The following is a 144,179-nucleotide window of genomic DNA, read 5'->3' as shown; positions in this document are numbered from 1 at the left end:
GGGCTGTTTTTTTTGTTTTGCTATGGCATTCTTTTTTAGTTTCTAAGAATGCGATGTCCTCTGAGGATAGACTTTCTGGCAATAGGTCTGCTTCTTCGGAAAGAGAAGAAGAACTCTTTGGTGTCGATACGACAATCGACAAAGCCTCTGTCAGGTTCAGGTTGCTGCTGCTGCTGTTGTTGTTGTTGCTGTTGCTGCTGTCTCTGAAGTCTGTACTTCTCTGTCCATTCTTCTTTCTCCCTGTTCATTTCTTCTCTGAAGAGCTCTTCTATCAGGTCTTCAGTGATTTTTAACATTCTCACATTCTCTATTTCTTCTGGCTTCGGTATCAGACTGTGTCTGACCCTATGCAGATTCACGTAGGCTTCGTTGAGCTTAGCTAGTTTGGAGCACATCTTCTTAGGAGGATGAGTCGACAATGGATGGCTAGACTGGGAACAACCCGGTTCTTAAAGTGAAAGCGCGGACGTGAAGGAAAACATCCCCCACACGGTTTTCGAGCCGCAACGTTCATGAGAGGGATAGTAAGAAATGAAAGAGCATCAATCCAACATTCTTATAGCTAAACAAAAGACAAAGGCATTTTTTTCTAAACACAACATTTTTTATTCAAAAATCACTTAACACTAACTAATAACAACATTTTTAACAATAAACCAACACTATAACATCAAACAATTTTCTTCAAATCATAAACATTTTTTCTTCAAATACTAACTACTTTGAACAAGGCTGACAACGTTGTGAATGAAATTGTGATTTCCACTGTTGGAAATCATTAGGCCATTGATGGACACTACGTTTCCTAGCTTGAGACAAAAGATAAGCATAATGGTCACAAAACCATCGGTTTACTTTCACATCGTTTCTAGCAGAAGAACGATGATCAAAATGAGTCACTAAATGTTCTAAGGAATAGCCCAGGCTGCGATGATGCAGAAAATACACACAATATTGTCCACACACCAAGGAATCTGTGCCTTGTAATTTCACATTATTGAATCGGGTGGTTTGAGCATTTCTTCTCATAAAGTCAATGATATCGTCTTCCAAAGGGGGCAATCCGTACGAATCGAAATATTCCACACATCCTTCTTGAGGAAAGTAGACGGCTACCCAGTGGGTTCCTGGGAGATGACTGTCGTCCGTGTTGATCACGTAAGCTTGATGGTCTTTAGGTTTGCGATGAGGGAGTTCATCTTTAGCACAGACGACAGGATTCCAAGAAGACGTATACGAACTGTGGTTCAAAAGGTAATAAAGTTCCCAGGTATCCATTGTTTTGTGTTGTTTGTTTTCTTCTTCACAGGTAATAATACGTCGTCAATTCGATCCTGACTTTTTGCTTGAAAATGTCTGACGAATAAACGGTTATTCGTTCTGTTTCCTCACTCTGATTCAGGAGAGCTTCGATACGATGGATCTCTTGAGTGGTTAATGCTGGACAAGAATGTTCACGCAAGTCTTTATACCACTGGTGCAACACGTCTTTGTTCGAGATGAGACTCCAAGCTTCGTCCAGATACTCGTCCAATTTTTCTTCTTGACTTAACATCAGGCATTTATCGTGTTGAATTTGACTGGGATGATCGTTTTGACATCCATAGCAATTTTTCTTGATCAATTCCGTTATTTTGTCGACCAAGTGTTTGGCAAAACAGGAGACTAAATGGGCTTCTTGTTCTGGCCATCTCGACTTCATCATGATATCTTCTTCGTCTTTGTCTTGAGATTCTTCTCCTTCCACGGTCTCCTCACATTCCATCTCCAAAGTTTCTCCACTAGGTAAAGAGGGATAACAGTCTTCCATGGCTTTCTAATAATCTAGAATGACTTCTCTCAAACTGTTGATTTCTATGGTATTATCGAATTCTGCATACAGGATGACGTTCACTGTCTTGTCCAGTGGCTTTTCAAACTGAAGTTCCACACGAATCTGGCCAGATTTTATAGGGTGGAAATGTCCCTCGTCGCTGCCTTGGTCTGGAGTGAAATCGAAAGCCCACAAAGCATAGCCTTTGTCATAATCGTCATACTCAATGCCGTGACTGGTGTTGGTTCCTAACTGACCGGTGGCTTCGTACAGGGACAAGTACGATCTCAAGTAATTTTTGTTCTTGTCACTAAAGTCAGGTTCGAAAGGTCGGGTACACAAGGTCTTGCCATCACGACTGACTTCGACTTTCTTCACGTTGAAGTGTTGAAAGTTGAAAGGATTTTGATTGAAGGTTCCGTTGAAGGCTGAATTCCAGACCATACCAAGGATTAAACGTTTGGGTAACTGTCCTTGGAACAGATGATCTTCGGTTATGGATTGCAGTCCAGCTGAAATGGTGAACGTTTTCACTTCCACACGTCGGATGGGATACTTGGCAGTCGTTCTGCTCAACGTTTGACTGATGTCGTTTGCCACTTTAGGTAACACTTCTACGCGTCGTACGTAGAGTTTGGCCTCCTGGATTATGCTTTTAGGAGGCTTAGTAGGATCAGCAGCTATCAAATGGAAAGCGGCACTGCTGCGATTCAGTCTCAAGCGGACATTCACCCCGTTCAGCAAATATTTCTCTTGCAACCACATGTCCAAATGCAAACGATCCATCAGTTCTAAACTTTTCTTGTTTATGATTTTGTCTGCTCTTGCCTCAAAGCTGGAATTGGATGTATCTGTTTTTTCTAACTTGCCCGCTTCGTCAGCTACCCACAGCACACAGGCATTGAGATGACTATCCTTGGCATCTATTCCGTACGTCAAGAGATTTTCCAAGTAGGCACGGTAAGGGTAAGTATCCATGCTGCTGCTGACTAGTTTGTTATTCAAGTACAAATCCACTGAACTGAACAAGGAATGCATGAAATTGTTGACGGGACCTATTTCGTCATCGTCTTTTACTTCATTACCATCCTTATCTAGAACTTGGATTTTCAAGTACAAGTAACTGCTATTCAGATCGATGTAATCTTCGGGCTGTCCTTTGATTTCAAACTCGATGGGAGCGGAATCGGTCAGTGAGGAGACGGGATGAAATTCCACCCATTGGGATTCTTGCATGGTCATCATGGTGGGGGGCATGGCAAACAGATCCAGTTCCGTCTTGGAACAAGCTCAAGACTCTCGGTGCATCATTTTTTGTTGTTGCTGTGTTTCAATAATCGAAAACGTCTAAGTCTCGAACGGTTCTTCTTTTCTTGGCCTTTCTCGCTTGAAGTCTGGTGAAAGGGTGTTTTCTTCTTCGTCGTCTCTTTCTGCCTTGTCCTTGCTGAATGCCTGACTCGGTAGCGTGCAGGGCATTTATAGGTGTGTCTCGTCGGCCCAAAATGTCTTTGCCCGTTTGCAGCAAGACATTTTTGCCAGCCCTCATGAAGGCTTCTTTAGGGTTTTGTTTGTCGATGATGACATTTTGGAGAAATTCTTTGCCTTGCGTCAGTGCCGCATCTTTCAAGGCGTGCAATCCTCGTGTCACCATCGGTTTCAACACCGGGGCCACCGAACGAAAGGCCGATTTTAACATGTCTCCTAAACCGTGTCCTCGCTGTCGAGCCACCCCTTGGTACACTGGATACATGACTTACTTACGAGTCGTGAGAGAACCGTTTTCGAAAATGGAGTTTCACCGTGACTTTTCCTTTGTTAGTGAATGGAATATTTTGTCCCAAATCTCCTTTTATAGTAATGTTGACCGTGTCCAAATACGACTTGCTGACCGGCAAATAGTGAGGATGGACAAATTCGCGGTGGACGTGGTAAGTGTTTCCACCTTCCTCGTCAGCGTTCGTGGCAGAATCCACTTTGAAAGGAACGACACGCAGTAACGGTACGGAGGTGTGTCCCACCACGTTATATTCAACCACATCGGAGTACACGAACATCAAATTCAGTCCTTGGTTCAGTTCTACCGGGGCACGAAATAACTTGCTAAAAGACTCGTTGTCGTAAACGCTGGGTGATTCGTTGTTCTTGAGTATGACCGTTCTCATGTTCATGTCTCCGCCCAACATGTCAAACAATTCAGGACAAAATAAAATGGACATGATTTTACTCCGTTCAAATTTTATTAAGAAGCGACGAGCTACTTTGTGGTACTCCAGGGTGACACTTTTGTTGACACTTTCCAAAGCTTTCATAAACACACCATTAAACCTGGAGGCTATGGCGCTGACCAAATGATGACCACTGAAATAATAGCCTGGGAGAATGAACAACTGGTAGGTCCACGTTTTAGTTTTCTCATTATAGGTTTTTTTAACGTCAGATGTTATGGATCTCTTATCCAATTCCACTTGCAATGGCACGTCAAGAACTTCCACATTAAAAGTATTTTGATTGGCAAGGATATTGTGGACTTGGGTTGGGTGAATCATTTCCACTAAAGCCACTTCCCAATGGGCTTCGTGATCTAAAGGGATGGCTTGAGGTAATTTGGCCGTGTAACAGCACAACGTGTTGTTGGGAAACACCTCCATGGAACTGTCACTGGGTAAGGTTAAGTAAAATTGGTTTTGGTGACTCATAATTCCAGAGTTCTGTGGCTGTCCGAGGGGTTAGTGGATGTCAGAGGCGTGTCTCCGCCCAAAATGGGGTTCTGGTTGTGGTTGTTGGAGTGGTGACTGGCACTGACACTGGCACTGGACACAACGTTCCCGTTCGAGGAGAATTTCAGGGAGGGATTGGGAAGTAGGTAACCGATGCAACTGCTCAATAAAATGGTCCACAATTGTTTGTCTCCTTGTTGCAAACTCAAATTGGCAATGGCTGCCCCGATGACACAATACACCACGAAGATTAGGCAGAAAAAGACGATTTGCGTTTTAGGCACACGTTCTCCACACCACACCCACAAGGGTTGTTTTTGTAAATCTTGCACAGAAGAACTAGGGGAAGAAGGACTGGTTGACGTAGCTGCGTCTGATGTGTGAAAGGGCATGATGGTCACTTCTTCTTTTTATAGTCGATGACTTGCGAAGCGTCGATCCAAGAATCGAAACTGGGTGGATATCCTTTCCAACGTACTTTGACTTCTTTGACACGTCGTTTGCCCACTTTACGGGTTCTGCGTTCGAGAATGCTTTCGATGTCGTACACGTCGTCTTCTTTTTTGGTGACACGTTGTAACTCGGGCAAATAAAACGTTCCTTTGAGTACTTCTCCGTTCATGTCTTCCAATTTATAGACGGCAGGATGACGGCCATGCACTCGTCCAGTGACGCGAAACAGTTCGGTCGTCCAGTTAGGTAAGTAACTTTTGTCGAAAGTGCGTTTGGTTTTGCCAATGCGCACCCAATCTCCTACGGTCAACTCTCCACTTTTCTTGGGGACAGCCCTCGTCGGGGACGTACCGAACAGGCGCTCGAACACCAGCACTTCGTTGTCGGGAGTCACGTCTTGCGGGGCACGTCCGATGCTTCGATGGTAAGATTGGTTGTACGCTTGCACCAGGTGCGGTAAGATGTCGATGTACTTCAGAGTGTGGTGATGCGTAAAATATTTCCACATGCGTTCTTTCAAAGTGCGTTGAAAACGTTCCACGATGCTGGCTTTGGTTTCGGGATTCTCGGTGGTAAAAAAATGAATGTCACGTTTCTTTAATTCTTTTTGGAAAGCTTGGTTCAGAAATTCGGTGCCTTTGTCCGTTTGCCATCGAAGAGGGCGACGACCGCTTTGTTTCAACACCCGTTGCAGGGCTCGTACTAACTCGCTGCTCGATTTGGAAGTCAAGGGCACGACCCAGGCAAATTTGGAAAAGACGTCGATGACACAAAACAAATATTTGTAACCACGATTGTAGCTGGCTAAATGAGAGACATCGGCTAAATCGGCTTGCCATTGATGATCGATGCCTTCCACTCGGGTGCGACTTCTGGCAAACTTGCGTCGAATGGGTTTGTGCAAAGTGTAGGTAGCTTGTTCTTGTAACCATCGTTGCACTTGAGGTAAACGGAGACTTTTCAGTCGCGTTTTGGCAGCACGATACAATTTTTGAACTCCTGCGTAACCTGCAGGATGCGAGGGATCGTAGTAAATGCTAGCTAAGACTTTTTCCATTTTTTTTGTGTTGATTGGTGTCTTAATAAGGCACCCACTCTTGGAAGATGCTACTCTTTTTCTCTTGGGGTATTTTCTTGGATTGCAAGGCTTTGCGTGTGCGGCCAGCAATAGGTGTCGAAGAGGAGGAGGATGTCTGAGCGGGGGATATCGGTTCTTGTTTCACTTCTGTCTTCACTTCTGTCTTCACTTTCTTTTTCTCTTGTGAGGAAGAAGGGGTGGCCATCATCTTTTTAATCCATCCAATTCTGGAGGTAGGTGGTGTTGTTAACTTGCGTACTTTTTCTGGTGGAGTTTGAAACCCTTCTTCTTCTTCTTCTTCTTTTCCTTTTTCTGTCTTGGTCACGGGTACTGGTGGTACTGGTACTGGTACTGGTGATGGTGCTGGACTTTTCATCAAGGTCTTAAAATCTTTCAAAGTGGGTAAAGCTGTTTCGTCTAAAGCTTTCTGGTGAAAGAGTTGTAGTCGTTGCAAGAGTTGACCGTACTTTTGCGATTTTTCTGTTTCGGACAAATCTTGGCGATCCAGCAAGGATTGCAATTCGTGTTGTAACTGGGACATCTCGCTCAAATTGGGATTGGGAGGTAAATGCGGGGTGCGTTGTTCTTGCCACCGATGGTATTCCATCCATCGTTTGTAAGGCACTAAAGCTAGTTTTCGTCCTTCCATGGGGTTGTCAGGGGTGAATTCTGAGATCTTGGGACTTCCGAAGGCCTTTTTATCTTGCTCCCATCAGTCCTCCCAACATGGTTCCCAAGACTCCTTTCAGTATGGGGCCTAACAAGAGAGGTAAAATGCCTCCACGTTGGACCAACATCTTCTTTTTTTGACGAATGGGAATTTTCTTTTGAACCATTTTCCGAAGAACGTGACGATGTTTGCCTAAGCATTGTTTCTGGTGTTTGGACAAAGGGATCGTGCCTTTCAACACGTTCAAACAACATTCGCACACGGTATCGATGACCTCTTTGGAGGCCGTTTGAATGAGTTTTTTTCGTAGGGGTGGAGAAGCTTTGGACAGGACAGATAACAGGTCCCCATGTTTGGCTAAACGTGGTGGTAGTCCTTTCCTTTTCTTTCCTTGGGGTTTTCTGGAGGGTGACATCTTTGAGTCTTTAGGAGCACCTAAAAACACTGATATCCTACTCGGTCACAGGCCTTTTTTATACTGGAACGCGTCGCCACTGATTGTCTTTACGTTTTATCAGTTTGAGGACAGGCATGACACGTCGTGCAGGGGTACGTAACGGACTAAATCGAGCCAGTTCTTGTTTGGACAAATCCAGTAAACTTTGTAACATGCCCGATCTTTCTTGGACTTTGATTTTGGGAGAAGGTACTTTGTGAGCAGCAGCCACTGCCGCTAAATGGGAAGGTCCTGCCACTGGGGAAGTTCTTTTGGGGGTCATCAACGGAGAAGTTCTTGGTGTGATCAACGTCTCCAAGTACTCTTCAGTTCCTGGTGACATCAACGGAGAAGTGGACAAACGTGAGGCTGCCGGAGACGCAGTCACCGCTGTGGCAGGTCGTGGCTTGCGAGTGTAAGGTTGCGTCCTGGCCGAAGTGCCTCTCTTGCGACTAGTTTTCTTCTTCTGTGGACTTTTCTTTTTCTGAGGACTTTTTCTCTGTTTCTTTTTCTGGGGGCTTCTTTTCTTTTTCCGGGGTGATGGTGGTGGTGTCTGGTCAGAGGAGGGTCCTGCCACTGGAGAAGTTATTCTTCTTGGGGACTTGGTCTTTTTCTTTTTCTTCTTGGGGCTTCGTTGAACTTTTGTCTTGGGGATAACTTTGGGGGCATTAGGATCCCATCTTAAGAGTGAGCGAATGATGACCCCTCCTAGAGTACCGCTCCCTCCAGGTTTCAAAATGATTTGTTTTTTGGTTTGAGTGTCGATGCGGGGATCGGCCAGTTGGACCAAAGCGACTTTGTTTCGATCGAAAAAGCGTTGGGTTTGATGAGGAATCTGAATGATTCCTTGGAGTAATTGACGTGCCGTCACCGTGAACCATCGTAAGACTTCTTTGAGACTAGCTTCTAAGACACGGGCTCGTGTTTGTGGATCTTTTTCTCGGCTGATGCCATACAAGGCACGAATCAATTTGACGGGAAGATGTGACTGAAGGGACGTCATGTTCACACTGTGTGAGACAGACGAAAAAGGGTCTGAGGTTTTTATAGATTTTTTTCATAGGAGGAGTGAAATGAAGTCGAGGACGGAGACGTGTACAGGACAGGTCCTCCGTCTTGGCACCAGTGGTGAAACAAGTGGGTACGAAATCGCAAATCCTCGGGGGTCTTAGGTTTCAAATCGACGAGTAAATAGGCGTGTGGCGTTTGAGTGGCATCGTCGTACGCCTGAGTCAGCCAAGGCGTTCCTAACTGTTTGGCTAAGACTTGCACTTGCGATTTATCTCGAGGGCTTTTAAACAAGACTACGTAATGCGCATTGAGACTGATGGTGCGATGGGCTTTACTTTGTTGAAACAAATTTTGGGTGATGTAAACGACACTGGCATTACGGTGATGCCCTTTGCGCGTAAACCACAATTTAATTTCTTCTTCGTCTTCTCCTAACATGTCGTCGAAAATGACCAAATGGGTTAGACGGGAGTCAGAGACGATGCCATCGTCTTCTTTAGGAATGCCTTCCACAAACACGATAGAATCGCCTTGACTTTCTCGCAAGAGGCTGTACGCCGATTGCCACTCTTTGTAACACCACACGATCCGTTGAGGTGGCCGATCGATCAAATGATGTTTATGTTCGATCAAACGTTTGACGAATTCGGTTTTGCCTGAACCGCTAGGTCCAGCAATGAGCATGTTAAAGGGATGGCGAAGATACAAAGCCTCCCAACTGGCACGATCTAAGTGTTCGTCGATGACTTTGACAGTAGAGGAAGAGGGAGCAGAGACAGCAGAGGTAGCCATGGTATGAGAAATGTCACTTGTGACACGAAAAAACAAACAAGACAAGAGTTTATATACTTTTTCAGAACACGTTTATTGAATGTTTCAAATATGAACACGAAAGACAAAAATACATACAACCCAAATAGTGATGTACAGGAATATAAAACACAGCAAAGCGATCAAAGTGGAATATAAACAAGTGTCTGTACAACATGTTTTGGTTAACCAAGATGTCCTAGGGACAGTGTGTAATGTTCTTACAGTCTCTACATGAGGTATTGTCACACAAGTGTCCTCCCGGAATGACCTTTCAGGCATGTCCATGACAGTCCTGTCCTGAAGCGAGTGGTTGTTCTCGGTGACGGGTTCTTCTGGCACCGTCACTAACACGGGTTGAAAAGTAACTTTTTTCCTTGAACAACTCTTGTGCATACTGGGCCACTTCTTGGGTCCAAACCTCAAAACCCCCCTTTTTCCAATCACGAACATCTGTCCAATGAGGGTGTAAGTCACAAGCTACACACACATCGTCATACACGTCTTGGGTCGCTAAAAGTTGACGAATCTTTTTTTCCTGTTGAGGTCGAGAAGTATCCAGATGAAAACGCAAGGCTTTGAACAAAAGGAGTTTTTCGTGACCATTTAAGGCCATGGAGGTGGTAAGTACTGATCGTAAAGAGTCCACAAGGAATCGGCTGGTAAACGAAATCCCAGAAAACAAGTCACTAAGACACACACCACTTGTCGTCCAAAATTGAATGGATATAGTTCTTGTAATAATTGATGGTAATGATCCACGGTTTGAATATGGTCATTGAGTTCCTTCCACGGAATCTGTTGGATGACATGTGACATAAACCGTGGCATGGCAGCCTGTTTTTATATTCTCTTTTTTTCGGATGCAATAGACGTACTTTCTAGCCAGAGATCTTCGTTCTCCAGTAGGGAATCTAAATCTTGCATACTGTAACCGAAACGTCAGAGTTCGTTTAGGTGTTTCCTCTTCCTCTAAGTAGATTCCACGTAAAATATGTTGGTAATCCTTTAACTTGTCTTCCTCAATGCATTGCACTAGGTGAATCTCGAAGTAACCATAATCATGAACATGTCGATCATTAGCGACCTCAAAGTTTTGAACAATGTCTGACCATTGAAAGAATTTCTGACGAATCAGTTCTCTTATACCCTTCAGGTACCAGTGGTTAAAGATCTGGTGACGTATCGGATGCAACTGTTCTTTACGTTTCACTTGTATTTTGACCAGCTCTCGGTAAATGCGTTCTCTCAACTCCACAGGCAAAGCACGAATGTTCTCTTGTAAAGTATCCATGAATAGGTCATACTAAATCCTCTTTGGTCTGACACAAGAAATGTACTCTTTGCACAAACATGGTTTCACTTCAGTGTCGAATTTAAATCGTTGAGTCACTAATCTACACATTACAATTCGTTCAGAAGTTTCCTCTTTCACCAAGTTGACATTGTGTTCAAGATGTTGGTAATTCGTTAACTCTTCCTCTGGAATTCGATGCAGTACGTTTACAATGTAGTAGATAGAATCGTCAATACCAAACCAATCCTTTTTATAACCAGGAGGTCGTTGATCAATGTCTGTCCAATGGAACACTTTCAACTCAATCAGTCCTTGTATAGCCTTCAGGTACCAGTGGTTCAAACACCGGTGACGTAACGGATGCAATTGTTCTTTACGTTTCACTTGTATTTTGACCAGCTCTCGGTAAATGCGTTCTCTCAACTCCACAGGCAAAGCACGAATGTTCTCTTGTAAAGTATCCATGAACAAATGATTATGGTAAGAAGTTACTTCAATGTCTCGGTCCCACTAAGGGTAAGTAATGACAATTCGGTGACCATCGAGCATGTTCAACGTAGGCCGAATCTTGCGGTTCCCAGTGGTGAAGTGACACACCACAACTGAAGCACTTGACTTTATCTCCTTCGCCCAAGTAGAAAAATCCGGCTCTGGCTAATTCTTCGGGGGTCGGTCCTCCCAGATACTTTGGCCATTTTCCTTTGAACGATTGAAGACGATTTTCAAAGTCGCAGTATTCCGACGAACGCACAGGAAACGAATATTCGTTTTTCACAGGTTCGTTTCGATGAGGGTTGAGTGAAATGGGTAGGAGTTTGCTCAGGGCTGGATGACATCCGTAGGGAGGTAAACGTGAAGGTCGACATTCCCCTTTAAAACGAAACCCAGTAAAATGTCCAAGAGGACGAGCGGCATCGCTTTCGCATCCCTCAGGTTTGACACGCACAGCATCACTTTGCATGACAGGGGTAGTGAGAACAAAGTTCCCATGATGCTTTACGGCATCGCTCAGGTCACAACGTACAGCATCGGTCCCATCGCAAGGCTCACAATCGCACTCGTCTGCAAACTCCGTTACGCAATTACAATGGTAACCACATGGACAATCGCAGTTTCCTTCCGGACATTTTCCGTCGCAATGCATGGGTCTTATCCATCCAGTATTAGTCACACTAGAGGAAGATACAACTTTTTTACAATCCCCAAACTGGAACGATGTCTTTTTCAAAGTATTCATCTTGTTCGCTCGGTCTTGGTAGTCACAATGAACTATAGATCTTGCCTAGGGTTCCTTTTTTATATACAGACCAATACCGACGTGACCGTACGGTAAGGTGAAATGATTGGGAAGTCTCACTCGCTTCTGGTACACGATTTGATAGACTTTTTCCAAGGGTCGACTGACGATGTGGTGAGTGGGTAAACGTACAATCTTGTTTGGTTGGTGAGTGGTCACTTTAAAGTTTCCATCCTCTCCCGATTGCAAGGCTTCTTTCAATACCCCAAAGTTGACCACTCGACTGGTACGATAATTCAGAGTCAGTCCTTTCACTTTGCACGTCGTGTGCACTTCTCCTTGTTTGTCCCGGTATTCGTAGCCGTAATTTTTGGGACCGCCACTGACAAAACTTAGAATCTTGTCGTCGGGATGCTCGTCTGTCCAGGCTCCTAAACGGTCTCCTTCGATGTTAGGGTGATGTTGAATCGGGTGATGGATGTAAATGCAACTGTCCGTGTCAAAGTACAGGACGCGTTCTTCTAACAGTTCTAAAGCTTCGTACAATTTTAAGCGAGCATGGGCTGTCACGTAAGCCGCAATGATGACATTTCCAAAAGGGTCGTCTTGCACAAAGTCCAGATCTTCTTCGTAATTGACCAAGATCAAATTCTCTCGAACGACGTCCACGTGTTTCATGTATTTGGTTTTGTCGTGAATCATCTGGAAGTAGCGGGAAGGTTCTGTCAAATATTCCGTCTTGGGTAAACACGGTCGTTGTGCCATTTTACCCCACAAGCAATTTAACATCACTTTGGCAAACGATCGCCTGCCTTCGTTTTTCTCGATGTGGTCTAAAGTGATGCCTTCTTGTTCGTAGTATTTCTCTTTGAATTGTATTTGGTCTTCGGGAGTGTGACACCAGGACGGATAGCCGCTGGTTTCTTGTTTCAGTTTCAAAAAGGCATCCACGTAGTCAGCGAAAATGCCTTTCTGACTGGGATCACCCTTGCGGTATTGTTGTGTCTTGGGAAAGTGGCAATTTCGTACACTTCTAACAGTTGGTATCCCATGTCCAAAGCTTTGAACAATTCCACGCTGACCCAGGTTCCCGTCAAGGCCCGTTCTTCCTGGGTGTGCTGACAAGCTTGGTCTTGGTTGCACGTTTCGGCACAAGTACGGCACAAGGGAAACATCAGTTTGCCTTGACAATGGTGAGGTAAGACGGGATGGTAGAGGTTCGTGGGAGGCAAAACTTTACACTTGATCAAGCCTTCGTATTGTCGAATATTTTTCAGGTCGATGTGTTCCGTCAGCAATTGTGGGTGCCCTACGGGAAAACGACAATATTTGCACACGTAGAGATACAGCGAACACACGTCCAAGTATTTGATTTCTTCTCCTTTCTCTTCGTCGGCTTGGTACAGCAAACAGGTGGCATTGGTCCTTCCTCCGTACAAACTATCCCTCGGGTTCAGCGGGTCCACGAACTGGTAACTTTCCACGAGGCGTTTAAACTCGGGATCGGTTTTCATACGGTGATCGTACTCGTGTTCCCACATTTCCACCACTTGGTATCCTTGCTGTTCCAACTTTAGGCGCCGCTGACAAGTGTCCTGGTACAAGTCTTCCATGGTTCGTTGCAAAAACTGATTTTTAGTGCCACGGTCAGGGTAACAGACGGGACATCCGTGAAATAAGCAACCGTTAAACTCGTACACGATCTTGGGGTTTTCTAAGTCCCAGCCATCGACCGAATATGTTCCGATGGTCTTTTCGCCCCCTCCGTTGCGGGCATGCTGAATCCACTTGTCTTCCTTGTCGCACAAGTAATGTAACCAACGTAGGGCTTTGACCGAGTATTGACGTTTGACAAAGTGGGTCGTTTGAGGGCTGATGACAGCCACGGTCTTTTCAGGCATGAATCGTTGTCGATACACTAAGGAACACGCTTTGGCAATGGTGCAAGCTTCTTTCAAAGGATCGACCCCTCCGTGTTCCATAAACAGTTCTCGAAATTTTCCACAGCAACGCCGTAAAATGTCCACGTCGGAACGACAATACTTTAGCATTTCTTCCTGAAAGTCGAAAGGGTCCGAGGCGTGAGCCTGGTACCAAGCGTAGAAAGCTTTTCGTTGTTCGGTACGCATGTTGTCGGGGTCGTAATAGTGAGCCTCAGGTAAATGGGGTAGAACGGCGTGTTGATTGGCTTCCGTATTGAAAAAGTGTGGAAAGTACCCTTTAGCCATTTCTGTCATTCCAAACGTTTTAGGCATTCGACTCAAAGGCATGGCCAAATAGCTCATCGAATCTTTAAACTGCACTTGTCCCACTTGCATGAAAATGATTTTGGCTCCGTTCAAAGTCACTTTAGGACGTTCGGTGCCTTGTTCCGTATAGTACCTCAAAAGAAACTGTCCATCGTATCCGGAGAAATTGTGAGCCATCACCGTGGCATGACGATGACAATCTCCGTAACGTTCGATGTCCTCTTGGCTCCACGTCTTGTCGACGGGGTCTAAGACCCATTGGGCAAAATCGGCTAACGTGTTTGGTCCCCGAAAGATTTTTTCACGCCCTCCGGGTATCTTGCTGCAGTGAGGGCAATGACTGAAGATAGGTTCTTGAATGCACTTCTCGCACGCTCGATGAGCCACGCAGAAATTAGGAATGTGAATGCCGGTCTCTTGCATGCATTCGAAATCGAAAAAGATGAAATTGCCTTTCTTCTTGTGACCGTCCTCTTTCTCTGGTGGGGGTTGGTATTTTTGCACGTAACATTGGTGTTCCAAGTCCACGATGTGGTGACAAATGTGACATTTTTTCTTTCCTGAACATACGTGTGCCTTGGTATTATTGGTACGTATGACTTGTTCACACGTAGAGCACAATCTCAGCAGTTGACAAGCGCATTTCTTCTGTGAACCTTGCGTCTTCAGATGTTGTTGGTAACAGGTAGGGCTGACAAACGTGCGCAGACAAGTTGAACAAGGCACTGGTTCTTCGCTCAGACAGGGTGAAGAGGCCAAACATCCTGTGCATTTCGATCCACAATGCTTGTGTTGCTCTCGATTGTTATAACCATGGTCACATTTCTCACAGTAATAACTGTATTTAAGGAATCCGGTGATACTGGTAATGGTATCGAAATGTTCATCGTGATGATAAAGGTGAATGTATTTTCCGTCCTTAAAGTCTTGGCCTCGAAACAACAGAGGTCCGCGCACTTCTTGAGGGTGCACTTTCAAGGTGTATCGTGGAGCTAGGGCATCTTGCAATTTTTGCATCTCAGGAATGCCACAGGGTGTGTCTTTGGACAGGCCGGCTTGTCGTAACAGGAGTTCTGCTTCGCTTCGTTGTTTGGCTCGATAGGAACGTTGAATAGTGTTCCAGGTTCTTTTCCATTCTACCGTGTCGTTCTTGTTGGCATAGGTTCGTCCCACCACGATGGCACGGGCTAAACACATCTGGTCATGAGGATTGTGAATTTGGACAAGGCTACGCTTAATGCTGCGAAGGTCGTTCACCAATAACATCTTTTTGCGTCCGGTCCCTTGAGGAGGAGAGACGTGGGTCATGTCCAATGTGGCTTTTCCATCGGTGATGTCAAACTGGTCATTAGATTGTTGCACGTGTTGAATCTTGTCCATGACTTTGGAAGCGGTCAATTCTGCAGGGGTGCTAAACTCGATCCAAACAGGGGATTTCAAACCGTCGTGTTGTATGGAAAGTCTCAAGCGATCGTCTTCTTTGGGTTGACATTGTTGCTTGAGTGCAGTGAGCAAAGAATCCCACACCTCAGTGATGAACACTTCTGCTTTCTCTAACGGCACTTCAGCCTTGAAATCTTTAAACTTCACCGTGTATTTGTAAGCCGTGGTTCTAAATTTTCTAGAGGAGCGCTTTTCCGTCTCTCGAATGGAATAGTATTTTTCAGGGTTGACTAAGGGTGGTGAACTTGGTTTAGAGGGTTCTGATTCTGGTTCACTCATGTCCTCTTCAAAATCACTGGCATGAATTTGTGCCAAGATTTCAGCTCTGGTAAGAGGCGATAGATCACGTTTCTGCCTCTTACTTTCTTCTTCCTTCTCGAATGAATGGGATCGTTTCATCTTGAAAGCAAAAAGTCAAATGACTCAAGTTCAAACACCATAAACTACTTTATAGTCATAGCAGACCAGCGTATATAAAAGGGTGTGTGTCTTGTCCTTTCACTATTCATTTCACTCTCAAGCCGAGCACAACGATGGAAGAGACTGACCAGATGGAACGTTTCGTTAGAGCTTTGCGAGGGGTCATTAGAAAATTCTCTTCAGACCAGTCGACAGACTACTCTCCTTCCTTTCGAGATAAAAGTCAAGATACTTGCTATATCTGTCAGAAGAAAGGGCATTGGTCTTCAGAGTGTCCAGACCGTCAAAAAAGAACAAAAACAGGGACTAAAAAAGACAAAGTCAAGATACCTGTTATTATTGTAAAGAAAAAGGACATTGGTCTCCAGATTGCCCAAAAAAGAAACAAGAGGAGTCAGAAGAAAAGAGGGATTCTTCAGAAGAAGAGAGGGGTTCTTCAGAGGAAGAGAGGGATTCTTCTGAGGAAGAAAGCAGACAGGTGAAGAAAAAGAAACAGGAGAAAAAAAGAAGAAGGGAAGAAAGTGAGGAGGAGGAAGAAGAGGAAAAGAGTGTGACGGTGAAGAAATTCAAAAAACAGAGAGACTAAACAAGGAGACAGAAGAAGTCAATGAACTTTTAATTATAGTGTTGTGTTGAGAATTGTGAATTGGATTGTAAAAAATGGAGAAAAGAATAAATGAATGATATAAGGTATGAGTCTTTGAGTTTTGATTTTAAAATAAGAAGCTACACTCACGCACTCATACAAAGACACGTACTATAGGGGTAACATGGGTGGGTTTTTTTTTTTGAGTTATTGGCAAATTGAAATTGTATTTCTTTTCGAGAAATGTGGGTGGCCCTGAAAAGGGCCTTTTTTCTTTATGGTGCAGGGGTGAGTTTAAGCAATCAATTTTAACTGCCTTATGCCTTTGCCACGGCCAAGGCCTACTTCTGAACTGCGTAATGCTGATGATTGGGTTGAAATCATTAAGGGTGGTACGGTAGGCTTAGTCACAGGGTTGACGTGTTTAGCTCGGGAAGGTCGTATTCTCTTCGGTCGTGATAATGAAGTCTGATACATTTGTTTCAGACTTCTTAACTCCGCTAAAATGTCCAACAGTACCGTGACCGTTTGATTTTCACCCTCTTGTTTCTTTGCTGCTACTACTTCTTCTTGCTGTTGCTGCTGTTGTTTTTTTCTTACCTCTTCTTCTTGTTGCTGTTGCTGTAGGAGAAAAGCCTGTTCCGCTTCCTTTTGTCGTTGTATAAATTTCTCCAATTCTTCTTTTTGTCTCTGTCTAAAATTTTCCACTTGCGGTAATGAAGAAGGTAACGCAGGTTCCGGAACAAATTCTTGCGAAGAGAGAAAATCCACAAAATCCCAATTCACTTCTTCTGAAAGTAAGTCCGAGTTCCCTTGGGCAGTCTCTCCTGCTGGTGCACCCCAATGGATCGTTTTCTGAGTTTCCGTCATGTTGAATCACTGTCGCATAGATTGACTGCACACAAGCGCTAGCAGATCTATATTGACTACGTGACGTCACAGACTGCTCTCATCGGATTGGATGCGGCTGGCTGAATTTTGTAACGCGTGTTTGGATTGGTGAATGAACTCAATCCGTTTCAATCCTTTCTGTCCCTATAAATAAGCGCCGTTGACTGCATTGATTCACCTGTTCTCGTCGCTTCAAGATGTGGACTACAGTTGAGTCATCCACCCTTGTGTCTTCCATGATGTTTCGGACAGACTTGCTCATGTATGTCCGATCGAAGTGGACCGTTGTCCACAGGACAAACACCAGCCTGTGGATACGTAGGATCTACGTCGAAAGACAAGGATGCCTAAAAAGAGTGCTGATGTACGGACCAACAGTGAGACGTAGCCTAAGAACAAGAAGAAGACCAATGCGGTGCCATTTATGTTAATGAATACATTAACATAAAACCCAAAGGCCCTTTTCAGGGCCAGCCATATTTCTCGAAAAGAGATAGTCTTTTGAATTGCCTACCCCTTTTTTAAAAAAATTTTTTTTTTAAAATCCCATATTCAATTCCCCTTGTCCCTAAACAAGCCCAAACTCTATTCCCATGTTAAATTCCCCTTGTACGTAAAGTGCCCCACGATTTATCGCCATGTTAAATTCCCCTTGTACGTATAGTGCCCCACGATTTTTCTCCATGTTAAATTTCCATTGTACGTATAGTGCCCCAAGGGTGTTTTTAATGCTAATTCCCATTGTACGTATAGTGCCCCCCTTCACTACTTTTGGGTTTATGTTAATGTATTCATTAACATAAAGGGCACCGCATTGGTCTTCTTCTTGTCCTTAGGCTGCGTCTCACTGTTGGCCCGTAAATCAGCACTCTTTTCAGGCATCCTTGTCTTTCAACGTAGATCCTACGTATCCACAGGCTGGTGTTTGTCCTGTGGACAACGGTCCACTTCGATCGGACATACATGAGCATGTCCGTCCTAAACATCATGGAAGACACAAGGGTGGATGACTCAACTGTGGTCCATATCTTGAAGCGACGAGAACAGGTGAATCAATGCAGTGAACTGCGCTTATTTATAGGTAGAGGTAGGATTGAAACGGATTGAGTTCATTCACCAATCCAAACACGCATTACAAAATTCAGTCAGCTCGCATCCAATCCGAAGAGAACAGTCTGTGACGTCACGTGGTCTATATAGATTTGCTAGCGCTTGTGTGCAGTCAATCTATGCGACAGTGATTCAACATGACGGAAACTCAGAAAACGATCCATTGGGGTGCACCAACAGGGGAGACTGCCCAAGGGAACCCGGACTTACTTTCAGAAGAGGTGAATTGGGATTTTGTGGATTTTCTCTCCTCGCAAGAATTTGTTCCGGAACCTGCGTTACCTTCTTCATTACCGCAAGTGGAGAATTTTAGACAGAGACAGAAAGAAGAATTGGAGAAATTTATACAACGACAAAAGGAAGCGGAACAAGCTTTTCTCCTACAGCAACAGCAGCAAGAAGAAGAGGTAAGAAAAAAACAACAGCAACAACAGCAAGAAGAAGTAGCAGCAGCAAAGAAACAAGAGGGTGAAAATCAAACGGTCACGGTACTGTTGGACATTTTAGCGGAGTTAAGGAGTCTGAAACAAATGTATCAGACTTCTTTATTACGACCGAAGAGAATACGACCTTCCCGAGCTAAACACGTTAACCCTGTGACTAAGCCTACCGTACCACCCTTAGTGATTTCAACCCAATCATCATCAACATTACGCAGTCCAGAGGTAGGCCTTGGCCGTGGCAAAGGCTTAAGGCAGTTAAAGTTGATTGCTTAAACTCACCCCTACACCATAAAGAAAAAAGGCCCTTTTCAGGGCCACTCACATTTCTCGGAAAGAAATACAATTTCAATTTGCCAATCACTCAAAAAAAAAAAAAAAAAAAACAGCCCATTTTACCACCTATATTACGTGTCTGTGTATGAGTGCGTGAGTGTCCGTTCTTATTTTAAAATCATAACTCAAAGACACTTACCTTATATCATTAATTTATTCTTTTCTCCATTGCTACAATCCAATTCACAATTCACAACATAACACTTTAATTAAAAGTTCATTGACTTCTTCTGTCTCCTTGTTTAGTCTCTCTGTTTTTTGAATTTTTTCACCGTCACACGCTTTTCTTCTTCTTCTTCTTCCTCCTCACTTTCTTCCCTTCTTCTTTTCTTCTCCTGTTTCTTTTTCTTCACCTTCTTCTTTCTTCCTCAGAAGAATCCCTCTCTTCCTCTGAAGAATCCCTCTCTTCTTCTGAAGAATCCTTCTTTTCTTCTGACTCCTCTTGTTTCTTTTTTGGGCAATCTGGAGACCAATGTCCTTTTTCTTTACAATAATAACAGGTATCTTGACTTTTGTCTTTTTTAGCCCCTGTTTTTGTTGTTTTTTGACGGTCTGGACACTCTGAAGACCAATGCCCTTTCTTCTGACAGATATAGCAAGTATCTTGACTTTTATCTCGAAAGGAAGGAGAGTAGTCCGTGGGTTGGTCTGAAGAGAATTTTCTAATGACCCCTCGCAAAGCTCTGACGAAACGTTCCATCTGGTTAGTCTCTTCCATCGTTGTGCTCGGCTTGAGAGTGAAATGAATAGTGAAAGGACAAGACACAGACCCTTTTTATATACGCTGGTTTGCCATGACTATAAATTAGTCTATGGTCTTTAAACTTGAGTCATTTGACGTTTTGCACTCAAGATGAAACGATCCTATTCATTCGAGAAGAAAGAAGAAGAAAGTAAGAGGCAGAAACGTGATCTATCGCCTCGTACCAGGGCTGAAATCTTGGCACAAATTCATGCCAGTGATTTTGAAGAGGACATGAGTGAACCAGAATCCGAACCCTCTAAACCAAGTTCACCACCCTTAGTCAACCCTGAGAATTACTATTCAATTCGAGAGACGGAAAAGCCCTCCTCTAGAAAATTTAGAACCACGGTTACACCTACACAGTGAAGTTTAAAGATTTCAAGGCCGACGTACCATTGGAGAAAGCAGAAGGGTTTATCACCGAGATGTGGGATTCTTTGCTCACCGCACTCAAGCGACAATGTCAACCCAAAGAAGACGATCGCTTGACACTATCCATAGATCACGACGGTTTGAAATCCCTTGTTTGGATCGAGTTTAGCAGACCCGCAGAACTAACCCCTTCCAAAGTCATGGACAAGATTCAACACGTACAACAATCTAATGACCAGTTTGACATCACCGATGGTAAAGCCACACTGAAAATGGCCCACGTCTCTCCTCCTCAAGGGACTGGACGCAAAAAGATGTTATTGGTGGACGACCTTCGCAACACCAAAACAAGTCTCGTCCGAATTAACAACCCTCAAGACCAGATGTGTTTAGCTCGAGCGATCGTGGTGGGACGAACCTATGCCAACAAGAACGACACGGTAGAATGGAAAAGAGCCTGGAAAACTATTCGACAATCGGACCGAGCCAAACAACGAAACGAAGCAGAACTCCTGTTGCAACAAGCCGGACTGTCCAAAGACACACCCTGTGGCATTCCTGAGATGCAAAAATTGCAAGATGTCCTAGCTCCACGCTACACCTTGAAAGTGCACCCTCAAGAAATGCGCGGGCCTCTGTTGTTTCGAGGCCAACATTTTAAGCACGGAAAATACATTCATGTTTATTATCACGATGACCATTTCGATACTATTATCACTATCACCGTATTCCTGGGATACAGATATTACTGTGAGAAATGTGATTATGGTTGTAAGAATCGAGAGCAACACAAGCATTGTGCATGGAAATGACCAGGATGTTTGGCCTCTCCACCCTGTCTGAGCGAAGAACCAGTGCCTTGTTCAACTTCTCTGCGCACGTTTGTCAGCCCTACCTGTTACCAACAACATTTGAAAACACAAGGTTCACAGAAGAAATGTGCTTGTCAACTGCTGAGATTGTGCCCTACCTGTGGACAAGGTATACTTACCAATAATGGCAAGGCACACGTATGTCGAGGAAAGAAAAAATGTCACATTTGTCACCACATCGTGGACTTGGAACACCAATGCTACGTGCAAAAATACCAACCCCCACCAGAGAAAGAGGACGGTCACAAGAAGAAAGGCAATTTCATCTTTTTCGATTTGGAATGCATGCAAGAGACCGCCATTCACATCCCTAATTTCTGCGTGGCTCATCGAGCGTGCGAGAAGTGCATTCAAGAACCTGTCTTCAGTCATTGCCCTAACTGCAGCAAGATTCCTGGAGGACGTGAAAAAATCTTTCGGGGACCGAAGACTTTAGCCGATTTTGCCCAATGGGTCTTAGACCCCATCGACAAGGCGTGGAGCCAAGAGGACATCGAACATTACGGAGATTGTCATCGTCATGCCACAGTGATGGCTCACAATTTCTCCGGATACGATGGACAGTTTCTTCTCAGATACTATACGGAACAAGGCACCGAGCCTCCTAAAGTGACTTTGAACGGAGCCAAAATCATTTTCATGCAAGTGGGACAAGTACAGTTTAAAGATTCGATGAGCTATTTGGCCATGCCTTTGAGCCGAATGCCTAAAACGTTTGGAATGACAGAAATGGCTAAAGGGTACTTTCCACACTTTTTCAATACGGAAGCCAATCAACACGCCGTTCTACCCCATTTACCTGAGGCTCACTATTACGACCCCGACAACATGCGTACCGAACAACGAGAAGCTTTCTACGCTTGGTACCAGGCTCACGCCACGGACCCTTTCGACTTTCAGGAAGAAATGCTAAAGTATTGTCGTTCCGACGTAGACATTTTAAGGCGTTGCTGTGGAAAATTTCGAGAACTGTTCATGGAACACGGAGGGGTCGATCCTTTGAAAGAAGCTTGCACCATTGCCAAAGCGTGTTCCTTAGTGTATCGACAACGATTCATGCCTGAAAACACCGTGGCTGTCATCAGTCCTCAAACGACCCGCTATGTCAAACGTCAATACTCGGTCAAAGCCCTACGTTGGTTACATTACTTCTGTGACAAGGAAGACAAGTGGATTCTGCATGCTCGCAACGCAAGGGGTGAAAAGACCATCGGAACGTATTCGGTCGATGGCTCGGACTTAGAAAACCCCAAGATCGTGTACGAGTTTAACGGTTGCTTATTTCACGGATGTCCCGTCTGTTACCCTGATCGTAGCACTAAAAATCAGTTTTTACAACGAACCATGGAAGACTTGTACCAGGACACTTGTCAGCGGCGCCTAAAGTTGGAACAGGAAGGATACCAAGTGGTGGAAATGTGGGAACACGAGTACGATCACCGTATGAAAACCGATCCCGAGTTTAAACGCCTCGTGGAAAGTTACCAGTTCATGGAGCCGTTGAACCCGAGGAATAGTTTGTACGGAGGAAGGACCAATGCCACCTGTTTGCTGTACCAAGCCGACGAAGAGAAAGGAGAAGAAATCAAATACTTGGATGTGTGTTCGCTGTATCCCTACGTGTGCAAATATTGTCGCTTTCCTGTAGGGCACCCGCAATTGCTGACGGAACACATCGACCTGAAAAACATTCGACAATACAAAGTCTTGATCAAGTGTAAAGTTTTGCCTCCCACGACCCTATACCATCCCGTCTTACCTCACCATTGTCAAGGCAAACTGATGTTTCCCTTGTGCCGTACTTGTGCCGAAACGTGCAACCAAGATCAGCCTTGTCAGCACAGCCAGGAAGAACGGGCCTTGACGGGAACCTGGGTCAGCATAGAATTGTTCAAAGCTCTGGACATGGGATACCAACTGTTAGAAGTGTACGAAATTTGCCACTATCCCAAGACACAACAATACCACAAGGGTGACCCTACTCAGAAAGGCATTTTCGCCGACTACGTGGATGCCTTTTTGAAACTGAACCAAGAAGCCAGCGGCTATCCTTCCTGGTGTCACACTCCCGAAGACCAAATACAATTCAAAGAGAAATACTACGAACAAGAAGGCATCTCTTTGGACCACATCGAGAAAAACGAAGGCAGGCGATCGTTTGCCAAAGTGATGTTAAATTGCTTGTGGGGTAAAATGGCACAACGGCCGTGTTTACCCAAGACGGAGTATTTGACAGAACCTTCCCGCTACTTCCAAATGATTCACGACAAAACCAAATACATGAAACACGTGGACTTCGTTCGAGAGGATTTGATCTTGGTCAATTACGAAGAAGATCTGGACTTTGTACAAGTCGACCCTTTTGGAAATGTCATCATTGCGGCTTACGTGACAGCCCATGCTCGCTTAAAATTGTACGAAGCTTTAGAACTGTTAAGGGAACGTGTCCTGTACTTTGACACGGACAGTTGCATTTACATCCATCACCCGATTCAACATCACCCTGACATCGAAGGAGACCGTTTAGGAGCCTGGACAGACGAGCATCCCGACGACAAGATTCTAAGTTTCGTCAGTGGCGGTCCCAAAAATTACGGCTACGAATACCGGGACAAACAAGGAGAAGTGCACACGACGTGCAAAGTGAAAGGACTGACTCTGAATTATCGTACCAGTCGAGTGGTCAATTTTGGGGTATTGAAAGAAGCCTTGCAATGGGGAGAGGATGGAAACTTTAAAGTGACCACCTATCAACCGAACAAGATTGTACGTTTACCCACTCACCACATCGTCAGTCGACCCTTGGAAAAAGTCTATCAAATCGTGTACCAGAAGCGAGTGCGACTTCCCAATCATTTCACCTTACCGTATGGACACGTTGGTATAAAACATTGGTTGTAAGAGGATAGTCACCCACCAGAAAGATGACTTCGCCACAGCAAGAATCGAGTGAGAAACCCGATGAGAACTCCAAGTTCAAACCCTACCATTTTCCAATCTTCTTACCTGACTATTGTGATTGTGCCCGTCGATTGGACACGTTTCAGAAATGGCCTACGGATAGGGAAGGATTACCTTCTTCGCATGTTTTAGCTAGAACAGGATTTGTCTACTTGGGACCTGAGTCAGGATTGGGATACGAGGTACAGTGTTTCGCTTGCGGACTGAAGTTACGAATGGATCTATGTATCTATAAAGATTCAGCTATTCTGGAGCATACTCGATGGTCTCCGCACTGCCCTTACCTTTATATGGCCTTTCCACCCATCACACTACGGTACAATGTTGACGGTACCTTAGAGACGGTACCTTCCAGAACAGGACATAAAAAACGTAGAAAAGGAAAGATGCACAAGCTGGAGACTGCATTGCGACTAGTATGAAAAGGGGCTATGGTCAAGATCGATAGTTCATTGTGACTACCAAGATCCGAGCGAACAAGATGAATACTTTGAAAGAGGCATCGTTCCAGATTGGGGATTGTAAAAAAGTTGTATCTTCCTCTAGTGTGACTAATACTGGATGGATAAGACCCAGAAATTGCGACGGAAAATGTCCGGAAGGAAACTGCGATTGTCCATGTGGTTACCATTGTAATTGCGTAACGGAGTTTGCAGACGAGTGCGATTGTGAGCCTTGCGATGGGTACGATGCTGTACGTTGTGACCTGAGCGATGCCGTAAAGCATCATGGGAACTTTAGTGTCACTACCCCTATCATGGAAAGGGATGCTGTGCGTGTCAAACCTGAGGGATGCGAAAGTGATGCCGCTCGTCCTCTTGGACATTTTACTGGGTTTAAAGGGGAATGTCGACCTTCACGTTTACCTCCCTACGGATGTCATCCAGCCCTGAGCAAACTCCTGTTCATGTCACCCAACCCTCATCGAAACGAACCTGTGAAAGACGAATATTCGTTTCCTGTGCGTTTGTCGGAATACTGCGACTTTGAAAATCGTCTTCAATCGTTCAAAGGAAAATGGCCTAAGTATCTGGGAGGACCGACCCCCGAAGAATTAGCCAGAGCCGGATTTTTCTACTTGGGCGAAGGAGATAAAGTCAAGTGCCTCAGTTGCGGTGTGTCACTTCACCACTGGGAACCGCAAGATTCGGCCTACGTAGAACATGCTCGATGGTCACCGAATTGTCATTACTTACCCTTAGTAGGACCGAGACATTGAAGTAACTTACCATGTCGTTGACGAAGAAGAAACCAGATTGGTTAGGAGTCAAATGTTGGACATCACCGAGACCAGTATTTAAACTTCATTTCAAAAACGATATTGAATCATTACCTAAAGAACTGCAAGAAAAGATTTACAAAGAAGTTTGGCAGGGGTTTGCCAGAGTGAAATCTCAATGGGTCACTGTAGAACTTTTGTGTCGAGAAATTCATAAGAGGAAAGTGAAAAAAGTCAACCAGTGTGTTAGATTTATTTGGGTCAAGGGTGCATTCCTCCTATTGTATCGCTTTAGACCGTTTACATCAAAAGAGTTCAGTGACATTCTTGGACGTTACCCTGAATGGCAGTGGTCAGAAGTTACTCACTATGTGGATTACTTTTGCTCTCTATGAGAAGATTGTGAATTGTACGGACTGACTTATTCATGAATACTTTACAAGAGAACATTCTTGCTTTGCCTGTGGAGTTGAGAGAAAGGATTTACCGAGAGCTGGTGAAAATACAAGTGAAACGTAAAGAACAATTGCATCCGTTACGTCACCAGATCTTTAACCACTGGTACCTGAATGGTATAAGAGAACTGATTCGTCAGAAATTGTTTCAAAAAATTGTTTCAATGGTCAGACATTGTTCAAAACTTTCAGGTCGCTAATGATCGACATGTTCATAATTATGGTTACTTCGACATTCACCTAGTGCAACGCATTGAGGAAGACAAGTTAAAGGATTACCAACATTTGTTACGTGGAATCTACTTAGCGGAAGAGGAAACTTCTAAACGAACTCTGACGTTTCGGTTACAGTATGCAAGATTTAGATTCCCTGCTGGAGAACGAAGATCTCTGGCTAGAAAGTACGTGTATTGCATCCGAAAAAAAGAGAATATAAAAACAGGCTGCCATGCCACGGCTTATGTCACATGTCATTGAAAAGATTCCGTGGAAGGAACTCAATGACCATATTCAAACCGTGGATCATTACCATCGATTATTACAAGAACTGTATCCATTCAATTTGGGTCGACAAGTGGTGTGTGTCTTAGTGACTTGTTTTCTGGGATTTCGTTTACCAGCCGATTCTTTGTGGACTCAGTACTTACCACCTCAATGGCCTTAACTGGTCACGAAAAACTCCTTTTGCTCAAAGCCTTGCGTTTTCATCTGGATACTTCTCGACCTCAACAGGAAAAAAAGATTCGTCAGCTTTTAGCTACCCAAGACGTGTATGACGATGTGTGTGTAGCTTGTGACTTACATCCCCATTGGACAGATGTCCGTGCCTGGAAAGAATGGGGTTTTGAGGCTTGGACCCAAGAAGTGGCCCAGTATGCACGAGAGTTGTTCAAGGAAAAAAGTTACTTTTCAACCCGTGTTAGTGACGGTGCCAGAAGAACCCGTCACCCAGGACAGGACTGTCGTGGACAGACCTGAAAGACCCTTTCGGGAGGACACTTGTGTGACCTTACCCCCTACCATAGAACTGGTTAGAACATTACCCAAAACATGTTGTACAGACACTTGTTTTTATTCCACGTTAATGGTTATCATGTGCCTTTTATCCTTGTACTTAAGCCTTTGGCTTTTATGTATTTTTGTCTTTCGTATTCATGTTTCAAAAAAAAACATTCAATAAACGTATTCTGAAAAAGTATATAAACTCTTGTCTTGTTTGTTTTCGTGTCACAAGTGACATTTCTCACACAATGGTTACCTCTGCTGTCTCTGCTCCCTCTTCCTTTACTGTCAAAGTCATCGACGAACACTTAGATCGTGCCATTTGGGAGGCTTTGTATCCTCGCCATCCCTTTAACATGCTCATTGCTGGACCTAGCGGTTCAGGCAAAACCGAATTTGTCAAACGTTTGATCGAACATAAACATCATTTGATCGATCGACCACCTCAGCGGATCGTGTGGTGTTACAAAGAGTGGCAATCGGCGTACAGCCTCTTGCGATAAAGTCAAGGCGATTCCATCGTGTTTGTGGAAGGCATTCCTAAAGAAGACGACGGCATCGTCTCTGAATCCCGTCAAACCCATTTGGTCATTTTCGACGACATGTTAGGAGAAGACGAAGAAGAAATTAAACTGTGGTTCACGCGCAAAGGGCATCACCGTAATGCCAGTGTCGTTTACATCACCCAAAATTTGTTTCAACAAAGTAAAGCCCATCGCACCATCAGTCTCAATGCGCATTACGTGGTCTTGTTTAAAAGCCCTCGAGATAAATCGCAAGTGCAAGTCTTAGCCAAACATTTAGGAACGCCTTGGCTGACTCAGGCGTACGACGATGCCACTCAAACTCCACACGCCTATTTACTCATCGATTTGAAACCTACGACTCCCGAGGATTTGCGATTTCGTACTCACTTGTTTCACCACTGGGGCCAAGACGGAGGGCCTGTCCTCTACACGTCTCCGTCCTCGACTTCATTTCACTCCACATAAAAAAATCTATAAAAACCTCAGACCCTTTTTCGTCTGTCTCACACAGTGTGAACATGACGTCCCTTCAGTCGCATCTTCCCGTCAAGTTGATTCGTGCCTTGTATGGCATCAGTCGAGAAAAAAATCCACAAACACGAGCCCGTGTCTTAGAAGCTAGTCTCAAAGAAGTCTTACGATGGTTCACGGTGACGGCACGTCAATTACTCCAAGGAATCATTCAGATTCCTCATCAAACCAAACGCTTTTTCGATCGAAACAAAGTCGCTTTGGTAAAACTGGCCGATCCCCGCATCGACACTCAAACCAAAAAACAAATCATTTTGAAACCTGGAGGGAGCGGTATTCTAGGAGGGGTCATCATTCGCTCACTCTTAAGATGGGATGCTAATGCCCCCAAAGTTATACCCAAGACAAAAGTCCAACGAAGCCCCAAGAAGAAAAAGAAAAAGACCAGGTCCCCAAGGAGAACTTCTCCAGTGGCAGGACCCTCCTCTGATCAGACACCACCCCGGAAAAAGAAAAGAAGCCCTCAGAAAAAGAAACAAAGAAAAAGTCCCCAGAAAAAGAAAAGCCCACAGAAGAAAACTAGTCGCAAGAGAGGCACTTCGGCCAGGACGCAACCTTACACTCGCAAACCACGATCTGCCACGGCAGTGACTGCGTCTCCGGCATCCTCACGTTTGTCCACTTCTCCGTTGATGACACCAGGAACTGAAGAGTACTTGGAGACGTTGATCACACCAAGAACTTCTCCGTTGATGACCCCCAAAAGAACTTCCCCAGTGGCAGGACCCTCCAATTAATGGCAGTGGCTGCTGCTCACAAAGTACCTTCTCCCAAAATCAAAGTCCATGAAAGATCGAGCATGTTACAAAGTTTACTGGATTTGTCCAAGCAAGAACTGGGTCGATTTAGTCCGTTGCGTACCCCTGCACGAAATGTCATGCCTGTCCTCAAACTAATACGATGTAAAGACAATCAGTGGCGACGCGTTCCAGTATATAAAAAGCCTGTGACCAAGTAGGGGTATCAGTGAACTTGTCAAAGATGTCACCTCCAAGAAGCCAAAAAAGAAAGAGACAAAGGCAGACGCGTAATCCGACAAAGCGCTTAGCCAAGCATCGACATTACCCTAAGAAAAGACACAGTCGTTCCAAGAAAAAGAGGCGTCAACAAAGGGGAGGATTCCTTGGCGATTTTGGGAAAAACATTGTCACCTTTATGACAAAGCGATAGTCCCAAAAAAGATAAAAGGGTGTGTGTTAAGTCATCAACGTTAGTGTCTGTTTGGTGAATGTCCCGGAACCCACAAGCAAAGATGTCACCCTCCAGAAAACCCCAAGGAAAGAAAAGGAAAGGATTGCCTCCACGTTTAGTCAAACATGGGGACATGTTATCTGTCCTGTCCAAAGCTTCTCCACCCCTACGAAAAAAAAATCATTCAATCAGCCTCCAAAGAGGTCATCGATACCGTGTGCGAATGTTGTTTGAACGTTTTGAAAGGCACGATCCCTTTGTCCAAACACCAGAAACAATGCTTAAGCAAACATCGTCACGTTCTTCGCCAAATGGTTCGAAAGAAAATTCCCATTCGTCAAAAGAAGATGTTAGTCCAACGTGGAGGCATTTTGCCTCTCTTGTTAGGCCCCATACTGAAAGGAGTCTTGGGTACCATGTTGGGAGGACTGGTGGGAGCAAGATAAAAAGGCCTTCGGAAGTCCCAAGATCTCAGAATCGACCCCTGACAACCCCATGGAAGGACGAAAACTAGCTTTAGTGCCTTACAAACGATGGATGGAATACCATCGGTGGCAAGAACAACGTACCCCGCATTTACCTCCCAATCCCAATTAGAGCGAGATGTCCCAGTTACAACACGAATTGCAGTCCTTAATGGATCGCCAAGATTTGTCCGAAACAGAAAAATCACAAAAGTACGGTCAACTTTTGCAACGACTGCAACTCTTTCACCAGAAAGCTTTAGACGAAACAGCTCTACCCACTCTGAAAGATTTTAAGACCTTGATGAAAAGTCCAGCACCATCACCAGTACCAGTACCAGTACCACCACTACCAGTGACCAAGACAGAAAAAGAAGAAGAAGAAGAAGGGTTTCAAACTCCACCAGAAAAAGTACGCAAGTTAACAACACCACCTACCTCCAGAATTGGATGGATTAAAAAGATGATGGCCACCCCTTCTTCATCACAAGAGAAAAAGAAAGTGAAGACAGAAGTGAAGACAGAAGTGAAACAAGAACCGATATCCCCCGCTCAGACATTATCCTCTTCAACACCTATTGCCGGTCGCACACGCAAAGCATTGCAATCCAAGAAAATACCCCAAGAGAAAAAGAGTAGCATCCTCCAAGAGTGGGTGCCTTATTAACACACCAACCAACACAAAAAAATGGAAAAAGTCTTAGCCAGCATTTACTACGATCCCTCCCATCCTGCAGGTTATGCAGGAGTTCAAAAATTGTATCCTGCTGCCAAAACTCGACTGAAAAGTCTCCGTTTACCTCAAGTGCAACGGTGGTTACAGGAACAAGCTACCTACACTTTACACAAACCCATTCGACGCAAGTTTGCCAGAAGTCGCACCCGAGTGGAAGGCATCGATCATCAATGGCAAGCCGATTTAGCCGATGTCTCTCATTTGGCCAGCTACAATCGTGGCTACAAATATTTGTTTTGTGTCATCGACGTCTTTTCCAAATTTGCCTGGGTCGTACCCTTGACTTCCAAATCGAGCAGCGAGTTAGTGCGAGCCCTGCAACGGGTGTTGAAACAAAGCGGTCGTCACCCTCTTCGATGGCAAACGGACAAAGGCACCGAATTTCTGAACCAAGCTTTCCAAAAAGAATTAAAGAAACGTGACATTCATTTTTTTACCACCGAGAATCCCGAAACCAAAGCCAGCATCGTGGAAAGTTTTCAACGCACTTTGAAAGAACGCATGTGGAAATATTTTACGCATCACCACACTCTGAAGTACATCGACATCTTACCGCACCTGGTGCAAGCGTACAACCAATCTTACCATCGAAGCATCGGACGTGCCCCGCAAGACGTGACTCCCGAGAACGAAGTGCTGGTGTTTGAGCGTCTGTTTGGTACGTCCCCGACGAGGGCTGTCCCCAAGAAAAGTGGAGAGTTGGCCGTAGGAGATTGGGTGCGCATTGGCAAAACCAAACGCACTTTCGACAAAGGTTACTTACCTAACTGGACGACCGAACTGTTTCGCGTCACTGGACGAGTGCATGGTCGTCATCCTGCCGTCTATAAATTGGAAGACATGAACTGAGAAGTGCTCAAAGGAACGTTTTATTTGCCCGAGTTACAACGTGTCACCAAAAAAGAAGACGACGTGTACGACATCGAAAGCATTCTCGAACGCAGAACCCGTAAAGTGGGCAAACGACGTGTCAAAGAAGTCAAAGTACGTTGGAAAGGATATCCACCCAGTTTTGATTCTTGGATCGACGCTTCGCAAGTCATCGACTATAAAAAGAAGTGACCATCATGCCCTTTCACACAGACGCAGCTACGTCAACCACTCCTCCTTCACCTAGTTCTTCTGTGCAAGATTTACAAAAACAACCCTTGTGGGTGTGGTGTGGAGAACGTGTGCCTAAAACGCAAATCGTCTTTTTCTGCCTAATCTTCGTGGTGTATTGTGTCATCGGTGCAGCCATTGCCAATTTGAGTTTGCAACAAGGAGACAAACAATTGTGGACCATTTTATTGAGCAGTTGCATCGGTTACCTGCTTCCCAACCCTCCCTGAAATTCTCTTCCAACGGGAACCTTGTGTCCAGTGCCAGTGCCAGTCACCACTCCAACCACAATCAGAACCCCATTTTGGGCGGAGACACGCCTCTGACATCCACTAACCCCTCGGACAGCCACAGAACTCTGGAATTATGAGTCACCAAAACCAATTTTACTTAACCTTACCCAGTGACAGTTCCATGGAGGTGTTTCCCCACAACACGTTGTGCTGTTACACGGCCAAATTACCTCAGGCCATCCCCTTAGATCACGAAGCCCATTGGGAAGTGGCTTTAGTAGAAATCATTCACCCGACCCAAGTCCTCAATATCCTTCCCAATCAAAATTTTTTTGATGTGGAAGTTCATGACGAGCAAATGCAACAGTGGATGGATAGCAATGTCAAATATGACAAGAAAACCCGTACACAAAAGTACACCACCTATCACTTGTTTATTCCCCCAGGCTATTATTTTAGTGATCAACATTTGGTCAGCACCATAGCCTCCAGGTTTAATTTCGTGTTTCTGAAAGCTTTGGAGCATGTCAACAAAAGTGTCACCATTGAGTACCACAAAGCAGCTCGTCGCTTCTCGATGAAATTTGAACGGAGTAAAATCATGTCCATTTTATTTTGTCCTGAATTGTTTGACATGTTGGGCGGAGACATGGACATGAGAATGGCCATGATGAAGAAAAACGAATTACCCATCGTTTATGACAACGAGTCTTTTAGCAAGTCATTTCGTACCCCGGTAGAACTGAATCAAGAACTGAATTTGATGTTTGTGTACACCGATGTGGTGGAGTACAACGTGGTGGGACACACCTCCGTACCGTTACTACGTGTCATTCCTTTCAAAGTGGATTCTGCCACGAACGCTGACGAGGAAGGTGGAAACACTTACCACGTCCACCGCGAATTTGTCCATCCTCACTATTTGCCGGTCAGCAAGTCGTATTTGGACACGGTGAACATTGCTATAAAAGGAGATTTGGGACAAAATATTCCATTCACCAAAGGAAAAGTCACGGTGAAACTCCATTTTCGAAAACGGTTCTCTCACGACTCTTAAGTCATGTATCCAGTGTACCGAGGGGTTGCTCGACAGCGAGGACACGGTTTAGGAGATATGTTAAAATCAGCCTTTCGTTCGGTGGCCCCGGTGTTGAAACCGATGGTGACACGCGGATTGCACGCCTTGAAAGATGCTGCACTGACGCAAGGCAAAGAATTTCTCCAAAATGTCATCATCGACAAACAAAACCCTAAAGAAGCCTTCATGAGGGCAGGCAAAAATGTCTTGCTGCAAACGGGCAAAGACATTTTAAGCCGACGAGACACACCTATAAATGCCCTGCACGCTACCGAGTCAGGCATTCAGCAAGGACAAGGCAGAAAGAGACGACGAAGAAAACACCCTTTCACCAGACTTCAAGCGAGAAAGGCCAAGAAAAGAAGAACCGTTCGAGACTTAGACGTTTTCGATTATTGAGAAAAGAGACAAAAAATTATGCACCGAGAATCTTGCGCTTGTTCCAAGACGGAACTGGACCTGTTTGCCATGCCCCCCACGATGATGACGATGCAAGAATCCCAATGGGTGGAATTTCACCCCGTCTCCTCACTGACCGATTCCGCTCCCATCGAGTTTGAAATCAAAGGACAGCCCGAAGATTACATCGATCTGAATAGCAGTTACTTGTACCTGAAAGTCAAAATTCTAGATAAGACTGGAGGTCCTATAGACGATGAAGCAGTAGCTCCCGTCAACAATTTCATGCATTCCTTGTTCAGTGGAGTGGACTTGTACTTGAATAACAAACTGGTCAGTAGCAGCATGGATACTTACCCTTATCGTGCCTACCTGGAAAATCTCTTGACGTACGGAATAGATACCAAAAACACTCATCTCAATGCCTGTGTGGTATGGGAATCTGACGAGCCTACCAAGTTTGAAATATTGGAAACTGATGAAAAGAAAGACAACAATGATGGATTTGTAGAACGAAGAAAGAGAATCACGGGAGTCGACACAAGTTTAGAACTGATGGATCGTTTGCATTTGGACATGTGGTTGCAAGAAAAGTATTTGCTGAACGGGGTGGATGTCCGCCTGAGACTGAATCGTAGCAGTACCGCTTTCCATTTATTGGCTGATAGTGACGGTTACAAAACCAAAATCCAAGAAGCCAGACTCTACGTACGCCGTGTGGAAGTGTTACCTAAAGTGGGAAACGACATCAGTCAGACGTTGAGCAGAACGACCGCCAAGTATCCCATACGACGCGTGGAAGTGAAAACCTTCACCATTCCCAAGGGACAGCGATCCATGATCGAAGATCATCTGTTCCAAGGACAGTTACCCAAACGTTTGATCGTGGTATCGTCGAGAATACAGCCTTCAACGGACCTGCCGAAAAAGATCCTTTCTACTTTCAACACTTTGGCGTGTCCAAAATCGAAGTCAGTCGCGATGGCGAAACCTTGTTTACCCGACCTTTTGAACCTAACTTTACCAAGAAGAATTACTTGAGATCGTACTTGTCCTTGTACGAAGCCACCGGACAGTTAGGAACCAATACCAGTCACGGTATTACGTACGAGGATTATGCAGGAGGCTACGCTTTGTGGGCTTTCGATTTCACTCCAGACCAAGGCAGCGACGAGGGACATTTCCACCCTATAAAATCTGGCCAGATTCGTGTGGAAATTCAGTTTAAAGACCGAGACCCTGATGAAACGGTGAACGTCATCCTGTATGCAGAATTCGATAATACCATAGAAATCAACAGTTTGAGAGAAGTCATCCTAGATTACTAGAAACCATGGAAGACTGTTATCCCTCTTTACCTAGTGGAGAAACTTTAAAGATGGAATGTGATGAGACTGTGGAAAAAGAAGAAGTGATCATGATGAAGTCGAGATGGCCAGAACAAGAAGCCCATTTAGTCTCCTGTTTTGCCAAACACTTGGTCGACAAAATGACGGAATTGATCAAGAAAAATTGTTATGGATGTCAAAACGATCATCCCAGTCAAATTCAACACGATAAATGCCTGATGCTGAGTCAAGAAGAAAAATTGGACGAGTATCTGCACGAAGCTTGGAGTCTCATCTCGGACAAAGACGTGTTGCATCAGTGGTATAAAGACTTGCGTGAACATTCTTGTCCACCATTAACCACTCAAGAGATCCATCGTATCGAAGCTCTCCTGAATCAGAGTGAGGAAACAGAACGAATAACCGTTTATTCGTCAGACATTTTCAAGCAAAAAGTCAGGATCGAATTGACGACTTATTATTACCTGTGAAGAAGATAAAAAGCACACACAAAACAATGGATACCTGGGAACTTTATTACCTTTTGAACCACAGTTCGTATACGGCTTCTTGGAATCCTGTCGTCTGTGCTAAAGATGAACTCCCTCATCGCAAACCTAAAGACCATCAAGCTTACGTGATCAACACGGACGACAGTCATCTCCCAGGAACCCACTGGGTAGCCGTCTACTTTCCTCAAGAAGGATGTGTGGAATATTTCGATTCGTACGGATTGCCCCCTTTGGAAGACGATATCATCGACTTTACGAGAAGAAATGCTCAGACTACCAGATTCAATAATGTGAAATTACAAGGCACAGATTCCTTGGTGTGTGGACAGTACTGTGTGTATTTTCTGCATCATCGCAGCCTGGGCTATTCCTTAGAACATTTAGTGACTCATTATGATCCTCGTTCTTCTTCTAGAAACGATGTGAAAGTAGATCGATGGTTTTGTGACCATTATGCTTATCTTTTGTCTCAAGCTAGGAAACGTAGTGTCCATCAATGGCCTAATGATTTCCAACAGTGGAAATCACAATTTCATTCACAACGTTGTCAGCCCTGTTTAAAGTAGATTGTCAATTGAGAAAAAAAATGTTTGTGATTTGAAAAGATTGTTTGATGTTATAGTGTTGGATTATTGTTAAAAATGTTAGAGTTGTTGTTTAGTGTTAAGTGATTTTTGAATAAAAAATGTTGTGTTTTGATAAAAATGCCTTTGTCTTTTGTTTAGCTATAAGAATGTTGGATTGATGCTCTTTCATTTCTTACTATCCCTCTCATGACACTCACTGAACGTTGCGGCTCGAAAACCGTGTGGGGATGTTTTCCTTCACGTCCGCGCTTTGACTTTAAGAACCGGGGTTGTTTCCAGTCTAACCATCCATTGTCGACTCATCCTCCTAAGAAGATGTGCTCCAAACTAGCTAAGCTCAACGAAGCCTACGTGAATTTGCATAGGGTCAGACACAGTCTGATACCGAAGCCAGAAGAAATAGAGAATGTGAGAATGTTAAAAGTCACTGAAGACCTGATAGAAGAGCTCTTCAGAGAAGAAATGAACAGGGAAAAAGAAGAATGGACAGAGAAGTACAGACTTCAGAGACAGCAGCAACAGCAACAACAACAGCAGCAGCAACCTGAAGCTGACAGAGGCTTTGTCGATTGTCGCATCGACACCAAAGAGTTCTTCTTCTCTTTCCGAAGAAGCAGACCTATCGCCAGAAAGTCTATCCTCAGAGGACATCTCATTCTTAGAAACTAAAAAAAGATTGCCATAGCAAACAAAAAAAAACAGCCCTTTTCAGGGCTACCCAATACTCTAGAAAAGAAATAACGATCCATTTGCCAATGTGTGTAGGTAGAGTAGTGTGAATATAAACACTAACTCTTTTTTGAAAAATGTGAGGGTATGTGCTTGTGTGTTTGTGTGTTTGTGTTTGTAAGTGCTCACGTAAGTTGGTGTGGATAGTAGATTAAAATAATGCTTTTTTGGTGTTTGAGGTGTAAATTTGGGGTTAGATTGGATTGCTTTGCGTATGTGGATAGTCTATAGAAGTGATTTATAAAAAATTTTAAAATAGTGATGGGTAGCATAAAAAAAGTGAGTGTTTCTTTTAGGTCCGCGCGTTGTTTTTTTTGGTCATGATCTAGGTAAGATCAATTTTATGTTTTTTAGGGGATGTTTTCCTTCACGTCCGCGCTTTCACTATAAATTGAAACTCGTTCGGCAGTCTAGCTACCCTTGTTGATTGATCAACACCAAAAATGAACACGAGACTGTCTAAACTGTTGGAACTTCATGTGCATCTGGAATATGCCAGGCGCATATTAAATGAACTGGCCGCGGAAGCCATTGTGGAAGAGGGAAGGATAAAAGAGGAGGAGGAAAGAAGAAACAAAGAAGAGGTGGAGAGAAGATATAAAGAAGAAGAGGAAAGAAGATACAAAGAGGAGGAGAGAAGATACAAAGAAGAGGAGGAGGAAAAGGAGAGAAGAAGAAAAAATTTCAGAATCCCAGAAACCGAAAATTGGGATTCTGAAGCCACATATCCTGCCTCTGCTCTCTCCCCCCAAAAGGTAAAAAGTAACTGGGGGACAAGATGTGTATGTGGCGCCAGGCCTGGAAGGTGTCACCATTAACCAGGTGTCCATGAAGTTCCAAAAAAACAGCCCTTTTCAGGGCTACCCAATATTCTAGAAAAGAAATAACGATCCATTTGCCAATGTGTGTAGGTAGAGTAGTGTGAATATAAACACTAACTCTTTTTTCATTGTGTAAGGGTATGTGTTTGTGTGTTTGTGTTTGTAAGAGCTCAGGTATGTTTGTGTGAATAGTAGATTATGGGTTTATTTATTGTTTCTTAGCGTATGTGGAGAGTATAGTTTGGGTTTTATTATATGAAATGAGAAAGTAGGGGATGTTTTCCTTCACGTCCGCGCGTTGTTGGGTCATGATCTAGGTAAGATCAATTTTATGTTTTAGGGGGATGTTTTCCTTCACGTACGCGCTTTCACTATAAGAACCCACAGTATTCGTCGTTCAAACCATTCTACAAAGAAGATGGCTTCTAACCAAATTGACAAAATGCAAACATTGCAAGACGTTTTGGACAATTTAGGAATGATGGAGCAGATGTTAATAAGACTCGTTGAAGACCACTATTCCTATAGTCCCCATCGTGTAAAGATGGAAATTAATAACTTAAGAAAGGTAAAGGATATGATAAGTGGTGTCATGAAAGAGATAAAGGAGGAGAAGGAGGATGAAGAGGAAAGGATAAGAATACGCAAATGGAACGAAAAAATTGAAAAAGAAGAAGAAAATGAGAAGAAGAAGAAAGAAGAGGAGGAAGAGAAGAAGAAAGAAGAGGAGGAAGAGAAGAAAGAAGAGGAGAAAAAAAAGAAGAGAAAGAGTGTAGGAGAGAAAATAAGAAGTTGGTTGAGAAAAAGAAGAAATTAGAAGCAGAAGAAGAAGAAGAAGAAGAAGAAGAAAAAACCAAAGGCCCTTTTCAGGGCCAGCCATATTCTCGAAAAGAGAATGACTTTTCAATTGCCTACCCCTTTTTTAAATTTAAATTTAAATTTAAATTTAAAAAATTTTTTTTTTTTTTAAAAAAAAATCCCATGTTCAATTTCCCTTGAGGCTAGAGTGGCCCAAGACTTTTTTCCATGTTCAATTCCCCTTGAGGCTAGAGTAGCCCAAGACTATTTCCCATGTTAAATTCCCCTTGAGGCTAGAGTGGCCCACGATTTTTCTCCATGTTAATTTTCCATTGAGGCTAGAGTGGCCCAGGGGTCTCTGTAATGATAATTCCCATTGAGGCTAGGGTGGCCCACTTCACTACTCCTGTAGCTACCGTTGGTGCTAATTACAGATGATATGCTGTAATACCTTCTGACAAGACTCTGTTATTGGAAGGTGCTGAGGGTAAGTTATGCACCTGTAGAAAAACATTATTGAACGTGTTACCTATTTAAATAATAATATCCTATCATGATTTGAAGGTTTGCCTTTGTCATAGTCAGCTTGCAAAAATAAGAAACTCAATTATAAATGATTGTGGGGTTACATTAAATCTTTCTCCGGAAATGTCCCCGTTCGGTTAACATTTACGGAAGTTACTTAGCTCAACGACACGGTACTGATATGGATCTGAGCCAATTTGTCACCAAAGTGGATTTGACTGAGTTTACCTGCAAGGTTGTTGCAGATCCAGTTGAGCTTGTAATTTTTGAAGATCAAAATGGTAAACTTAAAACGTCTGACGCGGAAATTCAAGATATTATTCTCAATGTAAGAAGCGTTGTCACATCTTATGGTGCGCGAGCCTGGATCATAATTGTTTATCATAAATGGATGTAAATGTACGTGGGTTCGAATGGGAATGTTAGTAAACGATAAGGGATATCTTGGTTTTGATTTTGTGTCAGTAATATCACGAATTAGCGGGCCAAGCACAGTCATTGCTTTATCAACATTGTTAGTCATCGGAGATGAAATTCAATTTCAAGCACTGAACATGTAACCTTGCAGGTACTTAAACGTCTTTGTTGTTTGTGTTTAAAATTAGGCATTACATATACGTGATAGATTATGACCGAGGTGATGAGTTTGCGGAATCTACCGACGGGGAGTTTTACCCACTTGCATCGGGTTTGCTTTAAATGTTGTTACCAAATCCTCGTATGAACTCTCATATAATTTTGTTATGGGTCAAGTAAAAATTAATCGTTTGAATCACTCTAATGTAGTAGAAGTAGTAGCTGAGCTCAACTTGGAATCATCTCAGGTGCACGTGAAAATTCTCAAGCGTTAACCTCAGCACCAGGTGAAAAAGAAAAGAAAATCTACCGGGATTGCTTCAACAATGGTCAGGCGGAATTCATTGATGTGTCCAAACCCGGTTACATTTACCAACGAATATTTTACAGCACTACCGACTCCATAAAAACAAACGAAATCTTGGCTATAAAACGTATAGACATAATCGATGTGTTTTTATATGAAACGGATGATAGAGCACGAGAACGCACACTCGCCGGATATTTAAATATTCCCCGAGAACATGTTCACTATAATTGTATGACATTGTGCCAGTAAAAAATAATAATTGGTTAAAAGTGCGTGTATGTATAGTATCTGGACGTGATGAGTCTAGACTGGGTCTAACAATCGTGCAATTGAGCTACGCGATAGCGATAGTGTTAACAATACAGATACCATGATGGACCCTCAATGATACCTAAATGAAAAAATAGTCGATGCGGAGAAACAGTTGCGAGATGAAATAGCTACAATAACCACACTGCACAAATGCAAGTGTTTGGTTGTTTTTGCTTTTTGTATTCTTGAGGCAGCAGCAAGTAATGGCCTTGGTGTGACAACACTAACCGCAGCAGCAACCTTCGTAGTTGCATCAATCGGAATTATTGTCGTGGCTATATCGATACAATTACAAAAAGTTAACTGACATTTGGGGCTAAAACAGTATTTTGGAAATATTCAGGACTCATTCAAAGACATTCGTGATTGCATCACTGTGGTACATCAGGACCTTCAAGACTAATCGAATCTGCGTTGGTTTAATTAGTTCCATTTGTTAAGTACTGGCGTCATACTTCATGTGGTAAGAGCATAACTACATGTAACAAATAAGGCTACTAGTGTTTGGATTTTCTAAAATTGCATTCTCTAAAACCTGGGAATGTTGGATGGGGAGTTTCAAACTGTTCAAGCATATTCTAAAATAAATCTATCTAAACCCATTGTGTGGGTAAGGTATTCAGTAAGGTCATAATAGGCCAAGATTAAAATTTGACGATGTGCATAATTCTTAAATTAGAAAGTTCCATTTCAAACCACTAGTAACATAGACTCCTAAAAAACAAATTTGACTAAGGTTCTCGCAAGACGTACACTCCAATAAAAATCACATACTCATTTTCTTGGACTCTTCTAGTAATCAGAAGTAAATTAATCTCTAAGGTCTGAATAGCGTAAAATTTTCTGTTTCCGTCGATACCCGTTAGAGAGATGTGGCAAAGTTATATGGTTTTCGAGCTGCATCATAAAAGTGCTTAATAAAGATTCCAGAAATTAGTTATGTATCATGTGGACTTACTGTTTTGTACGTTCAAGCCTTCATGGTTTTGCTTGATCCAGTGGGAAGCTACCGAACTCAATGTCAAGGTCATTGAAGCGTTTTTATAACTCTCCTGTTCTCTGTGTGTTAAACACGGAAGAATATTTATTTTTATGCTAGATATAGGTAAATTAATGTTTATATTCCCTTGTATGTTATATCTAAACAAACAACTGTTTTACAGTAGCGTTACCCTTTCCAGACTCGAAAAAAATAAATAAAATAACATTAATTTCATATATGGACATGGTAGGCATGACCCCCATTCCTTTATGTGTGTGTGTGTGTGTGTGTGTGTGTGTGTGTGTGTGTGTGTGTTTATATATCACGTCTTTAACCATGCATAATTCTCTCAACATACACTTAGTCTGAACGGCGAAAATAATTGTAAAACAGTGGCTAATTATAAAACGGGAATATGAATTATTTGTGTCCATGGCTTATATTTCTTCCATCTTTTGCAACAATCATATTCTACAATTGACAGATTAGGTTTACTATAGCTGAAGTGGAACAAATTGTGTTTAAATTGTTGATACTTACCAGTCACTTTATGCTGACATATTTTGATATATTACATGTAGAGGGCAAAACCCTGTTTAATAACAGCAAAACGTAGGCATGAAAGTATTCACTATCCAAAGGTGGGGGCGGGGGTGGCTGTACAAACCAGATAAAATACTACAAACATATTAATTTGTACAACACAAAAAGTATCTCACCCTGTTTCAACATCCGATATATATGGATGTCCATCTGCAAGGAAGACCGTTAACATGAATATGATCACATATTTATCTTCCGTTTGCCAAGGGAAAAACAACTCTCATTTTAGAAATATTTATTTAATAAATATTAATTTTTCACATCATACTTACAAAAGTAAGGTAATATGGGTTTAAAGAACAGCATTCCTATTGTACAACATGTACACACAGTCAAGCCACAAAATCTTCTTCCTCAGCTTTTACTGGAGCTTTCATCACATTGTCTAATTCCGCTTTTTCTCAGTTGCAAGTTGTCTTCTTTTATATCATTATTATTTCCTTACATATGAAATTATAAAATTATTTTTATGAGTCTAAAAGTGCTTTCCATTCTGTATTTATTTTAGTCCAGTGTTATTTCTTTCTCGTCAATTTTTTGAATTTTTGCGAATTTGTAAACACACACACACACGCACACGCACACACACGCACACACACACACACAGATAAACACGAACACACTCATACCTGAAAATATTACTTATATAAATTTAAATACAGTTTCTGTTTACTTTTTTATATTGTGTTTTCATTTAAAGCATGTTAGTGTCCTAATTAAAAGATCAAGCATTTATATATGGGGAGAGCTTAGCCCATCTTTGAAGTAAAAATCAGCCTCGGGAAGCTATCTCGAGCTATACAAATAGATTAAATATCAAAGACTGCTACATCGTGTCAGACGAGTCGCTCTCATAAAGATCGCTGTTCCTTAGAACGGAAGAATCCTCATCTGGAATCTGTTTGGGAGGAATCAGGAACAGGATGTTCTCTGATGATGTCGTCTCCTGATATACCCCTGCGTTCTGCTTCGCTAGCAGATTGAGTTGTACACGTGCGTACCCCGCATTCCGAGTCCTGAGGGACAGAGAAATGAGTGTTTAAGTAATACATATTACACATTCATAAATGCAAAATTCAGAATCTTTCAGCCAGATTTTTACTTCAAAAGATACAAAGGCTCGACGTTTGTATTGTTATATATCAATCTACAAGCAATGCCTGAAATGGAGTATTATAGAAGTCTAAAAATTTAATATGCAGTATTTGCATTTGATTATGGGCGAACATCGTCACGTGACTAGTTCCTTAAACAAGAGATTGATGTAGCTAGCTCAACTTGAACAATGCACTACAATAATACACTGCAACAATGCACTACAATACTACATTGCAACAATGCACTACAATAATACACTGCAACAATGCACTACAATAATACACTGCAACAATGCACTACAATAATACACTGCAACAATGCACTACAATAATACACTGCAACAATGCACTACAATAATACACTGCAACAATGCACCACAATAATACATTGCAACAATGCACCCCAATAATACACTGCAACAATTCACTTCTATAATACACTTGAACAATGCACTACAATAATACACTACAACAATGCACTACAATGATACACTGCAACAATGCCCGACCTTGAGAGTGCGATATTAGTTTGAGTAAACGAGTTCCCATTTTCCCATACCAATGCAGTAAACTTCCATTATATACACATTTTCTTACCTAAGGCTTAATGATAAAAACTTACTTTACCTTATACTACACAATAATTTTCACTGCACGACACAATACCTGAATGCTCTGTCTAATAGTACTTTCACGGAATGAAGGAGAAGAGTTTACGCATCGCAAGAAAATAATATACATTTGTGCATGGTATCTTCGTGCATTATAGAAAAGAAAACGGGTCGTGGCTTTGCTGCCATAAAAAAAAAAAACAGCTTACCTCTTGTGTCTGACGTATAGGAATCCTCCAAGACCGAGAAGCAAGACACACAGTAATACAGTGAACACGATCCCCACTTCAAGACCTGAAAGAACCAGGACTGTATCTATACGAACATGAACTGAATGTATGAATATTCGTGTAGACACTGGCTGAATTCCTTTTATAAATGAATATTCGTGTAGACACTGGCTGAATTCCTTTTATAAATGAATATTCGTGTAGACACTGGCTGAATTCCTTTTATAAATGCATATTCGTGTAGACACTGGCTGAATGCCTTTTATAAATGAATATTCGTGTAGACACTGGCTGAATTCCTTTAATAAATGAATATTCGTGTAGACACTGGCTGAATTCCATTTATTTTAGAATGGCCAGCAATAGAGCTTTTCAGCAGTGATAAATCACGAGTATTAGAGACATTTATTAACGCCTTTCATTTAATTATATGGCTCGTTAAATTAACGAATTGTTCAATTATTCTTGTAATTGGTAATATGGGTCATACTAAATTATTATAATTTTTATTATTAAACTATTGTATTTCGCTATATGTTCTAATTCCCATCTCACAGAGAAAGAGACAGAAAACTTGGGAGTATTTAGCACGATAAAGTGTCCAATGAAGGTTACCGAATATATGAAGAGCGCAAAAATATTATAAGCATGAATGTTGTGGCCTCGTTGGGATCGATCAGATTCATATAAAGTGATCAATTAACCTGGTGACATATTAAAATTATTAAACTCTACACACATTGTAAATTGCACCAAATGTCTGCAAACATATATATATATATATATATATATATATATATATATATATATATATATATATAGATAGATAGATAGATAGATAGATAGATAGATAGATAGATAGATAGATATAGAGATAGATAGATAGATAGATAGATGTTACTACATTTGAACGGGAAAATACAAACGAGTTTTTCTGAATATTACTGCACGACCTTGAGAGTGCGATATTAGTCCGAGTAAACGAGTTCCCATTTTCACATACAAATACAGTAAACTTCCATTATATACACATTTTCTTACCTAAGGCTTAATAATAAAGGAATACACTACAAGAAACAAAGTAATTGAATTTATGCTGTATTTCAAAGTAAAATACACAACGGTAGATTCATCAATACACAGTAATAAGATAAATGCGGACAAAGCACTGCCCAGCTGCACATGACAGTATATGAGTTGGTTACTAAATAGTTCCTAATACACTATACTATTTTAGGCACAGGCGCCGTGCAGTATGAAGCCGTGCAATATGAAGCCGTGAAGTATGAAACCGTGCAATATGTAGCCGTGCAGTGTGAAGCCTTGCAATATGAAGCAGTTCAGTATGAAGCCGTGCAGTATGAAGCCGTGCAATATGAAGCCGTGAAGTATGAAACCGTGCAATATGTAGCCGTGCAGTATGAAGCCGTGCAATGTGAACCCGTGCAGTATGAAGCCGTGCAGTATGAAGCCGTGCAATATGAAGCCATGCAGTATGAAGCCGTGCAGTATGAAGCCGTGCAATATGAAGCCATGCAGTATGAAGCCGTGCAGTATGAAGCCGTGCAATACCGAATATAATCGACACAAATCTGACCATGTAATGTTAACGAAGAAGAAACGTGCATTCCGTAATAGATATAATTCCAAATTGTCTAAACAGTTCGAACACTTTGAAATTCCAAAGAATGGTTGAATTAAATAAATGAATTCCCGCAAGCAAACACACGTAACTATCTTCCAAGATTCCAAGACCTATAACAATATTAAGAATGTCTAACAACTTAATTCAACTTGTAGATTCGGAGAAATTCGAACACAGATCTCAATCAATAATGACATGTTTCTGTTATATTAAGACATAGAGCCGTTACGTGGTGCAAAAAATGCCAACTATTTGTGGTGACAAAATAGAAAAGTGAAAAGAACAGCAAATACAATGCATTAGAAGAAGCTCCATATAAATATTCCTGTAAAACAAAGTCTGTGTACGTGACATTGGGCCTCAACGGCAGGTAGATATAGGCGATTCCTAAGCATACGTAAAGGACAGCTTTGCACATAAATACATTTTGACCGTGATATATATGTTTTCTATAATTACATGAGCCAAAATTGAAGTCGCAAATGACATTGTAATATACACAATGCCTCTAAGAGTATCAACAAGAAGCAACAACCAAAAACGATACAGTTTGATCAATGGAAGGGAAAATATAAGAGGTCAGTTAACAAATTGCCTATAAATAGAACCCTTTAAGATGTTCCCCTATATAAAAGCATCCGAAATGGAACGGTTTAATAGAACTTCAAAATTATCATGTAAACAAAGGAACATCTGTTTAAAGGATGCAAGCTACAAGGTTCGACCTAATGTCTGGATTCCTATATTGGGTTACCTAGCAACTGATATTTTTTGGAACGGCTAAACTTAAAACTAAGTACAAATTCAAGATATAAAAATAATTTTTCGTTCACAAAGGTGTACTACCTACTTCATAAAACAGAAGGTGTACTACTTGTTTCATTAAACAGAAGATGTATTACCTATTTCATTAAACAGAAGGTGTACTATCTACTTCATTAAACAAAATGTGTACTACCTACTTCATGCCTACTTCATTAAACAGAAGTTGTACTACCTACTTCATTAAACAGAAGGTGTACTACCTACTTCATTAAACAGAAGGTGTACTATATACTTCAATAAACAGAAGATGTATTACCTATTTCATTAAACAGAAATTGTACTACCTATTTCATAAAACAGAAGTTGTACTACCTATTTCATTAAACAGAAGTTGTACTACCTATTTCATAAAACAGAAGGTGTACTACCTACTTCATTAAACAGAAGTTGTACTACCTACTTCAATAAACAGAAGGTGTACTACCGACTTCATTAAACAGAAGGTGTACTTCCTATTTCATTAAACAGAAATTGTACTACCTACATCATTAAACAGACGGTGTACTACCTACTTCATAAAACATGAGGCGTACTACCTACTTCATTAAACAGAAAGTGTAATACATACGTCATTAAACAGAAGAGATGGATAGATAGATCGATAGACAGATAGCATGTGGCCACTCCAAAGTGTAAAGAACCGCTTCAAAACATCAGTTAATCATAATGCAACAATAAGTATTTGGATAAATAACAATCGAAGCAGTTGCTTACGAATCGATTCATGAATGATTGTTGCTACTGTAGCAATATTCGTGTTGTAACAATATCGTGTAGTAACAATATAGTGTTGTAGCAGTTTCGTGTTGTAACAATATCGTGTTGTAACAGTTCGTGAATTGCAGCATAAGTTCAATCATCATCAATAGGCGAAGCAAGTTTTTTTGTTTAGTAATTTGTAAACAGATATTGACACGTTTGGCACAGAATCTCCTAAATGTAGTTGAAGAAAACACATTTAACAGTTTGTATTTTCAATGCTCTTGATGTGTGTGTGTGTGTGTGTGTGTGTGTGTGATTTATATTTTTAACGTAGCTTTAACAATTGTTCAGTCATATCGTTATGTGTGCAGTGTGACAGCTTATAGTGATGTGTAGCACTGGGGCATCATGCCGCACACGTGTAGCATGATGTCCCACTCTGTCACATTATCCTGACACGAGACAGACCAGTCCTATCACTAACCTCCTAATTCTGAGCGCCAAGCGAATCATCTGTTATTATCATTTATATAAGTCTTTGGTATGACTTAGCCGGCGTTCGAACCCGCGACTTTGAGCATCCGAGGCGGACGCTCTAACCATTAGGCCATCGGAGCGGTAATGCTCTTGATAACAAGTGAGGTAATTGATGATATTAAACGATCATGATGGTAATTGTAAAATGAATTAAGAAGGAAATTCAACTGCTAGATTAAATTTGAATAGAATGGAACAAATAAAACCTAATGGATTGCTATCAGATCCTTTACGTGTAACTGTGCATAATGAACCGCTAACTGAAATAATAAATTAGCATCACCTGTATTACAACTTCCAGCTTTAAAATAATTTAAAAGATTAATAATAATAATAATAATAATAATAATAATAATAATAATAATTGTTATTATTATCATTATTATTATTATTATTATTATTATTATTATCTTAAAGGATGGAAAAAATATAATCTGAAATAAATCCACATAGAGTTTAGTAGAGAAAATCGGGTTTGTACCAGTTTCTAAATGAGCTAGAACCAAATTGTCTCAGCTTTCTTCTTATTTCTTTTATGCGACATAAAAGAAATAAGAAGAAAGCTGAGACAATTTGGTTCATCCTAAGTTTAATTACCTACGATTTTAATAATTAAACCGTTAATACTTTTAAAATCAGGAGTGTAACTAGTACTCAATAGCGAATAATTTCACTGTTACGACCCTATAGACACAAGCTAAGTAACAGAAAGAAGCGAAGTCAAGAAGACTTAACAAATAATTTCGTTATCAATGTTATAAATTAAAATGTGAGAGAAACTTACAGTATTATGAAGTGAATTCAAATTAATCCTGATAAAGTTGTATGACAGTCCAAAAGACCAAAACGTTCTGTATAGATTTCAAAGCAGGATATGTACTGGTCCACCAAGAATCGTGACGTTTTCAAGATGGCGTTGTCCATACCTCTTTGGAATACTTCATAACAGTTCCAGAATAATATTATAGTCCTAATAATAAGCACTTTCTATTTACACTGAACAATCCAAACGAATGATTTTCCTCTCGAATGATATACAAGTACAACATAAAACACGTATGCAAACTTATAACAAGAACACAAAAAATGGGGACGACTCAAAATAGGAGTGAATCTCGTTGTTCATTCCTCTTCTTATAAACGCTTTTGATTATGACTATATTTCACATGAGTCACGTGACGGATCTTATTACTCAATATTCATTAGCCCAAGCCTAGCGAATGCAACTTTACTTATTTCTTAACAATCCGTCCAAACCCCATCAGACGTGGAATTGACCATAAGTCGCCACTAAGTCTTGTTATTCTGATTATTAGTGGTAACCGTCAATACATACGTAAACATCTATTTATAAATCACATGTAATTTTCGATCCATACTTAAGCATCTGTTTATAAATCATATGCAATTGTCAATACATATGTAAGCATCTATTTATAAATCATATTTAATTGTCAATACATGCGCAAGCATTTATTTATAAATCATTATGTAATTGTCAAGATATACGTAAGCATTTATTTATAAATCATATGTAATTGTCAATACATACGTAAGCATCATTTTGTAAATCATATGTAATTGTCAATACATACGTAAGCATCTATTAATAAATCATATGTAATTGTCAACACATATGTAAGCATCTATTTATAAATCATATGTAATTGTCAATACATACGTAAGCATCTATTAATAAATCATATGTAATTGTCAACACATATGTAAGCATCTATTTATAAATCTTATGTAATTTTAGACTCGGAATAGACTCAGGTCACATAGGCAAAATATAACTAAAGATAATCTGTACAATTTGCAGACATGAATAAAATTTACAAAAATTGGATAAAATCTCGCATACCAGGAATTGCAAAAAATATTGATATACATAACATTCATAAAACAAAAACAATATATAAACATAAATAACATCAAAAAATGTATTTAATAATATATCTGAAATGCTACACACACACACACACTGGACAGAAAATAGATGTCTTATTACCAAAATACATTATTAATATAGCTGAACAGAGACAGTTTGCATGAGGCGACTTACCAATGTATCTAACAGCCAAAAGCCTTCATCGACGTTCAATATATTGGCAATAAATGTTTTATGTCACTGAAACAAATTTTCTAATCCCTCGCATAAATAATGAAAACAGGCATTTATAAGCCAGCATAAAGAACAGTGTTTATCCATAAGTATTCCTGAGCTGTTATTGAAAGAAAAGATGCAGAGTGCAGGTAATAACTATATAGGACCGATTAGAATTAGATGAAGAAACTAATGTTGACATGTTGGCTTGGTAACACTGGATATAATTGCTGCAGGATTAAGGTGTTATCAAGGTCCATATAATATCCAATGAATATATATCTCTTTACAAACGTAACGTCGATGTTATGACACATGTTTGAAGACATTAGACACGCTTTCATGAAAAACTATCGATGCATCTCATTAGTAGTTAAGTGGGCCACTATACGTACAATGGAAATTAGCATTACGGAGACCCCTGGGCGAATATACGTACAATGGAAATTTAACATGGCGAAAAATCGTGGGTTAATATACGTACAAGGGGAATTAACATGGGAAAAAACTGTGGGCCGATATACGTACAAGGGGAATTTAACATAGGGAATAGATCGTGGGACTGTCTAGGGACAATGGGAAATTTAACATTACGGAAACCCCTGGGGGATATAGCCTCAAGGGAATTTAACATATGGAAATTGAACATGGTGGGTCTGTATAGCGTCAAGGGGAATTGAACATGGTGGGATTGTCTAGGGACAATGATGGTAGAGGGTCAAACACAACAGAGACAGAAACATACATACACTAGTACAAGCGTGAGATTTATATATAAAGCATTACCAAGACCTGAAATCTTTCTGGGGTGTTCAAAAATTTGCATAATTGTAATGATGCTATAATTAGCTATAATCAAGGAAATGCTCAACGACAAAATGGATGTGACTAAAAGTAACGTTAAAATGACGAAATTGTCCCAGAATTTAAAGGAAAATAAACATATCCCCGAAAATTAAGTTACAATGGTTCAGACTAAAATGGATAAAATTAGTAACTACTTACAATATCAACTTCTGTGACGATCGTGGATAAATACCTATGTATCTATAATCAGCTGAAATTCCTATGAAATCCCACTATCTATTTATAGCTCCAACTTGTAGGTTTTTCCTTTGGAAAATCCCACTATCTTTTTATAGCCTCAGCTTGAGTGACGTTCCTGTTTATGAATTCTAGTATATATGTATAGCTACAAAATGTTGAAATCCCCAAGTCGATATTTATAGTCTCAAAATTTCCAGCGTCAGTGACGTCACTGTACTGAACACTAGGGGATAAATGGCAACAGTGTTGCAAGTGGCTGACCTGAATACGCGCTACTGTAGGTAGGTAGGTAGAGTGTATCTGATAGGGATAAAGTGAGTTTTATAGGGACAAACAGAGACCAATACACACACACACACACAACATACGCGCGCAGACTCACACACACACACACACACACACACACAGAGGGAAGAGGAAAAAACAAACCCCAAAATATACTATCCACACTCGGGAGGAAGAAAAAAAAACAACCAAATATACGATCTACACAACGCACGCGAACATACACACACACACACACAACATACGCGCGCAGACTCACACACACACACACAGAGGGAAGAGGAAAAAACAAACCCCAAATATACTATCCACACTCGGGAGGAAGAAAAAAAACAACCAAAGATACGATCTACACAACGTACGCGAACAAACACACACACACACACACACACACACACACACACAACATACGCGCGCAGACTCACACACACACACACACACACACAGAGGGAAGAGGAAAAAACAAACCCCAAATATACTATCCGCACTCGGGAGGAAGAAAAAAAAACAACCAAATATACGATCTACACAACGTACGCGAACACACACACACACACACACACACACAGAGGGAAGAGGAAAAAACAAACCCCAAATATACTATCAACACAGAAGGGAGATAATACAAACCCCAAATAAACTATCCACACAAACGTACGCGAACGCATACAAACCCCAAATATACTATCAACACAGAAGGGAGATAATACAAACCCCAAATAAACTATCCACACAAACGTATGCGAACGCATACAAACCCCAAATATACTATCAACACAGAAGGGAGATAATACAAACCCCAAATAAACTATCCACACAAACGTACCCGAACGCATACAAACCCCAAATATACTATCAACACAGAAGGGAGATAATACAAACCCCAAATAAACTATCCACACAAACGTACGCGAACGCATACAAACCCCAAATATACTATCCACACAACGTCGCTAACGCATACAAACCGCAAATATACTATCCACACTCGGGAGGAAGAAGAAGAAAAACAACCAAATATGCGATCTACACAACGTACGCGAACACACACACACCCACCCACACACACACACGCACACCACAGAGGGAAGAAGAAGAAAACCATTATACACTATCCACACGCAGTCAAGAAATAACCCTTTATATATATACTATCAACAGAGAGTGAAGAAGAAAAAGTTTTTTGAAAGCACCTAACCCCTCACCTGCAATGACCAACTCTGCCAAACACCTACACCCCACCCACCCCCACTCCCAACACTACAAAACCCATTTAACCCGTTATTTTATGGCATCAGTGTGTGATTTAGGAAACATCAAGACACAAAATGATGGACGAATAGACTGACTATTGTTTACGGACTTGCATGCCTAAAGAGCGTGCGTGAAGGAAAACATCCTTCCATTTCAATTCTAACTAAGACATGATCCAGAGGGATAGAGAGAGGTGAAAGAGCACAATTTCATAAAGTGTGAGTAAAAACAAAACACGCCATCCTTATTATACAATGTCAAGACCAAGAGACACTTACGTTTTCTTTCTGGTCTATTCTCTTTTAGAAGGTAGTATGAAATTTCACATCAGGGCCAACGCATCGGCTCACATTGTCAATTTTTCCATTTCCATGTTTTTACTGGCACAAGTTCTTCATCATCTTCAATTTCTTCTTCTTCTGAATCCCTCTTCTCTGTTTCGTCTTGTTTTTGTTTCTTCTCTTTTCTCGTAGGGCACTCTGAATTCCAGTGTCCTTTCTCCTGACAACGATATTAGGTATCTTGACTTTTGTCTCTCTTTCTTAGACGAAGCAGGTATTCTGGAGACAAATACCCATTTACCTTTGCAGATATAGCAAACTTCATTAGCACTTACACACTTTCGTATGACTCTCATCAAATCAACGACCAAAAGAGTAAGTTTTGTTGCCACTTTCGCATGTGAATTATGCTTTCGTATGACTTTTAGCAAATATTTGACCAGCAGGTCGATCTGTGCTGACTCTTCCATCTTCTTGATCGTTTGAGAGCGGAATGAATACTCTGACGCTAAGACACTCTCCTTATATACATGGACCTGCTGCGTATGAAACCTAGTCAAATGTAATTTTGCAATAAGATGAAACGATTTCATTGAGGAAGTAAAAAGCAATGATGTACCGTATCGCCTCACACAAAACCTGAAGTTTTAGTTCAAATCCGTGTCAGCGATTTCGAAGACGACATAACTGAGCTTTAATCAATGCTCTCCAATTATGACACAAAACCACGAGTCCTGATTCACGCCAAAAGAAATTTCGTTCGGTCCATAAAAAATAGTATCACATCTGAGAAACGCAAAAACGAACTTCCAGAAAACTGAGAACGACGGCTTACACCTACAACGTAAATGTGTGAGTTCAAGTAGTGCGTAAAACTTAGTCAAATTAGATTTTTATAGTCAAGACGAAACGATCTCTTTTCGAACAAGAAAGCAGACACCAAGCGACAATGCGATCCGTGTCACACAACACTTTTCAAAATGTATATTATCAGAGGTTTGTTCTAGCGATCTGCACGGTTAAATTAAATGTTGATGTATTTTGCAATAAGACGGACACAATTTCCATGGGATCGCCCATGGTACGATTGTTCGTGCATTAGTTTAATTTTTAAAAATATTTTTTTATATAAATCGCCTATAGGATAGACCCAGTAAAGCATGGCCATTCTCGTCACTGTCTGAATAGCTACTTAAGTCAATTCGAAGCGAACGCGGTAAGAAAATAAGTATAGCCAATGAAATGGCTTACAACGGGTGATGCATTGTTTTGTTCTAGGGCTGTGTGGCATAATAATCCCTATGTTCTTGCGTTGTTACCATTACAGTGCAGACAGACTGAAATGTGAACTTACAAGCCCTCTTTGTGTGTGTTGTACCATTTCCTCTTACCACATCAAAATACTGAGCGTCACAGTATTGGTTCGCGTTTTCAAGCTGACCATTTTTTTTTTATATCTCACTTAAACATTTCGACATAAACACTCACATCGGTAGAGTCAGAACAGACGTGTTACAGTATTGAGGGGCATGTTATCTTTTCTTTTTCAAACTAATAAATTTGGGGTTTGTATGAAGTAAAGAACCGAAAGTACAGTGAAACTCAAGGATGATGACCCAATCTGTCTGTCTATTGATGCGTGTATTTTCTTAAGAAGAAATATGACCTCTAAAACACAAAGAGATACGGCAAGCATGATTAGATTAAACACAACGATGTTTTCCTTCACGCCCGTGTAATTTAGAGTTTCAGTCGTCTTTGAAGACAAACTTGGTCTCTTTTTGTATGGCTTGAAATAATAAAAAAACTGAAAAATCTTAAGCACTTTGCTATAGATAATTTCATCAACAGACCAAACAACATAAATACCGTTACAACAATAGAAAGCCTTAAATCTTCTATCAAAAAGAAATGCATGAAAAAAATTAAAGATTAACGATAACTAACCAATGAAACCGAATTTAACAAAGGCATTGACATGTGAAGAAATGCCTCTCACTTTGGAAAGGTAGGCGAATGTACTCTGTCATGCACCGTCAACTTGAAAAAAATTATAAACAGAGAGAAACCTGAATTCAAAATTCAGTTGTTTCTTTTTCTTCAAAATTATTTCGTTTCTTTTTTCTTTTTTTTTTTTGGAACAAATCTAAGCACTAATATAGAGTGGAAAAGGGAAAATGCACATACAAGCTTTGATATTTCTGAAAAAAGGAGGGGATATTCCTAACGTTCATAACCACCTATATATGCTTGGACTTGTCTGTGACTTATCCACAAAACAAGATATACATATTTCTGGTCAAGCTGCAAGTGTGTGCGTGTTTTTGAAAATGGTAAAAATTGGATATACAATTTTCTCGTGACACTTATAAAGTGAAGAGTCTGTGCAAGTTTCAAAAGCCAAAGTCATATAAGTTTTGTATTTTGTACGGCTTGTAAAGATTTCTACTTTAGAAAATGTGAAGTATCACAAGTTATTATCACAAACAGAAGTGGAACATAGGGGCTTGCAAGAAAGAAAATAACCCAGACAGTTGGTGTCATCAAGAGTGCTAGAGACGGTACCCGAACTTGCTTGTCTGCTTACTTGAATTAAAGTGATTTTCGCTCTAATGGAGCATGTATCACTGGTTTAATAACGTACCGCGTGATTTTTAATTACTCCTGGGGAAGGAAAGAGAGCCTCATCCCCCAGGCTTTTATGTACTCACAGACTATTTTTAAATTTAGCCACTCAGGTGTAGGACTAACTAGTCCTTAACAACCTGACTGAAAGACTTTAAACATGAGTGGGAATTGTCTCACCACACACTCATTTTTCTGTCCGAGCGTGGTAAAGGAGGAAAAAGGTGCTCAGCAAGACAGCCATGGATGTTAAGTACTCACCAAAACGCTAGCCCGTACTTATTTCAAATCAAGTCCCGTTTTTGCTAATGGACAATAAAAGGTACCAATAATGTGTTAACCACCTGTGCAATTAGTTCAAATCTAACGAGTCTGTTAAATTTCCTACTTCCTAACATATCTGTCTAATATTAGTACTTAGTGTACATAAAAATAGCCATACTGATCTTATTTTAAATTATTATGTCTAAGCGACATATACCAGTTTGGTCACTGTTAGGTTTAAAAAATTAAGTTTGTTGTGGTGTTCCAATGGGTCAAGTTTGTTTCGAGAATAGTTTAGTCAAGGAGGGATACCAAGCCAAATATGGTTCCCTATTTAATAAAAAGCAATCTTTTGGAGCCCTAAAAAAAAGTCTGTTTTTTCTGTTAGAAGGTAACACGTCTCTCTTTTGCTTTCACGTTCTTTCCCGCACTCCTAGTCTCATGATTCTTGATATCAGGAAATGCGTAGCCATGATGGACGGTAATGTAAGCAGCGGTTTCTACCAGTTGACTGAGGGGGTATCCAGTGTAGGCTTGTCTGTAGAATTGGGGAAGAACTCTGACCCCTAATCCCCATTGAGAAGGTCTTGGTTTAAAGGTGTCTAGAGATTTGTAGGCAACGTATTGTATGGCTGTAATAAACTGCCCTGCTATGTTGACGTCATACAATGCTTGATCTAGCCCCATTTCGGTGTACTTCTCAACGAGGGTCAGCGTCCCCCTCCTCCTCAACCGCCTCAATTTCCTCTTCTGGTTCTGATACTAATTCTTCAGTTGAGGCAGATAGTTTCAAATCCGCTGCTATGGTGTCTGTCGCTGTTATTGTTGTTGTGGTTGTTCTTTCAGCTGTGATTGCCTGTAGTATCGGAGTGAGAAAAGAACGTAGTGCCTCCGATAATTACATTTGAGTTTGCCATACCGTTTGTGTAACATAATTGGACCTTTGTTTTGCCACCACTCTTTCCGGGACGGGTTGTTTGTTAGGTATAGTCGGCTGTTGACTAGCTGTTATTTGTGTTCTCGAGGTGGGTGGAGTGCTAACTGGCTAGGTCTGCATTTCTTGCTCCCGCTGCTGTTGCGTATATTTCTTCCCTCCACACCGAGTTCTGGACCTAATTCTTTAAATTTCGTTGTACCCGAACTTACATTATCCATATTATCACCAACAAAAGAAAACAAAACGCACAGACCTAAAAGAAACACTCATTCACTTTTTACAGAACATTACTATTTTTAAAATTTTGATAAGCGACGGAAACGAACAACTTAGAGTCACACTTTCTAACCAAGATAAAGAAATCATGTGCTGATAGACTCACTTCTGTATTTTTTCTTCTAACTGACTAACGTATCATAGGCAATGGAATGTGATTTCTTTTCGAGAGTATGGGGTAGCCCTGAAATTTTTTTTGGGGAGGTTGAAGCTATGGCGATCGCTTAGGTTATAAGATGACGGCCTCCTGTGACGACAGGCTTTCTCACAGGATAAGGTCTGCTTCTTCGGAAAGAGAAGAAGAACTCTTTGGTGTCGATAAAACTGTTAACAAAGCCTCTGCCAGGTTCATGCTGCTGCTGCTGCTGTTGCTGCTCTCTCTGCTGTTTATGAAGTCTGTACTTCTCCGTCCATTCTTCTTTCTCCTTCTTGAATTCCTCCTTGAAGAGCTCTTCTTTCAGGTCTTCAGTGACTTTCAACATTATGATATTGTCTATCTCTTCAGGTCTCGGTATCAGACTTGTCATGACCCTATGCAAATTCACATAGGCTTCGTTCAACTTGGCTTATCTTGAGCACATCTTCGTAGGAAGATGAGTCGACAATGGATGGACAGACTGGAGACACAACACAACACAACATTTTTGAATTCAAAATTGTTGTGTTGTGTTGTGTCTCCAGTCTGTCCATCCATTGTCGACTCATCTTCCTACGAAGATGTGCTCAAGATAAGCCAAGTTGAACGAAGCCTATGTGAATTTGCATAGGGTCATGACAAGTCTGATACCGAGACCTGAAGAGATAGACAATATCATAATGTTGAAAGTCACTGAAGACCTGAAAGAAGAGCTCTTCAAGGAGGAATTCAAGAAGGAGAAAGAAGAATGGACGGAGAAGTACAGACTTCATAAACAGCAGAGAGAGCAGCAACAGCAGCAGCAGCAGCATGAACCTGGCAGAGGCTTTGTTAACAGTTTTATCGACACCAAAGAGTTCTTCTTCTCTTTCCGAAGAAGCAGACCTTATCCTGTGAGAAAGCCTGTCGTCACAGGAGGCCGTCATCTTATAACCTAAGCGATCGCCATAGCTTCAACCTCCCCCAAAAAAATTTCAGGGCTACCCCATACTCTCGAAAAGAAATCACATTCCATTGCCTATGATACGTTAGTCAGTTAGAAGAAAAAATACAGAAGTGAGTCTATCAGCACATGATTTCTTTATCTTGGTTAGAAAGTGTGACTCTAAGTTGTTCGTTTCCGTCGCTTATCAAAATTTTAAAAATAGTAATGTTCTGTAAAAAGTGAATGAGTGTTTCTTTTAGGTCTGTGCGTTTTGTTTTCTTTTGTTGGTGATAATATGGATAATGTAAGTTCGGGTACAACGAAATTTAAAGAATTAGGTCCAGAACTCGGTGTGGAGGGAAGAAATATACGCAACAGCAGCGGGAGCAAGAAATGCAGACCTAGCCAGTTAGCACTCCACCCACCTCGAGAACACAAATAACAGCTAGTCAACAGCCGACTATACCTAACAAACAACCCGTCCCGGAAAGAGTGGTGGCAAAACAAAGGTCCAATTATGTTACACAAACGGTATGGCAAACTCAAATGTAATTATCGGAGGCACTACGTTCTTTTCTCGCACCGATACTACAGGCAATCTCAGCTGAAAGAACAACCACAACAACAATAACAGCGACAGACACCATAGCAGCGGATTTGAAACTATCTGCCTCAACTGAAGAATTAGTATCAGAACCAGAAGAGGAAATTGAGGCGGTTGAGGAGGAGGGGGACGCTGACCCTCGTTGAGAAGTACACCGAAATGGGGCTAGATCAAGCATTGTATGACGTCAACATAGCAGGGCAGTTTATTACAGCCATACAGTACGTTGCCTACAAATCTCTAGACACCTTTAAACCAAGACCTTCTCAATGGGGATTAGGGGTCAGAGTTCTTCCCCAATTCTACAGACAAGCCTACACTGGATACCCCCTCAGTCAACTGGTAGAAACCGCTGCTTACATTACCGTCCATCATGGCTACGCATTTCCTGATATCAAGAATCATGAGACTAGGAGTGCGGGAAAGAACGTGAAAGCAAAAGAGAGACGTGTTACCTTCTAACAGAAAAAACAGACTTTTTTTTAGGGCTCCAAAAGATTGCTTTTTATTAAATAGGGAACCATATTTGGCTTGGTATCCCTCCTTGACTAAACTATTCTCGAAACAAACTTGACCCATTGGAACACCACAACAAACTTAATTTTTTAAACCTAACAGTGACCAAACTGGTATATGTCGCTTAGACATAATAATTTAAAATAAGATCAGTATGGCTATTTTTATGTACACTAAGTACTAATATTAGACAGATATGTTAGGAAGTAGGAAATTTAACAGACTCGTTAGATTTGAACTAATTGCACAGGTGGTTAACACATTATTGGTACCTTTTATTGTCCATTAGCAAAAACGGGACTTGATTTGAAATAAGTACGGGCTAGCGTTTTGGTGAGTACTTAACATCCATGGCTGTCTTGCTGAGCACCTTTTTCCTCCTTTACCACGCTCGGACAGAAAAATGAGTGTGTGGTGAGACAATTCCCACTCATGTTTAAAGTCTTTTAGTCAGGTTGTTAAGGACTAGTTAGTCCTACACCTGAGTGGCTAAATTTAAAAATAGTCTGTGAGTACATAAAAGCCTGGGGGATGAGGCTCTCTTTCCTTCCCCAGGAGTAATTAAAAATCACGCGGTACGTTATTAAACCAGTGATACATGCTCCATTAGAACGAAAATCACTTTAATTCAAGTAAGCAGACAAGCAAGTTCGGGTACCGTCTCTAGCACTCTTGATGACACCAACTGTCTGGGTTATTTTCTTTCTTGCAAGCCCCTATGTTCCACTTCTGTTTGTGATAATAACTTGTGATACTTCACATTTTCTAAAGTAGAAATCTTTACAAGCCGTACAAAATACAAAACTTATATGACTTTGGCTTTTGAAACTTGCACAGACTCTTCACTTTATAAGTGTCACGAGAAAATTGTATATCCAATTTTTACCATTTTCAAAAACACGCACACACTTGCAGCTTGACCAGAAATATGTATATCTTGTTTTGTGGATAAGTCACAGACAAGTCCAAGCATATATAGGTGGTTATGAACGTTAGGAATATCCCCTCCTTTTTTCAGAAATATCAAAGCTTTTATGTGCATTTTCCCTTTTCCACTCTATATTAGTGCTTAGATTTGTTCCAAAAAAAAAAAAGAAAAAAGAAACGAAATAATTTTGAAGAAAAAGAAACAACTGAATTTTGAATTCAGGTTTCTCTCTGTTTATAATTTTTTTCAAGTTGACGGTGCATGACAGAGTACATTCGCCTACCTTTCCAAAGTGAGAGGCATTTCTTCACATGTCAATGCCTTTGTTAAATTCGGTTTCATTGGTTAGTTATCGTTAATCTTTAATTTTTTTCATGCATTTCTTTTTGATAGAAGATTTAAGGCTTTCTATTGTTGTAACGGTATTTATGTTGTTTGGTCTGTTGATGAAATTATCTATAGCAAAGTGCTTAAGATTTTTCAGTTTTTTTATTATTTCAAGCCATACAAAAAGAGACCAAGTTTGTCTTCAAAGACGACTGAAACTCTAAATTACACGGGCGTGAAGGAAAACATCGTTGTGTTTAATCTAATCATGCTTGCCGTATCTCTTTGTGTTTTAGAGGTCATATTTCTTCTTAAGAAAATACACGCATCAATAGACAGACAGATTGGGTCATCATCCTTGAGTTTCACTCTACTTTCGGTTCTTTACTTCATACAAACCCCAAATTTATTAGTTTGAAAAAGAAAAGATAACATGCCCCTCAATACTGTAACACGTCTGTTCTGACTCTACCGATGTGAGTGTTTATGTCGAAATGTTTAAGTGAGATATAAAAAAAAAATGGTCAGCTTGAAAACGCAAACCAATACTGTGACGCTCAGTATTTTGATGTGGTAAGAGGAAATGGTACAACACACACAAAGAGGGCTTGTAAGTTCACATTTCAGTATGTCTGCACTGTAATGGTAACAACGCAAGAACATAGGGATTATTATGCCACACAGCCCTAGAACAAAACAATGCATCACCCGTTGTAAGCCATTTCATTGGCTATACTTATTTTCTTACCGCATTCGCTTCGAATTGACTTAAGTAGCTATTCAGACAGTGACGAGAATGGCCATGCTTTACTGGGTCTATCCTATAGGCGATTTATATAAAAAAATATTTTTAAAAATTAAACTAATGCACGAACAATCGTACCATGGGCGATCCCATGGAAATTGTGTCCGTCTTATTGCAAAATACATCAACATTTAATTTAACCGTGCAGATCGCTAGAACAAACCTCTGATAATATACATTTTGAAAAGTGTTGTGTGACACGGATCGCATTGTCGCTTGGTGTCTGCTTTCTTGTTCGAAAAGAGATCGTTTCGTCTTGACTATAAAAATCTAATTTGACTAAGTTTTACGCACTACTTGAACTCACACATTTACGTTGTAGGTGTAAGCCGTCGTTCTCAGTTTTCTGGAAGTTCGTTTTTGCGTTTCTCAGATGTGATACTATTTTTTATGGACCGAACGAAATTTCTTTTGGCGTGAATCAGGACTCGTGGTTTTGTGTCATAATTGGAGAGCATTGATTAAAGCTCAGTTATGTCGTCTTCGAAATCGCTGACACGGATTTGAACTAAAACTTCAGGTTTTGTGTGAGGCGATACGGTACATCATTGCTTTTTACTTCCTCAATGAAATCGTTTCATCTTATTGCAAAATTACATTTGACTAGGTTTCATACGCAGCAGGTCCATGTATATAAGGAGAGTGTCTTAGCGTCAGAGTATTCATTCCGCTCTCAAACGATCAAGAAGATGGAAGAGTCAGCACAGATCGACCTGCTGGTCAAATATTTGCTAAAAGTCATACGAAAGCATAATTCACATGCGAAAGTGGCAACAAAACTTACTCTTTTGGTCGTTGATTTGATGAGAGTCATACGAAAGTGTGTAAGTGCTAATGAAGTTTGCTATATCTGCAAAGGTAAATGGGTATTTGTCTCCAGAATACCTGCTTCGTCTAAGAAAGAGAGACAAAAGTCAAGATACCTAATATCGTTGTCAGGAGAAAGGACACTGGAATTCAGAGTGCCCTACGAGAAAAGAGAAGAAACAAAAACAAGACGAAACAGAGAAGAGGGATTCAGAAGAAGAAGAAATTGAAGATGATGAAGAACTTGTGCCAGTAAAAACATGGAAATGGAAAAATTGACAATGTGAGCCGATGCGTTGGCCCTGATGTGAAATTTCATACTACCTTCTAAAAGAGAATAGACCAGAAAGAAAACGTAAGTGTCTCTTGGTCTTGACATTGTATAATAAGGATGGCGTGTTTTGTTTTTACTCACACTTTATGAAATTGTGCTCTTTCACCTCTCTCTATCCCTCTGGATCATGTTTTAGTTAGAATTGAAATGGAAGGATGTTTTCCTTCACGCACGCTCTTTAGGCATGCAAGTCCGTAAACAATAGTCAGTCTATTCGTCCATCATTTTGTGTCTTGATGTTTCCTAAATCACACACTGATGCCATAAAATAACGGGTTAAATGGGTTTTGTAGTGTTGGGAGTGGGGGTGGGTGGGGTGTAGGTGTTTGGCAGAGTTGGTCATTGCAGGTGAGGGGTTAGGTGCTTTCAAAAAACTTTTTCTTCTTCACTCTCTGTTGATAGTATATATATAAAGGGTTATTTCTTGACTGCGTGTGGATAGTGTATAATGGTTTTCTTCTTCTTCCCTCTGTGGTGTGCGTGTGTGTGGGTGGGTGGGTGTGTGTGTGTTCGCGTACGTTGTGTAGATCGCATATTTGGTTGTTTTTCTTCTTCTTCCTCCCGAGTGTGGATAGTATATTTGCGGTTTGTATGCGTTAGCGACGTTGTGTGGATAGTATATTTGGGGTTTGTATGCGTTCGCGTACGTTTGTGTGGATAGTTTATTTGGGGTTTGTATTATCTCCCTTCTGTGTTGATAGTATATTTGGGGTTTGTTTTTTCCTCTTCCCTCTGTGTGTGTGTGTGTGTGTGTGTGTGTGTTCGCGTACGTTGTGTAGATCGTATATTTGGTTGTTTTTTCTTCTTCCTCCCGAGTGTGGATAGCATATTTGGAGTTTGTATGCGTTAGCGACGTTGTGTGGATAGTATATTTTGGGTTTGTATGCGTTCGCGTACGTTTGTGTGGATAGTTTATTTGGGGTTTGTATTATCTCCTTCTGTGTTGATAGTATATTTGGGGTTTGTATGCGTTCGCGTACGTTTGTGTGGATAGTTTATTTGGGGTTTGTATTATCTCCCTTCTGTGTTGATAGTATATTTGGGGTTTGTATGCGTTCGCGTACGTTTGTGTGGATAGTTTATTTGGGGTTTGTATTATCTCCCTTCTGTGTTGATAGTATATTTGGGGTTTGTTTTTTCCTCTTCCCTCTGTGTGTGTGTGTGTGTGTGTGTGTGTGTGTGTGTTCGCGTACGTTGTGTAGATCGTATATTTGGTTGTTTTTTTTTTCTTCCTCCCGAGTGTGGATAGTATATTTGGGGTTTGTTTTTTCCTCTTCCCTCTGTGTGTGTGTGTGTGTGTGTGTGTGTGTGAGTCTGCGCGCGTATGTTGTGTGTGTGTGTGTGTGTGTGTGTGTGTGTGTGTGTTTGTTCGCGTACGTTGTGTAGATCGTATCTTTGGTTGGTTTTTTTCTTCCTCCCGAGTGTGGATAGTATATTTGGGGTTTGTTTTTTCCTCTTCCCTCTGTGTGTGTGTGTGTGAGTCTGCGCGCGTATGTTGTGTGTGTGTGTGTGTTTGTTCGCGTGCGTTGTGTAGATCGTATATTTGGTTGTTTTTTTTTTCTTCCTCCCGAGTGTGGATAGTATATTTTGGGGTTTGTTTTTTCCTCTTCCCTCTGTGTGTGTGTGTGTGTGTGTGTGTGTGTGTGTGAGTCTGCGCGCGTATGTTGTGTGTGTGTGTGTGTATTGGTCTCTGTTTGTCCCTATAAAACTCACTTTATCCCTATCAGATACACTCTACCTACCTACCTACAGTAGCGCGTATTCAGGTCAGCCACTTGCAACACTGTTGCCATTTATCCCCTAGTGTTCAGTACAGTGACGTCACTGACGCTGGAAATTTTGAGACTATAAATATCGACTTGGGGATTTCCACATTTTGTAGCTATACATATATACTAGAATTCATAAACAGGAACGTCACTCAAGCTGAGGCTATAAAAAGATAGTGGGATTTTCCAAAGGAAAAACCCACAAGTTGGAGCTATAAATAGATAGTGGGATTTCATAGGAATTTCAGCTGATTATAGATACATGGGTATTTATCCACGATCGTCACAGAAGTTGATATTGTAAGTAGTTACTAATTTTATCCATTTTAGTCTAAACCATTGTAACTTAATTTTCGGGGATATGTTTATTTTCCTTTAAATTCTGGGACAATTTCGTCATTTTAACGTTACTTTTAGTCACATCCATTTTGTCGTTGAGCATTTCCTTGATTATAGCTATTTATAGCATCATTACAATTATGCAAATTTTTGAACACCCCAGAAAGATTTCAGGTCTTGGTAATGCTTTATATATAAATCTCACGCTTGTACTAGTGTATGTATGTTTATGTCTCTGTTGTGTTTGACCCTCTACCATCATTGTCCCTAGACAATCCCACCATGTTCAATTCCCCTTGACGCTATACAGACCCACCATGTTCAATTTCCATATGTTAAATTCCCTTGAGGCTATATCCCCCAGGGGTTTCCGTAATGTTAAATTTCCCATTGTCCCTAGACAGTCCCACGATCTATTCCCCATGTTAAATTCCCCTTGTACGTATATCGGCCCACAGTTTTTTCCCATGTTAATTCCCCTTGTACGTATATTAACCCACGATTTTTCGCCATGTTAAATTTCCATTGTACGTATATTCGCCCAGGGGTCTCCGTAATGCTAATTTCCATTGTACGTATAGTGGCCCACTTAACTACTCTCATTATAGTATTACCTTAGGATTAGATCATTGATCATGATATATTCGTAATAAGCGATTATAGTGAATGACGTGGAATCGGCAACACGCCAAAATATATATGTTAATATAGTCATGTGCACAATCATGAAAATGAAGGTAGATTTTAAATAATGGAGAATACAGTCGTTCACGGTCAAGGTTAATGTTATTCATTATTTAATATAAACGATTCGGTGTCACTTTATGATAGTCATACACTTTTCTGAGTAAGCAAAACAAATTACCAATGTAATGGTCAATCTAAATTACCAATGCAATGGTAAATCTAAATTACCAATGCAATGGTCAATCTAAAAGCCTGAGGAAGAAATACAGAGTCTAGTGGACAATGATATTTAAGTATCTGGAGTTCAAAAATAATATTCTAAATTTCGTTCAGCATAGTGTCAACTGAATTGCTTTTTATCTACCTTTCGTTCAGTACTCATTCCTGACCTCGACTTTATCAATTTTTATTAATCATGATACCACCTCCACTAAATCATTATACGTCATAAACATGTTGCATTCGTTAAGTTTGAAAATAATATCACACTAAGAAATGGTCATGCACTAAACTAGAATTCTCCCCAAATTACTGACCACTGTCCTATTAGCATCTTCCCAAATTACAGACCACTGTCATATTAGAATCTTCCCAAATTACTGACCACTGTCCTATTAGCATCTCCCCAAATTACTGACCACTGTCCTATTAGCATCTACCCAAATTACAGACCACTGTCATATTAGAATCTTCCCAAATTACTGACCACTGTCCTATTAGCATCTCCCCAAATTACTCACCACTGTCCTATTAGCATCTCCCCAAATTACTGACCACTGTCCTATTAGCATCTACCCAAATTACAGACCACTGTCATATTAGAATCTTCCCAAATTACTCACCACTGTCCTATTAGCATCTCCCCAAATTACTCACCACTGTCCTATTAGCATCTCCCCAAATTACTGACCACTGTCCTATAAGCATCTCCCCAAATTATTAACCACTGTCTTATTAGCATCTCCGATTTCGTTTTATAAAATATTACGAAAGGCCTACCAGATAGAATGATAGGAATAAATTACCACGTCGGTTCTAGTTCAGGTTTAATACTACTGGTGTTGTACAGTTATATGTTTAATATCTATGTGATTCCTTTTGGTTTTATAAACTTATTTATTTCCTGTAATAGTGTTACAAGCCAGGGGTCTTTACTTGACTGAGCGATGTCAAAACCCTGGCTCGATTCCCGCTAGAAGTCATAAGTTTACCTCAAATTTCCAAAGACTTCAATACAACTTCAGTTTCCATTCTATACCTAAATTTTACTCTAATCAATGCAAGTCCACAGATCTCACAAACTGCAAAATATCTATCAACCGCACATCTGCATGGTTTCTCTTCATTACGTTTCCGTACCGCCAGCAGTTCACGCCGTAGAAACTATACAACTATCCCTTAACACAAGGAACTATTTTAACTACGCCACCTTAGGCCAGAAAAACTATGGTTTCCAGGCACATTTCGCCAGTACAACTGCATCACCTTTGCCACCATGGTGACATAAACGGTATCTGTCGAGCCCCGTCTTATTGGTTCCATAGTGTAATTTACCGGTTTCCTACCGTAAATACTGTCATTGCAGTCACACCATCAATGTACACCATTAGCTTTAGTAGGGACTTATTATTCCATCGACACTCATTCGGTTTGGACGTGAATCCACTACTAGTGAACCATGGCATCATGGAAACTCACTAACACTTTACTCCGTGACGTTCGCTCCTAGTAACTGGTTAATCATTTCAGGCAAAGGAATATCTCCATTTGCACCGAATTCCAATAATCAGACAAGTAATCACAAAAATCTAAGAATTCCTTAAAACGGGGCGCTATAACCAAATGCTCATACTCCAAATGTATTACATTAGCAACAAAACCTATTAAAAGTGTTTAAGTAAACGTTCAACCAGTAAGAACACTGATAGTAGTTACAAAAGCAAACAAAAAAAGAAAAAACAACATTTACTCATAATTCGTCTGCTTGTAAAAATCACTAAGTTTATGTTTTACTAAAATGACATTAGTATGAGCATCGGCATGAGAAACGGAACAAAGAGAACAAGATTCATCGACATTATTTGAACACAAAGTAACTATACCTTGTTTTCTCAATCCTTTATAGCGTCTTTGTTTCCTTATGGCTATACTCTGCAGGTATTTGTTTTAATTCTTCAGCTTGAATTGTTTTCAATTCTTTATGTATCGACCTCACTTGGAACAAATAATTTAAATAGCTATATAACTATTATACCGTTAGCTTTAGCACATCCAAGCATAACTGCTTCTCATGTCATGTTCTGTACAACCGTAACACATTTGATGTTTTTCTGTGAGGGGAGTCCCTTTGAAAATATTAATCTGCGTGACTTTCACGTTCCAGTCTAATGAATAAAATGATTTTTTCTTCGATTTATCTTGTCTGTTTAAAATGCCGTGATTTATATTTTTCAACCTAAGGTTCGGTGGTTATGGGGAAAGATGTTACAGCTATTAATTTCAACCGATATGTGAGAGGTATGTTCAGGTTTTAAAATATCAAATAAGCCTTACGTTGCTTTACCTTGCAAACAGACACCATAGGCTGTTGGTATCTCTCTTTTACTTTGTATGCCCTATTTGGACCTACAATCAATATTGTACCATCAGGAAATTACTGACTTGGTGCAATGCAGAATTCATGAAGCGATATGGACAAATGCACACGTTTCGTTGATTGCTGTCTTTTTTCATTCTCAAATTTATTTTTCTTAGTATCAATTTCATCTTTTGATTATCCAGTTACATCAATCAACCCACTATAAGTTGCACCATTTCCATGTTTAATTCGGTTTTGAATCTCCACGTGCTTTTGCTTATTCGGTTTAAACTGAATCTTTTCCACCACTAAAAGCTACATTTTTTAAAAATCTTATATTAGTTTTAAAAATATATATGTTTATGTCGATGAAGATTGTTCTAAATCATTTAAATATTGTCTTATAAGTTTCATCCCTTTATCTTATTCATTAATGAAAGTATTACCTAGTATAACATTTATGTTTCTGTCCACTTTGCGTTTCACATACACTTCGTACGTATATTTTATTGTTCTATACCAGCAGTAAGCCAATTGTGAGAGCTGGTAATGCCTTGTCATTTAATGCTTTGATTTTGTCAGAGGTTGGTAATGCCTTGTCATTTAATACTTTGATTTTGTCAGAGGGTGGTAATGCCTTGTCATTTAATGCTTTGATTTTGTCAGAGTTGGTAATGTCTCGTCTTGTATGCTTTACTATTTGTCAGAGTTGGTAATATCTCATCAAGTGATTCTTTATTTTTCTGAGCTGGTAATGTCTCGTCATTTAATGCTTTGCTTTGCTGTTTAAACCAGTATGTTTATTCAAAGATTTATTGTGCTTTCATTAATATTCATTTTGTACTAACTGACGTCTACTTTACTTGTAATATTTTCATTAAATGACCGTTTCAAACATTAGTAGATACGATACCTTCACATGTCCAATCTGTATGAGTAAAGATACAAGGTCAGGAGTCAGACAATTTGACACATGAAGCTTGATCGTCCAAAAAGCAAGACAGGCAGAGATAGCAGGAAAAAAGGAGTAGGAAGCAGGACTGATTACCTTTTCCCGCAGAATTTTCGTCGACAATAATATTACGGGCTTCTTCCAAATTGCCTGCAGCTGAAATTATATGCAATATTGCCATATATAAAAAAGGATTACATGTACTTGCTTCAATTTGCAAGAAAAATATCTTTCTGGAGCTTCTTTAACGAAGAAAGAAATAAAATCTATCTGGATCCAACATTTGGTAGAAATGAATGTTTTTAATACAAGTGGTTAGTATATGATTAGTGTTTCTTCATATGGCTCAACTTAAAAGTTATGGAAATGTAGATAAATACAAAAACAAACTAGAGTAAAGAAATCTTGAGCTTCAGAAACAGGTGAGATAAATGTAATTACATAAACAGAAAGAGCAGAATCAAATGTAATTAGATAAAGATAAAAGAGTGAGGAAATGCAGTTGCAGAAAGAAGAAACAGAAAGAGAAATAGAAGATAGGTAAATTCAAATGTAAATGCAAAAAGAAAAAGAGAAGTGAAATTCCGATGCAGAGAGGAATAAAGGGAATTTAAATTTAGTTTGAAAAAATTAGAACTGGCAAGTGAAAATTGCATCCTTACTTTACACACTGTTCAGGGTTTGATGTTATACGAATTTTAGGTTAGTACCCCTTTTCAACAAAGAAGAAGTAGATACATATTTTCCTCATTTTAAAAACATTTCTGAAAATTTGAAATGGCCATGGGAGCATTAGACACTGTTATAAGAAAGTGCACTTTGCGGCAAAGCTCGTTACATCTATGCTTTCCTGTCAATACTACAAAGTACTGATTATGATCTCGTTACATCTATACTTCCCTGTCAATACTACAAAGTACTGACTATGATCTCGTTACATCTATACTTCCCTGTCAATACTACAAAGTGCTGATTATGATCTCGTTACATCTATACTTCCCTGTCAATACTACAAAGTACTTATTATGATCTCGTTAAAAAATGTATCCTGAAGGGTTATGAGGTGGTACCTGGGGCTAACTCGCAAAAGGTTAGAAACTATAAAAGGAACTTATTCGCCTAGTCGAGTGCGGCTTTGTTAATAATAATACTAATAATAATAATAATAATGAGGACATTGAATGACGCCTAATCTTTTGAAGCTCTAAGCGCTTTACAACATTAGACAACACCTATAAGATAAAAAACATATAATGATATGATTACAAAAACAAACACCACGCAATTAGAAAACATTTTTTTTAAATTAAAAAAAACATGCTGAGAATATTTAAGGTAGAAAACATTATTACGTCTTTAAGTTTGTTTTTGCAGTCGAAATAAGTGAGTTTTGAGAGCCCTCTTGAATGTGATCTCCGTGTCTTTGTGTCTAAGTTCAGTGGGCAATTCATTCCACGTTGCTGGGCCCAAGTATGCAAAAGAACGCAATCCATATGACTTTGTTTTCATAGTGGAAATAATGAGTATACGATTGTCAGAAGAGGAGCGTAAGTATCTTGCTGGTGTGTACACATGGGTGAGGTCAGATAGGTATATTGGACTAGAGTCCGACAGTGAAACGTAGCACAGACAATTTTGTGTTTGATTCTGGATCGAATGGATAGCCAGTATAGGGTACAGAGCAGCGGGGATGTGTGCTCTGATCGTGGTACTCTAATTATGATCCGAGCAGCTGTGTTTTGAACATTTTGAAGTTTCTGGAGCTGATATTGAGATGAACCAGACAGAACTGAGTAACAATAGTCCAGTCTTGAAAGTACTAATGAGCACATAATTGTTTTAGTGGCATCAACTGAAAGATATTTGCGAATTGAGCTGATGCGTCTCAGCTCAAGATATGCAGCCTTGCATATGTTCATGACCTGTTGGTGCAATGTGAGAGTACTGTCCAGAGTAGCAACTAGGTTTCGTACTGATTGTATTAATTTAATGTTGGTGTTGCTGATATTTATTGTTTGAGGTAAAGGATGTGAATTAGAAAGTCTTTGTGTTGTGATCAGAATGGCCTCGGTTTTATCATCATTCATCTGCAGCTTGTTACATGTCATCCGTGATTTCATATCAGAAATATACATCTCTACACCTTAGATGGTAGCATCAACTTCAGTTGGGTGGCTAGATTTGTATATTTGGGTGTCATCAGCGTACAATTGGTGAGACACTGGATGATGATCTATGACAATTAAGAGCGACTGAGTGTACAGAATGAAGAGAACAGGTCCAAGAACAGGCCCCTGTGGAACACCACAACATAGATCAACAGGGCTGAGTGTATTCCATTTGCAGATACAATTTGCGTCCTGTTGAACAAGTAGGATTTGAGCCACAGTAAGGCTGTATCATGAATGCCAAATACATGCTGGAGACGGTGAAATAATATATCATGGTCTATTGTGTCAAATGCTGCAGACAAATTAAGGAGGGTGAGGACTGTAATCTTTCCGCTATCCAACGCAGAGAGAATGTCATTAACTACTCTTAGAAGAGTAGTTTCAGTACTGTGGCAAGGCGATATGCAGATTTTACACTGCTAAAAAGACTGTTTGAATTTAGATCAGATACAAGCTGGGATAGAACAACCTTCTCTAAGATTTTTGATATTATTGGGAGATTAGAAACTGGGCGGTAGTTCTTTAAATCGTTATGGTCTAGTGTTGGTTTCTTCAGCAAAGGCTTTACAATGGCAGTTTTGAAAAATGATGGGAATTCCCCGGATGAGAGAGAGGTATTAATAACATCAGTTAGTGAAGGCAATACTGGATCTAAGCACTCAAGCAACAGTGATGTTGGAATTGGATCAAGTTCACATGACTTTGGTGCACTCTTCATCAGGATTGAACGTATAAAATCCATAGAGATAGGTTCAAAAAATGGTTGCCGCTCAAATTCTGTATCCCAACTATATGGTGACGACGAGTCAATTGAAACTGTGGTGTCAAGCTTATTTCTAATGGTTTGTACTTTGTCATGGAAGAAATTTGCAAACATGTCCAGAAGGTCGACTGGAGAGAAAATAGTTGGAAGTGGTGTAGATTTATTCCTTGACATTAACTTGTTAGTAATCTCGTAGAGCTCTTTGCAGCTGGAACTTTCCATGATCTTAGTAGTGTAGTGGGCTGATTTCGCTGCATGGACTATATTTGTGACATTCTTCTTAGCGGCTTCATGGATTTGCTTATGAATAGTGAGTCTGGTGGAAAGCCAGATCCTATCAGCTTTACGGCGGTCTCTTTTAGCAGTGCGAAGCTGGTTCCTAACACTGCTATACCATGGAGAACACTTTTGAATTTATACTCTACACTTGGTAACTGGGGCATGTTTGTCAAGCAATGAACGTAGGCAGTTATCGAGTTGTTCTGTGGTAGGAGGTAGAAAGTTGTTAGGTTAGCTTGGATGTCGTGCTTTAGTTTGGTTCTATTTCTCATATGGAGGTTTCTCTTAGTAGATGATAAAGGTGGAGGGTTAGGGACTGATACGTCAAGATGACATATAATGCAGAGGTGATCTGATGCAAGGTCATGGGATACTAGGGAGGACCGTAGAATGTTATCATCAGGTATCTGAAGAATCCAGTCTAAAATGTGACCATGTTTTTGGGTGGGTTGGTTAACTGACTGTTTGAGTTTGAAAACATGAATGGAATCTATGAGTTTTGATTTGTTTGAGTTTCAGGGACAGTCAAAGTAAAAGTTGAATCTCCAAGAATAATCAGGTTGCCACCTATCGAATTTCCATAGTCCAGGAGATTCGGAAACTGCTCCAAAAAGAGAGAGTCAGCCAGTTTGTTTTTTTTTCTACTAGGAGGAGGGTGGTACAGGCAGAAAAAATGGACTGACCTTTTATCCAGTGTGAGTGTGGTTTGGACTAGTTCAAACGATGTGTGGTCGAAATTGAATTTTGTGGTGTGGTTAAGACGTTTTATCATGGAGTTCTTTGTGATGACAGTAATTCCACCTGCGCGAGAATTACGGGGGAATGACTTGATGGAGTAACCAGTGGGTGTTAGATCCGCACACTTGGCCTCATCGCCTGATGTTTTTAGCCATGTTTCTGTCAGGAAAAATACGTTAATTTTCTGGTCGTTGATAAAATTAACTTTTTCTTTGCGCTTTGTTTTAATGTTCATCTCCAGTGTGTAAATTTGACATCAGACTTAGTCTCAGTACCATGTTGGTCGGAACAATGTCGTCTTTACCCATCGAGGGTATTCATTTATTACTAGGCAATTTGGAAATAAGGTTGTGTTTAATCCACTTGTAATGGACTAGCCTCGTTTGGATCAGAAATTCAATAATATTGAGAAATAAAAGTCCCTGATTTATACCTATCTTGTGCGGTTACTAGAGCTATGGAAAAGAAAACTCTTGAGAATCATTTTGATCAGAAAATTATTACTTTAGCTGAACATGTGTAAAGGTCGGGGTTTTGATGAGGTCACTTTTACTCCTGCTATGGATCAATCAAACTTTATTGATAACGTTGGTCATCTTTTTACTGCTCATTATCTTTATTCTAATCAGGGTGACAAACGGCATTCACTTGTCATCGAACAAGAACAAGATCCTGAGATGATCTTGTTGCTTCAGAGGGCTTTTAACGAAACTGAAGCCACATATGTAACTACCGGTACTCATTATGTTCTTAAAACTGCGCTTATTATCAAAAATTAGAGACCACCTGAAGTACCCGCTGGTGACGAGATGTATATGTGCTATTAAATCGTTGTTCCCAAGTCGTATTTATTCAGATGATTTAGTTTAAGTGATTCTTCTCCGAAAATACAAAGTGCTCCACAATAACATTCTTGGAAATTAAGACTTGGATTTATAGCAAAATTCAAATAAGGATATAGTTTGGATTATATTAATGTGATTCAATAAAAGACTATATGTACATAGCCAGGGCACTGTCCAACACAGGCACATCAACACTTTGAGTGTTGAATTTATTTTGGATTTGTACTAAAGTTAATTAAAATCTTAAATTATTACGATTGTGTTAGAAATTATTTGCTTATCTGGGATTTAATTCGCAATACCTTATGTTATTTTTCTTTACATGTTTCACTTTGTAATCTAGGGAATTAAGTTATTTGTAGAATTTTACATAACTTGTGAGCTTTCTTTTTTCTACCACTTTGTTTAAGAACGTATGGTCATATCATATTTTGTTTACTAAATAAATTTTACTGGTTAGGTACACAATTAACATGATTTTGGACAAATATCAAGTACACATACAAAAGTACATAATATATAATCATTAAGAAAAGCCAATAAACAAAACAAGTTAAACATATATAAAACTAAGTATATGGATATGTATGTATGTATGTATGTATGTATGTATTGCTTTGTATATTTAATTTGTTTTTTTTATTATTATTCATTACATGATATTGTATTGTAACATTGTATGCTGGACTTGACTTTGTCCAACATTGGGTTCATTTCTGCTTGACCTGATTGACTTTTGTTTCTAAATTTTATTTTATGTAAACGAATAATAATAGCTTCATTATTCTCTATGTGTATAAGCTTAATAGGATTTTTATTCAGGTAAACAAGAAGGAGTAAATATGATGATTTGGGTTAGGGTTTCGGAGTTTCCTAAGTGAATTTTACGGTTTATTGTGTTGTAAATAAACAAGACTCATTAGATCATTCTAGAAGTTTTTTTTTCATTAGGTAATTTTTTTATACAAAATGTTAATGGTGACCTGAGGACAAATAGAGAACTATATAATCTTGTGATTGTGAGGATTTAGTCATTCGTGTTTTAACCTCTAGCACATTTAAGTTGTATTATGTTGTTACCAGTTTCACGCGAAGTTTATTTTCTTCAAATTGTTGAATTCAAGTGATTTTTTTTCTCTGAAAATACAAAAGTGCTCTGATAAAACTCTTCGATAAAGAAATTCACTGGTATTTATAATATCTTCAAACCTGAAATTATATTACTGTGACTCAACGAAAGACTGTTGACATATCAGCATTCCGTAACCTGTAACAGACACGTAATCGCCTTCAGTTTTGGATCTCTTCGGGGCTTGTACTGAGTTTTATTTAGGATTTTATATTGTTAGGACTTGTGGCTATCATTCTTGGATTAATTTTGGATTTAAATCGCAATACCCTGAGTTCGTTTTTCTCATTTTCACTTTGTATTCGAGGGAAATAAATTATCTGTTAAATTGTACAAAGCTTGTTGTCTTTCTCTCTTTTATGTTACTTATTCTAAGAGCATAGACTCGTAACACACACACACACACACAAATATATATATATATATATATATATATATATATATATATATATATATATATATATATATTCAAAGTATATTTTGTGTACATATATGTAATAGGTGTATGTGAATTTGGACGCAAGAACAAACCGGTTTTTTATAATTTAACAAAAAATTATTTTTCCTTGAATTCAAAGTCAAAATTTATAATGAGCTACATTGCCGCAAATAATATCCCAAATAGTCCTCAAGGTTTTATCACCAGTTAAAATGAATTAAGTTCTAAATAAATTCCAGTAGTTCCGAAATAAGATGCAGCGCTGAAGGCATTGATGTAAATTTTCTAATGTACCCGTAGTCTGAATAATGTACCAGTAGTCTGAACAATGTACCAGTAGTCTGAATAATGTACCAGTAGTCTCAAGTGTGATGATTTACTAACATTCTTCCAGTTAATAGCAATCATATAATCGAAGATGTCCTTGCCTGAATGCACTATAACTCAAAGTTAATGTTTTATCCAAGAATAGTATTAAAAATCACTTCTCATTTCCAGAGAATAATAATTCTATAAATAATTTCACCAGAATTAAATACTGAACACAACAATAAGACTCATTCTGCCTAAATATATTAAAGCAGGAAATAAATATTTTTCAAGTAAATAAGATTACATGTAAAAACAAGCTAAGATACAAAAGAAGAGCCAGGATGTAGGGCAAAAGTTCATTTCATGAACAATCTAAGTTGTAAATAGATGTGATTTGTACTACAATTATGATGCGGAGGTCGCTGTTGCGAACCAGTGGCGTCACTAGGATTGGTGTCACCGACTTCGGTAACTCATGGTGTCACCCCCATGGACCGCCTTCCTGCACACTAATTCAAAACTGTTATACACGGTCATGTGTGGTAACTCATAGTATCACCCCCATTGACCTCCTTCCTGTACAAAAATTCAAACATTTTATAGACAATCCGGTGCGGTAACTCATGGTGTCACCCCCACGGACCCCCTTGCTGCACAAAACTTCAAAACTTTCTTTGACAGTCATTTTGGTGTCACTCCCTCTGATGGTGTCACCCGGTGCCACTCCTTCCCGCAACCCCTAATGACGCCACTAGTTTGAACCCAGGCCGAGTCATACCAAAGACATATGAAACTGGTACAGCTATCTCGCTTGTTGCTCAGCATTAAGATGTACTAGGACTGGACAGCCTGATGTCAGGATAAAATGATTGGGTGAGACATGATGTCACATATCTGCGGCATGATGCCACTGTGCTAGACAACACTATAAATTGATACGCTGCAGACATCGCAGCGATATGACTGCAAAATCTTTAAAGCTACGTTACAAATCCAAATCACACACACACACACACACACACACACACACTACAGTCACAATAAGGAATCTGATAATCATCAGGTAGGACACATCATTTACAACAGAAAGTATAGTCAGTAACACGTGCGTACGTAAGTTCAGCATTTGCCTTGGAATTTAAATATAGTAAATAACAGGAGCGTACTAAGGTTCAACATTTGCCTTGGAATTTAAATATAGTAAATAACAGGAGCGTACTAAGGTTCAACCTTTGCCTTGGAATTTAAATCTAGTCAGTAACACATGCGTACGTGACTTCGACATTTGCCTTTGAATTTAAATATAGTAAATAACATGTGCGTACTAAAGTTCAACATTTGCTTTGGGATTTAAATGCTCTTGCCAAGGATACTCTGAAATTCCTGCCGAACCAAGAAGGGTATCGAACTCGCGACCCTTGCATTCAGTCCGACGTTTAACCAGCTGAGAAACTGCTCCCTGACTAAATAGTACAAGTTGGAATATTAAACAAAGCAATTTTAAGAAATTGTAGTCTGCAACAGCCAAAACAGAAATGCAGGAAAATGATCTATGTTGTAATAACTATCACATATATTAATAGTTTTAATTCAAAACAATTCTCGGTGTCACACATATTAGTATTTATATCAGACACCAAACTAAGGTGTGATTCATTTTGGATACATAAAGTATTTTAGTTATTGAGCTATTTGCTCAGGTTGTCCATATTCGTACACGCATGCACAAACAACACTTGAGTGAGGAGAATGTCCTTAATTAAAGGCCCTGCTTTTATAAATAAAGTCTTTAATCTTCCAAATGATTCTGCAGACTGGTACTTTTATCGATACCAACCGGAATCAGCCTGGAAGGTCAGTGTGATTCTATATTTTGTAAGTATTAATATACACAAGTTCAATTATTTTATAGCAATATACATCCATATAACTTTAAATTAGAAATTGTTTTTCATAAAATCAATATCTGACTATTGTCGTTCGCATATATGTAGTATCAGGTGTGTGTGTGTGTGTGTGTGTGTGTGTGTGTGTGTGTGTGTGTGTGTGTGTGTGTTCCACTAAGGTAAAAGGGAAGCTACATAATTTATGTGACAGGAATGTAATAATTTACTTTATGCTAGACTAGAAAATATTCACTTTGTAATTTCATTACTGCCTTTTTCTCCAATAACAAGGACCAGTAATGATAGTAGTCGTTGTTATTTAGCCCATTAGGAGGAAATTGATTCCTCGTCACGCACATACATAGAAACAGACACAGAGAGATAAACTTAAAACATCAATAATTTTCGTAAGCAAACAGGCGTTCAAACAAATAGGTAAACAGGCGATTCAGAGAAAAATATGCAGAGGGATACATCACTTAGCACAGTAGTAAGAGACAAATATAATTCAAATTGAAATATTCCTCATCAAACAAGATGTAGTTCCGGTCTGCTTAATAAACTGAACAGCACATAATGCAGAACAATTAAATAATGATCACGAGACCGCAGGGATATTCTTCCTCAGCTACAAGAATATATACATATATATATATATATATATATATATATATATATATATATATATATATATATATATACACATACATACATTACATACATACATACATACATACATACATACATACATACGCACACACACACACATGCATACGTACATACATACGTACGTACGTACGCACGTACGTACATACATACATACATACATACATACATACATACATACATACATACATACATACATACATACATACATACGTGGAGGGGATATGCAGAATAGTCTTTATTCATTGCAATAACCCATACGGACTGTGTTGATCGATGTGAGGTGTTGGGGGTTGTTTGTTTGTTTGCTTGTTGGGGGTGGGGTTGTTTTCTTGTTTTCAATTACTTGAATAGAATTGAGATGTCGAATATACACTATAAAAATCGAACGTGTGCAATATACAAATAAAATTTAATACGAAACGAAATTGTGTATAGAATCAATTCAAATGAAACAAGGGGGTAATTAATAAAATATATTCGCGTGGCCAAAGAGATACCTGCATTATTAGTGGTTATATTGCGAAGATAAAATCGTGAGTTATAAAATTCATATTCCTATTTATGCTATGTTCAGTATAAATATATACGATATATTTTAAATACACGCCACTCTTTCTATGATTCAAAGCTTTATAAATGAAAGTGGTCCTAATATTGAATCTTCCATTATTATGGGTATTGGTAAGTTCTATACATTTAAGTTTAGTCTTTTTCTGAAATATTTTTCTATATTATTTATCTCTTAGATCTTATACAATAAGCATTCAAGTACGAAATAATGTTCGTCTTCAACGAGATTACAAATAAAACAAGTCGATCATGAATTTGGTTTTAAATTCGAGTCTGTGAGAAGATGCTTTACAATTACTTTCAAAAAATTGATGCTATTGGTTTAAACGTTTTATCCAAAACTTGCAATATTTACATGAAATTAACATTGACTAATGTTGTTAAGACTATCTATCCAATTTTTTAATAAAACAACCCTTTATCCTTTATTTACAAAACAGTAAAGATACAAATTTATAAAAGTATTTTTCAAGTTAAGATGTCACTTTTTAGTTTGCTATGTCAAAGATGAGATATATGAACTTTAGTAACGGATCAAAAAATGCCTAACCAAGTCAACGATTTGTAAACTTATTTACAATTTTTTGTTTTCCATTACAGTAAGTGAATTCCATATCACTTGGGAAAGTAAACACATGGCCGTTGATTTTGATCTGTTAACCACAATTTTTCATTTAGTAGAATAGTCTTTCAAATAATTTAGCTCGACCTGAAGGCAGTTGGGTGAACCTAAAACTATGATAATGGCATCAGCGTGTAAAATTATAAAAGGATGAAACATGCAAATATCGATTCTTTCAATGCCATGCGTGGCAAATTCTTCCTCTTAATCATTAACAAACACTAAAAAAGATAGTGATGAATAAACACCTTGCCGTACCACAAGAATGGCAAGAAAAGATTAATATGACGTCACATGTTTACAACCGGGTACCCAACAGAAGTACAATCTGGTCAGTCTCCCTAGAGAAGCCGCATTTATCCGTTAGCATATACACGATGTTGCATCTCTTTTATGCAATAGGAGCATGTCAATAATGAAAATACAGACGATCGAAGTGTGTTCAGCTAGGATATAAAGTATATCTCTTATGAAGAGTCAAATGCATGGAAAAGGAAGAAAGCTTCTACGTTCGCAAGTGATAGATCTGTGGACGATTTGCACTATGTTGTCATTTTGAAAATGGGGATTAAATAAATTTGCCTACGATTTTCAGAAATTGGCATTGAAACTGGGTGGCACAATGCCAGTTCAGCTCAGAGACTTTTTGTTCAATGCCAGCTTCATTTTAGGAATAAAAATGTATCTCCTCGAACTCCTGTATCAGCCGATAACTTGTGTAGCCAGCCAACAGATTTCACATCGCCTGATAGCTTACAAACTAAACTGACAAATCGTAATATAACTCTTTCTAAAGCAACAACAAAACCAGTAAATTGAAAAGAATGGCATTATATTTGTATTTGTTTCCATTTCATTTTCATATATTATTAACCTCCATAAAGGAATATGTTTACACTCAATGTTGAACGTACTGATGGTTAGGGACCGACAATTTAATGTTCAGACGAAGATATTGTTTTCCTCTTTTTATTTCAAGATACAACAACTTCCAGAAAATATGACAGAATTAGATTTTTATAAATCAGAGCACGAGAACCTTTTCTCAAGCTATTTGAGGATCATATCAACCTCATCTAAAGCAAAGAAACATAGAGCCATCGTAAATAGTGAATGGGGTCACCCTACGTACAATGGGAATTAGCATTACAGACACCCCTGGGTCACTCTACGTACAATGAAAATTTAACATGGCGAAAAATCGTGGGTCACTCTACGTACAAGGGGAATTTAACATGGGGAATAGAGTTAAGGCTTGTTTAGGGATTTTTTTTTTTTTAAAAAGCAATTTTTTTTAAACAAGAAAAGGGGTAGGCAATTGAAAAGCTATCTCTTTTCGAGAAATATGGCTGGCCTTGAAAAGGGTCTTTGGGTTTTTCTTCTTCTTTTAACTTCTTAACTTCTTCCACCATCCTCTTATTTTGTCCATCATTCCTTTCTTCTTCTTCTTTTCTGTTTCCGGCAGCCAGTCCGGGTGGCCCATGGCCCGGAACTTCTCTTGGATTTTCATCCAGTTTGTGTTCAGTTTTTCTAGTTCATCATTTTTTTTTTCTATTTTCTTCTTCTTTTCTTTCCTTTGACCACTTTTCTTTGATCTTCTTGACCTCTTCGGTCAGCACATTCCTCATTACTTCTTCCGCTTTCTTAAGTTTTTCTAACCCCCACTTCGCGAATCACCAATCTGTCCATTCTACAATGTCTTCTAGAAAGCACCTTGCACTCGTCACATGAACTATCGCTTCTTTTAACTTACCCACTTTCACATACGGTGGGTTAATTAAACCTCTGATTCTCTTCTCCTCATCCTCTATCATTTCTTTTACAATATTGACGGATAAGTGGAGGCTGGTTACTTGTTTTGAGACGAAGTCTTTTGTCACTGCATACCTCCATTCCTTTTCAACCCTTTCTGCTACACTCAATCCATCCACCATCCAATACCAACTTTCCATAAGATCGTTGTATAAAGCTGAAGCTGCTGGCATCTTCTTGTTTGCTTATTCCGTAGAATGGGCTCCAATGGCCAACACTGTTAGTTTTATACTGAAAGTGCGGACGTGAAGGAAAACATCCCCCTAAAACAAAATTGATCTTACCTAGATCATGACCAAACAACGCGCGGACGTGAAGGAAAACATCCCCTCACTTTTCTCATTTCATATAATAAAACCCAAACTATACTCTCCACATACTCTAAGAAACCCATAATCTACAATTCACACAACCATACCTGAGCTCTTACAAACACATACCCTCACATTTTTTTTTCAAAAAGAGTTAGTGTTTATAATCATACTACTCTACCTACACACATTGGCAAATTGATTGTTATTTCTTTTCATGAGTATTGGGTAGCCCTTAAAAGGGCTGGGTTTTTTTTGAACTCCAGATGCACCTATCTAATGATGGCACCTTCCTGGCCTGGTGCCACACACGCATCTTCTTCCCCAGTCTCCTTTCACCTTTCTTCTGGGGAGCGCAGAGGGAGGATGATTCGCTTCAACACCCCAATCCTCTGTTTCGGGAATATTGTACGACATCCTCTCTTCTATTTTCTTTTCCTCCTCTTCCCTCTGTCTTCTCTCCTCCTCTTCCTTCTTTATTCTTTCCTCTTCTACTATAGCCTCCGCGGCCAGTTCATTTAACAGGCGCCTGACATATTCCAGATGTATCTGGAGTTCAAGAAGTTTGCTTATTCTGCTATTCATTCTTGTGTTGATCAATCAACAAGGGTAGCTAGACTGCCGAGCGAGTTTCAATTTATACTGAAAGCGCGGACGTGATGGAAAACGTCCCCCTAAGAACATAAAATTGATCTTACCTAGATCATGACAAAACAACGCGCGGACCTAAAAGAAACACTCACTCACTTTTTTATACTACCCATTACTATGGTAAAATTTTTTCATGAATCACTTCAATAGACTATTTACATACGCAAAGCAATCCAATCTAACCCCAAATATACACCTCAAACACCAAAAAAACATCATATTAATCTACTATCCACACCAACTTACGTTAACACTTACAAACACTCTAACACATACCCTCACATTTTTTATAAAAGAGTTAGTGTTTATATTCACACTACTCTACCTACACACATTGGCAAATTAATAGTTATTTCTTTTCTAGAGTATTGGGGTAGCCCTGAAAAGGGCTGTCTTTTTGTTTGCTATGGCATTCTGTTTTAGTTTCTAAGAATGCGATGTCCTCTGAGGATAGACTTTCTGGCGATAGGTCTGCTTCTTCGGAAAGAGAAGAAGAACTCTTTGGTGTCGATACGACAATCGACAAAGCCTCTGTCAGCTTCAGGTTGCTGTTGCTGTTGTTGTTGTTGCTGCTGTTGCTGCTGTCTCTGAAGTCTGTACTTCTCTGTCCATTCTTCTTTTTCCCTGTTCATTTCTTCTCTGAAGAGCTCTTCTATCAGGTCTTCAGTGATTTTTAACATTCTCACATTCTCTATTTCTTCTGGCTTCGGTATCAGATTGTGTCTGACCCTATGCAAATTCACGTAGGCTTCGTTGAGTTTAGCTAGTTTGGAGCACATCTTCTTAGGAGAATGAGTCGACAATGGATGGTTAGACTGGAAACAACCCCGGTTCTTAAAGTCAAAGCGCGGACGTGAAGGAAAACATCCCCCACACGGTTTTCGAGCCGCAACGTTCAGTGAGTGTCATGAGAGGGATAGTAAGAAATGAAAGTACATCAATCCAACATTCTTATAGCTAAACAAAAGACAAAGGCATTTTTCTTCAAAACACAACATTTTTTATTCAAAAATCACTTAACACTAAACAACAACTCTAACATTTTTAACAATAATCCAACAATATAACATCAACCAATCTTTTCAAATCACAAACATTTTTTTCTCAATTGACAATCTACTTTAAACAGGGCTGACAACGTTGTGAATGAAATTGTGATTTCCACTGTTGGAAATCATTAGGCCATTGATGGACACTACGTTTCCTAGCTTGAGACAAAAGATAAGCGTAATGGTCACAAAACCATCGATCTGCTTTCACATCGTTTCTTGAAGAAGAACGAGGATCAAAATGAGTCACTAAATGTTCTAAGGAATAGCCCAGGCTGCGATGATGCAGAAAATACACACAGTACTGTCCACACACCAAGGAATCTGTGCCTTGTAATTTCACATTATTGAATCGGGTGGTCTGAGCATTTCTTCTCATAAAGTCAATGATATCGTCTTCCAAAGGGGGCAATCCGTACGAATCGAAATATTCCACACATCCTTCTTGAGGAAAGTAGACGGCTACCCAGTGGGTTCCTGGGAGATGACTGTCGTCCGTGTTGATCACGTAAGCTTGATGGTCTTTAGGTTTGCGATGAGGGAGTTCATCTTTAGCACAGACGACAGGATTCCAAGAAGCCGTATACGAACTGTGGTTCAAAAGGTAATAAAGTTCCCAGGTATCCATTGATTTGTGTGTGCTTTTTTCTTCTTCACAGGTAATAATAAGTCGTCAATTCGATCCTGACTTTTTGCTTGAAAATGTCTGACGAATAAACGGTTATTCGTTCTGTTTCCTCACTCTGATTCAGGAGAGCTTCGATACGATGGATCTCTTGAGTGGTTAATGGTGGACAAGAATGTTCACGCAAGTCTTTATACCACTGATGCAACACGTCTTTGTTCGAGATGAGACTCCAAGCTTCGTCCAGATACTCGTCCAATTTTTCTTCTTGACTCAGCATCAGACATTTATCGTGTTGAATTTGACTGGGATGATCGTTTTGACATCCATAACAATTTTTCTTGATCAATTCCATCATTATTTCCACCAAGTGTTTGGCAAAACAGGAGACTAAATGGGCTTCTTGTTCTGGTCATCTTGACTTCATCATGATCACTTCTTCTTCTTCTTCCACAGTCTCCTCACATTTCATGTCCAAAGTTTCTTCACTAGGTAAAGAGGGATAACAGTCTTCCATGGCTTCTAGTAATCTAGAATAACTTCTCTCAAACTGTTGATTTCTATGGTATTATCGAATTCTGCATACAGGATGACGTTCACCGTGTCTGGTAGAGCATTAGTAAACTGAAGTTCCACACGAATCTGGCCGGATTTTATAGGGTGGAAATGTCCCTTGGTCTGGAGTGAAATCGAAAGCCCACAAAGCATAGCCTCCTGCATAATCCTTGTACGTAATGCCGTGACTGGTGTTGGTTCCTAACTGGCCCGTGGCTTCGTACAGGGACAAGTACGATCTCAAGTAATTCTTCTTGGTAAAGTCAGGTTCGAAAGGTCGTGTACACAAGGTCTTGCCATCGCGACTGACCTCGATCTTGGACACGTCAAAGTGTCGAAAGTGGAAAGGATTTTCAGCGAAGGCTCCGTTGAAGGCTGAATTCTCAACCATACCAAGGATTAAACGTTTGGGTAACTGTCCTTGAAGCAGATGATCTTCGATTATGGATCGCTGTCCCTTGGGAATGGTGAAGGTTTTCACTTCCACGCGACGTATCGGATACTTGGCGGTCGTTCTGCTCAACGTCTGACTGATGTCGTTTCCCACTTTGGGTAACACTTCCACACGTCGTACGTAGAGTTTGGCCTCCTCGATTTTGCTTTTAGGAGTGCCAGCAGCAGTATCAGCCAACAAATGGAAAGCGACACTGCTGCGATTCAGTCTCAAGCGGATATTTACCCCGTTCAGCAAATATTTCTCTTGCAACCACATGTCAAAATGCAAACGATCCATCAGTTCTAAACTCTGTCCATCTAGGATTTTGTTTCGTCTTTCCTCAAAGCCGTCATTGTCGTTATCTATTATGTCAAACTTGGTCGCTTCGTCAGGTTCCCATAGCACACAAGCATTGAGATGAGTGTTCTTGGCATCTATTCCGTACGTCAAGAGATTTTCCAGGTAGGCACGGTAAGGGTAAGTATCCATGCTGCTGCTGACCAGTTTGTTATTCAAGTACAAGTCCACTGAGCTGAACAAGGAATGCATGAAATTATTGACGGGAGCTATATTCTCAGTGTCATCTACTCCACCATTATCCTTATCTAGAACTTTGACTTTCAAGTACAAGTAACTGCTATTCAGATCGATGTAATCTTCGGGCTGTCCTTTGATTTCGAACTCGATGGGAGCGGAATCGGTCAGCGAGGAGACGGGGTGAAATTCCACCCATTGGGATTCTTGCATGGTCATCATCGTGGGGGGCATGGCAAACAGGTCCAGTTCCGTCTTGGAACAAGCGCAAGATTCTCGGTACATCATTTTTTTCTTTGTGTCTCAATAATCGAAAACGTCTAAGTCTCGAACGGTTCTTCTTTTATTGGCCTTTCTCGCTTGAAGTCTGGTGAAAGGGTGTTTTCTTCGTCGTCGTCTCTTTCTGCCTTGTCCTTGCTGAATGCCTGACTCGGTAGCGTGCAGGGCATTTATAGGTGTGTCTAGGCGACCCAAAATGTCTTTGCCCGTTTGCAGCAAGACATTTTTGCCTGCCCTCATGAAGGCTTCTTTAGGGATTTGTTTGTCGATGATGACATTTTGGAGAAATTCTTTGACTTGCGTCAGTGCCGCATCTTTCAAGGCGTGCAATCCGCGTGTCACCATCGGTTTCAACACCGGGGCCACCGAAGGAAAGGCCGATTTTAACATGTCTCCTAAACCGTGTCCTCGCTGTCGAGCAACCCCTCGGTACACTGGATACATGACTTACTTACGAATCGTGAGAAAACCGTTTTCGAAAATGGAGTTTCACCGTGACTTTTCCTTTGGTGAATGGAATATTTTGTCCCAAATCTCTTTTTATAGTAATGTTGACCGTGTCCAAATACGACTTGCTGACAGGCAAATAGTGAGGATGGACAAATTCGCGGTGGACGTGGTAAGTGTTTCCACCTTCCTCGTCAGCGTTCGTGGCAGAATCCACTTTGAAAGGAATGACACGCAGTAACGGCACGGAGGTGAGTCCCACCACGTTGTACTCCACCACATCGGAATACACGAACATCAAATTCAATCCTTGGTTCAGTTCTACCGGGGTACGAAATAACTTGATAAAAGACTCGTTGTCGTAAACGATGGGTAATTCGTTTTTCTTCATCATGACCATTCTCATGTTCATGTCTCCGCCGAACATGTCATACAATTCAGGACAAAATAAAATGGACAGGATTTTACTCCCGTCAAATCTCATCGAGAAGCGACGAGCTGCTTTGTGGTATTCCATGGTGACACTTTTTCTGACACTCTCCAAAGCTTTCAGAAACACGCTATTAAACCTGGTGGCTATGGTGCTGACCAAATGTTGACCACTAAAATAATAGCCTGGGGGAATGAACAAGTGGTAGGTCCACTTTTGGTTTTGTGTACGGGTTTTCTTGTCATATTTGGTATTCTTATCCAAGTACTCTTGCACTTGCTCGTCATGAACTTCCACATCAAAAAAATTTTGATTGGGAAGAACATTGAGGACTTGGGTCGGGTGAATGATTTCCACTAAAGCCACTTCCAAATGGGCTTCGTGATCTAAGGGGATGGCCTGAGGTAATTTGGCCGTGTAACAGCACAACGTGTTGTGGGAAAACACCTCCATGGAACTGTCACTGGGTACGGTTAAGTAAAATTGGTTTTGGTGACTCATAATTCCAGAGTTCTGTGGCTGTCCGAGGGGTTACTGGACGTTAGAGGTGTGTCTCCGCCCAAAATGGGGTTTTGGTTGTGGTTGGAGTGGTGACTGGCACTGGCACTGGACACAAGGTTCCCGTGGTTCCCGTTCGAGGAGAATTTTAGGGAGGGATTGGGAAGCAGGTAACCGATGCAACTGCTCAATAAAATGGTCCAAAATTGTTTGTCTCCTTGTTGCAAACTCAAATTGGCAATGGCTGCCCCGATGACACAATACACCACGAAGATTTGGCAGAAAAAGACGATTTGCGTTTTCGGCACACGTTCTCCACACCACACCCACAAGGGTTGTTTTTGTAAATCTTGCACAGAAGAACTAGGTGAAGGAGGAGTGGTTGACGTAGCGGCGTCTGTGTGAAAGGGCATGATGGTCACTTCTTTTTATAGTCGATGACTTGCGAAGCGTCGATCCAAGAATCAAAACTGGGTGGATATCCTTTCCAACGTACTTTGACTTCTTTGACACGTCGTTTGCCCACTTTACGGGTTCTGCGTTCGAGAATGCTTTCGATGTCGTACACGTCGTCTTCTTTTTTGGTGACACGTTGTAACTCGGGCAAATAAAACGTTCCTTTGAGCACTTCTCCGTTCATGTCTTCCAATTTATAGACGGCAGGATGACGGCCATGCACTCATCCAGTGACACGAAACAATTCGGTCGTCCAGTTAGGTAAGTAACCTTTGTCGAAAGTGCGTTTGGTTTTGCCAATGCGCACCCAATCTCCTACGGTCAACTCTCCACTTTTCTTGGGGACAGCCCTCGTCGGGGACGTACCAAACAGGCGCTCAAACACCAGCACTTCGCTGTCGGGAGTCACGTCTTGCGGGGCACGTCCGATGCTTCGATGGTAAGATTGGTTGTACGCTTGCACCAGGTGCGGTAAGATGTCGATGTACTTCAGAGTGTGGTGATGCGTAAAATATTTCCACATGCGTTCTTTCAAAGTGCGTTGAAAACGTTCCACGATGCTGGCTTTGGTTTCGGGATTCTCGGTGGTAAAAAAATGAATGTCACGTTTCTTTAATTCTTTTTGGAAAGCTTGGTCCAGAAATTTGGTGCCTTTGTCCGTTTGCCATCGAAGAGGGTGACGACCGCTTTGTTTCAACACCCGTTGCAGGGCTCGCACTAACTCGCTGCTCGATTTGGAAGTCAAGGGCACGACCCAGGCAAATTTGGAAAAGACGTCGATGACACAAAACAAATATTTGTAGCCACGATTGTAGCTGGCCAAATGAGAGACATCGGCTAAATCGGCTTGCCATTGATGATCGATGACTTCCACTCGGGTCGACTTCTGGCAAACTTGCGTCGAATGGGTTTGTGTAAAGTGTAGGTAGCTTGTTCTTGTAACCATCGTTGCACTTGAGGTAAACGGAGACTTTTCAGTTGAGTTTTGGCAGCACGATACAATTTTTGAACTCCTGCGTAACCTGCAGGATGAGAGGGATCGTAGTAAATGCTGGCTAAGACTTTTTCCATTTTTGGTGTGTTTGTGTGTTAATAAGGACCCACTCTTGGAGGATGCTACTCTTTTTCTCTTGGGGTACTTTCTTGGATTGCAATGCTTTGCGTGTGCGACCGGCAATAGGTGTTGAAGAGGAGGAGGATGTCTGAGCGGGGGATATCGGTTCTTGTTTCACTTCTGTCTTCACTTTTTTTTTCTCTTGTGATGAAGAAGGGGTGGCCATCATCTTTTTAATCCATCCAATTCTGGAGGTAGGTGGTGTTGTTAACTTGCATACTTTTTCTGGTGGAGTTTGAAACCCTTATTCTTCTTCTCCTTATTCTGTCTTGGTCACTGGTGGTATTGGTACTGGTGATGGTGATGGACTTTTCATCAAGGTCTTAAAATCTTTCAGAGTGGGTAGAGCTGTTTCGTCTAAAGCTTTCTGGTGAAAGAGTTGCAGTCGTTGCAAGAGTTGACCGTACTTTTGCGATTTTTCTGTTTCGGACAAATCTTGGCGATCCATCAAGGACTGTAATTCGTGTTGTAACTGGGACATCTCGCTCAAATTGGAATTGGGAGGTAAATGCGGGGTGCATTGTTCTTGCCACCGATGGTATTCCATCCATCGTTTGTAAGGCACTAAAGCTAGTTTTCGTCCTTCCATGGGGTTGTCAGCGGTCGATTCTGAGATCTTGGGACTTCCGAGGGTCTTTTTATCTTGCTCCCACGAGTCCTCCAAACATGGTTCCCAAGACTCCTTTCAGTATGGGGCCTAACAAGAGAGGTAAAATGCCTCCACGTTAAACCAACATCTTTTTTTTTTGACGAATGGGAATTTTCTTTTGAACCATTTTCCGAAGAACGTGACGATGTTTGCCTAAGCATTGTTTCTGGTGTTTGGACAAAGGAATCGTGCCTTTCAAAACGTTCAAACAACATTCGCATAAGGTATCGATGACCTCTTTGGAGGCCGACTGAATGAGTTTTTTTTGTAGGGGTGGAGAAGCTTTGGACAGGACAGATAACATGTCCCCATGTTTAGCTAAACGTGGTGGCAGTCCTTTTCCTTTTCTTTCCTTGGGGTTTTCTGGAGGGTGACATCTTTGAGTCTTCAGGAGCACCAAAAAAACACTGATACCCTACTTGGTCACAGGCCTTTTTTATACTGGAACGCGTCGCCACTGATTGTCCTTACGTCGTATCAGTTTGAGGACAGGCATGACACGTCTTGCAGGGGTACGCAACGGACTAAATCGAGCCAGTTCTTGCTTGGACAAATCCAGTAAACTTTGTAACATGCCCGATCTTTCTTGGACTTTGATTTTGGGAGAAGGTACTTTGTGAGCAGCAGCCACTGCCGCTAAATTCGAGGGTCCTGCCACTGGGGAAGTTCTTTTGGGGGTCATCAACGGAGAAGTTCTTGGTGTGATCAACGTCTCCAAGTACTCTTCAGTTCTGGGTGTCATTAACGGAGAAGTGGATAAACATGAGGCTGCCGGAGACGCAGTCACTGCCGTGGCAGGTCGTGGTTTGCGAGTGTAAGGTTGCGTCCTGGCCGAAGTGCCTCTCTTGCGACTAGTTTTCTTCTGTGGGCTTTTCTTTTTCTGGGGACTTTTTCTCTGTTTCTTTTTCTGGGGGCTTCTTTTCTTTTTCCGGGGTGGTGTCTGATAAGAGGAGGGTCCCGGCACTGGAGAAGTTCTTCTTGGGGACCTGGTCTTTTTCTTTTTCTTCTTGGGGCTTCGTTGGACTTTTGTCTTGAGGAGAATTTTGGGGGCATTAGGATCCCATCTTAAGAGTGAGCGAATGATGACCCCTCCTAGAGTACCGCTCCCTCCAGGTTTCAAAATGATTTGTTTTTTGGTTTGAGTGTCGATGCGGGGATCGGCCAGTTGGACCAAAGCGACTTTGTTTCGATCGAAAAAGCGTTTGGTTTGATGAGGAATCTGAATGATTCCTTGGAGTAATTGACGTGCCGTCACCGTGAACCATCGTAAGATTTCTTTGAGACTAGCTTCTAAGACACGAGCTCGTGTTTGTGGATTTTTTTCTCGACTGATGCCATACAAGGCACGAATCAATTTGACGGGAAGATGCGACTGAAGGGACGTCATGTTCAAACTGTGTGAGACAGACGAAAAAGGGTCTGAGGTTTTTATAGATTTTTATGGGGAGTGAAATGAAGTCGAGGACGGAGACGTGTACAGGACAGGCCCTCCGTCTTGGCACCAGTGGTGAAACAAGTGGGTACGAAATCGCAAATCCTCGGGAGTCGTAGGTTTCAAATCGACGAGTAAATAGGCGTGTGGTGTTTGAGTGGCATCGTCGTACGCCTGAGTCAGCCAAGGCGTTCCTAACTGTTTGGCTAAGACTTGCACTTGCGATTTATCTCGAGGGCTTTTAAACAAGACCACGTAAAGCGCATTGAGACTGATGGTGCGATGGGCTTTACTTTGTTGAAACAAATTTTGGGTGATGTAAACGACACTGGCATTACGGTGATGCCCTTTGCGCGTGAACCACAGTTTAATTTCTTCTTCGTCTTCTCCTAACATGTCGTCGAAAATGACCAAATGGGTTTGACGGGACTCAGAGACGATGCCGTCGTCTTCTTTAGGAATGCCTTCCACAAACACGATGGAATCGCCTTGACTTTCTCGCAAGAGGTTGTTCGCCGATTGCCACTCTTTGTAACACCACACGATCCGTTGAGGTGGCCGATTGATCAAATGATGTTTATGTTCGATCAAACGTTTGACGAATTCGGTTTTGCCTGAACAGCTAGGTCCAGCAATGAGCATGTTAAAGGGATGGCGAAGATACAAAGCCTCCCAAATGGCACGATCTAAGTGTTCGTCGATGACTTTGACAGTAGAGGAAGAGGGAGCAGAGACAGCAGAGGTAGCCATTGTGTGAGAAATGTCACTTGTGACACGAAAACAAACAAGACAAGAGTTTATATACTTTTTCAGAACACGTTTATTGAATTTTTTTTTTCAAACATGAATACGAAAGACAAAAATACATAAAAGCCAAAGGCTTAAGTACAAGGATAAAAGGCACATGATAACTATGAACGTGGAATAAACACAAGTGTCTGTACAACAACATGTTTTGGGTAATGTTCAAACCAGTTCTATAGTAGGGGGTAAGGTCACACAAGTGTCCTCCCGAAAGGGTCTTTCAGGCCTGTCCACGACAGTCCTGTCCTGGGTGACAGGTTCTTCTGGCACCGTCACTAACACAAGTTGAAAAGTAACTTTTTTCCTTGAACAACTCTTGTGCATACTGGGCCACTTCTTGGGTCCAAGCCTCAAAACCCCATTCTTTCCAGGCACGGACATCTGTCCAATTGGGATGTAAGTCACAAGCTACACACACATCGTCATACACGTCTTGGGTAGCTAAAAGTTGACGAATCTTTTTTTCCTGTTGAGGTCGAGAAGTATCCAGATGAAACCGCAAGGCTTTGAGCAAAAGGAGTTTTTCGTGACCATTTAAGGCCATTGAAGTGGTAAGTACTGATCGTAAAGAGTCCACAAAGAATCGGCTGGTAAACGAAATCCCAGAAAACAAGTCACTAAGACACACACCACTTGTCGTCCCCAATTGAATGGATACAGTTCTTGTAATAATCGATGGTAATGATCCACGGTTTGAATATGGTCATTGAGTTCCTTCCACGGAATCTGTTGAATGATATGTGACATAATCCGTGGCATGGCAACTTGATTTTATAGTGTCTTTGTTTCGGAAGCAATAAAGGTAATTTCTAACCAAACATGTTCGTTCTCCAGTAGGGAATTTAAATAGCCACGTTTAACTTTGGGCCTAATGTAATATCCACTCATAATCATCCTTCTTGTACTTTGGAACAGAGCATAATTTAAAAACGGTTGAATCACTTTGCGTTTGCGTTTCACTTGTATTTTGATTAGTTCTCGGTAAATGCGTTCTCTCAACTCCACAGGCAAAGCACGAATGTTCTCGTGTAAAGTATCCATGAACAGGTCAGTCCGTACAATTCACAATCTTCTCCTAGAGCAAAAGTAATCTACATAGTAAGTAATTTCTGACCACTGCCATTCAGGGTAACGTCCAAGAATGTCACTGAACTCTTTTGATGTAAACGGTCTAAAGCGATATAATAGGACGAATGCACCCTTAACCCAAAGAAATCTAACACACTGGTTGACTTTTTTCACTTTCCTCTTATGAATTTCTCGACACAAAAGTTCTACAGTGACCCATTTAGATTTCACTCTGGCAAGTCCCTGCCAAACTTCCTTGTAAATCTTCTCTTGCAGTTCTTTAGGCAATGATTCAATATCGTTTTTGAAATGAAGTTTAAATACTGGTCTCGGTGATGTCCAACATTTGACTCCTAGCCAATCTGGTTTCTTCTTCGTCAACGACATGGTAAGTTACTTTAATGTCTCGGTCCCACTAAGGGTAAGTAATGACAATTCGGTGACCATCGAGCATGTTCAACGTAGGCCGAATCTTGCGGTTCCCAGTGGTGAAGTGACACACCGCAACTGAAGCACTTGACTTTATCTCCTTCGCCCAAGTAGAAAAATCCGGCTCTGGCTAATTCTTCGGGGGTCGGGCCTCCCAGATACTTAGGCCATTTTCCTTTGAACGATTGAAGACGATTTTCAAAGTCGCAGTATTCCGACAAACGCACAGGAAACGAATATTCGTCTTTCACAGGTTCGTTTCGATGAGGGTTGGGTGACATGAACAGGAGTTTGCTCAGGGCTGGATGACATCCGTAAGGGGGTAGACGTGAAGGTGAACATTCCCCTTTAAAATGAAACTCAGTAAAATGTCCAAGAGGACGAGCGGCATCACTTTCGCATCCCACAGGTTTGACGCGCACAGCATCACTTTCCATGATAGGGGTAGGGACACTAAAGTTCCCATGATGCTTTACGGCATCGCTTAGGTCACAGCGTACAGCATCGTTCCCATCGCAAGGCTCACAATCGCACTCGTCTGCAAACTCCGTTATGCAATTACAATGGTAACCACATGGACAATCGCAGTTTCCCTCCGGACATTTTCCGTCGCAATGCATGGGTATTACCCATCCAATATTAGTCACACTAGAGGAAGATACAACTTTTTTACATTTCCCAAACTTGGACGATGTCTCTTTCAAAGTATTCATCTTGCTCGCTTAGTCTTGGTAGTCACAATGAACTATCGATCTTGCCTAGGGTTCCTTTTTATATACAGACCAATACCGACGTGACCGTACGGCAACGTAAAGTGATTGGGAAGTCTCACTCGCTTCTGGTACACGATTTGATAGACTTTTTCCAAGGGTCGACTGACGATGTGGTGAGTGGGTAAACGTACAATCTTGTTCGGTTGATAGGTGGTCACTTTAAAGTTTCCATCCTCTCCCGATTGCAAGGCTTCTTTCAATACCCCAAAGTTGACCACTCGACTGGTACGATAATTCAGAGTCAGTCCTTTCACTTTGCACGTCGTGTGCACTTCTCCTTGTTTGTCCCGGTATTCGTAGCCGTAATTTTTGGGACCACCACTGACGAAACTTAGAATCTTGTCGTCGGGATGCTCGTCTGTCCAGGCTCCTAAACTGTCTCCTTCGATGTCAGGGTGATGTTGAATCGGGTGATGGATGTAAATGCAACTGTCCGTGTCAAAGTACAGGACGCGTTCTTCTAACAGTTCTAAAGCTTCGTACAATTTTAAGCGAGCATGAGCTGTCACGTAAGCCGCAATGATGACATTTCCAAAAGGGTCGTCTTGTACAAAGTCCAGATCTTCTTCGTAATTGACCAAGATCAAATTCTCTCGAACGACGTCCACGTGTTTCATGTATTTGGTTTTGTCGTGAATCATCTGGAAGTAGCGGGAACGTTCTGTCAAATATTCCGTCTTGGGTAAACACGGTCGTTGTGCCATTTTACCCCACAAGCAATTTAACATCACTTTGGCAAACGATCGCCTGCCTTCGTTTTTCTCGATGTGGTCTAAAGTGATGCCTTCTTGTTCGTAGTATTTCTCTTTGAATTGTATTTGGTCTTCCGGAGTGTGACACCAGGAAGGATAGCCGCTGCCTTCTTGCTTCAGTTTCAAAAAGGCATCCACGTAGTCGGCGAAAATGCCTTTCTGCGTGGGGTCACCCTTGTGGTATTGTTGTGTCTTGGGAAAGTGGCAAATTTCGTACACTTCTAACAGTTGGTATCCCATGTCCAGAGCTTTGAACAATTCTACGCTGACCCAGGTTCCCGTCAAGGCCCGTTCTTCCTGGCTGTGCTGACAAGGTTGGTCTTGGTTGCACGTTTCGGCACAAGTACGGCACAAGGGAAACATCAGTTTGCCTTGACAATGGTGAGGTAAGACGGGATGGTATAGGTTCGTGGGAGGCAAAACTTTGCACTTGATCAAGCCTTCGTATTGTCGAATGTTTTTCAGGTCGATGTGTTCCGTCAGCAATTGTGGGTGCCCTACAGGAAAGCGACAATATTTGCACACGTAGGGATACAGCGAACACACGTCCAAGTATTTGATTTCTTCTCCTTTCTCTTCGTCGGCTTGGTACAGCAAACAGGTGGCATTGGTCCTTCCTCCGTACAAACTATCCCTCGGGTTCAGTGGGTCCATGAACTGATAACTTTCCACGAGGCGTTTAAACTCGGGATCGGTTTTCATACGGTGATCGTACTCGTGTTCCCACATTTCCACCACTTGGTATCCTTCCTGTTCTAACTTTAGGCGTCGCTGACAAGTGTCCTGGTACAAGTCTTCCATGGTTCGTTGCAAAAACTGATTTCTAGTGCCACGGTCAGGGTAACAGACGGGACATCCGTGAAATAAGCAACCGTTAAACTCGTACACTATCTTGGGGTTTTCTATGTCCCAGCCATCGACCGAATACGTTCCGATGGTCTTTTCGCCTCCTCCGTTGCGGGCATGCTGAATCCATTTGTCTTCCTTGTCGCACAAGTAATGTAACCAACGTAGGGCTTTGACCGAGTATTGACGCTTGACATATTGGGTCGTTTGAGGACTGATGACAGCCACGGTGTTTTCAGGCATGAATCGTTGGCGGTACACTAAGGAACACGCTTTGGCAATGGTGCAAGCTTCTTTCAAAGGATCGACCCCTCCGTGTTCCATGAACAGTTCTCGAAATTTTCCACAGCAACGTCGTAAAATGTCAACGTCGGAACGACAATACTTTAGCATTTCTTCCTGAAAGTCGAAGGGGTCCGAGGCGTGAGCCTGGTACCAAGCGTAGAAAGCTTCTCGTTGTTCGGTACGCATGTTGTCGGGGTCGTAATAGTGAGCCTCAGGCAAATGGGGTAGAACGGCGTGTTGATTGGCTTCCGTATTGAAAAAGTGTGGAAAGTACCCTTTAGTCATTTCTGTCATTCCAAACGTTTTAGGCATTCGACTCAAAGGCATGGCCAAATAGCTCATCGAATCTTTAAACTGCACTTTTCCCACTTGCATGAAAATGATTTTGGCTCCGTTCAAAGTCACTTTAGGACGTTCGGTGCCTTGTTCCGTATAGTACCTCAAAAGAAACTCTCCATCGTATCCGGAGAAATTGTGAGCCATCACTGTGGCATGACGATGACAATCTCCGTAACGTTCGATGTCCTCTTGGCTCCATGTCTTGTCGATGGGGTCTAAAACCCATTGGGCAAAATCGGCTAACGTGTTCGGTCCCCGAAAGATTTTTTCACGCCCTCCAGGAATCTTGCTGCAGTGAGGGCAATGACTGAAGATAGGTTCTTGAATGCACTTCTCGCACGCTCGATGAGCCACGCAGAAATTAGGAATGTGAATGCCGGTCTCTTGCATGCATTCGAAATCGGAAAAGATGAAATTGCCTTTCTTCTTGTGACCGTCCTCTTTCTCTGGTGGGGGTTGGTATTTTTGCACATAACATTGGTGTTCCAAGTCCACGATGTGGTGACAAATGTGACATTTTTTCTTTCCTGAACATACGTGTGCCTTGGTACTATTGGTACGTATGCCTTGTCTACACGCAGGGCACAATCTCAGCAGTTGACAAGCGCATTTCTTCTGTGAACCTTGCGTCTTCAAGTGTTGTTGGTAACAGGTAGGGCTGACAAACGTGCGCAGACAAGTTGAACAAGGCACTGGTTCTTCACTCAGACAGGGTGGAGAGGCCAAACATCCTGAGCATTTCCATCCACAATATTTGTGTTGCTCTCGATTGTTATAACGATAATCACATTTCTCACAATAATAAACATATCCCAGGAATCCAGTGATACTGGTAATGGTATCGAAATGTTCATCGTGATGATAAAGGTGAATGTATTTTCCGTCCTTAAATTCTTGGCCTCGAAACAACAGAGGCCCGCGCATTTCTTGAGGGTGCACTTTCAAGGTGTATCGTGGAGCTAGGACATCTTGCAATTTTTGCATCTCAGGAATGCCACAGGGTGTATCTTTGGACAGTCCGGCTTGTTGCAACAGGAGTTCTGCTTGGTTTCGTTGTTTGGCTCGGTCGGAACGTTGAATAGTGTTCCAGGTTCTTTTCCATTCTACCGTGTCGTTCTTGTTGACATAGGTTCGTCCCACCACGATGGCACGGGCTAAACACATCTGGTCTTGAGGGTTGTTAATTCGGACGAGACTCGTTTTGGTGTTGCGAAGGTCGTCCACCAATAACATCTTTTTGCGTCCTGTCCCTTGAGGAGGAGAGACGTGGGTCATGTCCAGTGTGGCTTTACCATCGGTGATGTCAAACTGATCATTAGATTGTTGTACGTGTTGAATTTTGTCCATGACTTTGGAAGCAGTCAATTCTGCAGGGGTGCTAAACTCGATCCAAACAGGGGATTTCAACCCGTCGTGTTGTATGGAAAGTCCCAAGCGATCGTCTTCTTTGGGTTGACATTGTCGCTTGAGTGCGGTGAGCAAAGAATCCCACACCCCAGTGATGAACACTTCTGCTTTCTCTAACGGCACTTCAGCCTTGAAATCTTTAAACTTCACCGTGTATTTGTAAGCCGTGGTTCTAAATTTTCTAGAGGAGCGCTTTTCTGTCTCTCGAATGGAATAGTATTTTTCAGGGTTGACTGAGGGTGGTGAACTTGGTTTAGAGGGTTCGAATTCTGGTTCACTCATGTCCTCTTCAAAATCACTGGCATGAATTTGTGCCAAGATTTCAGCCCTGGTACGAGGCGATAGATCACGTTTCTGCCTCTTGCTTTCTTCTTCTTTCTTCTCAAATGAATAGGATCATTTCATCTTGAGTGCAAAACGTCAAATGACTCAAGTTTAAACACCATAGACTAATTTATAGTCATGGCAAACCAGCGTATATAAAAGGGTGTGTGTCTTGTCCTTTCACTATTCATTTCACTCTCAAGCCGAGCACAACGATGGAAGAGACTAACCAAATCGAACGTTTCGTCAGAGCTTTGCGAGGGGTCATTAGAAAATTCTCTTCAGACCAGCCTACGGACTACTCTCGTTCCTTTCGAGATAAAAGTCAAGATACTTGCTATATCTGTCAGAAGAAAGGACATTGGTCTTCAGAGTGTCCAAACCGTCAAAAAAAAAAAAAAAGAGGGGCTAAAAAAGACAAAAGTCAAGATACCTGTTATTATTGCAAAGAAAAAGGACATTGGTCTCCAGATTGCCCAAAAAAGAAACAAGAGGAGTCAGAAGAAAAAAGGAATTCTTCAGAAGAAGAGAGGGATTCTTCGGAAGAAGAGAGGGATTTTCAGAGGAAGAAAGCAGACAGGTGAAGAAAAAGAAACAGGAGAAGAAAAGAAGAAGGGAAGAAAGCGAGGAGGAAGAAGAAGAAGAGGAAAAGAGTGTGACGGTGAAAAAATTCAAAAAACAGAGAGACTAAACAAGGAGAAAGAAGAAGTCAATGAACTTTTAATTAAAATGTTCCGTTGTGAATTGTGAATTGGATTGTAAATATTCATAAAAGAATAAATGAATGATATAAGGTAAGTGTCTTTGAGTTCTGATTTTAAAATAAGAACGTACACTCACGCACTCATACACAGACACGTACTATAGGGGTAAAATGGGTGGGTTATTCTTTTTGAGTTATTGGCAAATTGAAATTGTATTTCTTTTCGAGAAATGTGGGTGGCCTTGAAAAGGGCCTTTTTATTTCGGTGTAGGGGTGAGTTCAAGCAATCAACTTTAACTGCCTTCAACCTTTGCCACGGCCAAGGCCTACTTCTGGACTACGTAATGCTGATGATGATTGGGTTGAAATCACTAAGGGTGGTACGGTAGGCTTAGACACAGGGTTGACGTGTTTAGCTCGGGAAGGTCGTATTCTCTTCGGTCGTAATAAAGAAGTCTGATACATTTGTTTCAGACTTCTTAACTCCGCTAAAATGTCCAACAGTACCGTGACCGTTTGATTTTCACCCTCTTGTTTCTTTGCTGCTACTTCTTCTTGCTGTTGTTGCTGTTGTTTTTTTCTTACCTCTTCTTCTTGCTGCTGTTGCTGTAGGAGAAAAGCTTGTTCCGCTTCCTTTTGTCGTTGTATAAATTTCTCCAATTCTTCTTTCTGTCCCTGTCTAAAATTCTCCACTTGCGGTAATGAAGAAGGTAACGAAGGTTCCGGAACAAATTCTTGCGAGGAGAGAAAATCCACAAAATCCCAATTCACCTCTTCTGAAAGTAAGTCCGGGTTCCCTTGGGTGGTCTCCCCTGTTGGTGCACCCCAATGGATCGTTTTCTGAGTTTCCGTCATGTTGAATCACTGTCGCATAGATTGACTGCACACAAGCGCTAGCAAATCTATATAGACCACGTGACGTCACAGACTGCTCTCTTCGGATTGGATGCGAGCTGACTGAATTTTGTAACGCGTGTTCGGATTGGTGAATGAACTCAATCTGTTTCAATCCTTCCTCTGCCTATAAATAAGCGCAGTTTTCACTGCATTGATTCACCTGTTCTCGTCGCTTCAAGATGTGGACCACAGTTGAGTCATCCACCCTTGTGTCTTCCATGATGTTTAGGACGGACATGCTCATGTATGTCCGATCCAAGTGGACCGTTGTCCACAGGACAAACACCAGTCTGTGGATACGTAGGATCTACGTTGAAAGACAAGGATGCCTGAAAAGAGTGCTGATTTACGGGCCAACAGTGAGACGCAGCCTAAGGACAAGAAGAAGACCAATGCGGTGCCCTTTATGTTAATGAATACATTAACATAAACCCAAAGGCCCTTTTCAGGGCCAGCCATATTTCTCGAAAGAGATAGCCTTTCAATTGCCTACCCCTTTTTTTTTTAAAAAAAATTGTTTTTAAAAAAAAAAAAAAATCCCTAAACAAGCCTTAACTCTATTCCCCATGTTAAATTCCCCTTGTACGTAGAGTGACCCACGATTTATTGCCATGTTAAATTCCCCTTGTACGTAGAGTGACCCACGATTTTTCGTCATGTTAAATTTCCATTGTACGTAGAGTGACCCAGGGGTGTCTGTAATGCTAATTCCCATTGTACGTAGGGTGACCCCATTCACTACTGTCGTAAAACGCTCGCTCCCTTACATTTTTAATATTTTACTTCAGAATATTGTTAGTTTGATATTGACAAAATCAAGTTGTATTTATCTTGTGCCGATTACTCTGTTGACTCGTACTTCAATATTTTCGCAACTTAGTGGTTATGTTTACTCTCCGCTATATCGATTGTTGACGTGTTCCTTAGGGAGAAACTCGGATGAAACGCGATGACGTCACGTTCGCATACAAGATAATCCATCACATATAATCATATTTAACGGCTGGCTTTACATTGTTGTACATCGATTTGATTATATCTAGAATATATTCCTTTAAACCAAGCTGTATCAATTTATACCACACGTTATCCGTTACTATTATATTGTATCAATTGATATCCTCGATAAAATGTAACATATTTTTTTATGCAGCACCTAGCCCATGTTCATCAATTAACATTGCAAAGCCAATAGTAAAGTCACTGAGATATACATAAATACGAGGGTCTCGCTTTTTCAAGTTGTTGGGCCGTATTAATTAACTGTTAGCCATCCAGTATTGATATATTTGTTTCATGTCATCATCTTCAATTTAGAACAGCATTGTACTTCGATTGCTCCGAGAACGGCATATTGGCATATATGTCCTCAGTTTTTTGACGTCATTCAGGATTATACCTGCCGTTTTGGGGTAAGCTTGTGCCAGAAAATCGGGACGAAAGTCGTCTACGTGAATTTTTTTATTCAGGCTGTTAAATTTAAATTTTAGGTAGAATTGACGATAACAGGCAGTTTTGAAGATGTTTCATTTAAATGATTTAATGTGGATATATGATATTCAGTTATGTTCTAGTGACAGTCGTATTTAAGTCTGTTGCTCAATGGTTTAAGTGAAGTTCGTCTAAAAATGTGAGCGCGTTCGTTGTTTTTTTTTTTCTTCCGTCAATGTCGTTGTTTTCCGTAAAATCATTGTTAGACCCATTTGAAGATCACTGGGTGTGTATTGAAAAGGGGAAATTTTTTATATTTGTTGTAGACGTGACAAAAATGAATAAGTTAAAACAAACTTTATAGTCATCTGAGAGATGTAATGTGATGTAATGTGATGAAATGTGATGAAATTTGATTTTGATTTTTATCGTAACTTTAAAATAAATTCAGCCATATCGATACGATGTCTGCAATGTGGCAGTTTATAGTGATGTTTAGCACTGGGGCAGACATGTAGCATGATGTCCCACCCAGTCACATTATCCTGACACCAGGCCGACCAGTCCTAACACTAACCTCTTAATGCTGAATGCCAAAGCGAGGCAGCTGTATGTACCATTATTGTAAGTCTCTGGTATGACTCGGCCGGGGATCGAACCCACGACCTCCCGCATCCGAGGGTCATCTGATAGAAAGCAGAGGAATGAGTTGAAGCAGGTTATAAAGTAAGTTGATAGACAACAGTGTCAAAAAAATTACTGTGTAACTGAAGAAGACATACGACACAAGTAAAAAGTGTTTAACCGCTCCGGTGGCCTACGTGGTTAGAGCGTCTGCCTCGGATGCAGGAAGTTATGGGTTCAATCCCCGGCAGAGTCATACCAAAGACATAGAAATGGTACTAAACAGCATCCTCGCTTGGCACTCAGCATTAATAGGTTTTTGTTAGGACTGGTCCTAGTGTCAGGATAATGTGACTGGGCATGATGCCCCAGTGATAGACATCACTATAAACTGCCACACTGCGGACATCGTAGCGATATGACTGAAAAATTGTTATAGCTACGTTAAAATCCAAATCACACACACACACACACACACACACACACATACACACACACAGAGTAAATTGTTGTAATAAATGAAAACTTAAGATATTTTAAGAAAGATAAAGAACTAGATATGCAGACGTTTTTATTGAATAATGCTATGTAATGCCATGTAATGCCATGAAATGCTATGTAATGCCATGTAATGCTATGTAAGGCCATGTAGCATGTAATGCTATGTAATGCCATTTAATGCTATGTAATGCCATGTAATGCTATGTAATGCTATGCAATGCTATGTAATGCCATTTAATGCTATGTAATGCCATGTAATGCCATGAAATGCTATGTAATGCTATGTAATGCCATGTAATGCTATGTAATGCAATGTAATGCCATGTAATGCTATGTAATGCCATGTAATGCCATGTAATGCTATGTAATGCCATGTAATACTATGTAATGCTATGTAATGCCATGTAATGCTATTCAATTCCATGTAATGCCATGTAATGCTATTCAATTCCATGTAATGCTATGTAATGCCATGTAATGCCATGTAATGTCATGTAATGCAATGTAATGTTATGTAATGCCATGTAATGCCATGAAATGCTATGTAATGCCATGTACTGCTATGTAATGCCATGAAATGCTATGTAATGCCATGTAATGTTATGTAATGCCATGTAATGCTATGTAATACTATGTAATACTATGTAATGCCATGTAATGCTATGTAATTCTATGTAATACTCTGTAATGCTATGTAATGCCATGTAATAATATGTAATGCCATATAATGCTATGTAATGCCATGTAATGCCATGTGATGCCATGTAATGCTATGTAATGTCATGTAATGTTATATAATGCTATGTAATACCATGTAATGTTATATAATGCCATGTAATGCTATGTAATACTATGTAATGCCATGAAATGTTATGTAATGCCATGTAATGCTATGTAATACTATGTAATACTATGTAATGCCATGTAATGCTATGTAATGCTATGTAATACTCTGTAATGCTATGTAATGCCATGTAATGATATGTAATGCCATGAAATGTTATGTAACGCTATGTAATGCTATGTAATGCCATGTAATACCATGTAATGCTATGTAATGCCATGTAATGCTATGTAACGCTATGTAATGCTATTTAATGCCATGTAATGGCATGAAATGCTATGTAATGCCATGTAATGATATGTAATGCTATGTAATGCCATGTAATGTTATATAATGCTATGCAATACCATGTAATGCTTTGTAATGCTATGTAATCTGATAAAAAGATATAAAGAAAAGTTAATTTATATCTGAAACAAACAAATTAATTCGAATGTGAATCATAACATTTTGAAAAAGTAAAAGGAAAGTAGTTTGCCTAGCACATTTAGGATGAGGTATAGCTCTGCTTCACCATATTAAGAAAATTACTTGTATTTTGGATTGTTCTTTTATGAAATTTTATTTATTTATTGCACCTGTAAAGGGAACTGCCTCTTCTGGTAATCTGGTCGAATTACATTCTACCAAATACAAGACAGTTTCAATTCAATAAATTCCATAGGAAGTAGAGACCGATCATTGTCATTGCTCGCCACCCCCCACCCCCAAGTAAATAATGAAGCAATTTAATATTATTCCGTTTGCAATCACCCACACCAACCAGTTAATAGCTTCAATACCTACACATACATTCATCCTTCATGTCTTCCATCATTCCATGCTGATCAGACTCGTATCTCGTGGTACCTCGTCACACCATATAATCAAACGCTTTTGGTAAAATCAATAAAGACACAAAATAATTGTTCACTTTTATTAATAATGCCTAAGGTAAGCCTATGTAAAAATATATATTCTCAACTGTACTCTTATTTCATACTAAATCCTGCCTGTGCTTCAGCAGCAGAGGGGCTGTACAGACCGAAACTTTTTGCACAATAAACCCCTCCAGGAAACTATTCCTCGATAGAGGGCTTATTTCGACGAAATAAACCCTTCTATTCAGAATACAGGACAAAAAAAAATGTCCCCCGAAAACTCGAAGAGTTTCCAGGGACAAACTCGTTGAGTTTGCACTGACAACTTGGGTTACTTCAATAAATCTGAAACAGTTTCCGTGGCGGGGTCGTTATTGAAAAATCCATGGGTCGGGTCCATCCCCTCTGCTGCTCTGGGAAATGAGTTTCCAAGGAAAAACATTTTTATGTTGCAAATAGTGTATCAAGTCCAATACGGTATCTTGTTCTGGGATCGTGTAAATTTATTGTCACAAATCCGTGAGGTTTTCTTTGAGCATGACTGAAGAAATTTTTAAATTTATTTAAATCCATATCGCCACCACACCAGGTTTGATGAATATTTCTCAGTGTATGTGTATCAACTCCATTGAATATCGCAAGAAGATTACAATTATCCCTGATTACTTTAGGAATTTGTGTATAACGCTGAGTAACATAAATCACATCAGTGTTTTTGTGACGTCCCCGGGAAAATATTCTTGCGGGATTTTTTTGCTTGTCCAACATAACATCATCATACACTACTAGGTTGTTAATTGATTCATCAAGATCCTCGACGCTGGGGGCTTCTTCGATATCAGTGATAAATTCAACAACATCCTCACCGTCTTTACTCAGCGCGCTTGCACTCTCATTAAAATCTTTTATAACGTTATAGCATCGTTGATCATCTACAGATGGAGCTATCAAATACAGTTTATCCCATTTCATCCACTTCATTATCAAGTTCAGCAACAGCTGTGTTTTACCTGAACCGGATGGCCCAATTATAATCGCGCGGATAGAGTTTGGTAGCACTGAATTATGCTTAACTGGCTCTTTCTTTTTTGTCGCAGAAAAATCTGTAATTTCCATTTGTATATAAAGAATAATAATTATGGATCTATATTGTGTGAAGTGTAAGGCACGAACCCCTACTAATGATCTAACAACCATTACAACAAAAAATAACAGACAAGCACTTTCTGGTAAGTGTACGCGATGTGGCACAAAAAAATTTAGATTTAAAAAAAAAAGCGAGAATTTAGCGGAGGTGACATTGCAGCCAAACTTGGAAAGCTCCCCGGAACTCCCTGGGCAAAGTATCCCGGAGAAAAACATCTCCCAGGATACAATTACTGCGGTCCAGGGACCCGACTAGATATCAGACTTGATGAACAATCTAAACCAAAACCGGGAGAGTATCCGATAAACGCTATCGACGCAGCGTGTCACATACATGATGTTGCTTATCGAAGTAAAGATCTACAAGACAGGCATATCGCGGATGTGAAATTAATTCATGCACTAAGCGCCATAAAAAATAAATCATTTAAGGAGTCACTCGCTAATTGGTTAGTAAGATCAGCGATGAAATCTAAATTAGTATTAGGCGCTGGATAATTAAATAAAAATGCAAGCGATTTATTATTCCCCAATCGGATACTGGAGAGGTAACTCAGCAATTAATAAACTCGCCAACGCGGCATCAGTAACACGCGAGGTTGCCAAAAATTGGCTATCAAAACAAGCAATATGGCAAATCTACTTACCACCACCTCGACAAATCAACTTTGCACATTTTGATGTTAGTGTGCCCAATGAAGTTCATCAGGCTGACATACTATTCCTGCCTCATGATACTGTCCGTAGAAAAATATACAAATACGCGCTAACAGTAGTTGATGTTGCCAGTAGATACAAAGAAGCAGAACCGTTAGCGACTAAAACAGCGTCCGAAGTCGCCTCTGCGTTTAAACGAATTTATCAACGAGGACCTCTAAACTGGCCACGATTATTACAAGTTGATCCTGGCAAGGAATTTCAGGGCGCGGTGTCATCACTGACAAAGCAGCATAACGTTACCATACGACGAGGACATACTGAAATTCATCGGGATCAGGCAATTGTTGAGCGATTTAATAGAACACTCGCTGAGAGATTATTCGGATACCAGTACGCGAGGGAATTCATTTACGATACGAGATCTCGTGAATGGGTTGCAAGACTGCCAAACGTGATAGCCGCACTGAATAATGAAATTACCAGAACAACAAACATGAGACCTGTAAATGCAATCACAAAAAAATATATACCCCGCGTCAGTGAACGCGGACAACAGCAACAAAATGTTTCAACGCAGCCAGGGACGCTAGCGTCCCCACTGCTGGGTAATGTCACCGTTAGGTATTTATACGAACCAGGCGAACTAGAAGGAGGAAAAAAAAGAGCAACCGATCCCACATGGAGTGTTACTACACATAAGATATCCAGCATAACCAGATCAACTGGGAGAAACGCAATCTACAGATTAGATTCGACTGCTCCTCAACGCGGATTTAAACGCGAGCAACTTCAGGTGATTCCCGAGGATACACAATTACCACCCCGATCACTAAAGTGATCCGCACTGAAGTGATTCAATCATTTAAATAACTGCAGCAACACCTCTGTGTCGGTTACACTCAAGACAGGTCAACATCACATTTTCACGTGTATGACCGCGACTGCTATCTATTCTATCTACGGTGAATTGCCTTGGGTCGTTTTTCGAATACTGCCACAGCAATAAACAATTACAACTCGCACAGTGATTATTCTGCTGTTGTTGTAATTGTATTACAAATTCAACATCCAAACTTTGTTTGGGATCAAACTCTCTACCATTTTTTTTGTCGCTCTGTTTGTAACCGGCTAATTTCTTTCTTATTGTGTCATCAGCGATTGAGCTGTCGTTGACAACATCATCTAATACAATTCTTCGTAACTGACCTATCCTTCTTACTCTTGACACGGCTAAATAAACTAAATTTGACCACTCGATGCGATCATCAACAATCCAAACTGTTGTATCTGAAATAGTTAGTCCCTGCGAACTGTGGATGGTCATAGCGTATCCTAGCGTCCACGGGGATTTGCTCATTTTCAGTGCCTGTTCAACAGCATCAACATCAACTGTGACAATATCATTTAATACTAAATTCTGTTTCTCCGGACCCGACGCAGTCAGGCGCCCTGGAATATCAACATCAATATTCTGCAATCGCGTATCAGCTGGTCTATAACACAACGGCACTGGCAACATGGGAAATTTCTTCTGATGTAACTGAAATAACCGCTGCTGAAGTGTGTCCCTGACTATCTTTCTACTTGCCACAATTAAATCACCTGGTTTCCACGTTTCCCAAAAGTCGCTCAGCGAAGTCTCTGGAATTATTTCACGCATTATCTCACACTGGACTTTATTGGTTTGTAGCCTGATCAGTGCCTTAAACTCTTTCAGCGTTTCATCGAGTGCTCTAACATCGTTAGTTATTTCCTCATAATAATCTACAAAAGTTTTCAGCCACTCGTGTGGAGATTCACCTGTAAATGGGGGTGGTTGACCATGATCGCCGCACATCACCACTGCGGTATTTTTCTTTAGCAGCCAATCCAGAAACTGTTTTAATGTATCCAACGGCACAGTGTCTATCTCATCCCAGATGATTTTCTCGGGAATATATTTCGTTCCCATTCGTTCAGGTGTCCACGTGCCGCCGCTGTATTTGAAAAAACTGTGATACGTGCACGCGTTAACATCCCGTTGTCTCATCTCCCTGGCAAGTCTGTGTGTGGGTGTTAGCACAATCATGTCAGAGTTTCTAAATAATTCAATCGCTCGAGTTGTTTTACCAGAACCACCAGGACCGTTCAGATAAACTGTTTTGTGTCTTGTAACAGGATCGTGCACCGGCGGCAACAACGAAGTTGCCCCCGACGAAACCATCGAAGATATTTCTGCGCTGCGATACTCATCCTCGATTTCAACATCAGCCGATTTACAATATCCGTGTAACATTTCATTCTTTATTCTCCACGAGCCCCACGATGGATCATCCGATATAACATTATCCAACAGCGCTGAGTGTTTTTTATCAATATAAAATGAATCCGTTGCAACTCTCACTGCGGCAACAGGGAATCTATTGATCATCGACAACAAATTTATGGATACATAAGCCAGCATCGAAGATCTCAAATGTATGTACTGAGATGATTCTCCGTCAATATAACTAAAAACAGTCCCTAGTTTTTCCCCGTTTGACAGAAACACATCTTTGCGGTTACAGAACATGTTGTTCGTGGCTGCATCAGCGACAATAAGATCCAATTCAGTCTTGTCCATGATTAATCGACTGTGATGTTGTTTATGATCATACGCTCCACCTTGAGTGAATTTCCCTATTATTCTTCGTCCTAGATCTTTTGCTGTGCTTTCATCATTTCTGAGTTTGCTTTTAAGTACTTCAGGAGCTTTCTTGATGATAGCGTCGATAGAAGTTTCTGGATATTCTCGTGACCAATCTTCGATGACTTCTTCTAACGTAACCGGCGTTGGAGTTGGCAACCAAACTTCGGTTTGACGACAATAACATATAATCGCTTCGCTGACCGTCAGCGACAACAGTATTCGACTGTCAAGCATGTATCGCAATAACACTATCGGTGCCCATCGCTTCTCAACGAAATGTCTGCCAAACCAAACATAACACACAGGATGTAAATCCTTAGCGAATTTAAACGACGACACACAAGCAAATCCGGTCAAGTCAAAATCGGGTAAAACACCGTTGACAGCTACTCTTGTCATGGTATTGCCAGCGTGGCCAAACCGTTTAAAATATTCGCTGCATTCTCCACGCCCAAGGAAACTTCCTGGATAACACGCCGTCATGTCCACGGATATCATACCGCGGTGATCATACTGAGTATTCCACAAACCGCCGTGTCCGTATTCGACACAGCTCTGCTGGATATCAGCAAGAAAACTTTTCGGAGTTGGTCTCCATGAATTTCGTTCCCGGGCTACATGCGCGACAACACCCGGGACAGTAAAACAGTGTGTCAGTAACGTATCAGTGTTGCCAGCATGATATTTTTCTGCGAGTTTTTTCATTTCCTGCTGTAACGCCATTGTTCTGTATATTTCCCCGTTGGGTCTCACAAACTGATCATATTCTCCATCTTCGCTACTTCTGAATAACCACACAGACACTGGATCGGTTTTACTTATCTGATAAATAACATCAAACATGCTCCCAGAATTGCTTTGCAATTCCGGATAATACTTCACAACACGGTCTTGCGGAAATATCCTAACCGAGTCAGTCCAGGCGTGACTGTTATGATCGATAATAGTTATTGGTGTTCCACGGGAATTGTATTTACACTCATACAATACCTCACCGGTTAACGATGAAACCGTTATAGGAAATTTTAGTAATCGCTCTAGCTCAGCAACATCATTTATTGACGCTCCTTTATCCGCTACTCGTGTCGCCCACGCTGTTATTTTAGTTTGTCTTAGCGGTGTTAGGCCGTTTCCTCGCATTGCATTTTTAAAATGTTCCATTACTCGCTCAGCTACACAATTCAACACCGACACCTTCATCGGTTTGAGTTTATCAACGCGTGGTTTCTTCATCGGATAAATTCCATAAACAACTGCGGTCACAGGATACGCTCTGGCATAATATGGTATATCAATCCCAACAAGTACTCCCGGTTTTGAGTCTTTACTTAACAGAACGGTTTTTCCACGAACGCCTCTGGCATCAAGAACAGGGTCTAGTTTGTCTCTGATAATCCACGTTCCCTCGCCGACTCCAACAATAAATTTTATCTGTACGAAATATCTTCTATCGTCGAGATACCCAATTATGTTACGCGCGATTGTATCGTTCATGGTAGCATCAATGATACGGTCACGAGAAATGCTCGCGTTTCCGAGGATAATTTTATACGAAGACCACGTGTGTGCGGCACCATCACGACGAAACTCTTCTTTGGCATTCTTGATAACACCAATTACCTCTGCTAACTCTCTTCGTCGTGGATCAGCGGTTAACCGGTCAAGATCGAATCTAGAACCTGATATGAGTTTTATTCTGGATAGTCTTTCAAAACCCATTATTATAATTAAGACAAATATTTAAATAGACAAATATATTATATGATGAACCAATGCAAGTGGATCAAACTAAATTCATCAGCGCCGTGTAGCAAACCCTGCAGAGGCGAATACTGTGGACAACATGCTCAACAGGTCCGCGGTGGGAGTCTAGGACCGATACCGTGTATCAGATGCGGCATTGGAGTACGAGGAAAAACGCAATTATGTTCAGCGTGTGGTGGAAAACGCTATCGAGAACTAAAACGGTATTATGATAAAAAAAATCCAGACTGTGATAACGCTCTCAAATGCGAGCGTGATTACATAAATAAGTTTTCAGACAAATTATGAATTAGACAATGATTTGCTTATAGTATAATGAATCAAGAATTCGTCCGACATCCAACTATTCCAAATTATGAGGCAAACCGAGATGGCATAGTGAGAAACTACAGGCTGAGGAAACAAGTTGGTACAGTTGATAATGCTGGTTATTTAAGATTTACTGTTAGGAAAGGGAGGTATTTATGTCATCGTTTCGTCTATGAGGTTTTTAACGGAGAGATCCCTAAAGGCCTTGTCATTGATCATATTAACGGGAACAGACTTGATAACAGTATTGAAAACCTTCAAGCGATCACTCAGAGCAAGAATACCATACGAGGAAGAGTTAAATGTAAAACAGCTATAAGAAGAGCAGTGAAATCTGTGAATGTTGAGACTCGTGAAGAAATAATATTTCAATCAATGAGCGCAGCCGGTAGGTATTTCGGTATTTGTCCACCTTCTGTACAGCATGTCGCAGATGGGATCTACAAAACAGCATTTTCAAAGAAGCTCAAACAGAAGATTTCATTCTGTTATATAACTCTTATCGTTGACATAAACGACGATAACTCCTCCGAGAGTGTGTAACGCTTTGCAGAGTTGTCGTTGCTGGTCAGAGGATTTGCTCCCCCTAAGAAAGCCACCTTGATAAAATATTTTATCGAGTTCATAACATGTAATCATTTATTTACCGTAGAATATATATTTTTTTACAAACAATATCCTCGTTTTACTGAATATATCCGACTGTTTTGCTCTTCTGTGCTTGTTATATGACCGCGCTTAAGAAAACATACAATTAAAATATTTTAAACAAGTCCCGCCCACTGCTAGAGCGAATTTCCAACTCGCAAGTAACAGTTGGGTTATATACGAAATCGCTCCCTAAGACCTTTGGGTCGATCGAAAGTCAGCACGCGCAAGCAAAACCATAAATTTAATCCGCCAATGGCGGGTGTCTTTTGTGCACCATCCAATGGTCGATTCAATGGATGGTTTTGCTCTGCTGCTGACCGTAGAAAATGACCCACCTGTGTATGTTTGTGTCGTCATAGGATAAGGTCTTAGGATAAGTTAGGATAAGATTACATGTTCATTGTGCCTTTACTTGCTGTCATACTCGAATCAGAGGTTAAAGGTTGTCTGTTCTGTACCGTCTCTTAGGATAAGATTACATGTTCATTGTACCTTTGCTTGCTGTGATACTCGAATCAGAGGTAAAGGTTGTCTGTTCTGTACCGTCTCTTAGGATAAGATTACATGTTCATTGTACCTTTGCTTGCTGTGATACTCGAATCAGAGGTAAAGGTTGTTTGTGTTGTCAAATAAATGTTTGCCGGGCCTGCTAGAGAACTCGATCCTAGAAGCCAGGGCTGTCTCGTCTTGTAAATAAATGTGCCTCTGAGTCACTTGGCAGTCAGAGGGGTCCGTCCTTAGGATAAGTTACGTGTTATATGTTTGTCCTTGTCAATTCACTAAACACGTCCTCTTAAGCCTATAGAACGTTATTTGACGATCTAGAGGCTCTTGCAGGGGATAAAGTGTTTCGTGTTACATGTTGTATTGTCATGTCGGAAGCAGTCCTCGTGGGGTTCTAGAACGTTATTTGACGATCTAGGCCCTTGCAGGGGATAAATGTTTCCGACTGTCTCGTTTTGTTTTGGAAAGCTAGCGTTTCTCATGCAAAGTGTTTCTATTAAAAATATAAAAATATATAATAATATGAATCACGAAAATATAAATACCATACTTGTTGAAATTAAAGAATTACAACAGCGAGGTTTTAATATTTTACTAGACACTGAAACAATTATGTCAGATTTTGAATCCTTGAATGAGCTATCACGCTTGGGGAAGAACAATCTCCCTGCTCGTTATAGGTTCATTAAGGGTTTGCAAGATCGTGTTTACAGATCACTTGCCGGGATAACTGAAAATCAGGTATCTGAATTTATTCCACTGTGCCGTGCAGTTGAGAAGATTCGTCTTGGATTGTCACAAGAGTATGAGACTCGAAAATTAATTAGCACCAGGGTGAGACGGTTAAAAGGTTATATAAAGAATCTAGACACGGAAATGCCTTGCATTTCTGACAAAAATACTAGTGTTTCTGACTACGAGGCCGACAAGGAAGTATAAACCGCATAGCGTGTGACTCACAGCACAAAGTGAAAGTAGAACCTGAGAACGCTAGCGCCCCCCCCCCCCCCCCGCTTGGAGTGTAAAGCACATTTCCACGGGTAAAAAAAAAAGTGTATTATTTTTTTTGCCCTTGGAAACTCAAAGAGTTTCTCAAGTGAAGGGCGCTTTCAGATTTTCAGGATTTGCTTAAGCGTTTCAACATCAATACAGGAATGAGAATAGTTCATAATCTGTTCTCGTTGACACCAAACTATGATCATATGATTTTGCTGTAGCTCTGTTAATTGTGACGGAGTTAACAAGAAGTCTTCGTCACCATACACGTCAATAACTATTTTAACGGGGAAATACTGTTCTGGGAATGTCTGTATTTGAAATGCGGTTTTTATTGCCTCGTAAAGAATTTGCTTATCATGAATATGAACTCGTGCATGAATGTACTCGGGTTGATACATTATACACAACCGTTTTTTTTTAAATGCGTGCTAGCACTTTCAACGATAACTTATGCTGGTTTTGATAGGGTATTTGCACGATAAAATGACGAAAATGGATCAGTGCAGAAAAAAAAACTATTATAAATATTATGGATCCCTTGACTTAGGACTTCACCAGTAAGTTTATACTAACAGTCTCGTCACGCAGGTCCAACAAATTCCCCCTCTGGTCGGTGAGTTTGAAATTTATCGTTGACAACCACGGGTTATGACACCGTAGATAGACCGGATTGATTGGTTCTTGCACAATCAGAAAACCAGGGGGGTCTCTTGGTGTGAACGTATACAGGATAAACCCCTGTTGTGCCGTCGTAGTATCTGATGCGCTGTAACTGCCATCGATGACGTCACATACAAGATTGACCGCAATAACATCTGTGATATTTACGATCCCGGGTGAGATGTGTCTGCCATCGGATGCTGTACTGTTGTCGTGCTTGAGAATAACAGGTTGTGGTTTTATTCGTTCGTACGCGGCAAGAATATCTTCGAAAGATTGATCGATGAGATCAGAGACTGATTTTCTCAGCTCGGGCACGTTATATCCAGGAAATTTAAAATCTGAAATATCATTCACTTGAATACCATATTTAATTGCAAAATCTGCTCTGGCTATCTGTCTATAATTATCATCGATATAGTCTTTAAGATCCAGTAAAGCCTGAATTATTCTTAGATTTATAGTTTCCATGGCCGATGCGAGTTTGTTTAGTTTTTCTATGGTTGTGATAATATTATCACGCGGACTTGTTAAATCAGAAATATAATCTTGGAAATATACTCGCAGGAGTTGTAGCTGTTGTTTATGTACTAGATTGATCGGAATAAATAATTCAGATTCTATATCATCTAGACGGTAAACACGGAGCTCCTGCCCCCCCTTAACACGTGGAGCTTCTATACTCCAAGTATCGGGCATTAAAGTACTTTTTCTTGCTAGTAATTGATCTGCAAGGAGTAAATAATAATTGTACTCGAGGTCGTGTAGTGCTTCTTTATAGGTCATAAAATCCGATTTTTCAGGTTTTGGTGGACGAGGTTTAACCTCGGGGGCCTTTGGCCATCCTAATAATGTTCGGATTGAGCTGTTATAAATATCCACGGCGTATCCTGGCGTTGAGATTTCAATGACCGCAGACAGCGTTGGTTCATGAGCTGTTATAGATATTTTGGCTTCCTTGCCGGTGATTCGTTTTATTTGGCGTTGTATCTCATTATTGATTTCTTCGATCTGATAACTCCCAGTGGGAAGTGTAATTGTATTCCAGTCAAGTTCACCCTGTTCGCCGGAGTCGGCTTTGCTTTTCCCGAACACGAATGAATTATTTGGCTGCAGACCACCAAATGATGCCGACCTAACATTGGGCCAGCTGTGATACACACTGAGCTTTGCTAACGCGATTTCACTCACTGGAATTGGAGTTCGAAAATTAATACCGAATTCTGGTGTCGTCGAGGACACTGAGATCATTGTGGTCCTTACCGGTGTTGTGTTTGTGACTATTTGTTGAAGCAGTTCTATTGACATTATTTATTTGTTTAGTTTTCAAATAGTCATTGTACGCATCTGACATTAGTTTGAATTCAGAATCTGATATCGTAGCGTCGCTACTTTGCACGTCTAACGATGATGATATCAGCGATGATAATTTCTGATATGCGGTCGTGGCTGTATTTAATTTTGTCGTGTAATCGTGTAATTTTGTGTTAGCACATGATGATATTTTTTTTGCTATGATGCCGAAAACTCCAGCTGTTGTTGTGGCCGCGGAAACACAGATCGTGGCGGCGACTGCTGCAGTTACCGGAGTGACCGCTGATAGTATTGCTCCGGCAGATGCAACAACGGCAGATACTGAATAAACCATAATATCCAGCACTGTTATGCGGCGCTTGTATTTTTTTACTTTTTGACTAGTTACTTCGATGACAGTTTTTAACTCAGATTGCCACTCACGGACTTGATTGTATCGATATTGTTGAGCATCTGGCGTCGTTGACATTATTCAATTACGCGGTAACCAATTGAGGCGTTGCAGCGACGAATTCCAAACAAAACCAGTAAGATGTTGCTGTTAAACTATCGTCCTCGGCTTCAAGCATAAATGTTTCCTCGGTTCCGCTGTTTAGTATTACAGTGCAAACCCCGGAATACTTATCGGTGGAATGTCTCCAAGGATATGTTGTGAAGATTTCAAATTTAGCGGCTGAAAACACAGACAACCTGTAAACACCGGTGGCTGTTGCTGTATATTTGATAGTGTTATTTTGTCGTGACCATGTTGCGAATCCCGATGATACCGTGAATACGATGTTGGTGATATGCCCCGGAGTAACTCCAGTGGGAACTTTAATCAAACTGGTTTTGTTAACGATATCAGGAATACCCGATACGATATCCTGCTGTGTTTGTTTGATCGTGTTAATGTCGGTCTTTACATCAGCGAGTTTTACATCGACGACTGGAGGAGTCCCAAAGAACTTATCCACGACCTCATCAGTTTTTACGAAGTTTCTTCGAAATCTTGTAAACGCGCCCACGTGAACATCCTGCTCTGCACGCAGCGTATTTAGTTTACCGTTGACGATGTCCACGTATTGTTTGTTTGACGCATCCTGGTCGGATTCGGGATTCGCTAACGCGGTTATTTTGTTGCCGCTCATGCTGAGTTCGCCTGTCATCGTGTCACCGGCTTTTTTCACACATTTATCAACACCTTTATCAATACTGTCTTTGATGCTTGCGATTGATATATTCGAGTCCTTGATCCGGCCGCCATCACTAAATGCAACGAAGTTATCCTTGGTAGCTCCAAGAACTCTGCGAATTATATCATTCCACTTAATGTTGCTCGTTCTTAGTTTTCCTTGCCTGTCTTGGAAAATAGCAACTTCATCTGGGTCAACTCCAGCTATATTCAAAAGATTATCGACTTCATCTTTGGTCGCATATTTTGAGAGATCAGCATCTGTGCTTGGTTTACCTCCTCGTGTGAAAGGTCTTCCGTAAATATCCACCATTATTCTTATTGCTGTTTTTCAAATGCTAGCATTTCTCGATGCGGTATATTCATACACTACTTTATGAGGAGGAGTTGCTGGATTTCTTGAGATTGCATCAAGAACATTTAAAACCTCCCTCCCACAAATGGGCGGATCAATTAATGTTTGTGTTGGTAACGTCGACTGCCACACTGGAACATTAGAAAATCTGCTGACATACTTGAGAAACTCAACTGGCGGTGCTAAACCGTACGAATCAAAATAGATAATTCCACGTGGATCGATCGCGTAAGCAACCCAGTGAGTTCCCGGACCATCTTTGTTGTCGAGATTGATAATGCCAGTTTCTGGATTATTCGGTCGTTGCGGTAATTGATCTCGCATAAATACGCCTCTGAAATGTTTTACACGCAATTTTTTAACAGCATCGAGTAAATCAAAATTGCTCAACGGCGTTAGAATTTTTTTGGATACCATGATGGTGGAGTTCCTGGTAGTCTTAGACCGCGTCCCTTTTTTTTCTTGTATCCTTTTCCCGTTGCCTTTTTTAGTGCCATTCCAGCTGCAGTTCCAACTGCACCGAGTGCTGCGGCTTTTGCTACGGCTGGTGCTGCCGCGGCAATCAACGCCGGTATTGCTGCGAGAAGAGGAAATATTCCACCGGTTTTAGTCATGTCCTTGATAGCTGCAGCAGAGAAATCAAGTCGGACACCGGTTTTTGCTGTTAGTGCCTTATTAAAATGTTTAAGCTGAGTATTAGTCAACGACAATTTGTTTGGACCACCAGTAATCTGATCTCGTTTTAGTGTTATTGATGTCCCGCACGTGCTTGCGTTCTTTGATTGCAATTTCTTCGTTTGACCGGAAGTCAAGGTGACATTAACATGACTGTATGACATTATATCCTAAGTTTGATTTTAATTGCGTTACATATTCTCGATTGGAGCGTCGATGACCCTCATTCGTCCGCCAACACCTTCAAGCAGCATTGCTTTATCGGAGAGTATGACAGCAATCGCTCTGTAACCACCAGCAGGAACACCTACACGAGCTCGGAAATGTAGGTCGACAACAGATTGTTTAACCAGATCAAGATGTTCCAGCGAAAAGTAATAAATCGGATATAAACTCATAAAGTCTCGCTGTGATATTTGCAGGCCAGTGTCTACATTAAGGTCGCGCCCCATAAATGACATCAGACGATGATACGCGCGTGCGACACGATGATGTTCGAAATCTATTAATATATCCTCAGATGGCTCCTGATGCCCATTTATTCTCAACGAAACTTCAGAAACTCCAAGTGTATCAAATACCATTGGATTTCTTTCCTGGCTATCTGTTCTAGCACGGTATTGAAATGCAATGAAAATATGTCGTGGTGCTGATACTCCTTGTTGCGATGATATATGCCATGTAAACAACCCACCATTATCACCCTGAATAACGTCTGTGGTTGTTGTTTTCCAGGATAGCAGTGATTTACCGCCCGTGTCCATGAAAGACAACAGTCGTTGTTCTTCGGTGATTGACGGAGACAACACTGGCATCCACAACCACAGTTTAGTTAGTATTACCTGACCAGGGGCAACAGCAGCATCTCGCCAGATAGCGTCATTATCATCAGGTTTTCGCACAAGTACAACTGTGTGTTTGGCACCGAATATGACCTTGTGGACATCTCTGCAGAATCCAAAGATGTGAGACAATGGAATCACACCTGAGAACTCTTCATCTCCACTTAACATCGATCTACGTGTTGCAAAACCCAAATTAAAATTTTCGTTCATCGATGCAACTGCGTCACCGGCATTATTCATTGTTACATTCCTGTTCTCGGGGCTGTCGGTTATATCCTTTGCAAACATCATTGATGGTCCGGCTGATCTGGTGTAATCATCCGAGTATCTCGCCAACCCGAGAATTGTTGTGGCAACGTCGACGTTATCATGAATTGTTTCAATTTCTTTTCCATCTATCATGTAAATAGCGGATTTAAATAACGCCATGATGCCGTTGTTAACAAATCCAACTCGGTCGCCGATTCCGTAGTTAGTGTTATCATTCTTTAAAAGCCTACCTTCAACTTCGATGAAGGCCTCAGCGGGCAAGAAGTATCTACTTGTATCCTGGACCTGTAGTTCAATTCTTCCGCGTTGGTTAGGATCACGTGCTTCATAAGAATAATATTGAAAATCACGTACAGAATCATCTTTAAGTACTGGTTTGGACATATCAAACGCGTCATTGGATTTTCGTGCAAACATTATTATTATTTGTGATGATCTAATTAAAATGTTATCGTCACCGGAAACCACTACCAGCTATCAAATTAGCAGTTACACTATCTTGCAACGCTTTGGAGGTAATTCCTGCTGTTGCGATCTCAGCTAATTTCTGATTTACGGCCTTATTTACTACGCTACTAACATTTGCCGGCATAGCTTCAGTGGATGGTAGTTTTACTGGCACCAACCTCTCGACTGGGTTTTTTTTTCGTATCAGCTGTGCTAGTCGATCCTTGATTGATTGAAATGCTTTCCCGGCAAGACTACCAACAGTGCCAATGGCTTTATCCTTGACAACATCAGCGGCTTTCATCGCGAATTGTTTTGCTAACGGTCCAGCTTTCGGAGCGATTCTTGTGACTAAATCCCTAACAACATCACCGACTCCATCTCCGTAAACAACCTCGTATACTGGTAATCGTGAGTTTACTACTCTGACACTTCTTGGTCTGCGAAAAGAATCGTGTAGTATCATTTTATTTAATTATTGTTTATCTAACTGAATTTGCTAGCAAATTTAATTATTAGTCGCTGTGGTAACCGTCTGCGAGTTCATCAATGAGCCCCCGGTAGATGCTGATATCCATGATGCCACGCTGAAATAGTCTCTGACAGATATCTGCGGCTTCATTTATAATTTCCGGAGAATTGTTTCCGGCACGTCTTCCTCCGATGAGAACTTCCAACCGTGATACATCATCGATGATATTATTAGGGCAGGCAATAAAACCGGATCCTAAACCCTCCCCTGTTGATGGTACAATTCTTGGGGATAAAATGTCTTGAGGCAAACTTTCAGAAGATGTTGTTAAGCTAATTATCGGCGACCTAGTTTGTTTGAATTTTTGGCCCCGCGGACTTCCTTCAGATGCAGCCTCGTATTCACTTAACGGAGTTAGGTCAGGATCTATTGCTCTTCGCCGTGAAGGATATTGTTGTCGTTCTGTGTGTTGCAACGGTGATTTTTCTTCTTGAGGTTGCGATGGTGGAATTTCAAGTTTACGTATAGCATCTACAAGTCTATCGTATTTTGTATCGTCCCTGCTGATTTGTTTTTTATTTTCACGTATACGATACGAATATTTGATAAAATTATCATCTGTCATAGAACCGTGTTCTGGGTTTAAAGACACATCTCTTCTAATCAATCCTAACAGTATTGTCTCAGGTAATTTCTCTTCTGGTACATTTTTAAGAAGTTCAATATAATCCGGCGTAAATCTTTTGGCGGGGTCAGTAATTCTCCCTGTTACTCGCTTACCAGCAGGTACTGACACAACAACTTCATCGGGTGGAGGCGGGGGTTTAAGTCCAGCTGAAATATCCTGTAAAATTTTCCTTTGCTCTATTAAAGCCTCTTTGGTAACAGCTGCGGATTTTTCAGTAGCTTTGGTCACGGGTTTAAATAATTCCTCCGTAGTCTCTGCAAAGCCTTCCCGTGCTTGCTGTCTTAGTTGTAATTTTTGTCTGACACTATCACGGACAGGAAGAAATTTCTGAATTGCTTCGAGACGTTCTCGAGCTAATCTAGTCGTATGTGCTTCTCCAATATTTGCCATTATTTATTTGTCAATGATTTAATTCCGCTAACATAAAAATGTTTTTCCTTGGAAACTCATTTCCCAGAGCAGCAGAGGGGATGGACCCGACCCATGGATTTTTCAATAACGACCCCGCCACGGAAACTGTTTCAGATTTATTGAAGTAACCCAAGTTGTCAGTGCAAACTCAACGAGTTTGTCCCTGGAAACTCTTCGAGTTTTCGGGGGACATTTTTTTTTGTCCTGTATTCTGAATAGAAGGGTTTATTTCGTCGAAATAAGCCCTCTATCGAGGAATAGTTTCCTGGAGGGGTTTATTGTGCAAAAAGTTTCGGTCTGTACAGCCCCTCTGCTGCTGCTTCTATCAAAACATGATAATTTAGATATGTTCGCTTGCAGATTTATCAAATAATTTCGATTTACATTGACTCTTGAACTCTGGTAGCCATACATATTTACCCTCTGTACTTTCATTTCTTTTATTAATGCTGCTTCGACATCATTAACATTAATTTCTAACGTGAAGTGTGATCATATGAGCTGACAAAATGTTATGCTTTCTAACTTCATGCGATAGTACGTTAATAAAAACGTACTTAGAATCCATAACATAATAGTTAAAACATCATCGACTGCGTCCAACATAATCATAATGTCCATTATTTTAAACGTCATCCACCGCGTCCAACATAATAATAATGTCCATTATTTTAAACGTCATCCGCCGCGTCCAACATAATGTCCATTATTTTAAACATCATCCACTGCGTCCAAAATAATCATAATGTCCATCATTTTAAACATCATCCACTGCGTCCAACATAATCATAATGTCCATTATTTTAAACGTCATCCACTGCGTCCAACATAATCATAATGTCCATTATTCTTATAAGCACCTACACACCAATTAATTATCCGTAACCCTGCGTGTTTGCAAAAGTAACCGAATTCCACGAGTCTAATTGTACAGTATTTTGTAAAATACGTTATTTAATAATATAATCACCAAAAATATAATCTTCGGATAATATATACATATATCGACTACGTCATTTATAACAACATCTGGGCGTGTTGGCGTTTGTACAATAAAATCACCACATTGATAAATTTACATTATCACACAGTCGGTACACTTTGCAGTTTCACATTTTTGATATTATAACATGTGCATATATCACTTTATGTGAATCTGATTGGTCCAAATAAGCCCATGAAATTATTGTGCAGTATTCTCAATAATGATGGGCTGCGATCGTGTGAAAATGTGTTTTTAACCCCGCCTTCTGGAATGTTTTGTTGTGAATGAACGTTTTGACCGCCATTTTTTAATTCGATTCACAAAAGGAAATTGGGGAAAGGTCTCGTCTGTCTGAATATGGCCAATTTTCCCACCGCATGTATAACTTATCATAAGAGGAAAAATGGCTAAAACCCCAAGACGACAACAACAACAAGTCAAACTAAGGGTATTGCGCAGTTCATAGCGAATCGTGTAAGTTCGGGATGGAACCTCCAATGGAGAAGGGCGGTAAACCTGAAGCAAGGAATCCACTCTATATACAAGCGTGGTTTAAATGTTAACATACAGAAGTAAATAAACTCACCTTTGTTCACAAAAGAACGCGGACATAAAACGGTCTCCAAACTGACAGAAGTTTATCCTACCACTGCATATTTACGCGGTAAACATGTGATTCAATTCCGACTCAGAATGAAATTCGTTTACATATTTTGAAGTCTGCTGTTCCAAGTCAGATACTGCAAATTTCCAGGCACAAATACATTGCACAATATATGGGAATTTCTGCATCTTTCGAATGAATATTGCAGCAATGTAATGTTTACTTGTGGAAGTGTCATATATATATATATATATATATATATATATATATATATATATATATATATATATATATATATATATATTATAAGGATCATTTGTAAACGACTTATTACATAACCTTTACTTATTACATAATAACCATGTTTGTAGATTGTAACATAATGTAATATTCATTTGTAAACGACATGTTTACTTGGATTTATGTTCAGGACCATGCTTTTTCCCTTGAAAATTCCATAGTTTTTCCCTTGGAAATTCAATTTTCTATCTGATTTTTGTCTTTTTAAGCTATTAATAAGTTGTTTACTGTTATATGATTTTTAAGGTCTGGTCTAATTTACAAAACTTACAATGTTCTCAAAAAAAATTTAATGCACATCCTTCTGATCAGCAAAGTTATTTATTCATATTTTAAAGTTAGTCCTTGCGAAATCATTATTAGTTATTTGAGAGGAAATGTTTATTCAAATTTTATTAATTTTGAATTACATTGTGTTCGCTGACATTTTGAACAAAAACATTATTTGGAGTGAGTGTGTGTATGTGTGTGTGTGTGTGTGTGTGTGTGTGTGATTTGGATTTTTATCGTAGCTTTAAAAAAAATTCAGTCATATCGTTACGATGTCTGAAGTGTGGCAGTTTATAGTGATGTCTAGTACTGGGGCATCATGCTGCAGACATGTAGCATGATGTCTCACCCAGTAACATTATCCTGACACCAGGCCGACCGGTCCTATCACTAACCTCTTAATGCTGAGCGCCAAGCAAGGCAGCTGTTAGTACCATTTTGTATAAGTCTTTGGTATGACTCGGCCTGGGATCGAACCCACGACCTCCCGCATCCGAGGTGGACGCTCTAACCACTAGGCCGCCGGAGCGGTATTATTTTGAATTATTGTGTATTTATTCAAAGACAATCAAGACTATTGCTAGGTCAACTCATTCAGGACTATTGGTATATCAGTTCATTCCAGACTCTTTTAATTAATTCGGAATATTATATACTTTTGGACTTGTGATAGAACATTTAATATTACTTGGGATTTAAGTCAAAAGACTGTAAGCTCTCTTATTTTTATTATTAACTCAATGCTCTTAAATAAAGCAATAGAAAAGAGCAAAAAGCAACAAGTTTTGTAAAATTGAAAACATCCTTTTTTCTCATATAATGCAAAGTGAAAATATAAAAAAGAGTATCTTACGGTATTGCGAATTAAATCCCCAACAAATTCTAGAATTACTAAGACAGGTCCTAATGACTCAAGTTCTGAATAAACTTTAGTGGTATTTCGAAATAAATCAAATGCTGGAAGCGTTGATGTGCTGTGTTATCCTGTGTCGTGGCGATATGCCAAAAATCTTTTGTTAGATCACGATAATACAATCCAAGAATATATCCTTATTTGAACTTTCCTATATATCCAAGTCACTATTTCCAAGATTATTATTTTTGAGCGCTTTGTATTTCCAAAAAAGAATAATTTAAATTAAATAATTTCACCCAAATCAAAATACTGCGCACCAACACCACAACTTGATTCTGCCCAGATGTTATAATTTTTCCATTTAACAAGATTATATAAAATAAAATTGAGATACACATGAATAACCCAGATGGGGGATAAACGTTAATTTATAGAAAACTCTTAGTTACAACAAAAGGTATGTTACAAAAATTATAATAAAGAACATAGTAAACACAACGCAACTGATATAAACCAAGATAAATATGTTTACTTCTATTGATAATTATCCTAAGATGAAACCCAGACTTTGAGAGAAACTATTAGCTATGTATTAGTGGTTTTAAAAAATATATTAAAAAATAAACCATTTTGGTCAGGTAAACAATAAACTTGATTTTGAACATGATCAGATACAAGATACAATTTTACATAACCCACAGCATATAATGACTACTAAAACCTAACAAAAACGCAAATTAAATATACATAATATTCATGCTTGTCGTATATATTCCTAGAGCAGGCGTCTATCTAATGGCTCTTAAATGAATTAATAATTTTTTCACGTAAGTGTACCCAACGCAACTCTTTGTGTGTGTATGTCTGTGTGTGTGTGTGTGTGTGTGTGTGTGTGTGTGCACAATCACACGAATAACTTTAGTTGCAATTTATTTGTGAGCAATATAATGGGCGTTATGACACTACCCCCATCTCTCTCTCTATCTCTCTCTCATATCCAAAAGTTCCAGGAAGCTGGCAACAAATTCCCTGCTGACTCTGTCGCATCGACTCATTGGTTAGCGTGCCAATAATATGTACTTTATTAACAACGAACCTATACAGATTTGATTTATTTCTAAATGATTTATCGTAAAGATTTCTTTTCCATTGGGAAAAAGTAAGGAAAATATTAAAGTGATAGTTTTGTCTCTAAATCTTGCGTAGGCCGTGAGAATAAACATTACTTTTACAAATACGAATGCACAGGTTCAGTGTAAAAATAGGGACAATACGTATGCACAGGTACAGTGAAAAATAGGGACAATACGTATGCACAGGTACAGTGAAAAATAGGGACAATACGTATGCACAGGTACAGTGAAAAATAGGGACAATACGTATGCACAGGTACAGTGAAAAATAGGGACAATACGTATGCACAGGTACAGTGAAAAATAGGGACAATACGTATGCACATGTTCAGTTTAAAGATGAGAACAGTACGAAAGCGTGCCTTTTTATTTTGCATATGTCATGTATGTATTAAAATAGTTGAATTGTACTTACATTTTGTCGTAGCCGTCAATGGCATTGTGTCATTAGAATTATGCCAGAAAAACGAATCTACAACAAACAGGTGAGTGAAGAGTAAAAATGTCGCTCGTATCATTGTCATTCTTGTGTATTGAAACCACCCTGAAATGTTCGTGGACTTTGACTTCGTTAAACCTATATAATAACTACACTTGCCAGACAGAGGGTTGACATCTCTTGGCGGGTTTCTGTTGCATCCTCATTTAACAGATTTGTACTTATTTATGTTAGGATCTTGCGGCCCTTGGGAACACGTGGGTGCTGGAGATATGAATTGCACAAATATTCAAATCATTGTCTGAAAGACAGGATATAAAAATGAAACGAACACGTATCCTTGGACAACTATTTTTTTCTTCGATTTCCTCTTCGAACCTTTCTCTACTATATGATACGATAAACCCCTTGACCATATATACGTGTCTATTCTAAAAGCATTTGTGACTGAGTGATCTTACTATGCGGTAATCGAGTACTAAGTCCAACATTCATGCCGTGTACATATGACAACAGATATGTAGCTGTGAACGAGAGGTGAGGACATTTGGGTACTGCTATCTCACGTGGCCAAAATGATTGAATATTAAGATAACAATGAATGATATGATATGAATTCTATAGCTCAGACATCATAGTCCATACAGCTAAATTAAAATACAGATATATGTTAAAAACATTGTAAACATAAAAGAACATGTGTATCATACGAACAAGTAAACAGATACATCTACATAATTAACTGCGCCCTGCATTGTTAAGAATGAAATTAAGTGGCACATTTAAAGAGTAATTTGTTCCATCTACTAATAATATGAGAATTTAAATGAATGTCATAGTTCCAAAGAGATTTCAATATACAGTTCGTACTGCTAGATATTCTTGTCATGATTGAGAATACATACTTTCTCATTACTTCATCAAAACTGAACACATTATAATTTGCAAACATATTGGAGGCACTGTTCCACCTAGGAAGATCTAACAGAAAACGAAGACTATTATTATAACCAATAGCTAGTTTTCTTTTCACACATTCACTAAAGTTTGTCCACAGAGGAACATTGTTGTTGTTGTTGCAGGGTTTAACGCCATTTTTAAGCACACGAAAGGCTATACATCGCGGCCAGTATTAATGGTGGAGAAAGAACCCGGGAAAACCCCAGAAAGAACCACCGACCCACAAGAAGCTACTGGCAAGCTTTCTCACATACCCACATTAGCCGAATCCTAGACTCGAACCCACGCAGACAGAGGTGAGATGGCAGTGATCCGTAACGGAGAGCGCTTTAGACAACTCGGCCACTCGGGGCCCCCATAGAGGAGCACTATACATAGTGCAGCAATAAGATTTGAATAATCTACTTTTGATATTCAATGAACAATTCTTAAATTTGGGTAAAAGCATGTTTGCTCGAGTACACACAAATCGGTAATGTCTCATTATATTTTCATTATCTGACTGATTGGGTTTCAAAATATGACCAGAATACGTATAACCGTTGACATACGTAGGAGCATTGCCGTTCAAATGTACAAGAGGAGGAGATGGTAATTAGAAAGAAGTTGGTTGAAAGACCATGCATACTGATTTGTTTTGTACTATAGATCATATCATTGTCAAATGCGTATTGTTCACATATTTTTAATAATTCATGAAATATGTGATAGAAGGACTTATCAATGACATATCATCAGCAAAACTAAAATTGTTAAGAAACAACACATTTGGTGGCAGACGTAACTCCACGTAACACTGACCCAGCTTAGGATTTAACTCATATATATATTAAATAACAAAGGGAAAAGACCACCCACTGCCTCACCCCATTGGTTACATGGAAAGCGCTGGATATTACACTTCCCAATCGCGCATAATACAACTGTTTGCCATACCAGTTAACTAAAATATGAACTATGTAGACAGGTATTTTAATATCAATCAACGTTTTAAAGAGTGTCCAATGATTGACCCTATCAAATGCCTTATTAGCGTCTAAAAAGCATGCAAACACTGAGCTGCCATGTTCTACATAATAGCTAAAAGTTTCCTTAAAGGCATATAGGCATAAATCTGTTGAGTGCTGCTTTTTAAAACCAAACTGATTATCGAATATTGTGACTTCACATCTTTGCAGTATGATGCATTCAAATATTTTTGAAATAATAGTCGTAAGAGCTATAGGTCTGTAGCTATTTGTATCCGCCAGGCTACCAATTTTGCTCTTTAGTAGCGGTATAATTATAACTTTTGTGAAATCATCTGGAACAAAGTGATGCACAAACATACAATTAAATAAAATCATCAATAGCACATGAAGTCTAGTATCCGAAAATTTAAAATGTTGCACGTATAAAATATCTGATCCTGGACATTTACTACCTTTTCGTCTTGCAATTGCACTTTGAATCTCAGATAATGTGACTACTTCAATACGAACAGAAGAGGTATTCAATGCTGAAAGCACATGCTTCTTATTCGATTCATTTTTAACACTACTAAGTCTTCAAAATGATTTTTCCACATGTTGCATATATTATTCTGACCATGGTTCTCCCATCAATGCAGATTGGTAGTTTATTGGAAGTTGTCGTAGTATTTTGTTTTACTTGCTTCCATAATTCACGTTGGTCGACATTTTCAAATATTTGTGCTAGCGAGTCTGCTCTATGTTTTATTTCCTCCTTCTTACATAATCTAAGAGCATACTTAAAATGTGCTCTTGTTTTGCGCATTTGGTTACTGAGATCATTAACGGCGTTTGGAGGAGGCAAGTGGGGCGACTGCCCCATGCCCCGCTCTTGACGGGGCCCCACGCTTCAGGGTAAGGTCGTCCTTATTAGTTTGTCAAGCTATATTCTCCTGAAAATTGGAAACGCTGATACAGGCCGCACGTAATGCACGCAAAGTTGAGGAGTCAACTTAGTCAACTTCGTAACGCAGTTAACAGGTAGCAGCACAGATGCAGACAGATCCAGCCATTTTTTCAACGCCACTAGCCGGCAACGGCTGTTCGATAACTTGGATCTCAGTTTTTCATATTTTCGCAGGGTTACGCGGGCAATGTCGTCATGTTATTATTTCGATTAACAAAACCGTTGTCCACAAACAGGAGGTTTTTTTTCATGAATGATGAAAAAACTAAATTCGTGCGCCAAATCGCGAAAGTTGATATAGTTTAGACATAATCAGTGTTTGCAGTAGTATATCAATCGAGTTACCGATACTCAGGCCCAGCGCGGTCATGGTCGGCCCTAGGCCCCGTGTACTCCTAACGCCGCCTCTGACTGACATGGCCATGATCAAGTTTACCGTTATCACGCCACATAAGGTAAGCATTTCGTGCAAAGTCGTGTAGTTCTTTGACACACTCATTCCAGCCTGGTATGACCCGGTGACCGCATTTGGATTTACTAGTCAAGTTATTACCTTAGTTCGACAAAGTTTTTACTATATCAGTATATAATCCATTTATCTGTTTCATAACCACCTGCTTAGTGCAGCAGTGGTCATTACAGTTCGAAACACAATGTGGGATCTCAATCTTGTTTAATAAGAATGCAGATATCTGAGTATAATTCAGTTTTTCATCAGAAGTAAGGTCTGACCAATTGATGTTGTATTTCAAGTTTAAGAGTTCATTGGGACAAGAATCAAATCTAGGAAGTAGATCAGTCTTAATAGTCATTAAAGTAGGACGATGGTCGGACCCTACTAGAGTGTGAAATATTCTCATATCACTTACAGCGGAATGAGCAGACTGTGTAGAGACACGATGATCCAATCAAGACACTGTATTGTGTGAATCACTGACATAAGTAAAATTTGTTGTGTGGTCTACTATTAGTTTTATGTCCGAAATGATATAACTATATTTGTCACAAAGTAGGCGAAGTTCATCTCCAAAGGATTTGAGCGTATTAGCATTCCAATCTCCCACTACATAAGCATTTAGAGTATTAGCATTTTCTACAACAGAATTAATTTTGCCCAACTAATCTTCAAATTCCCCAAACTTTGCCGCAAGATCACAAGTTTAATAGATATTGACAAAAAGCGAGGACTCCCCGGTATGGATAGTAATACCTATTAACGTGGTATGATTGAGGTGTTGTACTTCTATAATACTTGCGAGAGATCTGCGGTATTGTACCCCGACACCTCCGTAAGGTCTACCAGTATGAATATCGTTAGAAGATTAAATCGGCGATTCCCCTGATCCATATAACTCGTCGTGTACGGATGAGAGACAGCCTAACTCACTGTCGAGAAGCCACAATTTTTGTAAGAAACAAATATCGTAAGTATCACATAAAGCTCTTATATTTTGTATATTTCTAGCTAATGAACGACAGTTATAAAAAGAAATGCGTAAAGTATCCAGTATGTATATTTGAGTCCAATTTGTGGATATGATAGTTCTATCCCTACTTTGATAATAGTCTCTAGCTAACATATTTCTTGGCCATGCATCCACGTTCATCCTCGCATTGTGCGTAGGGTTATCACATGCTAGTTTAAAGCTGGCATAGGTATTACATTTCGTTTGTAGTTTTGCCACCTGGGTGGGCTTAACTCCAGAGTAATGCTCAATATGCGCGAAAATGTCAGATTCCTGCGTTTCGGGGGCAAGTCTTGTCACGAATATGCATCGCTATCGCATTGGACGCACTGTACAAAATTTGAGGAGGCATACTTTCGTATGATAACATGTCCACGCCTACTTGGAAAATGATGTGTGGATTAGACATTTGTAAACTTATTAAGCCGTCGTTGATGCAGAATTGTGCGCGATGTTTTATGTGGAAATGTCGTCATACAGAGGTTGTTGTTCCGCAGAGAACTTGCGACTTCAGCAAAAGTGTTATAGTTTTCTAAATCGTCGTTTTGGGCACTGGTGTCTTCTGAATATGCAACAATTTTTAATGCAGTTGTACTGATTTATTATTATCATGGATTTCTTCGGCTGTATCCCATAAAGCAGAACATGTGTTGTTGGCACTAGTCCGAGTCTCTTTGCATTGCATATCTTCGTGTGTGCGACTAGTAACGGTTCTTCCTGCCAGGGATATTCCTCGTTGACCTACATGGTTGACTTATCAGCTCCTGATTTGTAGTACTGTAGCCTCGGTCTACAGGTGAATCCTCAGTGAGTACAATGTCAGACTGAACTGTGTTCGAATGGCCAACATGGGGAGGCAATGTACTTTTTAATGTGGAACATCCAACATCCAACACAATGTCGTGAACCAGCATAAGAATTTTTTGATAAAATATAATTATGTCTCCTGCAATATTCTCCATGGCACCTTTTGTTGCATTTATTTGTTGTTCCTTGAATCAACCACGTACAGTTATTCATGGTATTAATGATATCTGTTTAATTAAATTTATTAATTTATCCAAATATTTTATCAAGACCCACACGATATCTTGTTCTTGGATCATGTAAATTTATCGTTATAAATCCATGCGGAGTAGCTTGCGCTCGTGAAAAGAAATTTCTGAATTTAATTATATCCATGTCACCGCTGCAGCAATACTTCATAACACCTCTGATCATCAACGGATGGTGCTACCAAATATAATTTATCCCATTTCAACCATCTCATTATCAAATTAAGTAATAATTGTGTCTTACCCGATCCAGATGGTCCTATGATAATCATTCTAATGGAATTGGGTAACGCAGGGTGGTGTTTAACTGGCTCTCGTCGCCGAGTTGCTGAGAAATCAATTATATCCATATATATTCTATCATGAATCTATATTGTTTACGTTGCAGATCTAAAACTCCAACTACTGATTTAGCTACGCTTACAACAAAAAATAAAAAAATAGCGTATGGTGTAAAATGTTCTGTATGTGGTAGAAAGAAATTTTCGTTTTTACCTAATAAGCGCGGTGGTGATATTGCTAATTTGATGTCAAAGTTTCCAGGTACTCCATAGGCTAAATACCCAGGAGAAAAACATCTACCAGGATATAATTATTGCGGTCCTGGTACCAGACTTGATATCAGACTTGATAATCAGGATCAACCAAAACCAGGCGAGGAACCAGTAAACACTATTGATCGAGCTTGTCATGTTCATGATGTTGCGTATGAAAGTAAAAATCTACAAGACAGGCATATTGCAGATGTGAAATTAATTCACGCGCTAGATTCTATAAAAAATAAAAATTTTAAAGAAAAATTAGATAATTGGTTAGTAAGATCTGCGATGAAAGGTAAATTAGCGTTTGGGTCTGGTATTATATAATGGAATCGATTTATTATTCACCAGGAGGATACTGGAAAGGTAAAGCAGCAATTAGTAAACTTGCTGATGCAGCAGCGGTTAAATATTCTACTGCTAAAGCGTGGTTATGCAAACAAGCAATATGGCAAATTTATCTACCACCACCGAAACGAATTCAGTACGCGTATTTCGATGTTAATGTTCCTAATGAAGTTCATCAAGCAGATATTGTATTTTTACCACATGATACTGCACGTAGAAAAAGGTACAAGTATGCGTTAACTGTTGTTGATGTTGCAAGTAGATATAAAGATGCAGAACCGCTATCAGCGAAAACATCATCTGAAGTAGCCGATGCGTTTGAACGAATTTATCAACGAGGACCATTACGATGGCCAAATCTATTACAGGTTGATCCTGGCAAGGAATTTCTTGGTCCAGTATCATCGTTGATGAAGCAACATAATACCAAAATACGACGAGGGCATACTGCAATTCATCGTGATCAGGCAATTGTTGAACGATTTAATCGAACACTCGCTGAGCGGTTATTTGGATATCAATACGCGAGGGAATTTATTCAGGATAAAAGATCTCGTGAATCGATTGCAAGATTGCCAAGCGTGATAGCTGCATTAAATAATGAGATTACACGAACAACCAACATGAAACCCATTAATGCAATTACAAAAAAATATACCAATACAACGAAAAGATATTGAAAAACAAAAAATACTGAGTGATGTTACAGTCAGATATTTATATGAACCGGGTGAACTTGAGGGTGGTAAAAAAAGAGCCACTGATCCTATCTGGAGTGTTACCACACACAAAATGTCCACCGTGACAAGATCCCCAGGTAGACCTGCAATCTACAGATTAGATTCGGCTGCTCCTCAACGTGGATTTACACGTGAACAACTACAAGTAATTCCAGAGGATACACAACTACCACCACGATCATTTAACTAGCGCCTCTACGTCGATTACACTCAAGACAGGTCAACATGATATTTTCTCGTGTATGACCGCGACTACTATCTTTTCTGTCTACGGTAAATTGTCTTGAATCATTACTCGAATACCGCCATAACATTATACAATTACAACTTGCGCAATGATTATTCTGCTGTTGTTTTAACTCAATAATAAATTCAACATCAAGATCAAAGTCGCGTTTATTTTTTTTATCAGATTGTTTGTATCCGATTAATTTTTTTCTTATTATATCATCATCGATGATGATGTTGGTTTTATTAACGTTTCAGGAATTATAATTCTCCGTAACTGAGACATTTTTCTAACCCTTGATACCGCTAAATAGACTAAGTTTGACCACTCGATACGATCGTCTACGATCCAAACTTGTGTATCAGAAATAGTTAATCCCTGAGACGAGTGGATCGTCATGGTGTATCCCAACACCCATGGAGATTTGTCAGCGCGTAATGCATCTTCGACAACACTGATATCAACAGCGACCATACCATTTAATACGAGATTTTGCTTCTCAGTCTGTCCTGGAATATCAACATTAATATTCTGTTTTCGTGTATCTGATAGTCTATAACATAACGGTACGGGCAATTCTGAATATTTTTCTTTATGTAGCTGAAATAACTGCTGTTGTAAAGCGTCTTTGATTATTTTCCTGCTTGCTACTATCAAATCGCTGGGTCTCCATATTTTTAAAAAATTACTCATTGAGGTCTCTGAGATCACTGCGCGTATTATTTCACACTGAATTTTGTTTGATTGTAATCTGATTAATTTTTAAAACTCCTTTAAATTTACACCAAGAGCTCTATGATCATCATCTATTTCTTCGTAATAATCAACAAAATTTTTTAACCAATCATGTAAAGATGGTCCAACAAAAGGCGGCGGTTGACCATGATCGCCACACATTATTATAGCGGTATTTTTCGTCAACAACCAATCAAGAAACGTGTTCAATGTATCCAATGACACCGTACATATCTCGTCCCAAATAATTATTTTAGGTATATATTTTTCTCCCATTCGTTCAGGAGTCCATGTATCCCCGCGCCACCGAAAGAAACTATGATATGTGCACGATTGTACTTGCCGTTGTTTCATCTCTCGTGCAAGTCTATGTGTGGGTGTCAGCATGATCATATCTGAATTTCTAAAAACATTAATTGCTCGAGTCGTCTTGCCGCATCCACCAGGTCCATTGAGATATACTGTCTTATATCTAGTTATTGGATCACTCACCGACGTCGCTTTCGACATTTCTGATATGTTATTACCTTTACGATAAAAATCTTTCATCGGAACATCTGCTGATTCTGTATAATTGTGCAATATTTCCTTTGTTATTCTCCACAAACTCCATCGTTCATCATTACTTGTAAATTTCATAACAGACTCTAAATATTTACCCGAAATATAAAGCGAATCTGTTGCTACTCTGACTGCGGTCTCAGGAAATCTATTAATCATCGATAATAAATTTATAGAAACATAAGCCAACATAGAAGATCTTAGATGAGTATACTGTGGGGAGACATCATTTATGTAACTAACGATCGTATCCAATTTTGTTCCGTCGGATAAATAAACACTTTCTCGATTTACAAATATATTTCTTGCTGTTGTATCAGCAATTATAAAATCGTACTCGGCATCATCTAGAATTAATCGTGTGTGATGTCTTTTATGATCATATGCACCACCCTGAGTAAATTTACCTATAATTCTTCTACCGAGATCTTTTGCGGTTTTAAGTTTAATCTCGAGAATTTTAGAAGCTTCTTTGATAATATCATCTTCGGAAACACCAGGACATTTTTCCTTAAATTCCTTAATAACTTCATCAAGACTGATAGAATCTGGCATGGGCAACCAAACTTCGGTCTGCGCGTGATATGATATAATCGCCTCACTGACAACCAACGATGTCAGTACCGCACAATCTAGCATATATCGTATTTAAACTATAGGTGCCCAATGTTTTTCACAAAATGCCTACCAAACCAAACATAACAAATTTGATGGAGATTTTCATTAAACTCGAATGATTCAACACAAGCGAATCCAGTCAGATCAAAATTAGGTAATGGTCCATTAATTGCCACTCGCGTCATCTCGTTTGTTGGGTGACCGAATCTTTTAAAGTACACAGAACAATCTCCGTATCCTAGAAAACTTCCCGGATAACATGCAACCATATCAATTGAAATAACATCATTGTAATTATACTTGGTATTCCATAGTCCACCGTGTCCTTATTCGACGCAACTTGCGCGTACGTCCTCGAGTAAATCAAATCGTGTTGGTTTCCATAAATTTTTTTCTCTAGCAAAATGAGCCGCAACAGATGGAACGGTAAAACAATTAGTAATTTGTCAGTATTTTCCGTGAAAAACTTCTCCGTGAGATTTTTCATCTCGTCGTGGAGAGATTCTGTTCGATATATTTCACCGTTCGGTCTAACAAACTGATCAAATTCACCTTCCCAATCACTTTTCAATAACCATACCGATACAGGATTGTTTGTACTTATTTCGTTAATGAAATCAAACATACCTCCCCCATATCTGAGGGGTAAAATTTAACAGTTCGATCACGTGGAAATATTGTTACTGCGCTAGTCCATGCATGCGCGTTATGATCAATAATATTTATTGGAGCTCCTTTCGATTTATATTTTGATTCGTGCAGTACTTCTCCCGTTATCGTTGATACTTTTATTGGAAATTTTAATATTTTTCCTAGTTCAGCAACATCTTTTATTGTAGCACCGGTATCCTTAACTGAATCAGCCCACGAGTTAATTTTTTCACGTCTTAAATCAGTTAATCCGTTTCCACGCATCGCGTTTGTGAAGTGTTCTATTACTCGTTTGGCTACACAATTTAACCTTGAAAATTTCATGGGTTCCAGTTTATCAACGCTGGGTTTTTTATTTATCTCATAGATTCCATAAATAACTGCTGTTACAGGGTACGCTTGCTCATAATACGGTTTATCAATACCAGTCAACAGACCTGGTTTGGAACTTTTACTTAATATGACAGTTTTACTATTACCAAGGACAGGATCATATTTATCACGGATAATCCAACTACCTGTTTCTGTTAGTACAATAAATTTTACTCTGAAGAATATTTTTGATCACCCTCGTACTCAATGATGTAGTTAATAATAGTTGCCGCTCGTTTGTCATTCAATGTAGCGTCCTTGACAGTGTTGCGAATAATCTTGAACGTTGACCATACATGAGATGCACCATCTGTGTAAAATTCTTTCTTGGCGTCGTGAATTTTTGAGATCAGTCTTTCGGATCAACCAGATCTCGTACTGGTAAGTCAGGATATAATCTGTCGAGATTAAATTTATATTTAGAAGGCCTAGTTGGGATAATCTTTTAAACTCGTTCATATAATTAAAACAAATATTTAAATAAAAATATTATATATACAATGTTTCAATGCAAATGGTTGATGATCGGCTCAGTAAATCGCTGTAACAATTCCTGTAGAGGTGAATTTTGCTGGATGCACTTACAAAGTATACGGCAAGTCTAGGACCAATACCGTGTCTGCGATGTGGTATTGGAGTGAGAGAAAAACAGAATTATGTGCAAATTGCGGTGCAAAACGGTTCAGAAAACTTAGGAGATATTATGACAACAAAAAAACAATAGTGAAAACGCTATAAAATCCGTGGAGGATTATATATCAAGATTTCAGACAAACAATGATTTAAACAAACAATATTATTTGTATAATGGAGCAAAATAAATTTGTCCCACATCCTCTCATCAGGAATTACGAATCGGTTCGCAATGGTGTGATTAGAAATTGTAGGTTAAAAAGACCAGTTGGTTATATTAATAATTTTGGTTCTCTTAGATTCACTGTTGGGAAGAAACCCTATCTCTGTCATCGATTTACGTACGAGTGTTTCTTCGGAGTAATCAAAGATGGTCTTGTGATTGATCATATTGACGGGGATCCTCAAAATAATAGTTTATCCAACCTTCGATTTGTTAACCAGAGCGAGAACTCTGCACGTGGTAATACTGGAAGATGTAAAACAATCGGAAAGAGGGTGGCAAATTCTACAAACATAGAAACCAGTGAAGAAATAATATTTCGTTTGATATGTGCTGCTGCGAAATACTTTGATATTCACTCGTATTCAGTACAAAAAGTAGCAAAAAATATATATAAAACCGCTTTCTCAAAAATATATAAACAAAAAATCACCTTTCAGTATTGTTAACAATCATCACCACCTCGATTTAATTTTTTTTAATTTATGTCACAGTATTTCCTCCATACAGTACTTATTTTTTGACTCACGAAAGGGAGATTACTTTTGTATTCATAGATTTCTGATTTTTTATGGTCGTAATTAGTCAGTTTAACTAATTACGTCATAATTAATTACTCGTAGAAGTATATTTATGGTGTTTTAAATATATAAACGTATTTCCCATCACACAACATAGCGGAGTTATTTTTAGATCTGTTACGAGAAATCAGGGTAATTTACAATCTGTTTGGAACCTCTGTTATTGATCCGCAAGGTAGTTGTATATAGGCAGAACACGCTGCATTTACAATCAGCTTAGAAACCGTTGTTATGGTACAAATCGATCTGCAGGTGTATTCACAATCCGCTTAGGACCGCTGTTATTGATTTCGCAGGTTTGTATTTGCAGTCTGTTACGAAAAACGCTGTTATAATACAGATATATTCAGAAACCGTTGTTATAATACAGATATATTCAGAAACCGTTATTTTAATGTAGAAACAGTTATTTAAATGTAGAAATCAGTATTTTAGCACAGAAACAGTTGTTTTAGTGCAAATATATGTACCGTAACTATATATTAATTTCCGAAACATATGTTTGTAACAAGATTCGATAGCTCAATCGGTAACGTATTGGACTGTGACGCTCGCGGTCCAGGATCGAATCCCCATGGCTGACAACTGTCGGTGGTGCGTATAATTGCGATTTTTATAATAATTGGGGGTCCGCCACCGCCCCACGTTCAGTAGAACCCTCCCAACCACAATCACCGGTGGTTGATACATGTTTTGTATCACCCACGGGCTGATTATTGGGGGGTGTTCTGCTGAGCGTATATGTTTGTGCCGTCATTTATTCATTGTATATATTATAAATACTACGTGTTGTGCCGTCCTTCATTCATTGTGTACGCTCATTCATTGGTCCTTCATTCATTGTATATACTCATTCATTGGTCCTTCATTCATTGCATATATAATCTGAGCTCGCTAAAACACTCGATTAGGGGCCCGTCATTCCTTGGATGTTGTGTCGTCCTATGTTCTGTATCCTCTAAACTTAGTAGAATGCGGTGGCAAGCTACGAGTTTAATGAAGTTGTAAATATGTAAATACCATGTGTTGTGTTCCATGTTGTGTATCCTCTAAACTTAGTAGAATGCGGTGGCAAGCTACGAGTTTAATGAGGATTGTCTTCACCAAACACACCCTCTTGGGCCTCTAGACCGTTGTTTGACGGGTTAGAGGCTCTCATACGGGGTAGTGTTTCGTGTGCCCATCGAACTTGGTAGAAGGCGATGGCAAGCTAGGAGTTCCTGGGTTGTAAATATATTGTGCCGTCCTTGAAACATCCCGCCGAACTCGCTAAACACTCGATAGGGGTTCTATAGGGGTATATTTTTTTATTTTAAAGATTTATATATTATATAATGAACAATGAAAATATCAAAGACATTATTTCTGCTAATAAAAAATTGGAAGAAAACGGAATTAATATATCTGATGAACTAAATCCTGAAAAAATAATATCTGATTTTGAAACGGTAGAAGAACTAAAAAATGAAAATAAGTATGTTACATCATCACAGTATAAGTTCATAAAGCGGATTCAGGCAGCTATGTTTCAGTCACTAGCTATGGTGAACGATGATCAAGTAAATGAATTTATTCCTCTTTCTGTTGCAGTAGAAAAGGTCAGATCGGGATTATCCAGCGAATACGAAACTAAAAAAACAATCAGTACCCGCATAAGATACTTAAGAAAAATTATGTCAGCAGGTAACGACCAATATCATCAACGTGGGAGATGCCAGTGTATCATAATAAATGTGTTTGCATATACTTCAGTCTTTAATTATAGTACATTTTTAGCAGAAGAAATATACATGTATAAAGTTTAAGTTAATTATAGTAGTTTCTATAAAAACTTACATCCAGTGAACTTCGGTGTTTAAATATAAATTTGCTCTACAGAAGCAACATCAACAGCAATACGAAAGAATCTTACGTGTAACAACCTAGATAAAGGAAAAACACATCAAAACAAATACACTACACCTTAAACAAACATAGGATAGAGAGTAAAAATATACGAATAAATATGTTAGAAAAAATATATTAATCATTTTGGGACATTTTGTACTTTTAAAAATTAAGAAGGTGTTGAATACTCGGTTTCACGGAACGGTAATTCCATGTACGGGATCCAGAGGACTGTTTCATGGAACGGTAATTCCATGCACGGGATCGAGAGGACTGTTTCACGGAACGGTAATTCCATGCACGGGATTGGGAGGACTGTTTCACAGAACGGTAATTCCATGCACGGGATCGAGATGACTGTTTCACGGAACGGTAATTCCATGCACGGGATCGAGAGGACTGTTTCACGGAACGGTAATTCCATGTACGGGATCGAGAGGACTGTTTCACGGAACGGTAATTCCGTGCACGGGATCGAGAGGATTGTTTCACGGAACGGTAATTCCATGCACGGAATCGAGAGGACTGATTCACGGAACGGTAATTCCATGCACGGGAGTAGTGAATGGGGACGATTCAGCCTCAATGGGAATTAGCATTAAAACACCCCTGGGACTGTTTAGCCTCAATGGAAATTTAACATTAACCACCCTGGGACTGTTTAGCCTCAAGGGAAACTTAACATGGACAAAAAATGGTGGGACTGTTTAGCCTCAAGGGGATTTAACATGGGAATAGATTTTGGGACTCTATAGCGTCAAGGGAAATTTAACATGGGAATAAATCGTGGGCCTGAATAGCGTCAAGGGAAAATGGAATAGGGTCGGGACCCTATTTTAATAGGGTCCCCACCTGATAGGTCTATGGAAAGGGAACAGGGGAGAGGGATATAACACACACACACACACAGACACACACACAGACACACACATATATATATATATAAAATAAAAAATGGGCTAGGCAATTGAAAGTCAAGGTCTTTTTGAGACCTATGAGTGGCCCTGAAAAGGGCTTTTGGGTTTAATGTTAATATTAAGATATATTAACATAAATGGCACCGCATTGGTCTTCTTCTTGTCCTTAGGCTGCGCCTGATTGCAGGACCGTAAATCAGGACTCTTTTGAGGCATCCTTGACGTTCTACATAGACTCTTCTCATCCACAGACTGGTGTCTGTCCTGTGGACAACTGTCCAGTTGGATCAGACATACATTAGCATGTCCGTCCTGAACATCATCGAAGAAACAAGGGTTGATGATTCGACTGTGGTCCACATCTTGAGGCGCCGAGAACAGGTGAATCAATGCAGTGAACTGCGCTTATTTATAGTAGAGGAAGGATTGAAACGGATTGAGTTCATTGGCCAATCCAAACACGCGTTGCAAAATTCAGTCAGCCCGCATCCAATCCGAAGAGAACAGTCTGTGACGTCACGTGGTCTATATAGATTCGCTAGCGCCTGTACGCTGTCAATCCATGCGACAGTTATTCATCATGACGGAAACTCAGAAAACAATCAATTGGGGTGCACCAGCAGTGGAGACCACCCAAGGGAACCCGGACTTACTTTTAGAAGAGGTACATTGGGATTTTGTGGATTTTCTTACCTCGCAAGAATTTGTTCCGGAACCTTCGTCACCTTCATTCCCACACGTGGAGAATTTTAGACAGAGACAGAAAGAAGAATTGGAGAAATTTATGCAACAGCAAAAGGAAGCGGAACAAGCTTTTCTTCTACAGCAACAACAGCAAGAAAAAGAGGTAAGAAATAAACAAGAAGAAGAAGAAGCAGCAGCAAAGAAACAAGGGTGTGAAAATCAAACGGTCACGGTACTGTTAGACATGTTAGCGGAGTTAAGAAGTCTGAAACAAATGTATCAGACTTCTTTATCACGACCGAAGAGAATACGACCTTACCGAGCTAAACACTCCAACCCTGTGACTAAGCCTACCATACCACCCTTAGTGATTTCAACCAAATCATCATCATCAACAGTACGCAGTCTAGAAGTAGGCCTCGGCCGTGGCAAAGGCTTAAGACAGTTAAAGTTGATTGCTTAAACTCACCCCTACACAAAAAAGGCCCTTTTCAGGGCCACCCACCTCTCTCGAAAAGAGATAGACTTTCAATTGCCAATAACTCAAAAAAAAAAAACAAACAAAAAAACATTTTACCCCTATAGTACGTGTCTGTGTATGAGTGTGTGAGTGTACGTTCTTATTTTAAAATCAAAACTCAAAGACACTTGCCTTTTTATACCTAATTTATTCTTTTATCAATATTTACAATCCAGTTCACAATTCACAACATAACACATTAAAAAGTCCATACACTTCTTCTGTCTCATTGTTCACTCTCTCTGGTTTTTGAATTTCTTCACCGTCACCGTCTTTTTCTCCTCTTCCTCCACACTTTCTTCCCTTCTTCTTTTCTTTTCCTGTTTCTTTTTCTTCCCCTGTTTGTTTTCTTCCTTTTCTTCCTCTTCTTCCTCTGAAGAATCCCTCTCTTCTTCTGACTCTTCTTGTTTCCTTTTTGGGCAATCTGGAGACCAATGTCCTTTTTCTTGACAATAATAACAGGTATCTTGACTTTTGTCTCTTTTAACCCCTTTTTTTCTATTTTGACGGTCTGGACACTCTGAAGACCAATGTCTTTCTTCTGACAGATATAGCAAGTATCTTCACTTTTATCTCGAAAGGAAGGAGAGTAGTCCATCGGCTGGTCTGAAGAAAATTTTCTAATGACCCCTCGGAACGCTCTGATGAAACGTTCCATCTGGGTAGTCTCTTCTATCGTTGTGCTCGGTTTGAGAGTGAAATGAATAGTGAAAGGACAAGACACATACCCTTTATATACGCTGGTCTGCCATGACTATAAAGTAGCCCATGGTGTTTAAACTTTAGTCATTTGACTTTTTGCTATTAAGATGAAACGATCCAATTCATTTGAGAAGAAAAAAGAAGGAAGTAAGAGGCAGAAACGTGATCTATCGCCTCGTACCAGAGCTGAAGTCTTGGCACAAATTGATGCCAGTGATTTTGAAGAAGACATGAATGAACCAGAATCCAAACTTTCTAAACAAAATTCACCACCCTTAAAAATACTATTCCATTCGAGAGACAGAAAAGCGCTCCTCTAGAAAATTTAGAACCACGGCTTACAAATACACGGTGAAATTTAAAGATTTCAAGTCCAAGGTACCGTTGGAGAAGGCAGAAGGGTTTTTCACCGGGGTGTGGGATTCTTTACTCACTACACTCAAGCGACAATGTCAACCCAAAGAAGACGATCGCTTGAGACTTTCCATACAACACGACGGTTTGAAATCCCCTGTTTGGATCGGGTTTAGCAGCCCTGCAGAATTGACCGCTTCCAAAGTCATGGACAAGATTCAACACGTGCAACAATCCAATGACCAGTTTGACATCACCGATGGAAAGCCGCACTGGACATGACCCACGTCTCTCCTCCTCAAGGGGCCGGACAACTCAAGAAGGTATTATTGGTGAACGACCTTCGCAGCTCCAAAAAGAGCTTCGTCCAAATTCACAACCCTCAAGATCAGATGTGTTTAGCCAGGGCTATCGTGGTGGGACGAACCTATGCCAACAAGAACGACACGGTAGAATGGAAAAGAGCCTGGAAAATTATTCGACAATCGGACCGAGCCAAACAACGAAGTGAAGCAGAACTCCTGTTACAACAAGCTGACCTGTCCACAGACACACCCTGCGGCATTCCTGAAATGCAAAAATTGCACGATGTCCTAGCTCCACGCTACACCTTGAAAGTGCACACTCAAGAAGTGCGCGGGCCTCTGTTGTTTCGAGGGAAAGACTTTAAGGATGGAAAATACATTCATGTCTATTATCACGATCACCATTTCGATACCATTACCAGTATCACTGCATTCCTGGGATACGGTTATTACTGTGAGAAATGTGACCGTGGTTATAATAATCGAGAGCAACACAAGCATTGCGGATCGAAATGCTCAGGATGTTTGGCCTCTCCACCCTGTCTGAGCGAAGGGCAAGAAAAAGTACATTGTCCTGCTTGTCTGCGCACGTTTGTCAGCCCTGCCTGTTACCAACAACATCTGAGGACGCAAGGTTCACAGCAGAAATGTGCTTGTCAACTCCTGAGACTGTGCCCTACGTGTGGACAAGGCATACGTACCAACAGTGCCAAGACACACGTATGTTCAGGAAAGAAAAAATGTCACATTTGTCACCACATCGTGGACTTGGAACACCAATGCTACGTGCAAAAATACTAACCCCAACCAGAGAAAGACGATGGTCACAAGAAGAAAGGCAATTTCATCTTTCTCGATTTCGAATGCATGCAAGAGACCGGCATTCACATTCTTAATTTCTGTGTGGCTCATCGAACGTGCGAAAAGTGCATTCAAGAACCTCTCTTCAGTCATTGCCCTCACTGCAGTAGGATTCCTGGAGGGCGTGAAAAAATCTTTCGAGGACCGAACACGCTAGCCGATTTCGCTCGATGAGTCTTACACCCATCGACAAGACGTGGAGCCAAGAGGACATCGAACGTTACGGAGATTGTCATCGTCATGCCACGGTGATGGCTCACAATTTCTCCGGATACGATGGACAGTTTCTTCTCAGATACTATACGGAACAAGGCACCGAACGTCCTAAAGTGACTTTGAACGGAGCCAAAATCATTTTCATGCAAGTGGGACAAGTACAGTTTAAAGATTCGATGAGCTACTTGGCCATGCCTATGAGCCGAATGCCTAAAACGTTTGGAATGACAGAAATGACTAAAGAGTATTTTCCTCACTTTTTCAATACCGAAGTCAATCAACACGCCGTTCTACCCCATTTACCTGAGGCTCACTATTACGACCCCGACAACATGGGTACCGAACAACGAGAAGCTTTCTAAGCTTCGGACCAGGCTCACGCCTCATACCCTTTCGACTTTCAGGAAGAAATGTTAAAGTATTGTCGTTCCGACGTAGAGATTTTACGACGATGCTGTGGAAAATTTCGAGAACTGTTCATGGAACACGGAGGGGTCGATCCTTTGAAAGAAGCTTGCACCATTGCCAAAGCGTGTTCCTTAGTGTACAGACAACGATTCATGCCTGAAAACACCGTGGCTGTCATCAGTCCTCAAACGACCAACTATGTCAAACGTCAATACTCGGTCAAAACCCTACGCTGGTTACATTACTTGTGCGACAAGGAAGACAAATGGATTCAGCATGCCCGCAACGGAGGGGGCGAAAAGACCATCGGAACGCATTCGATCGATGGCTGGGACTTAGAAAACCCCAAGATCGTGTACGAGTTTAACGGTTGCTTATTTCACGGATGTCCCGTGTGTTACCCTGATCGTGGCACTAAAAATCAGTTTTTACAACGAACCATGGAAGACTTGTACCAGGCCACTTGTCAGCGACGCCTAAAGTTAGAACAGGAAGGATACCAAGTGGTGGAAATGTGGGAACACGAGTACGATCACCGTTTGAAAACCGATCCCGAATTTAAACGTCTCGTGGAAAGTTACCAGTTCATGGACCCGCTGAGCCCGAGGGATAGTTTGTACGGAGGAAGAACCAATGCCACCTGTTTGCTGTACCAAGCCGACGAAGAGAAAGGAGAAGAAATCAAATACTTGGACGTGTGTTCGCTGTATCCCTACGCATGCAAATATTGTCGCTTCCCTGCAGGGCACCCACAATTGCTGACGGAACACATCGACCTGAAAAACATTCGACAATACGAAGGCTTGATCAAGTGCAAAGTTTTGCCTCCCACGAACCTATACCACCCCGTCTTACCTCACCATTGGCAAGGCAAACTGATGTTTCCTTTGTGTCGTACTTGTGCCGAAACGTGCAACCAAGACCAACCTTGTCAGCACACCCAGGAAGAACGGGCCTTGACAAGAACGTGGGTCACCGTAGAATTGTTCAAAGCTCTGGACATGGGGTACCAACTGTTAGAAGTGTACGAAATTTGCCACTTTCCCAAGACACAACAATATCACAAGGGTGACCCCACACAGAAAGGCATTTTCGCAGACTACGTGGATGCCTTTTTGAAACTAAAGCAAGAAGCCAGTGGCTATCCGTCCTGGTGTCATACCCCCGAAGTCCAAAAGACATTCAAAGAGAAATACCGGGAACAAGAAGGCATCACTTTAGATCACATCGAGAAAAACGAAGGCAGGCGATCGTTTGCCAAAGTGATGTTAAATTGCTTGTGGGGTAAAATGGCACAACGACCGTGTTTACCCAAGACGGAATATTTGACAGAACCTTCCCGCTACTTTCAGATGATTCACGACAAAACCAAATTCATGAAACACGTGGACGTCGTTCGCGAGAATTTGATCTTGGTCTATTACGAAGAAGATCTGGACTTTGTACAAGACGACCCCTTTGGAAATGTCATCATTGCGGCTTACGTTACAGCTCATGCTCGCTTAAAATTGTACGAAGCTTTAGAACTGTTAGGGGAACGCGTCCTGTACTTTGACACGGACAGTTGCATTTACATCCATCACCCGAGTCAACAGCACCCTGACATCGAAGAAGACCGTTTAGGAGCCTGGACAGACGAACACCCCGACGACAAGATTCTAAGTTTCGCCAGTGGTGGTCCTAAAAATTACGGCTACGAATACCGTGACCCACAAGGAGAAGTGCACACGAAGTGTAAAGTGAAAGGATTGACACTGAATTATCGTACCAGTCGAGTGGTGAACTTTGGCGTATTGAAAGAAGCTTTGCAGTCTAGAGAAGATGAACACTTTAAAGTGACCACCTATCAACCCAACAAGATTGTACGTTTACCCACTCACCACATCGTCAGTCGACCCTTGGAAAAAGTCTATCAAATTGTGTACCAGAAGCGAGTGCGACTTCCCAATATTTTCAACTTGCCGTGTGGACACGCCGGTATTGGTCTGTATATAAAAAGGAACCCTAGGCAAGATCGATAGTTCATTGTGACTACCAAGACCAAGTGAACAAGATGAATACTTTCAACGAAACACAAAACAAGTTTAGAAAGGCACAATTCAAGTTTGGAGCCTCTGAAGTGGAATGTGATTGTGAGCCTTGCGATGGGAACGATGCTGTACGCTGTGACCTTAGTGATGCCGTAAATCATCATGGGAACTTTGTTCTCACTACCCCTATCATGGAAAGTGATGCTGTGCGTGTCAAACCTGAGGGATGCGAAAGCGATATCGCTCGTCTTCTTGGGCACTTTACTGGGTTTCGTTTTAAAGGTGAATGTCCACCTTCACGTCTACCACGTCTACCCCTCTACGGATGTCATCCAGCCCTGAGCAAACTCCTGTCCATGTCACCCAGCCCTCATCGAAACGAACCTGTGAAATACGAATATTCGTTTCCTGTGCGTTTGTCGGAATACTGCGACTTTGAAAATCGTCTTCAATCGTTCAAAGGAAAATGGTCTAAGTATCTGGGAGGACCGACCCCCGAAGAATTAGCCAGAGCCAATTTTTCTACTTGGGCGAAAGGGATAAAGTCAAGTGCTTCAGTTGCGGTTTGTCACTTCACCACTGGGAACCACAAGATTCGGCCTACCTGGAACATGCTCGTTGGTCCCCGAATTGTCATTACTTACCCTTAGTGGGACCGAGACATTAAAGCAACTTACCATGTCGTTGAAGAAGAAACCAGATTGGCTAGGAGTCAAATGTTGGACATCACCGAGGCCAGTATTTAAACTTCATTTCAAAAACGATATTGAATCATTACCTAAAGAACTGCAAGAGAAGATTTACAAGGATGTTTGGCAGGGGTTTGCCAGAGTGAAATCTCAATGTGTGACTGTAGAACTTTTGTGCCGAGAAATTCACAAGAGGAAAGTGAAAAAAGTCAACCAGTGTGTTAGATTTCTCTGGGTCAAGTGTGCATTCATCCTATTATATTACTCTAAACCGTTTACATTAAAGGAGTTCAATGAGATTCTTGGACGTTACCCTGAATGGCAGTGGTCAGAAATTACTCACTATGTGGATTACTTTTGCTCTAGAAGATTGTGAATTGTACGGAATGACCTA

At 40.3% G+C, this 144,179-nt stretch overlaps 1 protein-coding gene across 1 annotated transcript; it reads right to left on the bottom strand.

Annotated features, from left to right (window-relative positions):
- Positions 1 to 41,273: 41,273 nt before the first annotated feature.
- Positions 41,274 to 123,060, bottom strand: LOC149796295 (uncharacterized). Its single transcript, XM_089960201.1, has 4 exons — positions 122,561 to 123,060; positions 67,494 to 67,553; positions 42,884 to 42,968; positions 41,274 to 41,982 (listed from the first exon to the last, which is right to left on the bottom strand). The coding sequence occupies exons 1-4, from the start codon at positions 122,667 to 122,669 to the stop codon at positions 41,793 to 41,795; spliced, it is 444 nt and encodes a 147-aa protein (XP_089816327.1). The 5' UTR covers positions 122,670 to 123,060; the 3' UTR covers positions 41,274 to 41,792.
- Positions 123,061 to 144,179: the final 21,119 nt, after the last annotated feature.

Source organism: Sinohyriopsis cumingii, chromosome 6, assembly GCF_028554795.1.
Source record: "Sinohyriopsis cumingii isolate HCF-2022 chromosome 6, ASM2855479v2, whole genome shotgun sequence".
NCBI lineage: Eukaryota > Metazoa > Mollusca > Bivalvia > Unionida > Unionidae > Sinohyriopsis > Sinohyriopsis cumingii.
The sequence above is the reverse complement of the archived record's forward strand: the minus strand, read 5'-3'. Positions and strand labels throughout refer to the sequence as shown.

Coding starts and splice junctions, on each gene's coding strand:
- LOC149796295 (XM_089960201.1), bottom strand. CDS start 122,669: ATGACAATGATACGAGCGACATTTTTACTCTTCACTCACCTGTTTGTT. Junction 67,554..122,560: donor ATTGACGGCTACGACAAAAT/GTAAGTACAATT, acceptor ATATAATTTCAG/CTGCAGGCAATTTGGAAGAA. Junction 41,983..42,883: donor CTATACGTCAGACACAAGAG/GTAAGCTGTTTT, acceptor TCTGTCCCTCAG/GACTCGGAATGCGGGGTACG.